The sequence below is a fragment of the Maylandia zebra genome, linkage group LG23, assembly GCF_041146795.1.
Source record: "Maylandia zebra isolate NMK-2024a linkage group LG23, Mzebra_GT3a, whole genome shotgun sequence".
Taxonomy (NCBI): Eukaryota; Metazoa; Chordata; class Actinopteri; order Cichliformes; family Cichlidae; genus Maylandia; species Maylandia zebra.
Window position 1 is genome coordinate 19,612,767 of NC_135188.1, and position 144,179 is coordinate 19,756,945.

The 144,179-nt window shown below is 39.9% G+C and overlaps 6 protein-coding genes and 1 long non-coding RNA gene across 7 annotated transcripts; all 7 read left to right on the top strand.

The window, feature by feature from the left end:
* Positions 1 to 11,030: 11,030 nt before the first annotated feature.
* On the top strand, positions 11,031 to 14,681 carry LOC143415209 (uncharacterized). Its single transcript, XM_076880775.1, has 4 exons — positions 11,031 to 11,929; positions 12,796 to 12,894; positions 13,163 to 13,261; positions 14,579 to 14,681. Exons 1-3 carry the CDS (start codon positions 11,566 to 11,568, stop codon positions 13,210 to 13,212), a joined length of 513 nt encoding a protein of 170 aa, XP_076736890.1. The 5' UTR covers positions 11,031 to 11,565; the 3' UTR covers positions 13,213 to 13,261; positions 14,579 to 14,681.
* Positions 14,682 to 15,188: 507 nt separating this feature from the next.
* LOC101479490 (uncharacterized) lies at positions 15,189 to 21,267 on the top strand. The gene is made up of 4 exons (XM_024798810.2): positions 15,189 to 15,586; positions 16,937 to 17,032; positions 18,704 to 18,810; positions 19,453 to 21,267. The coding sequence occupies exons 1-4, from the start codon at positions 15,223 to 15,225 to the stop codon at positions 19,489 to 19,491; spliced, it is 606 nt and encodes a 201-aa protein (XP_024654578.2). The 5' UTR covers positions 15,189 to 15,222; the 3' UTR covers positions 19,492 to 21,267.
* Positions 21,268 to 25,200: 3,933 nt separating this feature from the next.
* Positions 25,201 to 26,818, top strand: LOC143414979 (uncharacterized). Its single transcript, XM_076880137.1, has 2 exons — positions 25,201 to 25,598; positions 26,694 to 26,818. The coding sequence occupies exons 1-2, from the start codon at positions 25,235 to 25,237 to the stop codon at positions 26,816 to 26,818; spliced, it is 489 nt and encodes a 162-aa protein (XP_076736252.1). The 5' UTR covers positions 25,201 to 25,234.
* Positions 26,819 to 35,933: 9,115 nt separating this feature from the next.
* Positions 35,934 to 47,581, top strand: LOC143415114 (uncharacterized). The gene is made up of 3 exons (XR_013095730.1): positions 35,934 to 36,031; positions 46,784 to 46,891; positions 47,503 to 47,581. It is a non-coding gene; the product is annotated as an uncharacterized LOC143415114 (long non-coding RNA).
* A 3,344-nt stretch (positions 47,582 to 50,925) lies between these two features.
* Positions 50,926 to 67,231, top strand: LOC143414980 (uncharacterized). Its single transcript, XM_076880138.1, has 5 exons — positions 50,926 to 51,274; positions 62,889 to 63,191; positions 65,555 to 65,653; positions 65,850 to 65,956; positions 66,675 to 67,231. The coding sequence occupies exons 1-5, from the start codon at positions 50,926 to 50,928 to the stop codon at positions 66,711 to 66,713; spliced, it is 897 nt and encodes a 298-aa protein (XP_076736253.1). The 3' UTR covers positions 66,714 to 67,231.
* Positions 67,232 to 84,771: 17,540 nt separating this feature from the next.
* Positions 84,772 to 102,112, top strand: LOC101470359 (uncharacterized). The gene is made up of 4 exons (XM_004565642.4): positions 84,772 to 85,188; positions 97,933 to 98,031; positions 98,671 to 98,768; positions 98,864 to 102,112. The coding sequence occupies exons 1-4, from the start codon at positions 84,825 to 84,827 to the stop codon at positions 98,960 to 98,962; spliced, it is 660 nt and encodes a 219-aa protein (XP_004565699.3). The 5' UTR covers positions 84,772 to 84,824; the 3' UTR covers positions 98,963 to 102,112.
* Positions 102,113 to 109,742: 7,630 nt separating this feature from the next.
* On the top strand, positions 109,743 to 114,395 carry LOC143415179 (uncharacterized). Its single transcript, XM_076880693.1, has 4 exons — positions 109,743 to 110,140; positions 110,922 to 111,026; positions 112,722 to 112,819; positions 113,759 to 114,395. The coding sequence occupies exons 1-4, from the start codon at positions 109,777 to 109,779 to the stop codon at positions 113,855 to 113,857; spliced, it is 666 nt and encodes a 221-aa protein (XP_076736808.1). The 5' UTR covers positions 109,743 to 109,776; the 3' UTR covers positions 113,858 to 114,395.
* Positions 114,396 to 144,179: the final 29,784 nt, after the last annotated feature.

Consider the following 144,179-nt stretch of genomic DNA (forward strand, 5'->3'; position numbering starts at 1 on the left):
TTAGTTTGCTCAAATTTTAGACCTATTTCAAGACTTCCATTCCTTTCAAAGTTATTGGAAAAAATAGTTTTTACCCAACTGAATACGTTTTTAGATGCTAATGACATCATGGAACGTTTTCAGTCTGGTTTTAAACATTTACACTCCACTGAAACAGCACTTTTACGTGTTTTTAACGATATCTTTTTAGCTACTGATTGTGGAAGTTCCGTGATCCTTGTGCTTTTAGATCTTACTGCAGCGTTTGATACTGTTGACCAAAATATTCTCATCTCTCATTTGGAACACCTGGTTGGCAGCACTGGATTGGCTTCGCTCATATTTGAGTGGCAGAATGTTTAGTGTTAAAGTTGAAAGTTTTTAGTCCACCTCAGCCCCCCCTTTCTTGTTGGGTGCACCAGGGCTCAATCCTTGGCCCTCTTCTTTTTTCATTATACCTCCTCCCTATTTTTAGAAAACACGAAATATCCTTTCACTGCTAGGCAGACGACTGCCAAATTTATTTGCCTTTAGCACCAAATTGCCCAGGCTCCATCCAAATCCTTTTGAACTGCCTTGAAGATGTCAAAGCTTGGATGGCTCTGAACTTTTTGAGTTTCAATGAGAGTAAAACGGAGGTGATTGTATTTAGACCTAATAATTTTTAATGAACCCGCTGGCTAGTTCTTATATCAAGTAGCATGTGACAAACTTGGGAGTCATTATGGACTCAGACTTTAAATTGAACAAACATATTAGTTTGGTGTTGCAAAAAAGCTTTTTCCAGCTGAGGTAAATAGCAAAGCTGAAGCCAGTTTTGTCAAGACGTGACATGGAGAAGGTAATACATGCCTTTATTTCAACACGGCTTGACTACTGTAATGCACTTTATGTTGGAGTCGGCCAAGGATCTCTTGCTCGTCTTCAACTCGTTCAAATAATAATAATAATAATAATGGATACTTTATTGATTCCCATGGGGAAATTACTTGTTTTTCTCTGCATTTGACCCATTCACTCAGTGAAGCAGTGGGCAGCCCACTAAGCAGGCGCCCGGGGAGCAGTGTGTAGGGACGGTACCTTGCTCAGGGGTACCTCAGGGTAGCCGTTAAGTGGATTCGAACCGCCGACCTTCCGATCATGGGGCGACCACTTTACCTACTGAGCTATCCCTGCCCCAAAATGCTGCTGCCCGCTTCTTAACTGGTATCCACAGGCATGAACATATCTCACCTATCTTGTCCTCTTTTCATTGGCTTCCTGTTTATCACAGAATTAATTTCAAAGTCTTAACACTGGTCTATAAATGCCTTAATGGTCTTGCTCCCCCATACCTTTCCGAGTTACTTCAGCCTTATATTCCTTCACAGACCCTCAGATCAGCTGACCAGCTGCTGTTGGTTGTCCCAAAATCAAGGCTCAAACGTAGAGGAGAACGAGCCTTTTCAATTATGGCCCCAAAACTTTGGAATATGCTCCCTTTAAATATTAGACAGGCATCTTCGTTTCCTGATTTTAAAACACTTTTGAAAACACACCTTTTTTCGATAGTGTTCAGACTGGGGTGAGTTGATATGTTTTTTATGTGTTTTATTATGTTTTATGTGAGTGTCAGTGGTTTTATCTTGTGTTTTACCCTTTGTTTCTGTACAGCACTTTGAGCAAACCTTTTGTTTTTAAATGCGTTATATAAATAAATTGGATTTGGATTTGGATAATACAAAGATGGGATGTAATTGGGTCTGTAGGCTGTGAGTTCTCCCTCTGCAGATTAAAGGTGACACAACCCAGATTAAAGTGATTTACCCGCATATTAATCCAGACTATCCCTCTCCCTCTCTGTTCTATACACTTCTCTGTCTAGTTATCACTTTATCTTTTTCTCTATATTTCTTCCTTAGTTTTCTCTCACTTATTAATTAATCTTTGTGAACATATATTGTGTAATGAATAGAAACACATTTCTTCTCTTACAGTAAGATCTTTCTCTGTCTCTGATATGTACCTTTGTGAAACAAACACATTGCAATGTGGAGAGAACATCGCAGTGAAACACCAGGACCATTTCTGAATTGTGGACACCGCCTTTACAACACAGACAAAGAACATTTCACAAACTCTTACATGTTGGCCCCTCTCACGGGGGGGGGGGGCTATACCTCCTCCCTCACAGAGAGAATTATGACCTTGTTTTCTGCTTAGCCTTCACCTAAGGATTTACACATGCATGTAAACTAGTGACAGGAGTGCTCTTACTATGGTAAAGTGAGAAAGTGATATTACTGTAACTAATGTGATATAATTATATATATGTGATTAATATATGAGAAAAGAAATCTGCCACCACAATATCATTTAGAGAAAGAAAAGGAGAAGCTAGCTTGAATACAAGAATATACAAATATACGTAAAAACAGCACAGAAATGATAAGTGACAAAAAGGCTGACGTCCTAGAATAACATGTACTTCCTTGTGGTGCATGCTGGGTTTTTTTTCCTGCTGCCTAACAGTGTAAACCAGAGACAAACCAGAGAAACTGTTACAGCCCTGTTGAATCTGCTGTGTGAGGCTGTGTCCTGCTGCTCTTTCTAACTCACTCAGATAACAATTCTCCTGACTCCACTCAGCAATCAGCACTGAGGGCAAAGCTGGTGAGTTCTTTGAAATATCCTGCTGATTTATCTATTTATTTATTTTTATTTAATGAACGTTATCCCTGGGGCGCAGGGTGGCTGTGGCTACAATGTAGCTTGCCATCACCAGTGTGTGAATGTGTGTGTGAATGGGTGGATGACTAGATGTGTAAAGCGCTTTGGGGTCCTTAGGGACTAGTAAAGCGCTATACAAATACAGGCCATTTACCATTTGTTTTCTGATTCTTGTCTGTAGTTCAGTTTTTCATCAATGAAAAGCAAATAAAATGTATAGTTGTAGAAAGAAAACAATAGCGGCACTAACACACATGATAAAACATGAATCAAAAATGTCAAATAATTTGATTTATTTATATCCATTTTGAAAAAATAAAAAAGTCTTGGAATGTATATATTTTTTTCTCTCTATTTTAAATAACCCCAAACTCATTTTTATGTGATTCTTGTTTTCAGTGAGCTTAATAACAAAGCTGATATGTTTGAAGTTTTTAAAACACATTTTAAAGGTGTCAAAATTGTTGGTCATGAGCAGAAATGTTGCTGAAACAGTTCAGAGCTGTTTCTACATTGAAATATGTGAATTTATCCTTGAGGTGAACAGGTCAGGATATTTCCTAAAGCTGGAAAAAAAAAGAAACAGCCTGAAACACTAACTGGTAAGACAACAGGAAGTAGTTATTTAAAGGTAATGCACAGTGAATGTTTCATCTCAGATACTTCAATGGGTGATTCCATCATGCTACTTCACTATGCATGGCACTGCAAAGAAATCTGTGTTTCAAGTGGAACAGTTCCCTTATTTTGCTGATCTTCTTGCTTTCGTTTCTCATTAAAGTTTTACGTCTCTTTCCTGTCACGATCTGCAATAACAGATCACATAGGAGTTGTGGTGTGCGGACCCAAAAGCAGAAGAAAAAGGTGGAACTGAACTTTAAGGAAATGCGAGCGTTTATTGTGGCTAAAAACAAAAACATAAGCCAAATGAAGGAAATAACCAGGGGGGAAACTAACATAAAACTCGAACCAGGAAAACTAAGTACAAGAAAGCTGGAATGCCTGGAACAGAGAGCAGGGAATGGAACACGCAGACTAAGACATACTTGACTCTGTCATAATTGTCTTTTCTTCTGTAAATGCTGATTGTATGATGCATTACAGGAAGTCTGAGTGGGAAGCTATAGCTTTACAGCACAACCACGCCTTGTGGAAAAGTTGAGACTCTTAACTGAGGATGCATAAATCTGACATTTAGATCAGATATCGACCAAATCCTGACTAGAATATCTGAATTTAATATTGGTAACCAGGGGCGATTTTAGCCCATTTTTGAATGAATCAAATCACCCCCAAAGATTTCTTACTTTTTTGACTTTTTTTTGACAATATTTGCTGTTTGTGTGACTACGGAAGCGTAGAGCTGCCACCCAGGCAAAAGAAAAATACAAGTGTATCACGTTATAACGTGAAAGGTTTATTGTTCTAACAAGATACTTTTCCTGTTTGTACAATATACTATCATGTTTGTACAATATACTTTTCACGTTTGAACAACATAATATCACGTTATTACAATATACATAATTATCACGTTCGTACAATATAATATTTATATTGTACGAACGTGATCCTATATTGTACGAACGTGATAATTATGTATATTGTAATAACGTGATATTATGTTGTTCAAACGTGAAAAGTATATTGTACAAACATGATAGTATATTGTACAAACAGGAAAAGTATCTTGTTAGAACAATAAACCTTTCACGTTATAACGTGATACACTTGTATTTTTCTTTTGCCTGGGTGGCAGCTCTACGCTTCCGTAGTGTGACACACTACTAAAAATATAAAAAGCAAAAAAAAAAAAAAACTGTACTTGTTTGAGACATAACATTTTAACAACGGTTAAAACAATGGTTAGCTTCAGCTCGCCTCTCCCCTACTCTGGCTCTAGCACCGTTGCTGCCAGAGCGATGGTGGCTGAGATGCAGCAGAGCGGAGGTGTAAGTGCCTGGCTTAAAACAGGACATATTAGCTGCATTTAACCTTCAGTTACTCTTTATATAGTTGGTAGGAGTCAGACCATGTTTCTTTTTAGCTGAAAAACATTACACCCACCCAGGTAACCTGCTGTGTTAAAAACTTGTTTTCTGACAATGTTTGCTACCCTACAATCCGTCCTGTTCTGTAGTAAATTCAGCAACATTTCATTGTCCTGTTGCTCCCATTGAAATTTATACAGCCTATTTAAAATCTAAAACGTAGCCTACTGTTGTTACCACTGCCCTGTTAGAAATGGATACTAACTAGCTAACTGACTGAATGCCAATTAACCTTATAACTCCTGTTGTGTGTGTGTGTGTGTGTGTGTGTGTGTTTGTGTACAGCGAGACAGCCATGTTTATAAGGGATATAAGGAAGTTTTTTCAAAAAAAGGAGCCACATTCAGGTAAAAGTGTAAAATCAAATGATCCGTGAATCAAGAATAATGTTGGATCAGTGTTTCAATATTTATATCTTTTATTAGATGTTTATGCGGTTTGGTTATTTGCCTTTTGGTTGAAAGTACACTGAGAGAGGACTATCATTAGTGATCTTAGTAGTATTTTTTTTCATATTAATGTAATTTTTCATCTAATTGAATACAATCTATTTGTGTATGATTGTCAGTCCAAAGAGGGAGAGAGGAAAGAGGGAACGTGAGGAGAAAGTACAAGGTCAGGAAGAACCAGGTAAGAAAACAGACAGGGAACAGTGACAGGCAGAACAGAAACTGTTAAACTGAAAAAGAGAAAAAACTGATTTCACACAATCTGGAAGTTGTGTTCTCCCTATATTAAAGCTGCTATACAGAATCTGCAAAACAAACTGGGTTGAAGCATTTTTGACCCTCTTTAACAACATTCCAACATAACATTATCATTGATTGGGGAGATTAAAATTAATGATATATTTTTATGTGGTTCAGCCACAACTCTACTAAAACCTCAGCCAGTAATAGGTCGGCCAACTTTTGGACCGTCCAGTTGTCTGTATGACTGCCACAGTACATACATCACATTTGCACACTATCAGAAAGAGCCAAACAGCCCTGGTGGAGTGAGGAGCTGTAAAGAGAAGCAGATGCTCTGTTTATATTCTACAAATGTTTTAAGCTTGTTTCAAAGATTCTGTACTGCAGCTTTAAATGTTTTCCAAAAGCACACATACACTTATCAGTGTTTCTCAAACTTTTTACAGTGTGTACCACCTGAGAAAAATGTCAAGCTCTCCTAAGTACCACTATGAAAGCATGAAAGTCATAAATCTTACAACACAAAATTATTATTATTAAATTAGCAAAATTATTATCTGCAGTAAAGATTTTTTCATACATTTTATATATTCTACTACAGGCAAAGTTGCCTCCATTTTTATAGTTTTTTTAAATTAATATTTTGTAAACATTTAAGGATGCAGGGACTGACAGAGACAGGGAAGAAGTCTCATCGTGACATGTAAAGTTTATCTTGCTTGGCTGGGCAGCTCTCTGGGTGCTCAGCACCCCCAAAGCTCTAATCCTAGAATCACCCCTGCTGGTAACAAAACAAATTTAAGACCAGTCCATTCAGTTAAATCACTTTCAGGCATTTATTGGACAGATGGTAAGATAATGTGTTCTGGCTCTTAATTTTGTTTAATTTTTACTGTGTGCAGAGAGAGGTGCACTCAGTGACATCTGTCTGTCAAATTTGCTTTGTTTTGTTTGTGTGCACAGTACTGAGAAAATAGTCACAGTACTGTGTTCCTGTAATTAACACAGATGAGTAAACCCCTTCATGTGCCTGCAAAACTCTCTCCGTCAGTTCAATTTATTAAAGAAGCCAAATGAGAGGCTAATGTGTACTTATTTTAAAAATGAGAGATCTTATTTATGTAATCACACACTGAAACATAAACCTGCCTCACCACTGCTGCTTTCAATAGATCACATTCCTGAAGAAACAGGAATATTGGACAAATTAGCAGCTATCTTTAAAAAATAGATAGGACCCGTTTTAGTCAGTAACCAGGTTTTGTAAGATAAAATTAAGCCATATCTTGGTCAGTTATTAAAGCATGTACTAAGAGGCTTTGAAGAGTGAAACGTAACTGTTGAAGAATCCACATTTAACTGTTTCTTTTGTCTTTGATTCAGTTGAGGATACTTCAATAAAAATTCTTTCTTTGTAATTTTGTTTGCTGACATTTTTTTTTACTGGCCTCTGATTGATGTAGACAGGTGTCATTACTGGTGAATTATTTTCTTTTACTAAATCTATGTTTATCTTTAGCCAGCAGTTTCAGAATTTATTTAATGTCAGCTGCTCTGGTCCCTGGAAGACAATGGACAATAGCTGATGTATTGTCTTGCTTTCCATTTTCTCAAAATTGAGTCGCCAATAACCAGAGTTTGTTTCTTCCTCGTAGATGTTTCACCAACTGGGAAAAAGCTCTTTGAAACGTGAACAGACTGGTAGTGTGCCAGCACAGAGGCTTCTATTTAGGACTACACTGCACCCATATCCTCATCCAGCCAGCCTGAGTTCCTGGATGCTCAGGACATTCTACTCTGAACTAATGTTAACTAAGGTACCTTTGCTTACAGAGACTAATGGATATTGACCACATACAGGACTTTCGAGGGTGGGGAACTAGGTCTCTAATTCACTTAGTCTTTCCTCCACAGCTACAAACAGCCCACATTTATTACAAGTATCTTAATTGTTAAAGGAGGCCTTGGCGTAAAATGCTTGTAAATTCAGTAGAAATCTAGTAATAGAAGTCATAAAGTCCATGCTTGTGGTAGTATTAATAGCAGTAGTAGCAGGATCGTGAGTAGTTCTAGGTAGTCCGAAGACGTGCAATTAGTGGGGTTAGGTTAATTGGTGCCATAGCCGTGAATGTAAATGCAAACGACTGTCTGTCTCTCTGGCTACGTCCACACTAATGCATTTTTGTTTGAAAACGCATCGTTTTCTCCTTGGCCTCCCGTCCACACTGAGACGGCGTTTTCGCTCAAGGAAAATGCAGCGTTTTGGAAACGCTTTACAAAACGCAATGATTTGAAAACGGTGTTTTCGCGTCACAGTATGGACCGTGAAAACGAAGACTTTCTAAAACAATGACGCATGTTAGTTATATGATGCAGTCACATGATCAATTAAACTAAGATAGCGGAGGGCATTATACAGCAGTTGTTTTGTTTGCTCTCAATTTTGACAGCCCTATTAAAGATTAATATCAGTCTGTACATGCTCCAGATAGCTTTTCTTCGATTTCTTTAACTCTCTCTCTCTTTCAACTCTGCGAAAATGACTGTAAACGCTAGTGTGGACGCGGAGCGTTTCAGACAAAAACGCCGTTATAAATTTATCCGGGCTAGTGTGGACATAGCCTCTGTGTTAGCCCTGCTTGCCCCATCCCTAAGCCTATGGTAGGATTTACGGCAGCACTATGTGACCGAACTGGATATAAAAATAATGATGTTTTTGCTTGTTTCCATTGTTTATGCCATGACTTGTTTCCTGAAAAAAAAAAGTGTATTATGTAAAACTAAAGTCAGCAAAGGGAAGTGATTTAATGTGGTCATCATGTACAGCTTACAAGGAAAACACGACTACTCAGAAAGAGCTGTTTTTTTCATTATTTGTCATGATCAATATGGAGCAACTGTTGTTCTCAATAATTAGAATAGTAGAAGTCCCATTAATAGAACAAATAGAGGGGTAGACTAATTATAGATGTAGTAAACTTTCTAAAAGTGCTGATTCTTGTTTGTGTTTGTGGAAAGACTTTTACTTTCTTGCAAGAATTCTATGGAATAACTGTAAAAAATAACACAGTAAAAGGTCAGTAATTTCATGTGGTAATCGTACACAATGTTCCACACATACTCCAAATGATGTCACTAAAATTTTGTTGTCATCATTTCCTGATCAAAGTACCTGGATTTAACTTGTCTCCTCAGGTCCTCTTTTAAAGGCCAATTCATATATAAAATGATCCCTTCAAGGCCCATCACTCTGGATCTGCTGGTGTTTACAGTGCAGCTGAACACAAAGTCATTAATATTCCAGATACTGATGATCATTACACATGTGTACAAATAAGTCGATTATGTACTACAGAAGGGGCAACATGGTGGGTAGCACCGAGCGGTTAGGTCCTGGGTTTGAATCCACCATCTGGCCGTGGCCTTTCTGTGTGGAGTTTGCATGTCCTCTGCAGGTCCTCCGGCTTCCTCCCATAGTCAAAAGATGTGCTTTGTGTGGTTTGATTAATTGGTTATGAATTGAATGGTTGTCTACCTCTCTGTGTTAGCCTGCGACAGACTGGCGACCTTTCCAGGGTGTACCCTGACTAGCAGACCTAGAAGTACAAGATAGAGTTGGGTCTGTAGTGTCAGTACTACCAAATGGTGTAGTACGTGTTTTGGCAGTGTTATAGTACTAGAAAATGTGCCACCTCATTGAAGTTATTATCTACTTTGATTTGTTTTACTTAATATGTGTATGAATGTGTTTCTGCAGTAACAGCTTGGAGACAAGAGGTGAAGCCACTTGATCAGCTGGGACATGATGAGCTGACGATCAGTTTTGGCTCTCATGTTTTCGTTACTTATCAAATCATATGTACTACTAGTACTACTTTTTTAGCATTAGAGTCAGTATTAGAGACAGTTTGTCCTCTTCTGAAAGTTATTTATGATGCTATCACAGCTTTTGATAGCTTTTGATGTACAACAATGTTGCTGTTGAAGTGTTGTTTTACTATTTTGGTACCATCATCAAAAATCAGTCAGTAAGAGCTGAAAATCTGTTGTATTAACTGAAACTGCAGATGTTAGGGCAGAGGCGTGAAAAGCTGGTATGGCTTTTTGTGCAACATTACAACAGCCAAACTGATTGTGTGAAACAGGAAGTGTAGAGCAATAATTTGTCAATCACATCAGAGCTGAGCTGCTTTCAGACGACTCCGTCTTGTTGTGGATGCTGAAGCTGATCATGGTTCTCCTGTGGATGATCCTGTTGGTGCTTCTGCTCTGTGCAGAGGCCGAGAACGTGATTCTAACTCTAACCTGCTCTTATGGCAGTTCAGGTAAACACTGGTACAGTCAGTTCAGATGATGCATCAGGTGCAATGTGTCACTTACAGTTTCTATGTACTGCTTCTTGATTTTGAAGCCAACGTTTAATTCTGAGAAACACAGAGTGATTGGATTGAATGAAGGACATTTTTTATGCTGTGCACATGTTCTGCCTCATCTCATATAAGCACCCAGCTTCTTTTACAAAAAAAAAGAAAGCTTCTAAGTTGCAATGTGTAAAAATAAAGCAGCAAATAAAGTACTTTATTTTCAGGTGGTAACAATGATCAGTAGGACCTCACTTAAATAATTTTACTGAAGCTTAAATGATGACAGAGCTGTAGGAATGAACTCTAATCTATAAAAGCACCATTATGCACTAACACACATGTGGAAGAAGACGTTCTTATCAACTCAGAGCCTCCAAGTCCAGCAGCAAACATGCTGAGATTGAACTTTCTTTCCTTTCATTGTTTTAGTGTTTCAGTATGTTGGAGCTCCCTGCTGCAGGTCCACCTGAGTCAGAGTGTCATGGAGACATTCATGATCTGATCAGCCTATGAATGACTGGCTGTTTAAACCAATCAGGAGAGTGCTGCGTCTGAAGGCTGAGGCCTTAAAACAGTTAACTTTCTTGCATTTGTATTAAGCTGTGTGGGTGATAATTGATTTTTAAGCAAAAGAGTTAAGTCCCTATTTTAAAATATATTTCAATCAGTGCTCCCACTTAGCTGATGGTTTTCAGTTGGAAAACCATCATTGTTGGCTGCAGCTGAGTGTGAGGTGACTGGCATGGTGATCGTGTCATGATTCTCAAGTGGAAACGTGCAGAGTACCCACTTCTAACTGGGTAAAAGATGTTGTTTCAAGTGAAGTTTTAGGGAAATCGGAGCAGAAACTTATCAGACAGACTGGTGCAGCATGTGAAGTGGGGGGGACTCCGCGCCACTCTGTGGTGCTGAAGAGAGAGCTGTGCTTACCATTGCAAAGAAAATGGGCCCTAGACCTGGAAGTTGCAGCTGGACTGGACATCTCTCTTAAGGGGAGCTAGCTTAACTACCACTCAGTAAATGTGTTGTTTCTCTCGTTTTGTGGTTGTGTCCTGTTGACAAATGCTGGGACAAAGCTGAGGAAGACAGCATTTTTTTATCATGTAGGATGAGTTTGTTATTGGTTTACGGCTGTTGGTTTACCTGCTCAGGTTCAGGTTGCGTGTGCGTGTCCATAGTTCAGCTGACACAGTGTCCTTCACCCTGCCAGGCTAAGTAAACAGTCTTCCAGCCAACCCAGGTGGCCTTGCATGGAATGGGAAGGAACAGACTAAACACAGTCGTTATCAGAGTGTTTTGTTCAGCTCTGGCCTTGCAGCTGGCGCCAGAGGGGTATCCGCATAAGTGATGGTATTTTTTACTTTAGTGCGAACAGCTCATATGAATTTCGAAGCAGTTCTGCAGTCCAACACTGGTCTCTCAATCTCCCGTTGGAGAGCCGTGAGCTTGCGTTCTGTGATGTTGTCATTTCTTGTGCTCAAGCAGCCAATTTCTGAGAACTCACGGCAGTGTGCCTCCCCGAGATGTCATCCGATGAAGTATGAAGCTGTTAGAACCCACATTAACCCACATGCCACACTACTGCCTGGAAGTGGTAAAGTTTTAGTTCCTGTGCGACATTAAGGGGATTTGTTTTCGGTTTTGGTTTTGTTTGGTTTTTTCAGACGTCACACTGACTGAAGTCACCATGTAAAGTAGGAAGTGTAGAGCACTTCTGTGTCAGAGTCCATCAGAGCTGAGCTGCTTTCAGATGACTCCGTCTTGTTGTGGATGCTGAAGCTGATCATGGTTCTACTGTGGATGATCCTGTTGGTGCTTCTGCTCTGTGCAGAGGCCGAGAACGTGACCGAGGTCAGAGGAGAGCTGGGGACCAATGTCACTCTAACCTGCTCCAATCAGACATCAGACCCACACTGGTACATGGAGATCCACAGTCAGTTCAGAGCAGGTATCGGCCGCAGTTTTTCCTCAGCAGGCTCTACCTACTGCTCTCCTGGTTTTGAAACCAAGTTCTCAATCACAGGAAACAAACTGATAATTAAAAACTTGACAGCAGAGGACTGCAGGCTTTACTTCTGTGGCATCAAGAGAGATGGCAGTATTCATTTTGTGGAATCTTTCCACCTCGTCTCAAGTAAGTAGCCAAGTTTTTTTTTTTTTTTTGGGTTTTTTTTTTTTGCTTATTGCTGTAAAACATATGAACATATGACTAACAAATGATTAGTTAGTTCTCAGGCTTTATGACGTATTTGCAGAAAAGCAGGTTTTGAGCAGGCTAACAGGATTTCTCTTTTCTGTTTTGCATGTTTTAACTTGTTATCTATTACCACGTTCTTTACTTTTTGCATTCACTTTGTTCTCATGTCTGACCTTCATAGTCATTAGTATTAGTAAGTGTGAGAATGAATGCAAACGGAATGAGATCATGTGTTATTTTTTTCACATCCAAACTTCCCACCATTTGTTTTGACTCAAACTCTCCTCTGTGAAGGTCCAGCGTGGTGGGTTTTAACATGTCCTGAGATACTGTAAAAGAAAACTTTGGCAGTGAGAACCTAACAAGTAATAACTCAACTTGTGAGCTTGATATATTTTTCTTTTTCCTTTTTTGGAACTTACACTGGGTACAAAAAAGTTCCTTGCAGCTTCAAGGTTGGATTTCATAAGGCAAACTGCTGCACCTATTCTGATTTCCTTGATTTCTTGAGTGAAAGCGATCCTTTCTTTGGATAAAAAGAATAAAAAGAAATTAATAATTAACACAAAAACCCCAGCAGAGCAATAAGATGGTGTATTGATACAGGTAACTAGATGGGTTTTTTGTTGTTGTTGTTTAAAGAAATAAGAGTTTTTTCTATCATGGCTGTATACTACCTTATATATCTGATATATGAAAAGTATGTTTTTCAATGAAAATTTATAGATGGTGGGCGTGTTTCAAGTTGCTGATTTGTAACTATAACATGTTCTCAGTTGATCTTTTTGCCTCTTTGTTTCCAGATGTCATTGTTCCTCCCAACGACCCACAGAACGACTGCTATAAGAGTCACCTCATCATCATCTGTGTCTCAGTGGCTGCCTTTGTCATTCTAATAATCAGTGAGTGTGTCACAGTAGATAAATTTAGCACATTTTCTAACTTCAGATCACAGTATCTAATGTTTGAATAGATGTTTCTGGCAGCACATATTAGAAGTGTTGGTCAAACTTCAGTCCGTATTTCTTTTAATCATTTTGCACTGTGACCAATCAAGTGAGGAAGCAGCTTTATACTGTCAGCGACTGCACAGAAATCTGTGTATTATAAGAATATATCTAGATCTGTACATCTGGATAAACAAGAAGTGACTCACAGCTCTGTTGGCAGGTTTTGTCGTCATATTGCTGTGCTTGAAGAGGAGAAAATGCTACGACTGATGCTTCAGGTCACATCTGTAATGCTACAGAGCTACTGCGGGCTGTGCAGGTAAGTAAAAACTGTGACTGCTAACAAAACTGATGCTGTGTGTGCTGCATAAACCATGACTACTGACAGTACTGGTACTAGGATCACTCTCTATAATGTTTAAAAAATGTTTGGCTGCTATGATGAACGTTAACAGGCATTAAGTCGTAATGACAAAATGGAAATATGCATGTGATGTCTTCTGAAATTAATAGAATCTAAAACAGCTTTGTTCATTTAAGATTCCTGGTCATTTATGTTTGCTGCTTCAGATCATCCAGGTGTGCGTTATCACAGTCATACAGTTTTCCCAAGACAGGACGTTCCAACAAATTCACCCCAGTCCACCATGCAATAGTATCCTCCTCTGTCACACTGATCTTCTCTGAGGTCTTCTTCTTTTCCTCTTTTACTGCCTGGCAGCTCCATATTTAACATAATTTGTCCAATATATCTATTACCCATCCTCTATGTGCGCCCAAAACATCTCAGCCTTGTCTCTATAACTTTTGATTTACCCCATTATTAATGTTTTCATGTGCATTTGGATGAGCTGCATCAGGGACAAACATAATCAAAGTAATGCGACATCACAGCCTCTCTAGCTTTAGCTCCAAACCGCTCAGCCTGAACTGTCCCTCTGATATACTCATTTCTCAGCCATCATCTCCCAACTGTACATCAGCAGGTCTCACTGTGGTTGGGTTAAAGTCATACAGAAATGGTTACTTCAAATTATTGCTCCTAAAGTTGCTTCTGTGAGCTATTAAATCATGAATTATATTTAGTTTTTCACAAAACTCCTTCCAGCTTCCAGTGGGCTCAGCAAACACTTTTCTGGTGGGTTTATGGCCTCAGGAGCTCCTTTCAGGTCTTACTGAATAAAACATGATGTTCATTTAGGAAGTCATGGTAACATTAGTGCAGAAAGAATGAAAAGCAGGGCATAACTTAGGGCAGGGCTGGTGCCTTACTCAATTGTGAGGTATGGTTTCTTCAGGAACACCAGTGTTTTGGCACGAAAAACATGATGATCAAGTCAAATGAATGAGATGAACCAGGGTCAAAATATTATCTTCAAAGCCAAAGTGAAGCAGCAAAAACCTCATTTTTCCTAATATAGACTTGAGTCTGGCTCTAAAAAAGACAGTTGCCCACAGACCCACATGTTAAAATGCTAAAAAGTTTTGATCTCTATAGCTATTTTACTCCTTCAGTGTTGCTGCTAACGCTGCAAAGACTATCACTGTAGCTATTAAAAGTTACAGTGATAGTAGTAATACTATCTAATAGTACTACTTGTACTACCCTGTACTGATTACTCATTTTCTGTTTCAGGGTAGGCGACCCTCTTTCAGCAAGACATCACGGGATTTGATTCATTCATTTCATTTTTTCATGTGTAGTATCAGTACACAGTATATTTCATGATTTGTTGTAACAGTATTAAAAAGTAATTTGTCTGCTTCCACTTTGTTTCACTGTTTAATAAAAATTACATTTATTACAATGTAATATTTGTTCTTTTAATCCATATTTCTAATCTATTTCTTGACCGTGGGAACATTTAAGAAGATCAGAAGACACCGTACAATTTAAAATGAGCCTTTTATGTCATGTAGCAGCCAGTCCAAAAAACAAAACAAAAAAGCTGTTACTTTAAACATGTCACTGTCATCTCTGGTACAATGATTTTGCTGTTAAAGTTGCTGTTGTTCTCATTACTAGCGTCACTACTGCAGTATTGTCATTAAATCATTGAGCTGCAGAAAACAGTTGAATATCTCTAATACTAAACCAAGCTACTGCGTTTAAGCAAGGGTCAATGTAATTCTACTTCCTGAGCGCTTGTTCGTTTTTGTGGTTTTTAAAAAAATCTGATGTCATATCAAGTGACCATCTGAAAAAGGAAGTGTAGAGCACTTCCCTCTTAGAATCACATCAGAGCTGAGCTGCTTTCAGACGACTCCGTCTTGTTGTGGATGCTGAAGCTGATCATGGTTCTCCTGTGGATGATCCTGTTGGTGCTTCTGCTCTGTGCAGAGGCCGAGAACGTGACCGAGGTCAGAGGAGAGCTGGGGACCGATGTCACTCTAACCTGCTCCAATCAGACATCAGACAGATACTGGTACATGGAGATCCACAGTCAGTTCAGAGCATGTATTGGCCGCAGTTTTTCTTCAGCAGGCTCTACCTACTGCTCTCCTGGTTTTGAATCCAAATTCTCAATCCTGGGAAACAAACTTGTGATTAAAAACTATACAGCAGAGGACTGCAGGCTTTACTTCTGTGGCATCAAGAGAGGTGGCAGCATTCATTTTGTGGAGACTTTCCACCTTTTGTTAGGTAAGTACCCAACTTTCAATTTACTTTATTGCTGCAAAACAAATTAGTTGGTGTTCAGATCGCATGATGTATTTGTAGAAATGCACATTTTGAGCTGTCTAACAGGAGTTTTGACTGTTTCAACATGTTTAGGAAAGCTGTGACCACATTCTTGCAGTAATGTGGGATGTATGTGAATATTTGTTCTTAACCTCTAACAATACCATTGGGCTATGGTGACAGTCTTTTAAGCCCATGTGCATGTGAGCATGGATAGACTCGTGGTATATGGCAATAAACACACATGTAAAATGGAAAATATGGCAAATGTGTTTGTTAACAATAAAATAAAATTGAGGGGCAAAAAGAGTTTTGTCTTCTTCATCAATACAGCAGTTATGCAACAGGAAAAAAACTGATAATACTCAATAAGTAAAGCATTGTTTTACAATTATGGTGGCGATGAGGCTGAACAAGTGGTCTGTTTGTGGAAACGTCTACTTTTCATAAATCATCTTAATCTGGTCAACAGACATAAAACTTGTCTATAATCTACTGACTTGTGCTTTACTGATTACTTTGAGGTCACCATTGGATCTAGCTGGAGGTGAGGGTTTCAGTAGTATTGTAGTCATATGGTTCCTGATTCAGAATAATTTGACTTTGATGACCATTCTGTTGAAAATTATGAAATCAATACGTTGAGAAATGAGCTCAAGTGCTACATTGTCCCCGCCCCCACAACCAATAGACAGCAGAAACTAAAAATTGGCCCTTCTTTCAAATGCCTCCACTAAAAAAGCATCAGAAGAGCTATTCTGCCGAATACTGCTGTCGTCACAGATGGTGTGAAAGTGTGCTTGACCATTGGTGTCTTGGCTCCATGGTAATACTAAACACAAATAAAAAAAATAAAAAAAAACAGTCCTCTTTAGTCAAATTAGGATGAGTGGCGAGGAACTCGTGTCCCATTTGCTTTGTGTTTGTACTTCATGTGTGAGCATTAGATCAGGGCACCAACACCAGAAGACATCTCGTGCATATCTAAATAAGAACGAGTTGTATACTTACAGTTGGTAGGTAGCTGACGTTCTTGTTCGTGTGTCAATTAAATATTTTCCTTTTCTCTACATTTAAGTTGCCTCAGAAATCAAAGTTAATTTAACTTGTTAGTACCTTAGTTTGGATCACTGGTTGTGATTGGAGATGTGAATCTTCTGCACTGTTTTCAGAATAATTTGTCAACAAAATGCCCCGATTGGAAACTTTAATTATCATAACTGTAACGGTTCTAAAGAAATAAAACAATACTTTTTTTTTCTTTTTTTCCATTGATTATCTCTCCTTTGTTCCTCTTTCATCTTTCTCCAGATGCCTCCAACAGCAACCTGCTGAAGGACTGCATCATGACTCAGTTCATCCTCATGATATCCGTCTCAGTTGCCGCTGTCATCATCCTGATAATGGGTGAGTGTGAGTGGAGATAAGTTTAGGAGATTCTGGTCTGAACTGTAAATACCGACATCCACTACTGGACGAGCCACACTATTCACCGATGAACACGACCCAAATTTATCTATCACAGCGTTCACTGGAGCTTTAAAAGCTGGTAATTTAAAAAAATAATAAAATAAAATGAAAAATGACTCACTGACATCTGTACTAAAGGAACAGTTAGGACACGAATACATGAGCTCAGCTACATGCTCTGTCCTCATATTGTGACCTCTGGTTTGGTAATATTTGCACAGACTTTTTGAGAAGAGCATACTAATAGTGTTAGTCACATTTAACCTGAGGCTTGTCGCCCATGATTAATTAATTTCAGTGCTCTGATGTGTTTTATGTATTTTTAAACATGATTCTATCTTTTCAAACACACTAAAGTTTGATATTTTAAGTATTTTCTGATTAACTTTGATCAAAAAGTTCTTTTAATATCAGGAAAAAGAGCCTCTACAAGAACACCCACATCCTTCATTGACTGAATCACAATCATAACACAATTTCTGATCTTTCATTAATGTCTGTTGTTAATCGACTGATCTGTTGCCCAGCAACCATTAGTAAATAGTAGAAATAACTGCTAGATAGTTTTTGTACACTATTTTCCTTATTTAGTTCTTTAACATAATATAATATAATATTTTTTTTTTCTTTCGAATATATCTCTAATTTAGGTTTTCTTGCTGAACCCTAATCGTCTGTGAATTTCCCCAGAATCAGAATCAGAATGGGTTTATTGCCAGATGTTGAGGTTTACAACATTAGGAATTTGCTGCGGTGCTTCAGTGCAAACAATAAGAATTAAAGTGCTATGTAGAAAGAAAGATATCTGCATGAGATATACATGTGATATATACATGAGAATAAGAATTATGAGTGCTACGTAGAAAGATATATACATGAGTGCAGGTGGTGATCAGTGCCAGACATGAAATGATGCAATGACACAGCGTAGGGATTAGTAAGTGTGGGATTAGTAAGTTTATGTCTAGGAAAATGATGATGAGTCCATCATTTATAATTTGTGCCAATCCAAATCACTTAAAAAAGTATGTCAACAACATTCACCTTAGTGAACAATGCTGATCAAACGGAGTTCTTGTAGTTTGTATTTTTGACGTGGGTTTTATTTTTTATTTTGAGTTTTTGATTTCAAGTCAGTAAAGCTTCAGTTTGTTTGTTTTCTCTCATTTCAGATTAGCTTTTCTAAGTTTCAGTTTTACTTTTAGTTCCCTTAAATATTGTGATATAGAGGACATTTATCATGGGATTTTCAGAACTTCAGAATAAACATTACAACCCAACCTCTCTCTGAAAAGCCAGTTAGTCATGTAGACACCCTGAGTCTCAGTGAAAAGATGAGACAAACCTCTTCAGAGAGGAAGTGTGGACAAAGATGTTCAAATTGACAAATAACCTGTATATTTTTGTTTTATTTTAGTGTTTCAGTAATTTTCTTTTGCTTGAATATCTTATTTGATTTATTTTGTTGTTGTTTTTTTATTTTACTTGACTAAATCATTTTGAGAATAGCAGCAGTATTCAGACCGGATCATATTCTTACATTCATTATGAGACATTCTGTCCTGACTGTGAGTTTGAAGGTGGAGTGACTCAATGATCTGTTGGCAGGTGGGGTTTTGGTACTGCTGTGTTCGAGGAAGAACAAAAGCAGCAAACAGGTGGAAGAGCCTTCAGCTCACATCTACGAGAACGCAGAAACACTGTGGGCTATTCAGGTAAACAAACCTTCCACTGTTACTGACAGAACTGATACTGTGAGTTTTAATTTGGCATTACAAATATTTTTCTAGCAACTCCACAATCCTATATATCTGTATATATATAACACAGAAGAGGATATCACATTACAATGCTGTGTCACAATATAAAATAGCATCATACTATAACAATCATAGTGTATGTGAATAGGTTTGTACGCTGTCTGCTTCCCATGGACAGTGTGTGGGTTTGCTACTCTAGTCAATTTAAACTGTATGAAGTCTTCATGGCCTTGAGTTTGCTCCATGTCCACACAGTTAGATGTAGCTGGCACCATTTAACCACACTTCAGACCGATTATGATCAGTTCAAAACACAGATACTAGTGCTGAAAATGTTCATTTTAGGCCTTCAACAAGGAACTTAACTAACCAGCCGTAGAGGTCAACGCATTATCTTTTTGAGCTGTGTAGCACTTTTCTACTCTGAGCACCCATAATGCATAGAATCTGCTGAGCCACAGTCACCCTAACATCTCTAAAAACTGTTTTATGTTTGCATCTGGTGATGACGCTGCTATTGGTACCTATGATATCAATACCACTGCTTAAAGTGCTAACACAATATTGCTTCTTCCCTATACTTATGTTGTGTTTCAGGGCAAGGTGATCCAGCCCTACCGAGCAAGACATCACTGAACGAGTTCTTTCAGACGCTACAAGACTTCATTTGTTGTATTTCATTGAAAAACATACAAACGTTTGCGCACGTTTCTTCTCTGCAGCAAATACATTAATTTTTTGTTAGTGCTGTCAGCGTTAATCTTGTTAAAATTATGTTAACGCCATAACCGCGTTAACACGACAAATCTGCATTAGCGAGTTAATGCGGATCGCCCCATGCTTGGGGCTGCGCAGTGTCAACGCATAGATTTGCCACGTCAATGCGGTTATGGCGCTAACGTCATTTTAACGAGATTAACGCTGACAGCACTACATTTTGTGTATTATCAGGCTTGTTGGAAGACATCTGTCCACTTCAGATGTAAAACTTTCAAATCATATGGAAAGTTGTGTATCTTAAGCTGTCAAACGCTGTCAAGCTGGAATCTGAAAGCAGACAATGGTTCAAACTTTAAGGGTTCATTTTGCAGTATTAGTATAAGGTGGAGGCAATAACAGTATTTATGATAGTAACAGAAATTTTACATAGGTAGTAGTTTTTGTTAAAGTTCTTGAAAATGGAATAGTAACCTATTAATAGATGTAGTGAAGTCTACGTTTGTGGTAGAATAACAGTAAGGATTATGGGTAGTTTTTGCAGGACCTGTACATTTTATAGCTTTACTGTCAGACAGGATGGGGTTAGTGGGTAAAACATTTCCTGGCTTCTTCTTTTCTGCAAAGATTCTGGCAACGCCTGAAGAAAAAATAGAAAAGAGGAAATAATTGGATGTGCTAATTTTACAAACGTTTCCAGGAAATATGGCTACTCCGCATGATTTCACCATTAAAATCCTAGTGTCATCACTTCTTCTGCACACAACAACGTCTTTGTGTTACACCAGCTGATTGTATTGGCAGGTTCGTCAGACCCACTGAGATATCTGACGTACTACATCTTTTGGTGTGCAGCTGATCACTTATGTAACAGATGGTCACTACAGTCATGTGTAAAAAGTAGACTTTTGCCTTGAATAAGAGTTTATAACTCTGTCAGGCTGGAGATGGAGGGCAGACCTTTTTTCTTATTTGACTGTTTCAGACGTTTTACTAGCAGCAACAGTAACTACTGTACTGTTTGTACTTCTGCTTTTAGTTTTCTCTTATTGTTAGCAACATAGATGGTAGTAGGATTTTTAATGATTAACTTATTAATAGATATAGTAAAGGCTGCCCTAGAAGTAGTAGCCCCTTGGTTAACGGTAGTTGTACAGGACCTGTAAAACCATGCAGATAGTACAAGATGGAGTTTGTCTTTGACTCATTTGTCTGTTTCCACTTGTTTGTTTCACTGTGTAATTTTTTACTTTTTACTTTTTACTTAATTTTAATTTATATTTAACTGACTTTTTTAAATTTTCAAGTCACTTTCTTTTCAGTATCAGCTATGAGCTGTTGTTAAGGGAAGATTTACAATGTTCAGAAAATACATTACGATCCGAGCAGAACTTCATTTTTTTCATTTTATTTCAATTTGTATTTTAAGTTCAGTTTAATGTCATTCCTCTGTGATTTACCATCTCAACACTTACATTTCCTCTCACTAATAACATGTGTGATACATATATATGATGCAGAGTAGTTTGCAAAGAAATCCTTAATAATGGAGAGCTCCTGTAATGTCTAATTTATTAAAACAGGTTCAGACTGCACCAGCGTCTCTGAGAAATTAACTGACTGAATGAATGCACAAAGTTTAACCAGTTTTGCTGTAAATATTACCAGTTAGTCATGCAACCCTTTTAATTACATTTTTTAATTGTATACATCAAGATTAATGCTTGAACTACTGAGTTTTGTTTTGTTTTTGTTTTTTGAGATACATGATGACAGGAAATCCAAATTACAAGCACCTGATTTCACAGAGCGTGACGCACTGCCTGAAATTAAACAGCATAGAAAGTATTTAAAGTGAGCTCAGGCTTAAACATCTGCAGCAGTAATATTAATCATATTAATATTTTAATAATCCATGAAATCCATTTGATAATAATTCACAATATACAGCTACAGTTACATGTGTAGTGGGGCTTTCATAGGATTTTTTTTTGTTACTTTTTCTTAAAATAATCCTCTACCTTTTGACTGTCATGGATTTGCAGTGTAGCAGGCAGGATGTAGGACTGATAAAAAAAGGGTGAACTGAAAGAGGCAGCTTTATGTTGGCTGTAAATGACTCTTCACACATACAGGAAAGAAAACCAAAAGCAAGGAACTAGAAATATGAACTTAAATCAAAACACAATTAAACTTGGACACTAAGGAACTAAACTGGGAAACAGAGAGCTAGAAAACTACGAGGAGCACGGAGGAAAAAACACACAGCAAAGAGAATGCCCACAAAGGTTACAGACATGACAACAAGCAGGGGAAGACTGAGGACTAACATACACAGGCCGGCTAACGAGAGGATGGGGAACAGGAAGCACACATGTGGGACTAATTGATGTGATGAGACAGGGGAAAAGCAAAACTCAAAAACACTGAACACTGGAGTAGCAAAGTAACACAGGAAGCATGACAGATAGACGTGGACGTGATACTGAGACATAGAAACATGACAGACAGTGGGAACAGTGGGGACATGAAGCACAGAGACAAAAGTAACAATACCCAGGACACAGGAAAGACATAGAGACAAAACTAAGCCTGGGCATAAAACACTGAGAACAGAAACTTAGAAACCAGGAACTGTATAATACAAAACTTAAAAAGTATAACTAAACCCAAAAAACACAAACACTGGGTAGTCAGACCCAGTGCCCTGTCATTGACATTGTCTGCTAGTGGCAAATTTTAAGGTGATCACTAGAGAAGTGACAGATTTTACAGTTTGTCAGCCAAGGAAGGAGTACAGCAAGCTTTCATGTTTCTCTTGCTTTCTTTCATGTAAAAGTTTGTTCCTCATTTCTTCTTTTACTTCCTATAAAGGTTATTGCATGCCACTGGTAGTACCAAAGGGTGCACGCTTGTGTTTTATTTTGTAGCAGTATTATGGTACTCTTTACATTACTTGAAGTGTCAGATCACATAACAATTGGACTCAATATTACATTTTCAAATAAAAACTATAGTTAAATGTATAGAAATGTGATTTTTTTTCTCGGACCACACATTTTGGTCTAGATTCCCCCCAAAAAGAGAGACATTTTTCAAAAATCAGGCGGTCTGTCCTTCAAGCGCAAGTCCTGTACCAAAGACCTTACACCTTCCTCCATCTCTTCCCCCTGAGCTTCTCCAAAGCAACGAGGGACAGCGATGGCTTGCCACTAGTTGTTAACCTTCACTAAAGCTGTTTGTGTACTGTGATGAGCTCTGAAACCTGATTAGAACTCAGTAAGCAGTTTTATAACTACTCTTTCAAGACATTTTGAGATGAAAGTAAGGTTAAAGATTGGCCTGTAATTGGCCAAGATGGCTGTTTCAAAGTGATGGCATTTTAAGAAATTATTTAATTATTGCCAGCTTTAACTACCGTGGCACATAGCCCCTTAATAGATATAGTATTTATGATTGAAGCATTAATTAATGGTGGAACTTCATTGAGCAGTCTTGTCTTGAGTTCTCCTGCTGAGTACATCTGCACTGGATAGCGATGCACCGTAGCTCCTTTACAAAATTCTCTCCATTAACCCTTTATATCAGCTAAACCAAGTTTAAACCAACCAAAAAAATGCACATGCCAAATTTATTTACAGAGCAAATTCCATTACATGTAATGTGTGCACCAAGAGATAAAAACATAAGAAACTATATACAGTAGGTCCACAGTGTCTCACTGTAAATAAAAAACAAAGAAGTAAAAGCAATACAAATTAGCATACACACACACACACATGCGCGCACAAAAGCAGACAGCTATTATGTCTGTACCCTGGTAAGACACAACATGGCAGCTACAAGGACTCTTTCATTTATTAAGACCATCAGTGTGTATTGCTCCAAATCAAGCATATAATATTAAATGAATATTGCTGGATCAGCTACTTCTACTTAAAACATATTAGAACATGACTAAGCACAAAATCACCAAGAATAACATCTTATAAGTGCTGTGTAAGCGCGTGCGGCCTTCCAAGCTCAAAGCCTTTGCCCTCCATAGATCAGCCAGACTCGCGCTGGCTGTAGCTTTTAACCTTTAATTAACTTGAGCACAACTCTAGAATAAGCAACAAACTGCAATGTGTATGGAATGATCATGGTTACATCTGCAATGGAAAATCATGTTATTATTCTGGTACCTGTAAGGAAAAAATCAAACTAAAGTTATCACCATCACTGTAATGCAAAGGATAATATAGGGTCAAAAACTTCAATTTATGTTTAATGCAAAGCTGGTTATATACTTCTGATGAACTAATAATGCCATATTAAAATAATGAATGATGATGAGAAAAACATCCCCTCCTTATTCTACATAAGCCTATGATAACTAAAGGGTTTTGAGTCTGTTTCTAAGTGTATGAGTAGATGTGTGGACTCAGGTCAGCAGACAGCTGGAGTAATATGGTCAGATTTCCATGTTTGTGGAAGCTCTTTCTTAGTGCCTACACATACTGCTGCTGCTGCTGAATCCTGAAATAGAGCATCACAGTTTTCCCAATTTCTCAGAGCCCTTGTCAGATCAGACTTTTACATTATAGAAAACAGTTCTGGTAACTTTGTTGATGTTTTTTGTAAAAATCCAGATCTTTGACCAAAATAAGGCCAAGATTCCTGACTTGCTCACTGTGCTTCTGAGACAGGGATGATTAATATGAATCTCTCTGACTGTTTGGATCAGCAAATATGAATACAACTGTGTATCTTCTGCATTAGAGTGGCAGGCTTTATTTTGATTCTTCTTGACAGTATCAATTTAGAGCAATGAAAAAATTGACGAGTCAAGAATTGACCCCCAGTGAACTTCTGATTAAATGTTTATTCAAATCAGTATCAGGGCAAGAGGTGTACCAGACATACCAATCTACCATGTGCATTTCAAGGTTAGCCTCCACAAAACATCAAATACACACACATGCTGAAGTTACAGTAATCTGCTGGTACTGCTGGTACTGGTAACATCAGTACCAGCAGAGGGAGATATTGGATTTCAAGCAGGAAAATAGTCACAGGAAAGTGTTAATCGTTTCTGGTGATTAAGGACCCTTCAGTGTTCTTCACACTTTTCTTTCTCACTAGCAGTTTACAGTTTGGATAGAGGAGACAAACACCTATTAAAGATAGGCTTAAAACGTTCCTTTTTATATGGATCTATAGCATGTAAGGCTGGATCAGGTGACCCTGAACCCTCCCCTACTCTGCAATAGGCCCAGGCTACTGTGGGATTTCCACGATGCACTGAGCGTTTCTTCTTCACAGCAGTAATAAGAAGCTGAAATCTATTAGGATGGTTTTATGATTTGTTGGTTCATTTCTTGCACAGATATATTGAAAATAAAATAGCCTCGCTCTTGTTATTAAACCAGAACAGCAGAAGGAAGCTGTTAGAACCTGTTACAACCTGTTTAAATTTAAAGTCTCTTTTAACCCAAAGGGCAAAGTGCTAGACAGAGGCGATAAAGTTTAACATCCTGTGAGAGATGTAAGGTATTTGTGGGTTTTCTTTATCAGACATGCCACTGCCCAAAGTCACCATGTCAAGTAGGAAGTGTAGAGCACTTCTGTGTCAGAGTCCATCAGAGCTGAGCTGCTTTCAGACGACTCCGTCTTGTTGTGGATGCTGAAGCTGATCATGGTTCTCCTGTGGATGATCCTGTTGGTGCTTCTGCTCTGTGCAGAGGCCGAGAACGTGACCGAGGTCAGAGACGAGCTGGGGACCGATGTCACTCTAACCTGCTCCAATCAGACATCAGAGATCCACTGGTACATGGAGATCCACAGTCAGTTCAGAGCATGTATCAGCCGCAGTTTTTCCTCAGCAGACTCTACCTACTGCTCTCCTGATTTTGAAACTAAATTTTCAATCCTGCAAAACAAACTCGTGATTAAAAACTTGACAGCAGAGGACTGCAGGCTTTACTTCTGTGGCATCAAGAGAGGAGGCAGCACTCAGTTTGTGGACACTTTCCACCTCGTCTCAGGTAAGTACAAGAGTTTATTTCTGATTATTGCTGTTGGATTAGTGAGTGTTTAGGCCTCAATACACATTTTCAAATGGCTGACAGCATCTTAAATACACGAGTAAGTAGTTTATGTTACTGTCGGAAACCATCTACTTTTTTTATTATAACTTGAGAGTTGAGGAATTTTGGGACGACTTCTTATACTGTCTTGTGATAGTACAAGATTATTACATGCAAACGTTTGTTTTTAAGTCTGACCTTAATAGGCATTACTAAGTGCTATTATGAACACAAAGGAAATGAGTTCATGTGGTAAGTTTTCAAATTTGTGACCACCCACACAAACAGGTACACACACACACACACACACACACACACACACACACACACACACACACACACACACACACACACACACACACACACACACACACACACTAAATATTTAGCTACCAAAAACTACTTGTTTTGGTTTAGGAAAACTGGTGTGTTGTTAAGACTTGCTCCTGCAAACCAAGGAGCTTGGAAAGAAAAGCGACTGGACTTCTTTGCGTTTCTTAAAGACGTCTCATGTCTTATCTGAGAAGTTTAATCAGTTCTACGACTAATTGGGACAGAGTCCCAGATTTCTGAGACTATTGCGAATTGTCCCTTATGAGGGTCACAGACCCACTATTGATCATCTGCCTAATCACATGAGCCATACTCCTGTTTTTAAATGAGTATATGAGTTTCCTGTTTCGTGTTTCTCAATTCCTGTTTCGGTTTGGTAGCGATTTAGACCTTGCTTTGTTTCACCTCCTTCGCTGCCTGTGACCCATTACCCTCCCAATCCGACTACACTGTTTACCTTCATGTGTTTAGATACTTGTAAGCTTGACCTTGCCTTTCGTCGGTTGTAGCACTTCTTTCTCCTCCCTGTGTGTTTCGTTATCAATTTTCAATTTGCCTTCTCCCAGTTTGCTTTCTTTCTTTTATAAGATTTTGCACAAGCTTGAAATAAAAGGCTTGTTTTTTTGTTTACATTGGCCTGCATAAGAGTGCTTTAACCAGTGCCACCATGCTACTTATAAATGCTTCTTAACTTATCTTTGTCCTTTCTGTCCTTTCCAGATGTCGCTCGGCCTACCAACAACCCACAAAACAACTGCTTTTTCAGTCTGTTGATCACCATATCTATGTCAGTTGTCGCCTTCATTGTTCTAATAATCAGTGAGTCTGTTATTTTACAATTTTAGTAGATTTTGTGGTCCAACCCAATATCATGGCAAAGCGTGTAATAGACATACCGGTCCACTGTGTCCATTTCACACTTGGCCTCTCCAAAACCTGAAATGGACACACGCATGCAGAAGCTGCAGTAACAGCAGAGGGAGATATCTTATTTCAAACCACTTTGAAAATAATCATCCAAAAACCATTTAAAAGACATTATTAACACATTTACATGTATATACAGCAGATACCACCTAGCTTAATCATTTCCTGTGATCAAAGGCCCTGAAAACTACTATAGTTTTTTTGCACACTACTGACTTCATAAACGTAGAGAGGCTGCTTTATTGCAGTAGCAACTTGCACAAAAAACCTTACAAAACTAAACCAAAACCTAGAAACTACAGACGGCGACCTGAGGAAGCACAGGAGAAGAGACACACATAGCATGAGGGGAGGACATGAAACTGACAGAGAAAAACACAGGGTTAAAATGCATGGGACACAAGAGGAGAGCACAGCTGGAAGGGTTCACACTTAAGACATGAGACAAGGGACCATCAATGTAAATGGCATGAACACAAGGGGAACACAGAGAACACTTACAGAATGGAAAAAACAAAAACAAAAACCCAGAAAACTCTAAAAATTCACTAAACGCTAGACCATGACCTAGATAAGTTATCCTGGTCACCACAGCTAGCCTTAAAGGCTGTTATTTTTTAATGAATCTAATTAAATAAAAGCTCATTGAACATTTGGGCTGAATGAAAGATGAAGTAACTCAGTGCTCTGTTGGCAGCTTTTTCTTGTATATTGCTGTGCTTGAAGAGGAAAAGCTACAGCAACCAGAGGGATGATATCTCACTTCACATCTATGATGTACCAGAGCCGCTGCAGGATGTGAAGGTAATTAAACCACTGCTATTACTAACAAGACTCATAATTTGAAAGGTAAGGCTTCAAAAACTAGAAACTACAATGTAAACTGAATGAATGTTTTTAGTCCCATTCACAGTTATTAACCTGCACTGAGATATAATCACAAAATGAAAACACGATTATTTTGTCTTTAAAAAATTAGAATGATAAAATCAAACAAACTATAAAGACACATCTCCTGGATGCACTGGTACGCATCTTCAGTGATGTATCCTGGGGTCATCAGGTGTTTCGGGTCTCACAACATCATACACCCTCGCCCAGGCGACCCAGCCGGGGGTGATCAGGTCCCGACTTGCGTACCAGTAGCTACCCACGGACCAGCCCTCTTAATCCACAGCCACCTTGTGGCTTTCTCTGCCGCTTCACTCACAGCCTGGATGGCCCTCTTCTTGGTTGCCCCAGCCACGCCCAGCCGGCCTAGGACTTTGCAGAGTGATCGTCCTGCAAAGCCCCTACAACCCACTTCTATGGGCTCATAGAAAGTCTTCCAGCCCCTTCCCCTGCACTCTTGCACTAGTTCCTGGTACTTTCCTCGTTTCCTTTCATTGGCCTCCTCGATCCGCTCTTCCCAGGGCACTGTGAGTTCCAGCATAATCAGCTGTTTTGAGGCCTCAGAAATAATTATCAAGTCTGGCCGGAGTGATGTTTTTACAATGTTCTGAGGGAACTTTAGCTGTTTACCCAGGTCAGCCTGTAGCTACCAATCAGAGGCTGTGTTGAGAAGATTATTTCATTTAAGTTTTCTAACATTTTTTATTTGATACTTTTTATAATTCTACTTTTCACAACTATACTATTGTACTATTAGCTTTTGCTATTAGGTACTACTTTTGTGTGTGTTTCTTTGTGTGTAAAGGCTTGTGAAAAATATGACTAAACAAACTGGTATGTTCACCTAAACTGTCCAAGCGATGTGGTAAAGCAATAAAAAAGTGTCCGGGTTGAAAAAAAGGATACAGGGAGGCAGAATTGCCAGATTAAAAGGTTTCATTAATGTTTCTATTGTAATTAAACCACAAGAGATGGAAAAGCTGTTATAATATTTTAACGAAAGAAAACATCAAAATCCAGGGGTTGGTCACTAAACTAAAAGGTCCAAAAAGGTTTAGTCACCAAAACAGACCCCTCTCCACAGAGCAGAAGCAACCACCACACACAGCTCACTAGCTACAATACCACCAAGGCCCTGACACTAGAGCTCACCTTTCTCTGGCCTTAAGTATTCTTAATAGCTGATTAGCATCAGCTGTACAAAACGGGTGGCACCTAAGGCAGGAGAGATGCCAGGACACACCCACAAGAGGTCAATTTCCTGCTAGGGCCGTAACAAATATAAACAAACAAAAATGTTTCAACAAGGATGGCTTGTTTAGAAGGGTTGAACAACTCCTGTAAAAGGAGCATGGCAGCACAGCTTAGCTTCGGGAATTTCTGTCTGAACAAACCACAAAACCTTTGGGTTAATAATAAGAATAACTGGTTGAAGTTGAAGGCTAAGCCTGATTTCCTGCAGTGTATAAAAATTGGTGTATTTCAAAAATAAAAATATGAAGACACTCAAAATAAATTTCCTGTGGTGGGAAACTATTTTGTGCAACTTTTTTGTATTTACAGTTTTGAGGGATAAGCCTCTTAAATTTCTCTAACTAGAAATATATGTTAAAAAACAAAAACGATTTTCAATTTTTTTTGTAGTTTATTGCACTTTTTTGCAATTTATGTAATTACTATGCACTTAATGAATACATATTATTAAAATCTGGGCTATAATGGTTGTATTGATGTATAGCAACTTGAAATGCTCCCAAAAATGGCTCCACAGCAGGTAAAAATATAATATAAGCTCTGGCGGACTTGGTTCTATGGTAGGTCTTAAAGGGTTAATTATCCAATAACAGTACCTACTAATGCAACAAACAGTATCAGTCTAGTATTCTAATCTACTACTACTATCAAAAATACTTCCATAATACTGGTACTTCCCTGTACTAAATATTTGTTTCCTTTCAGGGTAGGGCAGTCCACTCCCAACCAACAAGACATCACTAAAAGATGACTTCATCCTTCATCAACCGTTGTATCGTAGTTATTTTCTGTGCAGTTGTTGTTGACTAGCCTTTATGTTTTCATGGTATCGTTAGAAAATACCATCTAGTCTGGTTAGGATGGAAAACCTCAAATTCATCATTTAACAGGGGCAGTAATGTTAATAGCTGCATTTATAACCATGATTCTATGTATTTGTAGTAGGAGATGTAGTTTTCATTCATTACAAATAGTGTAACATGGAGTTAGATTTGTTGCACTGTTACAGTATCAGACGCTTTACACTCTTTTGGGGTTTTTCTTGTTTGTTTTTTCTCCAATCCAATAAAGTTGTAGTTCTGGTCAAAGTTCTTTTTGTTTTATTTTATACATAATATAATTAACACAGCCTTTGGTCACATAGACATGCCAGTCACAAACCACACACCAAAGTATTCCTGATGTTTTTGAGTGGCAAAGGTATCACATTTATATATATTTCCTCTTTGGTTTGACTTTTGTTTTACTGTAAACACACTAGAAGTTTAGAAACAGCTTGAAGATCTGTCTAAAATGTTATTATTTAGACTCCTATTACCTCTACTACAGCTGCTTCATGTATTTTTTGTAACCGTTAGTCAGTATTTCCTCGACAGGTATGACATTCACTGTCAGAAAGATGTACAACCATTTTTCTAATGAAAGTGCTGCTGCTTGTGCTGTTCATTAGGATTCATCATCGTACACTTTCTTAATTTCTTGGTATTTGTGTGGTGGAGTTTTTTTTGTTTGCTTGTTGTAAACATATTTGAATTTTGAAAAAGGAAGTGTAGAGCGCTTCTCTACCATCAGAGCTGAGCTTGGACTTCCTTTAAGGTACTTGATACTTGTGGTATTTTATCAGGTGTCATATAGGCTGAAGTCAGCATTTCAGACAGGAAGTGTAGAGGACGTCAGAGTCCATCAGAGCTGAGCTGCTTTCAGACGACTCCGTCTTGTTGTGGATGCTGAAGCTGATCATGGTTCTCCTGTGGATGATCCTGTTGGTGCTTCTGCTCTGTGCACAGGCCGAGAAGGTGACCGAGGTCAGAGGAGAGCTGGGGACCAATGTCACTCTAACCAGCTCCAATCAGACATCAGACACACACTGGTACATGGAGATCCACAGTCAGTTCAGAGCAGGTATTGGTTGTTATTCTCAGCAAGCTCTACCTACTGCACTCCTGATTTTGAAACCAAATTTTCAATCCTGGGAAACAAATTCATGATTAAAAACTTGACAGCAGAGGACTGCAGGCTTTACTTCTGTGGCATAAAAATGGCAGTAATCTGTTTGTGGAAACTTTCCACATTGGTCTCAGGTAGGTTTCAAAGATTTTGCACGCATATAATAATAATAATAATACTACTACTACTACTACTACTACTACTACTAATAATAATAATAATAATAAAGTTCATTATTGTTGTTCTTCTTCTTCTTTTTGTTAAGGTTATGTTGTATTTTGAATCCTTTTTGTGCCTGCATTCATTCATCATGTTCTAGTTACAGCCTAGTACAGTGGTTTTTATAATGTTGGTCTTTACAAAATAAACAGTTATTTCTAGTTTGTTAATGTTTTTTTTTAAGTGTTTCCATATCATACTGGATTCATTTGGATGTAAATATTAAACTTTGTACGCCTAAACATTTATTTTAAAACTTTAGAAATATAGAAATACGATGCTCTAGCTAAAAGTAACAGAAAAAATATCTCATTTAAAAAACAGTCAACCTCCACCTTGATAATTATGCAACTTAACTTGGAATTGTGATTTCATTACAACTGGTGTTGGCCAGAGGGGCCGATGGCGCGATATGGCAGCCTGGCTTCTGTCAGTCTGCCCCAGGGCAGCTGTGGCTACAACCATAGCTTGCCTCCACCAGTGTGTGAATGTGAGAGTGAATGAATAGTGGCATTGTAAAGTGCTTTGGGTGCCTTGAAAAGCACTATATAAATCCAATCCATTATTATTATTATTATTATTATTATTATTATTATTATTATTATTATTATATTCATTATATATATATATATAAATCAAATCAAATCACTTTTTTTATTGTCACATCACATGTGCAGGTACATTGGTACAGCACATGCGAGTGAAATTCTTGTGTGCGAGCTTCACAAGCAACAGAGTTGTGCAAAATACAATAACATAAACAGGCAAAATATACGAATGGCTAAATCTGAAACTAATAAATATATGTACAATATATAATAGTATATGCAAAAAAAATTAAAAAATTTCTGGATGTGTATACTAAATGTTTTTCTACGTGTGTGTGTACACATATTTTACAAATTAAATAGAGTAAACAATAAATAAAATATATAAAAATATACAGAGTTGAGACATGTGCAAAACAGTGGCATTACTGTACAGTATGGAGTGCATAATGTTGAAGTTCCAGTAGTGAAGCTGAGGTGTCTATGACGTGTTCAGCAGTCTGATGGCCTGATGAAAAAAGCTGTCTCTCAGTCTGCTGGTACGGGACCGGATGCTGCAGAACCTCCTTCCTGATGGAAGCAGTCTGAACAGTTTATGGCTGGGGTGACTGGAGTCCTTGATGATCCTCCCCGCTTTCCTCAGGCACCGCTTCCTGTAGATATCTTGGAGGGAGGGAAGCTCACCTCCAATTATCCGTTCAGGGCACCGCACTACTCGCTGGAGAGCTTTGCGGTTGTAGGCGGTGCTGTTGCCATACCTGGTGGTGATGCATCCAGTGAGGATGCTCTCAATGGCACAGTGATAGAAGGTCCTGAGGATGCGGGGGCTCATGCCGAATCTTTTCAGTCTCCTGAGAAAGAAGAGGCGCTGCTGCGCCTTCTTCACTGTTTTGTTTGTGTGTACTGACCACGTAAGATCCTCAGCCAGATGTACACCAAGGAACCGGAAGCTGCTCACTCTCTCCACAGCAGCGCCGTTGATGGTGATGGGGGTGTGTACTTCTCTGCACCTCCGGAAGTCCACTATCAACTCCTTTGTCTTTGCGACGTTGAGGGTGAGATGGTTGTCTTGACACCAGTGGGTCAGGGCGCTGACCTCCTCCCTGTAAGCCGTCTCATCACCTTTGGTGATAAGACCCACCACTTGAATTTTCATCCGCAAACTTCACAATGATGTTGGAGTTGTTAGTGGCTGTGCAGTCGTAGGTGTAGAGTGAGTATAGGAGAGGGCTCAGTACACACCCCTGTGGAGCACCAGTGTTCAGTGTGATGGGGGATGAGGTGATGCTGCCCAGTCTGACCACTTGGCGTCTGTCAGACAGGAAGCTAAGGATCCAGCTGCAGAGGGAGCTGCTCAGTCCTAGATCCTGCAGTTTCCTGTCCAGCTTCGAGGGAACGATGGTATTGAATGCTGAGCTGTAATCTACAAACAGCATTCTCACATACGTGTCTCTCTTCTCCAGGTGTGACAGGGCAGTGTGTAGTGTCAGGGCTATGGCATCATCAGTGGACCTGTTGTGGCGGTATGCGAACTGTAGAGGGTCCAGTGAGTCGGGTAGTGCAGAGCAGATTAAGTCCCTGACCAGCTTCTCGAAGCATTTGCTTACGATGGGGGTCAGGGCTACAGGTCGCCAGTCGTTCAATGAGGAGATGGTGGAGGATTTGGGTACAGGGACGACGGTGGCCATTTTGAAGCAGGCTGGGACTACAGACAGAGAGAGGGAAAGGTTGAAGATGTGCGTGAACACTCCAGCCAGCTGATCCGCGCATGACTTGAGGACGCGGCCGGGTATCCCGTCCGGACCTGTAGCTTTGCGTGCGTTCACCTTCCTGAAGCACTTCCGCACATCCTCATCCTCCTATATATATATATATATATATATATTAGGGGTGCAACGATACTGATATCAAGGTTCAAGGATCAAGGTTCTTTATTTATCACATGCATAGTTATACAAGTATAACACACAGTGAAATGTAGCCTGACACGCTTCTCGACATGTGCAAAAATGGGGGGGGGGGGCTGTAGAGGAAGAACATTATATATATATATATATATATATATATATAGTATATACATTGGGTGAATGTAGCAGCAAGCAGGTGAATTCTGTACATTAATAAGAATAGACATCTGACTATTTTACAGGATAGACAATATAAACATATTTAAAATTAAATGAATTGAAATGTACATTGTGCCTTGGTTTAGTGTCTGGAAGAGTCCTGTCTCAGTCAATTATAGATGATGTGAGAGGGCGGGTGTGTGTGTTTAGGGCACGGATGGCTTGGGGATAGAAGCTTCTCTTGAGTCTCTCTGTCCTTGCCCAGATGATGCGGAACCTTCTACCAGATTGCAGAAGTTGGAACAGTTTGTTGCCAGGATGGGACGGGTCCTTCAGTATCTGCGCTGCTATCGATATCTGGTATGCTGGTATCGATATTGAACCGTTCGATACAGTGCTTTCGGTTCGGTACGCATATGTATCGAACATTACAAAAGTTTTATTTAATTTAATCAACTTTCCTTCTGACGATGCTGTCTGTGTTGAGCGCTCAGTGGATCTGCGCTCGACAGTGCAGCCTAGGCGGAGTAGTCGAACGCAGATTCACTGAGCGCAGGGCAAGCTAGCAAGACAGAAGTTAAGCTCTCCTTGCAACATGGCAAATTGAACCTCCCCCACCCTCATTCAGATCTGGCGTTTGGAACTATTTTGGTTTTCATGTGACGTATGACCCTGAAGGTAAGCGCGTCATGGACTAAAGTAAAACAGTATGTTGGATGTGCCATGCAATGCTCAATTACATGGGTGGGAACTAGTGTGTTAGCGCAGTTAGCTCGTTAACGTGTTGGCCATCCAGCCCCATGCACGGGGCGATCCGCGGTAGCTCGTTAACGAAGATTTGCCGTGTTGTGTATATTGAACCTGTATCGAACGGTTCAATATTGATACGAGTATCATTGCACCCCTAATATATATATATATATATATATATATATATATATATATATATATATATATATATATATGATGAAATATCGGAGCTACACCAACAGCTTTGACACAATTTTGACAAATGCCAGGATTAGTTCATCTCTCCTGTGAAACTAAGAACAAATGAAAAAGCCTCTTGAAACTTTGAGTACAATGTAACTCTTTTAAAGAAGTACAACAGTTTTCGAAAAAGAGAAGTTTCTTCATTGTGGCTGATTTGCAAAATTGTAAGGTTTCTTTTTCCTACCCGAACCCTTTTTTTTTTCTTTTTCTCATAAACAGATCTGGTGACCAACAACCCACAGAATGACAACACCATGAGTCAGTTCAGTATCACGATCATCTTATATATATATCCGTCTCTGTTGGCCTGATGGTTCTATTCCTGGATGAGTGCATAAATTGTGTTGTAGATAGCTTTAGCAGAATCTTTGGTCTGATTACTAAATACTGACAGCCACTCCAAGAGAAGTCCCAGTATTCACCAATGACAACACATATTTAATTCCAATAACAGGCATACTCATTCATAAATAATATATAATCCAGCTCCTTCTTCTAATAAATCTAGTTCAATGACAACCATTGAAATGTGTGGTTAATAACAAGTTAGGCTCAATCTTAAGCTCAGCTTTAACCTGCACTATTTGCCCTAATATCATAACTGCTGTGCATAATGCATGGATTTGGATATTACAGTAGGTACATGCGCTATGACTTATTTTTGCCCTTTGGCACAATGACCAATGTTTCTTGGACGTAGGAAGCTGCGGCTGAGGTTTGTATTGCACTTACTTGGTCCCTAAGGACCCCAAAACGCTTTACACTACATTCAGTCATTCACCCATTCACACACACATTCACACGCTGGTGATGGCAAGCTACATTGTAGCCACAGCTGCCCTGGGGTGCACTGACAGAGGCGGGCTGCCGGACACTGGCGCCTCTGACCACTGGTGGTCCTCTGCTGTCAAGGTTTTAAAAACTACACAGTAATGTGTAGTTTTTACAACCAGTTTTGGTGGACTGTAACAAGCTTGTCCTACTGAATATGATCTGCTGGCAGCAGCTTGGGTTTCAAAACAGATTGTTTTCATACATTTGTGATGAAATGTTTATCTGTGAGATTGTGAGTTTGAAAGTGGAGTGACTTTGTAATCTGTTGGCAGGCGGGGTGTTGATACCACTGTGTTTGAGGAGGAACAGCAGAAGCAAACAGCTGGAAGATCCTTCAGCTCCCATCTATAAGAATGTAGTGACACTGCACGCTGTCAAGGTAATTCAACCACTGCTGGTACTGACAAAACTGATACTGTGAAGGATAATTGTTCTTGTCACTATCAGACCTGAATTACCCACTGTCCCTTGAAATGACTCCAAAAGTTTTCAAGTACAAAGTCACAATGACGAAGTGAAAATGTGATGTCTTTTTTCATTATTAAAAACACTGAATGCTTAATAATGGGCCTAATGTCAGGTGTAACATTGGGTACAGTTATTGCTGCTTCTGTTGCTAGTGTGCGTGTTCATATAGCCCCTATGTCTGAAAATGAAGTCCTTAAACCTGCATTTTCTTTGATGTCAGGGGGCGATTACGCTGCTTGTAAAGTCTGGTGTACTGCATACATGTCTATGAAAAAAAGACTGTTTACTTGATTTATGAGCTCTGTAAACACTTTCATGATTAGTTCATGATCTTCATTTTTAGTTTCAATCATCGTTGGAATGAATAATGTCCTCAACGAGGTTCAGCACTGTTTCATTCAGTCTTAAATGGAAGTTACTGATGATGAAACTCCAGACTTGAGATCAACCTCTGTGGCTGACAAATGACGTGTAACAGTGCCAAAAACAGAAGTTCATCTAATGTCTATTTAAGGCAGGCTGCAAAAGTCACTCAGTTCTATAGACTCCCAAGTTAAATTGTCAAACCTTTACATGCAAAATAAAGATGTTTAGGAGCTACTACACAATCCACTTTTGATCTCCATAGCTTATTTCCCCCTGTGTTAGACACACAGTGAGAGGATACTCACAGGGAAACTTCCCTGCAAGTGGCAATCAGCTGATGTGATAAGATATTTTATGCAATACGATAATCTGTCTTTTCCAAAGAAAATTCAAACAGTTTACAACAAAACAGGTTGCTACATGTTAATCACACCACAAACATCCCATCAGAATGTCTGCAGGGAAATTAGGTCAATTTCTGTGAAAAGGGAAAAAAACACAAAAAATGGAGGTTCAGAGGAAGAGATGGAACATTTTTGGTGACCTTTTTTTCTCATCTTACTGGCTGAATTACTTCATATTAGAAGCAAAAAAAGTGAAGCCCAAACAGAAGTGAAAAAGATGTGGATATGCTGACGGATATCAGGATTTCCATATTAGTTGTGTTTGCGGTGTGATACAAATGTAGTAAGCTGTGTTATAAAGCTGTGTTGTGTTTAGGAAAAGATAAATTATTTAATCCATAAAATAGCTCTGATCACATTTTCCCAACTGCTTTGCTAGCTTAATGTGTAGCTTGTTTATGGGCTCAAATTGGGTTCATAAATATTTTGTACTTGTAAATCAGGATTTGTATGTGTAAAAAAGATATGTATGTCGACTTAGCCAAAAAATACGTGTGAAACTCTGCACTCAAGTTTCAAGTTACAAGTACGAATTTTGACCCTATTTCTCTTCCTTCTATCTGATTGGCCAATGTCATGTCAATCACAAATCTATCCAATCACAGAACAGATGGGTTTGGCTATTGGAGGGGTGCTTTATGGAGCTTCAGGTCCTTGAAGGGAATAAATGCTCTTTTACATCCCAGCCCAGCGTTTTCTTTCATCACCAGGAAGGAAAACAGTCTGTGGTGTAGTGATTCTTCAAATTCTTTTTACACATACAAATCCTGATTTACTAGTACAAAATATTTATGACCACAATTTGAGCCCATAGTTGTTGGCTTGAAGCATCAATCTGTTGAGGAAAATCTGGAGTTTTGGACTCCAAATTGTTGATCTGGAGATTCAAACAGACTCTAGTTCTCATTTATAAATTGCACATTATGGCTAACAGGTAAATTTTCCTGTTTTAGTGCTGCTAGCCAAACAACGCCAAACCACTTACTGCTTATGACACAGAGAGTGAAAGTTGGCAGTAAATCCTTGATTTTAACATAAACTGTTTTAACCAGGGTAGCACAAAACTGACCGCTTAAACCAATTTTTAATGTTAGTCTCCTTATATTCCACTGAGTTATAGTTTTTGTTACTTGTTAGCTAAAATAACCTAATGCAAGTGTTATGTAATCAGCCACCAACCAACCCGGTAATGTAATGTTCTGTCCTGACTAGGGATGGGTATCAAAAACCGGTTCTTGTTGAGAACCGGTTCCCACCGTTTCAATTCCTTGGAATTGTTTGCCATTTTTGCAAACGATTCCCTTATCAATTCCAGTCGCCCCAAATGACGTCATCACATTGCGGAGCGCCATTTACCTGGCAGGAAACACGGCGGCTCAAACGCTAAAAAGTTTGATTATACTTTACGAAAACGGATGGCAACAGGGCAACTGGCAATACTTGCAAAATGGATATTTCATTTAAAGGAGGAAACACTACGAAACACTACGCATTTGCTCACAAAACACGGGATAACCTTAAATGAATGTCGCGTTTCTAATTCCGCTCCGGACTCGTGAATCTCAACCCAGCAGCAGCGGTAACGTTTGCACGTCCTCTCCCGTTAATGCGACAGGTAAATAATCAACTAACAGTGCATATTATGTTAGCACGATCTGCCTTATTACAAAACCATTACTGTGCATTTAGGTGACCATGATGAGACAGACAGAGTCTGGCTCAGATGCTGGCAGTTCTCGCTGCAGTCTACCGGTAGCGTCTCCTTTCAGGCCCGGATAGACGAATGTCACCGAGCAGTGACTAAGTTTGTGGTCAAAGGCTTGCACCCATTTGCCAGCAGATGCCCCCGATTTTCGGTAAGTGAATGTGTTTAATTGTAGGCAGGGACATTACTGGATATTCTTGTGCAATTGCTACAGAATAATTTATGTTATACTTTGTTATTGCTACAGAAGAATATTTATTTTATTATTTTACATTTACAATTTTTTTTCCTGGGGACCCTGTGACACCCCACTGAAGAGCCGTAGGCTGGATCTCTTAAGATCTCACTGTTGGGTTTGTAAGGCCATGTTACTCCTAAATTTCTATCTTGTTCAAAGAGAAGATATAAAACAAAGTTCTAAGCTAATCGACTTTAGTGTTCTCCTTTTTTTTTAAAAAAAGAATCGATAAGAGAATCGATAAAGAATCGAATCGTTAAACAGAATCGAAAATGGAATCGTGAAAATCTTATCAATACCCATCCCTAGTCCTGACAGAGTGAAAGTTGGCTCTAAACATGCTTTAAAAACTCGTCGGGGCTCAATAGCCTTTATGCATTTAATGTTTCATGTCCACTTTAAAATACTACCACAGTGCTGTGTCTCTCTTGTACTCATTACTTCTATTCTATTTAAGTGGTAAGGCAATCAAGTCTCATCCAGCAAAACATCACTGAAAACTCAAAAGACTACTTTAACCTTCATCAGAAGTTGGAGAGAGAGAGATTTTCTCAACATTTGCTGTTGTTATGGTAACTTTTAATTGGCTAACATTTAACTAGAAGAATAAAAATATTAATGCATGTTTCTTTTCTGTAGCAAATACATTGCATCATGTTAATGTATATTCAGCACTGTTAGAAAATATATGATGCAAACCTTTAAATTTATATGAAAATGATATAGGCCAAAGCTATTCACACATTTTGAGTAGGAAACTTTGAAACCCTATAAAGCTGAGATTTGAAGGCAGGCTGTTTGCAGTTTTGGCAGTAATGTGAGGCAGTAGTAATATTTGTAATAGTAACAGGCATTTTACAGAATACTATATAAAGTAACAGCTAGTAGTAGAAGACTAATAGCAATGGCAGAAGTAAAAACATATTTACAGCTAAAAATTCAGATAGTAATAATTGTAGTAGTGACCTAGCAATAGATGTAGTAATGGTTATGTTTGTGCTAATAGTGGCAGTGCTAAATGGAGTAGCTGTAGAACAGCAGTACTTATAATTCTAGACAGAACTGGAAATTTTAAGTAAAAATGCTGATGCTTGTTTCTGCTCCAAACTGAAAAAATAAAGCAGGGAAAATGGGAACTATTTTCATGTGGTAATTATTCAAAACTTTCCATTCAAAACTCACGTCAACAACTAAGAGTGTCTGAAGTCCCCTCAGACCCTTCGAGATATAAATTGATCCCTTATGGTGCATTACTCTGTAAATGTATATGTATATGTTACAGATAGCTCCTGTAGTCATGTTTACAAATAAGTAGATTTTGTATCGAAGAAGACAGTATTACCCCATCTAATTGGACAGACTGACAATCTTTCTGATTTAATAGTTTCAGTATTTGTAGTTTTAATAGACATTTTACAGTCATAGCAGTAACTACTGGATAGTCCTTTGTTATGGACAACAACATGGATAGTAGGAGGATTTCTAAAAGCTACAGGAAATTAAGTATTAACCTAGTAATAGATGCAGTAAAGGTCACATTAGATAAAGTGATAGCGGCAGTAATAATAAGGCTCACTATGAACTGTAGCATATATAGAAGTATAAGGTTCATGCAGGTGTAGTGCTACACTACTTGAAGTGTCTTATCATTTCACATTTTAACTTAATGTTTATAGTTAAAGTTGTCAAAATGGTTGAGTTTCTCTGCATTAACAGCTTTCAGACACAAGATGTTGCCACTTGATCAGATGAGACACCTTGAACTTGGCTCTGAAACAGGGGCGATTTTAGCCCATTTTGGGGCAAAATGAATCAAAGCACCCCCAAAGATTTCTTAAAAAGCATGCAGTACTTAATTGAGACGTAACATTTTAACAACAAAGTATAGATAACTGTGATGGCTGCACTTACAGCCACACAGTGGTAATACCCACCATGTTAGTGTAGAGGCTTATAAGTAACATTGCATTCACATTTCTTTCTTTAAATATAGGAATTTATTTACAGGACAATAAATAACTGGTTTTGGTTTAGAATTCATTCACATATCCACATAACACTGCATTCTAAAATAAGTGCGCACATTTTAGTTTACACTGTTATGTATGATTAATTTTCTGTTTTCTGAGTTACCGTAGTAGCACCTGTTCCAGTCCCTTGATTAAGGAGCCAAGAGGTGGAAAAGGGGCGGAGTGAGCTTTAGAGGAAGACTACAAATTGGTTCATGCCATAACTCAGGACCATGGGGGGGGGATTGGAGTTCATTATGTTTGGTTTTGTTAGGTACTGTGTGTTTTACCCCTTCTCCTGTTTTTGTGGGCTGATCAGCCACTATTTAAGTTTCCCCTTTGTCTCATTAAGTGAGGTCAGTTTGGTTAAGTTATCAGTTGTGTTGTCAACTTTGAGTAGAGGTTTGTTATTTTGACCTCTTTTATGGGCCCAAGATTTTGATTCTTTTTGCACGAGTTAACCAATTATTTTTTTTGGGTTAAATAAAAAATAATTTTTTTGGACTTTAACCTGTGCCTAAGTTTCCTTCACTGCTCGGCCCATCACAATAACACCCCCCCCAACCCCAAAATAGTTTGTTCCAGCTCACCTCTCCCCTACTCTGGCTCTAGCGCTCTTGCTGCCAGAGCGATGGTGGCTGAGACGCAGCAGAGCGCAGGTGTAAGTGCCTGGCTTAAAGCAGGACATATTAGCTGCATTTAACCTTTAATTATTTTTTATAAAGTTAGGTAGGAGTCAGACCATGTTTCTTTTTAGCTGAAAAACCCAGGTAACCTGCAGTGTTGAAAACTTGTTTTCTGACAATGTTTGCTACCCTACAATCCGTCCTGCTCTGTAGTAAATTCAGCGACATTGCATTGTCCTGTTGCTCCCATTGAAATATATACAGCCTATTTAAAATCTAAAACTTAAAGCCTGCTGTTGTTACCACTGTCCTGTTTGAAATGGAATGAGAGAAGCTGCTTATTTTGTCATATGTGCAGATATTAAACCCAGGAGCCGCATTCAGGTAAAAGTGTAAGAACAAATGATCTGTCAATAAAGGATAATGTTGGATCAGTGTTTAGATGTTTATGCGGTTTGGTTATTTGCCTTTTAGTTGAAAGTACACTGAGACAGGACATTTTTATTAGTGCTCTTAATAGTTTTTTTTCATATTAATGTAATTTTCTAATTAAATACAATCTATTTGTGTATGATTGTCAGTCCAAAGAGGGAGGGAGTAACAGAGGTATCTGTGTTTGACACGTCACTAGTCAAAGAGAATTGCATTCTTGATAGGTGCTGCTGCTCTGGTTGCTGTTGTTGTCAAATTATGTGTTTTTTCATTAATGTTAATTTTTATAGAATGTTGGGTTGGTTTTTTTTTTCAAGACAGTCAGTTTAGTTTGAGCTAGTTTCCACAATTGGTTTCCTTGTTGTCCCTTTTTTAAAAAAATTTTTATAATAAAGTTGAGGGTGGTATTTGTGAAGGGTGGAAGTTCAACACAGACATTACAATCCAAACTCAACACTTTATGTCATTTAGATATAATACTTACAAGAGTCACCAGAGTTGATGTTCAGCCAAACATTCATCCATGGCCCAGAGCAGTTCAAACGTCAGTGGCATTCAGGAAATGTGTTTATTCACCCCTACCCTACTCCTAAACTTGAATTACTTATAAAACAAAAAGACAGTTTTATAAACATGGGTGCGTAGTAGTCAGTAATAAATTGGATATTGCCACAAATTTGTATAACATTAAATAGTGATCAACTGAAAATTTTAACGGACTTATAGACACTTTCAAGCCAGAGTGAAATATGGGACTATTTAAGGTGACCTTAAATAAACGGGCACTGCTTGTAGTTATGCCAGTATTTTTACCTTTTGTGATATATTTATAATTTCTCTATTTGTTGTATTCAGAAGATTTACACTTTACAATTTTCCTTCAAAGTGGAGTTAATATTGACTTGAAGTTTTGTAATTCGCACATTTTTGTAAACCCCCGGATTTGAAGTTTAAAGTCTGCACTTTAATTTAACCTTAATTGTTTAATTTAAAATCTACTGTGGTGTTGTACAAAAGGAAAACTGCAAAAATGTGCCTTTGTCCAAAACATTATCAGCATAAATGTACCAGATGCTTTTTGAGCTGACATTTTCTACCATTCAAAAAGACGACAATTGGGCATTTCCTCTTTATTAAATTTCATTTGATTTATACACATACACTCGACACTATATAGTATTGTTTCAGTATTGTTTCTTCTTTTTTTAAAGTATTTAATTTTTTGGACAAAACATTCTGTTAGAATTACTATTTTTTTGTTTGATTTTAGTTAATTATAATAATTATAATAACTACGGATCAAGAAGGAAATAATGAAGTGAGGACCTTTGTTTAGACTTTCCTTCTATGCTACTTCTTTTGTTACTATAAAACATACATTACCAGTACTGTCTTTACCTACAGTAGAGTCAGTACTTTCTCTGCTGGTCTGACGTCATGTCATGTACTGCTCATGTCCATCATTGCTGCCGCTTGTGTCGTAACTAGAGACTGAGTTAACTGAGCTGAGTGTAGGCTCAAGGTCAAGTTTGATTTCCTTTTTGGTAACTGTGGTTTGGCATTAGATGTTGCATGCAACATAATCACTATGTGAAGGAAATGGAAAGTGCAGAGCACTTCTCTGTCAGTCCCATCAGAGCTGTGCTGCTTTGAGGCAATTCCATTTTATTTTGGATGCTGAAGCCGATCATGGTTCTCCTGTGGATGATCCTTTTGGTGGTTCTGCTCTGTACAGAGGCCGTGAACATAAAGGCCAAAGGGGAGCTGGGAACAAATGTCACTCTAACCTGTACCAACAGGAGTTCAGACATACACTGGTATATGGAGATCCACAGTCAGCTCAGAGGATGTATTGGCCGCAGTTTTTCTCCGACAGACTCTACTTACTGCTCTCCTGATTTTGAAACCAAATTTTTAATCTTGGGAAACAGACTCATAATAAAAAACTTCACAACAGAGGACTGCAGGCTTTACTTCTGTGGCAGGAAGAGAAATGGCAGCATTCATTTCGTGGACACTTTTCACCTCGTGTCAAGTATGTATCTCAGTTTTGCTTGACCTTATCACGGTTTTAGGGATTTGTTTGGGAGTTTGAAGTTGTTTATCCTTTATTATTTGGTATTTTGTTTTGTTTGTTTGTTTGTTTTTTATTGCTGTGGATTATATTATTATTGTTGTTGCTGTTGTTTTGTTGCTGTGATAGGGTTACTGGGTACCTGGCTCTGGGTCCCACCCCGGAGCCAGGCCTGCCATGACCCACAGGACTGTTGGGCTGTTCTCCGGCTTGCAGCCTGTATGTATTTATATTTTTTTCTCTGGTTGACGACAAGGATGTATCCCTGAACCCTCAGGTTGACGAATGGGTCCTGAATGTTGTTTGTTTTCAGAAGGTGTGAAGGTGCTCATAAGTGCACACAGGACGAGGACATCCTAGGTTGCAGACTGATGATTGATTTTGCAATTTCATCATCAGATTTACAGCTGTGTGTTTTCTATACCTGCATAAAGAGAGGAGCTGAATTGTCATCCTCTTCTGTCATCAGGTGGTTGTGGTGGACAGGTCTGGCATGCTCTACTCACACAGAGTACACTGCAAGTGGGGCACTGCTAAGTTCAACTAAGGATATAGTTGGGTGGTGTAATGAATAATTTCAACACTTCTTCAATTACATTAACAGGTAGAGTCTGGAGATGAGGGGGACTACTTGCACAACAAGCTCACTGAGATAGTTCGAACCTCCTCGGTGGGAGGGCCCATAGGGTGGATGATAATTACCCTGAATTCCATCCTAGATGTTGTAGCCCTGTCTTGGTTGACTTTCCTTTACAATGTCACATGAAGACAGTTCTTCTGGACTGGGGTTATGGGAAAGGAGAATTTATTAATTAGTCCAAACTTGGATTAAGGTTTTCGTATTGGTCATGGAACGCTCGACCAACCTGTTATCCTGTCACAGGCTGGGTCTCTGACTCGGCATTGAGAATTTTATTTTGTATTGTTGAGACTTTCATGTTAGGTTTGTGATTATAGTTTGTGTGTTATTCTTATTTAGGTTTTAGTTGAGGTTAAGGTTAGCCATTATTTATCATCTGTCTCCTTGTTTTTCTGTTTGGTTTCATTTCTTGTCTGTCAGGTGTTTCAGGTCTGGTAAGCTGGTGTTGTCGTGTCTAAGTCTCCATGCTTGCTGTTTTACTTTGAAGAGGTCTTGTGTTCTGTGTTCATTATTTTAGTTCCACTTTCTCCTCTGGTGTCATCATGTTAATTTGTGTCAGCTGTTTGCACATGTGTTTCCCTCCCCCTCATAATCACATCATCATATCTGTAACATGCAACTTCTTTCGGTGCTTTGCTACTGGAAACTGAATTTCCCGGAGGAACCCACCCGAGGGATTAATAAAGTTTCATCTAATCTAATCTAATCTAATCTAATCTAATCTAATCTAATCTAATCTAATCTAATCTAATCTAATCACCTTGTGTGTATTTAATCTGTGTGTTTCCATTTGTTCCTCATGACGTCGTCTGTGTATCTTCTCCTCATCATAGAACTCAGCCAGTTCAGAGTCGTCACAGTGTCTTAGTTGAGTTTCAAGTAGTAGTTTCACAGTCTATTTTTTTTTCGCTTTGATTAATGTTCCACGTATACCAGCCGAAATAAAGGCTCGCCTTTTGTTGGAGTTAATTCCGTCTGCTCGCCTGTGTCCGCACCTGGGTCCTCCAAACACACTCCCAACATATCCTCTCACGGATATTCAGGGTTCATGGGAATATACATGTCTTTTGTGACCCGGAGAAAACATTTTCCTTCAAGGACAGGTGATCCAAACCACTGTTGTTCACGGCTCCAGATTAATTCGCTGAGTTCGTCTGTGTTGTATCTGGGGGTGGAAGGTGGAAGACAAGCTCACTTGAGCCCCTAGAGCTGAACATAAAGCTTTTCATACATGTGATGCATGCTGGACAGTTACAAACCAGTGGTTTGTCGTGCTGAGCAATTGAGGTTAGAAAAATAGAAGGTAAGGTGAAATAGAGATCCTTAGAAAACTGATCAGCAAAAGTAAGTATGAGTGTATTTCCAGTGGAATGACACAGAGATAGATCCAGAGTTGCTATATATGCGACCAAGGCTGGATAGGAATTGCTAGGGACTTTTGGGGCCTTAATAGCCAAGCTGGGAATAAGTGGGATGCCACATTATGGGCACAAATTGAACATAAAGAATATGTAGAAAATGAATATAAATATGAAATGAATAAGGGAGGGGGGCCACTAAAACACTTTTTGAGTCATGGAGGATCTTGTCTTTATTTTCCACAAAGAAAAAGACAGTGTTTATAGGGGAGGTAGATGGATGTGTGGATTATTCCTGCAGCTGGAGTTTGAGATATATTTCACTGTGAGAAATGAAGTGATCGCTGGTGATCGCTGCTGTGTCCATCACTTGTCTTCAGACAATTTGCCTTAAAGGTTTTATAAGTTTAACTTGACACTCATCCACATCATCATTGGTCACTTTACTCATTATCACGATGTTGCCATATTTTCATGGTCTTCCACTATCTCTGGTCTCTATATTACTACACCTGTGTGTGTGGCCCTTATCGTTTCAGTTTTTTGCAACAAAACTATTTTGTACATGGCAGTGTCTGTGCAAGTTTTAGAAACATTATTTGATCAGTTTGTCTACTGAAGCTGTTAAAAAAGCAAACCAAAAATAATATTTTCTATTTTAAAGAAATGACTATTTCTTTATCATCTACATTTTTGTCTAAGATTTGAGGATAAACGTTTGGGACTTCAAGTGTAAACTGTATGTGTTTACTTTATCACAGTTTCAGCTTTTCATCATCAACTTTTAAATTTCATCTTTGTCCTTTTTCAGATGCCACTCTGTCTGACAACAACAACCCACAGAACAACTGCATCCCGAGTCAGTTCTTCATTATCATCATCTCTGTCTTTGTTGCCACTGTCATCATTCTAATAATGGGTCAGTGTATAGATTTTGTTGTCAATAACTTTGAAAGACTTTATGATCTTAACAAGAAATATCCACAGCCAGATCCTTCAAATTCAAACCAAACATAGTGATTTACTTATCATATATATATTTGTACCAATTCAAATATTTACCTTTACATATAAAAGACACCACACTTAGGTTTATTTTATTTTTAGAATTTGTCTTTTAACTTTCAGTTTAGTTTCAGTTAGTTTCCAGAGAGTTTTTGGTCTGTATAATTTTTATTGTTTGAAAATGTTCTGTCTTGTTTTTATATTGTAAATATATAAATAAGCTTTTGTTTTCAGTTATACAATTTCAGTTATACAATTTCAGTTATACAATTCAGGGTTTTAGTTTGTCCATACTTCTGAAAAGATGTCCTTTAAGTTCTAGTTTTTATTTTAGTTCAAAATTTTCACTTTTATCTTTTTAGTTTAATATTCGTTGATGGTAATGAACTTTAATTTGCTGCTGATTGGATGCACAACACTGTTAGGAGTTTCACTTCTAGAGCAAAGCGTTTTCATTCATTAATCATAAGACTGCTTATGAAGCTGTGAGTTTGGAGGTAAAGTGACTTAGAGATCTGTTGACAGGTGGGGTTTTCACACTGCTGTGCTTGAGGAAGAAAAACAGCAGCACACAGCTGGATGATCCGTCGAATCACATCTATGAGAATTCTATAACACTGTAGCTGAGCAGGTAAGCAAACCAATGCTGATTCTTCAGTTTAATTTTTAACTCAGTTTTATTCATATTATGCCAAATCACAACAACGGCTGCCTCAAGGCACTCATAATATTGTAATATAAAGCAGCGGTCCCCAACCTTTTTTGCGCCACGGACCAGTTTATGCCCGACAATATTTTCACAGACCAGCCTTTAAGGTGTCGTGGATAAATACAACAAAATAAAACTAGTACTGAAAAAAAAAGAAGATTTATTCATAGCACACGTGAAAAGACCCAGGAAAACCAAGTTAACGATAAAAACGATAACAAAATAACGCTGAAAACCGATAAAAACCCTGAAAACCATACATTTCACACCCGAGCCTCAACTCTCGCGGCCGATACCAAACGACTCACAGACCGGTACCGGGGACCGCTGATATAAAGAACCTACATCATTACAAAAAACAGATAAAACTCAAAAAAATCATATGACCCCCTGTGAGGAAGCACTTATGCAACAGTAGGAAGGAAAAACTTCCTTTTAACAGGAAGAAACCTCAAACAGAACTAGGCTGTGGGAGGGGCAGCCATCTGCCATGGCCAGTTGGGGGTGAGGGGAGAAAGGAAGTAAACTGTGGGTGCTAATGCTGCAATATTGTTGCTGAAACTACTAGTTACTACCATGAGACCTGAATTAAGTATTGCACTTCATAAATGTTTTACAAAATACTAAAACTCTCTTAGAATCACGTGTAAACAACAACTTGTAAAAAGAAAGTAAAAACATTGGAAACTATGCTTCTTTTTTTCTTTTAATTTCAGAAACATAAATCTTCACTAACTGAACTGATATTATTTATATGGCATTATTGCTAAGTCTGCATTTATGTTCTGCTAATTCTACTTTCAGTCTGTGGTGTTGTGACTACTTATGGTCATATGGTCACAAATGGCAACAATTCTTAAAAGTGAGGCCGAGTCTTTCGTGGCTATATTCCTTCTATTGACCAGCAGGAGGCGACTCCTCTGGTTGTTAAAAGATGTCAGATCACATAGACATCTCTGATAAAGTGATTTACTGCTCACTTAATCTTTGATAACAATAATCACTTTAAGGTGACAAGTTTCACGTTTTATTCGCATTTACAGGATAAATAAACATGTTTACAGTCTGCTCTAAAAAAACTGTTTTGATGTCTATAACTCCCCCCATAGCTGTACAGGACTCACCTCAGGCTTAGAGCTTGTAGTATTATTAGTGTTTGAACAGAATACATAACAGGACCCAAAACACAAATGTTGAGACTTCAAAACACGATTTCCAAATAACTTCTTTTAATAATCAATCTGCTGCTAATACTACAGAACACTGTCACTACCCACACTGCTTAAAAGTACCGCTACAGTATTACTACTTCCCTATACTGAGCAACTGTCTTGTCTTTCAGGATAAGAGGATCCAAATTATGGCGTAGATTTCCAGCTGAACCAACAAGACATCACCGAAAGATTTCTTTGCCTTTCATCAAACGTTGGGGATGGGATATATTGTTTTTCTCATCATTTATTATTGTTGCTGTCAGACTCATTTTAATTGGTTAATAATTGGTTTACATTAAACTAAAAACTGAAATATGTATATATTTTTGTTCTCTACAACACAAAGCTGACTAAGTCAGGATAAACATCATTAGAAAATACCTGTACAGTTATTATGTAAAACTTTAAACTTATGTAGATATAGATTTTTTTTGTGCTTTGTTTTTTTTTATTTGTTTGTTTTATCCTTTAATAAAACTTTAAGCTGTGCCGTGTTCTTGTTTTTTATTTTCAGAAGGAAGTACAGGAGAACGTCTGTGGTTTAAAATATTGAATTTGCTTCAGCAGTTGAACTTACAGGTGAAAAGCACTGGACCTCTGTGTGAAATCAGCCATCTGTCTTCACACAAAAGGATGAGCCTGGATTGGGCCGTACAGTTTTATACAACGTGACAGTCCTGCTGTCTCCCTGCGAGTCTTCTCTCCATTCACATTCATGTCCAACCTCGCCTCATATCCGCACCTTTTCCTGGAATAAGACAGAGAAGAGAAAACACCTCCCTGACTAGCCCTCATCATTAATATTATCCTACTGATTCTCTTTATTATCTAAGTTTGGGACATTCTGTCAGGACTCCCTTGGCCAAGAAAATATCATCCTGGCTGTTGACTAGTTATAATATGTAAGCATGTTGCAAAACCGTCTGCGCTACTGCATCACATCACAATAATTCAATTCAGTTATAGCACTGATGAAGCTTTTGACCCTCAAAAACACAGAGTGCGAACTCTTTAATGAGCACACAGGAATTTGTATATAAAAATAATAAAAACAGCTTTATGTAATAATTTTATTCCTAACAGCAGCAGTCATTTGAACATGTGAAGGGCATTTTGTACTGACAAACAGACTTTGAACAGTATTTGAAATTTAAAGGGATCATTTTGTTGCACTGGCACCTAGTTAAATTCAGCAATATTACCAGTAATTGTAGTAAAAAATATTGTAAATGGAGTAGTACCCCTGTAGTAGATGTAATAAAAGACTATGACTACTAGAGGTGACTATGTTAAGTTATAACCAGGATTATATGTAGTAGGAGCTGTAGTTTTCATAGCAGTAATGATTGCATAACGCAGAGTTGGATTTGTAATATCAGTCTCCCAAAAGGTTGATTCTATTCATCTGCTCATGTAGTACTTGATAGTACTACTACCACTATATGGGGGTGTGGTTCATGTTATATTAATGTTTCAGTACTTGAAGGTGACACTTTAATCACTGAAACACTGATACACTTTATAACTCACTTTATAACACACAATACACAACTAAACACACAACTTAGTTAGAAACAGGAAACAGTCAGGGCCCCAGCCAGGCTTGACAGGGGGCAATATATAGCAAAAGCCATTCAGTTTCCAAGCAAAGATCAGCTTCCACCTGCAGCTTCCACAAGCAAAAACAGCAGAGAAAATGAACATTGCCGCCCACAGTAGTGGAGGAGAGAAAACAATACACAAAATTGTCTGCATTGACTTACTGATCACAAACCAGTTTAAGTTCTATGGTTTCTTTCATTTAAAGTAAAACAGTGTTGTAATTGGTTTTGATGTGCATCACATTCAGCTGTGGGTCTTGGTTTGTGACATCATACTAACCCAAACTGTGGGCTGGATGTCAACATGTCCTATAAATTACTTGGTGTTTGAGGTTTCCTATCGCTGATCAGAGTCACCATTTAACTCATCAGAGCTGAGCTGCTTTCAGACGACTCCGTCTTGTTGTGGATGCTGAAGCTGATCATGGTTCTCCTGTGGATGATCCCGTTGGTGCTTCTGCTCTGTGCAGAGGCCGAGAACATGCCCGAGGTCAGAGACGAGCTGGGGACCAATGTCACTCTAACCTGCTCCAATCAGACATCAGACCCACACTGGTACATGGAGATCCACAGTCAGTTCAGAGCATGTATCAACCGCAGATTTTCCTCAGCAGACTCTACCTACTGCTCTCCTGATTTTGAAACCAAATTTTTAATCCTGGGAAACAAACTCGTGATTAAAAACTTGACAGCAGAGGACTGCAGGCTTTACTTCTGTGCCATCAAGAGAGGAGGCAGCATTCAGTTTGTGGAGACTTTTCGCCTTGTCTCAGGTAAGAACCACAGTTTATTTAACTTTATTGTTGTAGGATTAGTTATTCTTCAGGCCTATGATCCATTAGCAGTAAAGCATATTTTGAAAAGACTGATTGCATCTCAAACTTGGTGCAGAGGTGACACATGGATAATAGATAAAATGTCTACATTTGGATCATTTTTGTTAGTTGTGCCTATGTGAGGTGGTGGTTTGTGGCAGCACTTATTTTTTGCAAAGGAAACCATAGGGTGCATGTAGAAACAGCTCCCTGCTCGGATTGGCCACGTCAAAAACAAAAATGCCCACTCCCCCTTTCGTACTATCAAAGTGACAGACTCATTGTCTCTTTGTACCATCAAAATATCTTGAACTTAAAACCAATGCATTGGGGAAAAATTGTGGTTAAAGTGAACATCCACCTGGTTTTATAGATGTCTCAGTCATCGATGCTGCCTGTGGGTCTTCTCAGTTTAGCTAACATCAGGCTGCAGATGTGTTATCACCAGAAGTTTCACTCTGTTCACTCCAATATATTGAAACCAGACAGTCTCTTCCAGAGGAGTGCACAGCTTGAGAGTAGCATCTCAGGTCCGGTTTATGTGGCCACATCTTTGTCTCTGCACTTACTCTAGAAAAAGGGAGCTGAACGGCAGGTGCAGCCGTGGGATTTTGGCCTCTTTGGTTATACCCATATTGAAAGGCTTTGGACAGAAAATATGTAAGACCACAATCTGTCTGAGTTTGTATCTGAAAGGTGACATCATCTAGTTTCTAAAAGAATAACCAAACTCTTAGTGCATTGCAAATGGAAGATATTTTCCTTTACCAGCCTATGACACATTCTCACAAGTTTTTGTTTCATCTGTTGTGGTTTCACAAAGGACATTGTCACCCACTGCTTCGTATCAGTTCTGTTTCCAGGAATAAATTATCTTAACTTTCTTTATGTTTCCATTTGGGGATGTAAATTGGGTACATGTGACTCTAAGACTAATTATACTGCTTTCTTTAAAGAGGTAACTGAGACCTAATGAATGTTAAGCAGTTAAAATAAAAGGTAAGTGAAAATTCGATTCAAACAGCTGCCTTACCTTTTCTGCTCTAAATTTCTGTAAGGTGGCCTGAGTATACACATTTATCTCTCAATTGGGTGGATTTAAAATGTACAATTTGCTAAAATGCATTTGCCTCATTTTAATGCATTTTTTTAAATTAAGTTACAGTCTAAAGTCTCCATTGCCATTGTTTTTTTTAAGCATTCAGTATATTGAAATTATCTGAAACAAATCTTAATGATATCAACAAAGGAATAGACCGGCTGAGATGTAATGATCACAGATCATTTCTTGAGATTATGATGAAATTCAGTGACAGATGAAGTTAACTTTACTGAAGTGAAGTGGGTGGATCTAGATGTGTGCATTTAGGGTTATGACTGAAGTGGGCGCCAATGGGTTGTGGAGAATACGGCTGTAAAATGAGAGAGTGGAAAATACATTAATGGAATATATGCTGCATCTTCACACATTCCAGGCTGCAGGTATTTACCACAACTGCAGATGTAGTAAATACACAGCAGCAAGAGTATTGCAGGAAATAGTCTGTTTTCCTATTGTGAGGTAAAGTGTGCAGACCGGTCTTGTAGGCAGTTATTCTTTCTTCTTTCCTTCTGAGGTTAGGAAGGCCATAGTAGCAGGTAAGTGTCAGGGTTACAAATGCAGGACCCAAATGCCAGACTCTTTCAATGAAAGCAGTGCGTTTATTTACAGTGCAAAAACAAAACACATGAGCTGTCTTCTGGGCGTGCTCCAAGTTAGTACGTGTCCCTGAATCCCGTGCAGTTTCTCCCCCAATGACGTTGGTCCGTTTCTCCGCTCTGTCTCTCTGTTTCCTTGTGCTTGCTCATCCTTCCGTTTTCCCACACAACGATCCAACGTCAAAGAGAGCTCAGCCACTCTCCTAAGTAGCTCCCTCCAGACGAGGCTGACCAGCTGAGGAGTGTGTCATTATCCTCCTCAGGTGTGGCAGTCTCCTGGCCTCTTGGCCAGCACTCACCAGGCCTCACAGTGCCTGTAAACCGGCCTACCGGAAACAAATACACCTACACACACACATACCCCTGCAAGCAGCGGGCAAGCACAAAACAAAACACATGAGCTGAGTAAGCCTAACCCAGACCCAGGATGACCTGCGAGGATCGCCAGCCCAAAAAAAACCCGTGATCTCTGGGTACACAGACCCAGGCCCATGACATTAAGTCTATGCAACTTTACACCTGAAGGATCCAGTCAGTCAAACACAGTATTAACCCAAATTGCACAGTACTGTCTGGAGATGGAAAAAGTTTCACTTCCTGTCAGGCTTGAGGTGTTTGTGGGTACAACACCCAAGTCATCATTTTCAGAAAGAAGTGTAGAGCTCTTGTCGGTCAACACCACAGTCTCTGTGCAAAGGTGCAGAATGGAACCAAGACACAGCATGTCTCTAACAGACGCTACTTACTGCTCTTCTGATTTTGAAATCATGTTTTCAATCACAGGAAACAAACTCAAACTTCACAGCAGAAAACTGCAGGCTTGACTTCTGTTGTAGAAAAAGAAAAAAGGTATTTTGTTGCGACTTTCTCCCTCGTCTGTGTCTCCAAAACATTAAAAGAAAAAGCTTATTTGACTGAACCTAATGTTCAGGCTTTTTGATTATTTCTAGCAAATTGTTTTTATCTTGTTTTTATGTCCGGCCTCTTATTGTCTGTTGCACTAGCAAGTGCTAAAGTGAACATATGAGGAAATTAACTCATGTAGTAAGTTTCACAGGTCAAAATTGCTTTCTTTTTTGTATGTTATAAAGACTGTCCATTTTAAAGTTACTGTGTACTGGCTCTAAACACACCTCGAGATAAAGTGGTGATATGCACTGGAGTCCACCATATGACAGAAAAAGTAAGTAACGAGTTTATCAGGTGATAGTTTATCATTTCTGTTCTGTTTGAGATCTTGGTGTGTTGTTTAGATGTCACTTTTTATTTTGTTTTTTCCTTTTCACGTTCACATTGCTAATGTTCTGCAGAACACGTGGATAGATTTGGGAATGATAGGTTAGATTAAATCATAACCCTTTACAAGATTTACTCTATGCAATGAAAACTGACACTTACCCAGTACATTTAAATGAGAATCAGAAATGTCTAATTTTTCCAATAAATCTAATGAATACAAAAGCAAACCTTGTGGTTGTCTCTGACACCAGGATCTTTGTTGATCGACTGTGTTTTTCACTGGCCTCTTTGGTAAGATTAGTTTCAGAGGTTTCCACTTCACCATGAGTTACTTTGCCCATTATTACTTTAAGCTGCCATATTTCATTGACCTTCTCAGTCTCTGGTCCCCATATCACTGATAAAAAAGTCTCTTCCAGTGTCTACGGCTGTTCACTAACTCACTGTTTTGTGTCTTTTTAATGGCATTTTTATATTGTTAAGCACTTTTTGCAGCATTGTCTGTCTGGAAATGTGCTGAATAAATACATTTGACCTTGACCTTAAACGTTCAGGTTGCTTCACAGAAACTTTCTACGTCTTGTTTTCAGTGTCTACAAATCTTGCCAGTTTCACATAGTATTTCAATCTGGAGAGATTATTAGAAAGAATCTGGCGATTGTGGCTCAAGAGTTGGGTGTTCGTCTTGTAATCGGAAGGTTGCCGTTTCGAGCGCCGGCTCCGACAGTCTTGGTCGTTGTGTCCTTGGGCAAGACACTTCACCCGTTGCCTACTGGTGGTGGTCAGAGGGCCCGGTGGCACCAGTGTCTGGCAGCCTCGCCTCTGTCAGTGCGCCCCAGGGCGGCTGTGGCTATCACCAGTGTGTGAATGTGTGTGTGAATGGGTGGTTGATTGTGTATAGTGTAAAGCGCTTTGGGGTCCTTAGGACCAAGTAAAGCGCTATACAAAATACAGACCATCTACAGACCAAAGAATAAAGAAGATTTACTGATGAACAGAATTTTGATAGTTATTTGGCGGTTAGACTCCGACGGCTCATCTCAGTGCAATAGAACCCCAGCTGTGAAAAGGATTAGACTGCGACCTAATCTTTGAAAAGTTTGTTGGAAATGTGAACAACTGGGTTTTACTACAGTACTTTGCAACAGTAAAAAAAAACCCTTGATGACTTGTAAACATAAATTTAAAATGTATTAATGTAATCTTTTTTCACATACTTTTTCCAGATGTCATTCTGCCTTCCAGCAACCTACAGAACCACTGCAGACTGAGTCAGCTCATCATACCTCTTTCAGTTAATGCTGCCATAATTCTAGTATTTGGTGAGTTAGTTACGGTAAATAAGTTTAACTGGGCCATACTTGGTCCACAAACAGCTTCTGTCACACAGCCAATATTCACCAGAGCCAAAACATATTGTAACTCCTGTGGAAGCCAAGATGGTAGCATGAGTAGATCTTAAAGGTTAGAGATATTTCAAAAACAACAGTATAGTGTTGGACACACTTAACTTGAGACAAGATTGATGTTTCCCTTTCTGAATTAACTCTTGTAAGATATTTTTTGCAGCTGTACACAGAAACTAGTTTATCATCAGCATAAAGTTGGATCTCTGCATCATGAACAGTTCACTTCAGCGTTGTTCAGAGTTTAAAGATCAGATTTGTTCATTCGTCACGAGACGTCTTGTACTAATGTGAGTCTGAAGGTAAAGTGACCCAGTGATCTGTTGGCAGGGATTGTTTTTGTAACGCTGTCTTTGAAGAGGAAAGGCTGCAGCAACCAGGGGGATAATGTTTCAGTTCAAATCTCTGATGAATCAGAGGTGGTTCAGGCTCCGGTAAGCAATTGCTGCTATTACTAAGAAATGAAATGGAACTGTGAGTGCTAATCTTACAAACTTGGAACATTTTGTTTTTGTTTTGTTTACTTTTGTTAACATTTTTTTTTCATTAGTATATTCCCTTATTCCTGATTTCCTGTGCTTGTCTGTGCTGGTTCCTGAGATTACTACCTTGTTGTACTAATTCCTTCTGTTCTTTTCCAGCCAAGGGTGATCTACTCCCAACCCGAATGATGCCACCGAAAAAAATAAAATAAATTAATAGTCTTTACTGTAATAGGCTTTTTTAAGACGACTTTGTCTTGTTCTGGATCCTGAAGCTGATCGCGGTTTTTCTGTGGATCATGTTGGCGGTTCTGCTCTGCGCAGATGCAGAGAACATGACTGATATTAAAGGAGAGCTGAGGAGAGATTTCACTTTAACCTGATCCAGTGGGGCTTCAGATAGTGTTGAACCTAAAACCAACACTTGTGGAAACTTACAGACTTTTCTCCTAGTGTTTTACTTTAGTGTTTACTTCAACAACAACGTCAACATGTTTCCGCCACAGTTTTTCTTCAGACTCTATCTACTGCTTTTCAAATTTTGCAACCAACTTGTCAACCTTGGAAAACAGACTTGTCACTTTAGATTTCAGAGTAGAGGACTACGGGCTTTACTTGTGTGGCAGGAAAATAAATTATATAATGCATTTTGTGGACATTTTCTGACCAATATCAAGTAAGTACCAAAGGTTTTTGTTTATTTATTTATTTTGACTGTGTGGTGTCTCTCAAAGTTGAAGAGATGTTGTTTACTGATCCATTGTTGTCAGATTCTCTTTGAAAATGACATTTGACTTAAAAACCACAAATATTAATGTATTCATATCATCTTTAGGGAGAAAATAAATGGCTTCCATGTGGTGTTTCAGCAGCATTGTTAGACTTTTTTAATCTAGTTATGATGTGACACTCTATATTCATGTGAATGTTTGGCATTGTGTTAAAAAAAGAGAAAACAGCAAGCTTTCTGCACTTCCATGGTCACTTAACTGCAAGCTGTAGTTATGTAACCATGGAAGTGCATTTTGTATTACTGAGAGAGAGAGAGAGAGAGAGAGGGAGACAGAAAACCCTGTCAAGTTGGCATCTGAAAGCAGAGAAGGCTTGAGATTTTAAGGGTTCAGTTTACAACATTTCCACTGAGCAAAAGATGTGGTCATATATTAACAGACGTTTTACAACACCACTAGCACATTCTTGGAAATGCAGACTTGCAGAAAGGGTAATACGGAGATCAAACTAAAAGTGTAAGGTGGAGTTGGATTTGTAGTATCAGTACCACCAGGTGATGTAGATCATGTTGTTGGAGTTTTACAGTATTGGATCTGTGGAAAGACACTGGAAAAGTTACAAAAATGTACAAAAACGTTTCAGATATATCTATGTATCACAAAAATAGCACTTTCCCTGTTGATTGTGTAATGTTCTTATGCTACTCAGTAATCATGGTGGATAGATTTGTTTCACCAGACTAGAAAACTATATAAGCTACAGTTGTGTGAAAAAGTGCTTGCCCACTTACTGATTTCCTATTTTGTAATATTTTTGTCACACTTAAATATTTCAGATCATCAGACAAATTTAAATATCAGAATAATTTTTCAAATAAACAAGACACATCTTCTACATGAAGGTGTTTGTTATCAAGGGGGAAAAATGTGTGGAAAAGCGATTTCCTGCTAAATGGTTGGGCCACCCTTAGCAGCAACAACTGCAATTAAGTGTTTGCGATAACTGGCAACTGTGTAGAAATGTTGGTACATTCATCTTTATATAATTGTTGTAATTCAGCCACACTAGAGTGTGTTTAAGCATGAGTGGAACTTTTTAAGGTCATAACACAGCATCTCAATCGGACACATTTAAGTGTGTAATCTGCCTCGTCTCTCACCCCTTTATGGATATGAACTGCCTCCCACTCTCATAGATCAGAACTTATGCTCTGGGGGTCACACCATAAGTTTCTCCCCTTTTATGCTGATAGCAGTGAATGATGCAGTGGTGTTTCTTGCAGCATGAGATGGTGCATTGTCTTGCATGAAGATGATTTCCTTGCAGAAAGCACGGTTCTTCTCTTTCTACCATGGAAGAAAGTGATCAGTCAGAAACTCCACATACTTTGCAGAGATCATTTTTACACCTTCAGGGATCCTAAAGGGGCCGGCCAGCTGTCCCCCCCGTGATTCTGACTCAAAACATGACTCCACCACCTCCTTGCTGACATCGCAGCCTTTTTGGAATATGGTTGCTGTCCACCAACTATCCACCAACCCTAACCCATCCATCTGGACCATCCAGGGTTGCACGGCACTCAATAGTGAACAAGACTGTTTGAAAATTAGTTTTCATGTAGTTCTGGGTCCACTGCAGCCGTTTCTGCTTGTGAGCACTGGTTAGGGGTGGCTGAATAGAAGGCTTACACATAACTGCCAGTTTCTGGAGGATCCTACATCTTGACATTCACGGGGTTCCAGGCTCACCAACAGCTTCAAATATTTGTTTGCTGCTTTCTTAATGGCCTATTAGCAGCTGCTGTCTTAATCCGATGTATGTCTGACAGAAACCTTTGTCCAGGAGCCTTTATCTGCACGAACCCCGTGTGCTGTGAATCAGCAACAAATCTCTTAAAGGTACAATGATCACGCTTAAGTTTTTGTGAAATATTTAAGGTTTTCATTTCTTATCCAAGGTATTCAACTGTTTCACGCTTTTCAGCAGCAGAGAGATCCGGTTTCTTTCCCTTATTGTTTGAAAATGCTGGTCTGCTTAATGATGTGGAACATCAATCTTAATTAGTTTTTCCTTAAATAGGCTCATCTGGCAAAATAATGATCATAGGTGCCCGAGATTGATTTCAGTGATCCAAAGAGCCCTGAGGCACAATGCCATCCATGAGTTTAATTGAAAACATATTAATCTTTGTGACACTTAAATATAATTTACATAATGATTTGGGAGGTGGTGTAAACCTTGTGGACATTTTTTTGTTAAATGGTCACACCACTTCACTGTGTTATTTTATTACAGCTTAAATTCATCAGCCAACAGCAGAAAGCAGCTGAAAGGCTATGTATTAGCACAGTAGTAATATCTTAGCTCCAATTAGAGCTGCACAAGTTTGACTTCCTGTGAGTCACTTTGTAATTTTGGAGGACTTTTTTATCAAGTGTGACATCAGATGAAATGACCACAGGAAACAGAAAACAGCGCTTCTCTGCCAGTTATATCAGAACTGAGCTGCTTTTAGACGACTCCATCTCATTCTGGATGTTCGAGGAGATCTACAGTCAATTCAAAGCTCATATCAACTGTGGTCTTTTGTGTGATCTTCTTACTCCTCTCCTGATTTTGAAACCAATTTTTTAATCTTGGGAAACTTGTCACTGAAAACCTTTCAGGAGAGAACTGCAGGCTTTGTCTCTATGGCATGACGACAAACAGCAAACTTCACTTTGTGGACACTTTTCACTCAGTCAGTAAGTACAAAGTTTTTACTTTAAAGGTCTAAAAGTCAGTGATGCCTACACCACTGACACCAGTTACTGTTAACCATTTTCAATGTATAAAGTCATTTTAGTGAGCAATAATCTCATTTTCTCAGAGTGGGAGAAACGTTTCTCCCCAAAATAATACTGATAATAGTCACAGTGTACTGAGTACTTGTGTGCTGTGTTTAAGGATGAGGAGCATCATTTTCTGTTCATCTTCCCTTGGACTAAAAACTGACTTCCAGTTTCCAGGTTACATTTGTGCATTTTTGGCCTTCTGTGGAACCGAATACTTCATAAATTTTGATTTAAATCTTTCTATAAATAGACTCAGACTAATGTCCGAGTGGTACAGCAAATTTAGTGCTGATTAAGAAAACTACCACACTACAGATTGTGTGTCAACTATCATTTTTATTTAAGGTTTCAGGAGTTTTTTCTGCAAAAGCAACTTAGAGACACAAGATGGAGCCACTTGATCAGATCATCTTTGTTGAACAGCTGAAGCCCACCAGCTCTGGTGTTTGATTATTTAGAGTTTACTTCACACTACTTTAGACCTGCTGTTAGTTCTGCTAAACAAGATTTACTTATTGTCATTATGTTGCTATAACATAACAAAATTGCAGTGGTGCCCTCTGTGATAAAGTAAAACAAAAAAAGATAAATGAAAAGATTAAAAAAAGATAAATGGAGAAGTCTGTAGAGTACAGTGATTGGATGTGAATGTGCGTGCAGGGAGTCCATGAGCCTATGTAAGTGTGTCTGCAGGGCAGCAGAGGGAAAGGCAGATGGCTTTCACAAAGTTGGTATTTGTGGTTTGCTGTTTTATCAAAAAAAGCCAAAACGAGCGTGTAAAGAAGGAAGTGTGGAACACTTCACCGTCAGTCACAGAGCTGAGCTACGACTCAGACTTGTTGTTGTTGCTGGAGCTGATCATTGTTCACCTGTGGATGGTTCTGCTCTGAGCAGAGGCAGAGGATGTGACCGAGGTCAAAGGGCAGCTGGAGACAGAAATTTCTTGCTTTTATTCATGATTTAAAATTTTCAGTTCATCTTAAACTTATCTCAGTTGTTCTGTCTCCAGGTATCACTTCATGCACTGACTCAGACCAGCAGCAGCAGAAGACCAGCCTTCCTGATTACCGCCCTCATTGTTTTCATAGTGGGTGGGTGTAATATCATTAGTAGAGTCAACAGCTACTCCATTACAGATATTTGCAGCATTCGCAGTTATGATACAAAGAAAATAAAACCTCTAGAATTCAAATATTTAACATATCGGCACAAAATAAAATTAAAGGTATTAAAATTAAGTAACTACAACCAAGATGAACAATAATACATCACTTATGACACTGTGGCATCATTGGTTTAACAAAAGCAAAACCAAAGCAAACCATGTAGAAGCAGTGACATTAGTATGGATGCTATTAGAGTATTTCTTCTTGTTTCCAGTTGTAAGAGCTGCTACTATTGCTAAAATCACAGCTGCTAACAAAACTAAAAATGAACCTATGAGATGTTAATGATGAAAGATGCACATAGCTGCTTTTGCGGTTGTTTGTGTTAAAGCTGTGAGTTCAGTACCTTTTTCTTTCTGTTTCAGAAAAAAAACACCTGGTGTAATTTTGTACATCAGTGCATATTTAGTTTTTTTGAGATTTAGTCAAACACACATTATCAGCTCCTATTTGAGATCATAATAATGCATAAGAATGACAGTAATATTGTGTAATTCATCTGAATACTTTCACTGAAATTCCCACAGTATCATCATGAAGCTGGACACTCTGGTGACAGTGGCAGAGAAAAGGACATTAAAGAAACTGATGGACATTATGGACAATGCCAGGCATCCTCTGCACACGGCCATTAACAACCAGAAGAGTCTGTTCAGTGACAGGTTGCTTCTCCCAAAGACAAGAACTAACAGACTTAAAAACTCCTTTGTCCCACACGCCATCAGACTGTTTAACTCCTCTCTGGAGGGGAGAGGGAGGGGAAACAGGAGGACAAAGGAGGGAACAACTAAGCTGTAGTGCCTCTTCACCTCACTGTGCAATACCTTTTGTGCAATACTTTTGTAAATAGTCAACGGTGCAATAGACTCAATACTTGAAATGTGCAATTCACTTGTATTTTTATTTTTATTCCTATTTATTCTACTTATCCCCTTCGTATATTTTATTTATATTGTCTCTGTATTTATATATATGTGTGTGTGTATAACTCTGTAACTTCTGTCGGTGCTGTGCTTTTTTGGAAATCGAATTTCCCAGAGGAACCCACCCGAGGGATTAATAAAGTTCTATCTTATCTTATCTTATCTTATCTTATCTTATCTTATCAGTGATTGTCATAAAGAACAGAAATACATGTCGGAGAGTTTTCAGGTGCAACTGAATGAATGCATCATAACTCAGCTGTGTAGGAACCTATGAGTGGAGAATCACACCACCAATCCTGTGAATGCTGAATAACTGCTATAACCACATCACGTTTAAGCAGGTCTGTCTCTCTGCCTGTAGACACTGGTGCAGTCAAAGCCCAAACACCACAAGTGGATGTTCAGTTATCATAAATGCATATCACACATATTTCTCTCTCAGATATGATGAGGTGTTAAATCCTTAAATGAGGCAGATGTGCTAGTTGTAATGGAGTATTTTCAAAGATACTAGTTTCACAAAGAAATGATCTTCTTCATCATCATTATAAGGTAATGGTCAGAATCTGAATCTGTTAAGAACACTAACATTTATAAACAGGAAGGGAGTGCAAGACAGAGACTTTGATCACAGGAAAAGCAGGCTACAGCAGACAACAGCTGACTCAGTCATTAAGATAGTTTTATGATTGGTTCATTTGCTTTGCTTGCTTTAATGTTTTCTTGCTCAAGTACAAGTAAATGAAGTAGTTTTACTGCTGTCAGTGGGAGCAGCAGAAGGAAGCAGCACAGAGGTGTTAGAGTCAGATTAACTTTAAAAGCAGTGTTAACCTGAACTGCACAGTGCTCACTGAAGGTTGAAAAGGTTTCATTTCCTCTGAGGTGTCAGTGGTTTTTATTTTCTTCTTTTTTTTTTAATTCAGATGTGACATCAGCCAAACTCACCATGTAAAGTAGGAAGTACAGAGCACTTCTTTGTCTGTCCCATCAGAGCTGAGCTGCTTTCAGACGACTCCATCTTGTTGTGGATGCTGAAGCTGATCATGGTTCTCCTGTGGATGATCCTGTTGGTGCTTCTGCTCTGTGCAGAGGCCGAGAACGTGACCGAGGTCGGAGGAGAGCTGGGGACCAATGTCACTCTAACCTGCTCCAATCAGACATCAGACCCATACTGGTACATGGAGATCTACAGTCAGTTCAGAGCAGGTATCGGTCGCAGTTTTTCCTCAGCAGACTCTACCTACTACTCTCCTGGTTTTGAAACCAAATTTTTAATCCTGGGAAACAAACTCGTGATTAAAAGCTTGACAGCAGAGGACTGCAGGCTTTACTTCTGTGGCATCAAGAGAGGAGGCAGCATTCAGTTTGTGGAGACTTTCCGCGTCATCTCAGGTAAGTGCCAGAGTTTATTTAACTTTATTATTTATTGTTCAGGCCCCATGATCCGTTAGTGGTAAAGCATACTTTGAAAAACCTGACAGTGTCAAGTAAGTGGCAAAGTTTTTGTTTTGTTTTACATTACGTCCTGTATGGAGTAACACAGTGTGAAGTAGCTTCATTCTCGCATCATGGGCTTTTTTTTTTATTTTTTTAAATTGACTGATTTTAATTTTATTTGAACAGCTTTCTTTGCGTCTCGCTGGTGTTTAGGTCTGGATTTCTTTGCAGTACATTACATTTTGTATCAGCACATCTCAGAGTTAACATTCTGTTTGCCACTTTCTGAAATATTTTCCTCTATTTCTGTTGAATGTGAGGTCTTGTTGTGTGTATGAAAATACTGCATTATGTGGTTAGGTTATTTTTAAACCGGGTCGGGGATGAGTTCCTGCCCCAAGTGGAGGAGTTCAAGTATCTCGGGGTCTTGTTCGCGAGTGATGGAAGAAGGGAGCCGGAGATTGACAGACGGATTGGGGCTGCAGCTGCTGTAATGCGGACGCTGCACCGGTCCATCGTGGTGAAGAGGGAGCTGAGTGTAAAAGCGAAGCTCTCAATTTACCGGTCGATCTACGTCCCTACCCTCACCTATGGCCACGAGCTGTGGGTAGTGGCCGAAAGAACGAGATCGCGGATACAAGCGGCGGAAATGAGCTTCCTCCGAAGGGTGGCTGGCCTCTCCCTTAGAGATAGGGTGAGAAGTTCGGCCATCCGGGAGGGGCTCAGAGTAGAGCCGCTGCTGCTCCACATCGAAAGGAGTCAGCTGAGGTGGTTCGGGCATCTGACAAGGATGCCCCCTGGGCGCCTCCTGGGTGAGGTGTTCCAGGCATGTCCCACCGGGAGGAGGCCCCGGGGAAGACCCAGGACACGCTGGAGAGATTATATCTCTCGGCTGGCCTGGGAACGCCTTGGTATTCCCCCGGATAAGCTGGAGGAGGTGGCTGGGGAGAGGGAGGTCTGGGCCTCTTTGCTTAGGCTGCTGCCCCCACGACCTGGCCTCGGATAAGCGGTTGAAGATGGATGGATGGATGGATGGATGGATGGTTATTTTTAAATATCAATATTTGTTCTCAACTCCAACCTGCAGAACACCGTTGAGCAGCACAAATGGGAATGGTTGTTGGTGATAAACAAGTGAGGGAACACGTTTTTACCAGCTTAGCATTTTATATCAGCTCTTCGAGGGAACAAGCCAGCAGGAAGCTGCGCTGAGTGAGCCGATTGAACAAATATTCTAAAAATTTTAATGTGCAGCTCTTTTGCATCTGTCTGTTACACTCAGCGGGTTAAATTTGGAACCAGTTCAGGGTCCAATTCATTTATTATGTAAGTGGAAAGGGTGCATCAATGGTAATACACACATGTGCATATGCATACGTAGCTGATGGTGTGTTACTGATGGAAAAGTCATTTCCATTTTACTGTGCTTACCTTCTATGTTGATGAGAGAAAGTACTCATTAACATAGCTTTGAAGTGTCAACATCCAACAGTGTAGATGCTGCAGTCAGTGAACATATTGTAAATAAACACACATAATTATTCTAAAAAAAAAAAAAAGTAAGTCCTAAAATTAAACAGAATTCACTCATCTGGAAATTTACTGAATCCACAGTTTATCACATCTACTACTTTTTTTGTCTTTTCTAACCTTTCCACTTTAAAGGTCAAAGTAGTTGATCTGAACATATCTAACACTTGATTTGGTGACACTCACTTTCACCACAAATTCAAGGAAGCGTCTAGCATGCGATGTGTACACATAGCTATTTTCTCTCTTTTAAAAAACAAAAAGTAAATTCTCTCAAGGTGTCCTTGGTGTTGTTGGTGGTGATTGAGTCCACTTTAGGACAGGAGATAATAAATAACGTAACAAGTTTACCAACCAAGAAGTTGTCTCGTGTTTGGATGCTGTGTCTTTGAATCTCACTGGTTAGTTTCATTTGCACTTTATCTGGTTACATCTGGTTACAAAAAAACTAAAAACCTGTTTAACTTTAAAAAAGATGGTAATTAAAAATAAAACACTTCACCATGCACACTTAAAAATGAAAACTTCCAGTGCACTGTGAGAATGACAATGAGACCTCTCAATCATCTGAACCTGATGAGCAAGAAAAACAAACATAACACGTACATATCCACTGCTTTACAAAACTGTTTGCTAGCTATTGACGCTTATAGTTGATCACTTCTAAATAATAATAAAGTTCAAAAACAGTTTTAAAGTGTGAGCTTTACTCTAGTGAAAACGCAAAGAAAGGTCATGACTTGTGAATCTAACAGTTTCTCAGCTCATCTTTCCTCTTTTTTTGTCAGATGTCACCCTAAACATCACCGACCCCCAAATCGACTGCAGACTCAGTCAGCTCATCATCATCTGTGTCTCTGTTACTGTTGTTGTCTTTGTAATACTGGGTAAGTGAGCCATCATAGATAAGACACTTGAACAGACTCTCTACCAAATCTATAAGTGTTTATCTGAAGCCTGGTCATTTTTCTAATGAACATAATCACACTAAAGTAAAGGGACTGAGAAACATTTATCAGACCAGTCCACACATCTTGTGTAATTGTGAGTTTGATGGTGACGTGACTCAGTGGTCTGTTGCAGGTGCTGTTTTTACAGTGTTGTGTTTGAAGAGAAAATCCAGAAGGATCCAGAAGAATAATGTTTCACTTCACATCTATGAGAACACAGACACACTGAGGGCTGCGCAGGTAAACAAACCACTGCTCTCATCGATAAAACTGATACTGTGACCACTAATGTTCAAAAACTAGTACTGTAGAAGACCTGATAGTAATAGTTAGTGTAGTAGTAATAGTTAAATCTAAAAGTAAATTGTGTAATAAAGATGCAAAAGAAATTTTATAACATTGATCCTTTTGCTTTTAACACCTCTGGTTAAAAATATGATTTTATAGAAATCTCTATGAGAAAATTAACCTGTTTTCGACCTATGAAATTATTCCTCACTTGATCTCTGAGCTCAGTTAACATTTTCCTGATGAGTTTACAGTGGTCACTTCTAGCTCCATTAAAAACAAACAAACAAAAACAGAGACAAGAGTGAAAATAATCACTTCAAGGTTTCAAAATGGGACAAATCAACATTTGAAGGACAAGCTAACAGTTGAGACCACTGGGTTTCTCCATTCAAACATATTCATACAGCATTTTTTTTTTGTCTCACTTAGTAATTGTTACATGTACACCCTGAGTGAAATGTGTACTCTCTGATATGTGGGCAGTTTAATGACGTATTGTATAAGCTGAGCCACATCCACCCTAATCTCTGATAACTGTTCTATGTTTGCTACTGCTAATACTACAGCAGCAACTACTGCTAATACTACAGCACCAACACTACCACTGTTTAAAGTTCCACCACTGTACTGCTTCTTCTCCGTACTCATTGCTTGTGTTTTATTTCAGAACAAGGTGATCCAGTCCCAACGGGCAAAAGCTCACTGAAAGACTTCTTTACCCGTAAGCTGAAAGATGTTGCTTTTGTGGACAATTTGAATTGTTTCACATTTAACCCCCAAAATACATTTTCATGCATTTTTGTCTACTGCAGGACATAAATTGACATTTTGTGTATTATCAGGATTGTAAGAAAACAGCTGCGTACTTATGATGTAAAACTTCATATAAAAATGTGATGTGCTTCAAGTGTCAGCTGGAACCCTTTGAACATGTGAAGTGCAGCTTAAGAGAGTCTGAAACCTATTAAGCTAAAAATTGAAAGCATGTCTGAAACTTTAAGGGCTGCATCCACAAGGCACTAAGTGGATGTGGTAGCACTATTTATAACAGTATCACATGACTAACTATAGTGACTGAAGTACAAACATATATAATGTCAACAGTAATGTCAACAGCATATTGTATTTGTAGTAGTACGTATAGAATTGCATGTAAACTGCTTAGCAATACATACATTAAAGACTATTTTTGCGGTTGTACTAAAAGCAGCTCTAATAAACAGGATTGTGGGTAATTGAAGTAGCATTTGTAGTTTTTAAAGCAGTATAATATTATGTATCTGTAAGTTAGCTAACAATTCTGTTAGCACAAATACTTCTTTTGTCCAACGTTTGTCTAAAAGTGTAAAAACAAAGCGTGAAAAAGGAAGTGATTTCCTGAGTTAATTATACACTTTCCTGAGAAACAACTACTCACACTGAGGCGGCTCTAAAGCCCAGTGGCCTCCTTTTCTGTTACTCCCTGGAAACTCAGTTAAATTAGCATTTCAGACTTTTTTTAAAAGAATTACTGGAATACATGAATCATTCAGCTTTGACTGTTCATCTGCTTTTACCCACATTGTCCAGCAGCCTACCACACAATCAGACATCCTGATTCAAGATGTCTGTGTAGCCGATCTCTCCTGCGTCCACACAGGAAGTGATGCATCAGCCAGTGGCAATAGGTGATGAATAACTTTCCACCAGTTCAAGTAAGAATGAGCAAAAATAACTGGTGTTTAATTTGAAAGTTAGCGAGTGAAATTATTACAGATGAGAGTGAAATAAAGAATAGATTGACATGTGACATATGAGGAAATGCTTTACAGTGGGATGCAACCTTGGTAATAGTCATTGTTTTCCTGTATATATTGTTGGTTGCTACAATAAAAAGTTTCAGTTAAATATATCATATTGAACTACTCTACTAACTACGATACTCTGAAGCTACACTTCAGAGAAAATTAAAAGAGGTGGGAAACTTACAATTGACCCCCTTAAATACTCTTTCTCATTATTGGATTCACCTGTGTATGTAGGTCAGGGGTCCCTGAGCTTACCAAGCCAATTTGAGTTCCAATAATTAGTTCTAAAGGTTTTGAAATCAATAAAATGACAACAGTGCCCAAATTTATGCACCTGCCTGATTTTGTTTAAACAATTATTGCACACTTTCTGTAAATCCAATAAACTTCATTTCACTTCTCAAAGATCACTGTGTGTGTCTCCTATATCAGCGGTCCCCAACCCCCGGGCCTCGGACCGGTCCCGGTCCATGAGTCGTTTGGTACCGGGCCGGGAGAGTTGAGGCTCAGGTGTGAAATGTATGGTTTTCAAAAAAGGTTGGGGACCGCTGTCCTATATGATATATTTAACTGACATTTTCTATTGTAACAACCAATGATTAATACAGGAAAACAATGACTATTAACAAGGTTGCCCAAACTTTTGCATCCCACTCTACATGGTTACTTAGGCAACTGGATTCAATTTAGATAAATATGATTAAATTAAAGAAAATCAATGAAATTGATTGAACCCTTTTTTGAGTGGATGGATTGTAAAATTACACAGCTTCTGTGACATGTAAAAACGCTTTTGTGTCATTTAAATATTCATCTATTATTTATTAACTGGGAGGTTTTGACTTTGGTGTTATTGGAAAGAGCTTCATGCTTCCAGAATTAAAATCACCCCATCAAACAGATGTAGAACCAAAAACAAGTCTTCTTTCAAACAAACTGTACAAATGACAACACCTGAACATACCTGAAATAAATGAGTAAATTAATTTACAATCACACTGTATATATTTGTTTCAACATACAGGAAGAACACGTTCTATAGCTACACTTGCCTGTAGGGGTCACTGCTGAGACATTTTAATAGGATTCCAATAAAAATAAGTCATTCTTTCCAAACAGATGTTTATTTCGTACATCACTCTGATATTTGACAAAGACTACTGAACTGACTTCATTAAAAATATTTTTCTCTCCAACTTGTTCCTCTTTCTGTGTCTCAGTGGACAAGCTGCCACCGTCCAGTTGTGTTCCATTAATGCTCAAAATTAATAACACCTACATTGACTTTGTTAGTGTTAAATTCAACACATTGTCCCGTACGGGCAGTGCCATAATTAAAATTCATCACAAAGCAACAGAAAGTCTCTCATATTAACCCATCCAGCAGCGTTCACAGTGAAGGTCCACAAGTTGGACTTCCTGTGAGGTACTTGTGGTATTTTATCAGGTGTCATATCGGCTGAAGTCAGCATTTGCGACAGGAAGTGTAGAGGACGTCAGAGTCCATCAGAGCTGAGCTGCTTTCAGACAACTCCGTCTTGTTGTGGTTGCTGAAGCTGATCATGGTTCTCCTGTGGATGATCCTGTTGGTGGTTCTGCTCTGTGCAGAGGCCGAGAAGGTGACCCAGGTCAGAGCAGGGCTGGGGTCAGAGGTCACTCTAACCTGCTCATATCAGACACCAGACATATACTGGTACATGGAGATCTACACCCAATTCAAAGTCTCAGGTAAAGACAAGGCTTTGTACTTTAATACTGAAAACTACAGAAGCAAAGAAAAAGAAGAAAAACACTGACATATGTTTATGGTAACTAACAACCACTGATGAAGACTGTATCAATAAAGCAATAAATAAAGGAAGTTATTTCATGTGGGAAGTATACACACGTATCTATATATGCACCATCTATCTTTCAGATCATTTTGTTGTTCTTTTTTCACAGATTGCTCTCATCCGCTGAGTCAGACCATCAGCAGCAGAGCAGCTCCACATCAGAGCATCAGCTCCTCATCATGTACTGCTCAGTCTTCGTCATTACTGCTGTCATATGTGGTTATTTATTCATTTAACATTAGTAGAGCCAACAGCTGCTGCTGCACAACTCAAACACATTAAGCACTGATCAATGTTTGTACAAATCAAATGAGTCATGCACACACAGGAGAAAACTCACTCCCAAAGTAAAGCAGGAAGTTACTAATCAAAGAGACAAACGCTAAGACACTCAAACGTCACACAGAAAAACAAACACACTGTCATGGTCCCCTTGTCTGCCCAGCCGGCCCCACAAGGCTACATGTGTTTTGTGTTGCTCTCTCTCCTTCGCCGCTCTGCCTGGGCGGAGCTCACTGCGGGCTCTCGCCCTTGGCCCACACACCTGTTCGCTGTTATGTGCCATTATGTGCCTACCATTTAAGGACGGGATGCACACCTTCTCGTCGCTGGATGGTTGTGCGAGACATGTTAGTGATCCTCTCAGCTCTTCTGCGAGACTTGTGATTTTGTGTAACCTGCCTTTCCTGTGTGATAGTTTTCCTCCTGTGACCTTCTCGCTGTGTGGACATGTGTGTGTTGGAGTTAGGAGAAGAGAACAAGTGCAAGAGAGTTTTTCCGTGGACCTTGTCTTGGACCCTTGGAACCCCCGATTTCCCCCCCACTGTATATATTCTGCACTTGGTGTTGTAAATAAACTCTGTGTTTGGAACTGACAACCTGCTCTGCATTTGAGTCCCTGCAACCAATCGTGACACACAACAGGGAAGGAAAACAATATAAGCAAGAACCCTTAATAAACCATGAACAAAACACTGATGGAAATTAACAGGCACTGAACTTAGGAGCTAAATAAACAAGGTAATAAGGAAGGACATGAGAAAACAAGTTACCAATAAAACTAAAACCCAAACATAATGCAAAATAACCTTTCAAAGTCCAAGAATTCAAACTTCAGGGTGTAAGTCCCACCAGTACATCAAAGCTGACTCACCTTTATAACGTCAAGTTTATTTAAACCTTTCTGTAAACATAAATGCTTACTGTTGTGTTGTACAGACTAAACTAACCTATACAACAAAGTGGAGTTGAACTCCACAGACTGTCCTATGAGTTAATATTTTGAGTATGTTATCTTTTTACAAAAAGTACATAAGTAAAAGTGCTTTTAACATGTGCTTCAAAGCTAGGTTTGACTGGGAAACTCAAAGCTCAAGTTTGGGATTCAGATCCTTTTTGTTCTTGTGTGACTGCTGTTACTTTTTCATTAACTTGTCTTCTTTGATTTGTTTCACTGTGAAACAGAAACTCGAGTTCAGCGCGGCTTCTTGTTTGAGTTTTCTCTGCAGTAATCCTTTGGAGACCAAAGATGAAGACAAGTCAACGTTTATTTCTATAGCACGCTTTTACACAACCTTCACTAACACAAAAAAGTCCTAAATTAACAATAAATATAAACATGATGATCATCTTTGACTCTGATGTTTATTAATTCAAATTATAATACAGCTGTGTAATATTGTTTACTAAATACATTAGAGCAGGTTTTAGATCTCACCCTGGGTCAACACACCTGAATCAAATGATTAGTTCATTACCAGGCCTCTGGAGAACTACAACACATGTTTATCATAATCAACCAGATTAAATGTTTACTGGCAAATGACAGTGATGGCGGACATCATCATCACTATTCCAACAGTCCTCTCCACACAGACAAGCATAAACACACTCGACTATCACTAAATCAAATTTAACACATATTTGTAATGACACAAATTCAGTTTACAATAGGGCTCATTCGCTCGGTCAGTAGGTGGCGATATCCTCGTACACTGGGGAGTAAACGGCCATTTAACCAAACAGAAGAAGAAGAAAACCTCTGCACATGCCCAGTATTGAACTGGGAGGTATCATGGATTCATGCTTCTGAAATTAATGCAAAAACAAAAAGAGATTGTCTTTCAAACACGCTGTGGAAATCACAACACTTGAAAAACTTGTAATTCCTGTACTAAATATAAATAAATATTATTATCTACTATCACAGTTTATATATTTGTTCCATCATATGGGAAAACTATATGCTCTATCCATACACTCATACACTGCCTTCTCCTGCCTGTAGGGGTCACTGCTGAGATATTTAATAAAATTCCAATAAAAGTAATTCTTTGCAAAAACAGATTTATTTTATACATTGCATACTTTGCTCTGTATTAATTAAAAACATAAATTAATCAGAAAGCAGCAGGAAGTCTCTCATATTAACCTATCCAGCAATGTTCAAAGTGAAGGTGCACAAGTTGGACTTCCTGTGAGGTACTTGATGTTTGTGGTATTTTATCAGGTGTCATATAGGCTGAAGTCAGCATTTGGGGCAGGAAGTGTAGAGGACGTCAGAGTCCATGAGAGCTGAGCTGCTTTCAGACGACTCCGTCTTGTTGTGGATGCTGAAGCTGATCATGGTTCTCCTGTGGATGATCCTGCTGGTGCTTCTGCTCTGTGCAGAGGCCGAGAAGGTGACCGAGGTCAGAGGAGAGCTGGGGACCAATGTCACTCTAACCTGCTCCAATCAGTCCCCAGACATATACTGGTACATGGAGATCTACACCCAATTCAAAGGATATATTGGACGCAGTCATTCTTCAACTGGCACTCCTTTATACTCTCCTGGTTTTGAAACCAAATTTTCAATCCTGGGAAACAAACTCGTGATTAAAAGCTTGACAGCAGAGGACTGCAGGCTTTACTTCTGTGGCATCAGAAAAAAGGACATTCATTTTATCAGCACGTTCCATGTTGTGTCATGTAAGCAGAAGTTTTTTCTTATTTAAAAAATTGTAAAGTTTGCTTTTCTAAGAAAGACTTGCAAAAATAATTTGATGAAATTCTGAAGTGATTCTTGTTGGATATTCACATTAGTATTTTAGAAAGTGACTGGAACAGCCTGCTAGTATCATCTCTTCCTGACTTCATCAAAGTTTCTGAATTTAACTTCTCCGTGTGTTTTTTGTATGTTTTAGATTCTCAGTTCATCTTCATCTTTTCCACATTTCCCTCCATCCTCTGTTTCAGGTCATCAGCAGCAGAACAGCTCCATATCAGAGTATCAGCTGGTCATCATTTACCGCTCAGCCTTATTCCTTACCGCCCTCATCCTTCTCATACTAGGTGAGGCTTTTATTTGACAGCTGTTACTTTAGCACTGATCAATATTTGTATCACCAATGTAGGCGAGCTAAATGTAATAAAACATATTGCAGCAAAAACAACAACAAAAAAACCCCTCTAAGTACAGTGAGCCTGAGGTCGAAAGGACAAGAAAACAGATGGAAAAACAGTTACAATACCCTTTTGCTGGTAAAGTATTATACCTACATTCTATATCCATACTCTCTACTGGTCAGGTTGTTGCACTCTATTTATCGTATTATTTTATTACATGTTTTTTTTTAATTCTTTATTTCTAAACTATTACTTCACGAAAGTGATTACAGGCATTAAACAACACAATTTACAAGGGAAAAATGAAACAAAACGAAAAAATTAAAATAAAATAAAAAAAATAAAAAGGGACATTGAATAGTTGGGAGTGACCAGTTAGCTAGGTTGGTAATTTCAAGCTTTGAAAAGAAGATTCGGCTTATGAGTATTGGCATATAGGACCCACTTATCCCAACACGAACAGAACCAACACACCCTGTCAGTGACATAAGCTGTTACCTCCTCCATCCTATAAATCTCTAGCGTAATTTCCCACCATAATGACAAGGTCGGTATATCTTGCAAGGACCATTTCTTAGTTATACTTTTCTTACTTGCAACAAGTAAAGCTCTTAACAGACGTGTCATTTTTAGACCAGTTCTGCGGTATACAACCAAAAAAGATTGTCTTCATGTCCAAAGAGAATGTACAGTCAAAAATGCCTTGTAGTGTACCATGAATGTCTTTCCAGTAGGTCCGTAGCACAGGACAGTCCCACATAATATGGGTGTGATGTGCTCGTTGGTGTCCACAGTTTCTCCAACACACAGGAGGATTCACATCATAATGAGCCTTTTGACACGGAGTAATAAAGAACCTTATCAAAGACTTCCATCCAAATTCCCTCCATCTGTTGGAGGAAGTACTCCTCCATTGCCGTTCCCACATCTGAAACCATTCATCCCTTGAAATACACATCCCTCCCTCCTTTTCCCATAACATCTTCACATAGTCAGCTGAGTGGGGAAGCTTATTTATGAGAAAATTATACAAAAAGGAAATGAGTCTTGTATTGACATCCCCACTATACGCCTGTCTAAACAAAGTTACCAATTCCACATTAGTGTTTCACATCACACCGATTGTTGTCTTTATATAATGTCTTATTTGCAAGTCTTGATAAAAATCCTGTTTTTCTAGATTGTATTTCTGTTTCAGTGTGTCAAAACTAATTAAGTCCCCATCCTTAATCAAACAATTGAATGTAGATAACCCTTTAGCAGACCAACTTTTAAAGCGTGAGTCAAATTTATTCGGGACAAAGTCAGAGTCATATGCATACCATTTAAATAAAGCCAAATCCCGTTCCAATTTAAATTCTTTCACGACTTTTCTCCATACAGTAAGTGTACATGACACCCAGGGGTTGCAAACCTTGTCAATACATTCTCGAATGTTCGAATCCATCAAGACATATAAACCGTGATATTATTTTATCCCATTCATTGAATTGGCTTGAATCAATAGGTATTGGTAGTGTTTGGAATAAATATAATAATCTTGGCAGAATATTCATTTTGATGGATTCAATTCGTGAGTGTAGAGAGAGAAAGGGGATCATGTTCCATCGTCTAATATCACCCACTGTTCTCCTTTGTAGGGAACCAAAGTTCTCCTCAAATAGTTTAGTTAAATCCTTAGGAATAACAACTCCTAAATATTTCAATGACTTTTCTTGCCATCTCATTGGATATCGATCAACCAAGTGAGCCGGAGGGCTATAGTTATAACTGAAAATTTGAGTTTTAGACATTAATTTTATAGCCAGAGAGTTTCCAAAATCTGGCATAGATTCATCAACGGAGGCAAGGAGTTAGTGGGCTGATCTAGGTATATCAATATGTCATCCGCGTAGCAAGTAGTGATGGGATTTCCGGCTCTTTTTAGAGAACCGGCTCTTTCGGTTCGGCTCACTAAAAAGAGCCGCTCTTTTGGCTTCGAACCGGCTCTTCAGGTTGTTTTGTTGCTTTAATTAATTTATTATTAACAACAATATAAAATTATGCACAAAAGGAATTACTAATGTAAAAAAAAGTGGTTTTATTTATATATGTTTATATATAAATATATGCGGTGGCCCCTAGAGACAAAACACATACAAACTCCAAAACACATTTCTAGCATGAACTGAACTTCCAAAACAGAGCTACCTAGATCACTTAAATTACACAATTTAAAGCATGAAAGCATATGTGTATTCTTTGTGTATTTATACACAAGCATTCATATATAGTCAAATAATAATAATTTTTAAAAAAAGTTCATTTGCCTGTTACTAGAGATGGACCGATCCGATATTACGTATCGGTATCGGTCCGATACTGACCTAAATTACTGGATCGGATATCGGAGAAAAATAAAAAATGTAATCCGATCCATTAAATATCACGAAAGCACCTCACAAAACTTGCAACACGCCGTAACTCACCTCAGAACGTTAGCACGTCGGAGCAGTATGCATCACCTGATAGAGCGGCTGTGGCATGCGGGACCTGTCGGTGGTCTGGATAGCATTTGGAGCTTCGCTAGCAACTCCGACAAAGTTATCCCCGAGAGAAGTAAAGCAAGTGTGTAAGTCCATCTCTGAATGTTTGTAAAGCATTCCTGCGTTAATCTTACCAAACGATATATGGAGCGACTGCCTCTTCTGGCTGCTACTTCAATCATGAAACTGCTTAACGATCAGCTGATCGGCTTTTCTGTCGTGAGTCCATGTCTCTTGTTTGCTTTTGGCCCACTTTGCACCAGAAAGAGGAAACCAGCGGCTGAACAACAGCAGCACGTTTAAGCTTGATAAGCTGTTGTTAGAATTTATTTAATATCACTTTCTACTCGAGGATCTTTTTCTACGTAGCTGACGGCTGGTAACTGTGCAGGGGCGGATCTAGCAAAGTTTAGCCAGGGGGGCCGATAGGGCATTAACAGGGAAAAGGGGGCACAAAGACATACTTTTCTTTCTTATTCTCATTTAAAATGTCTAGCTTTTAATAAATAATTATCCGAATCTTACACCCAAAGTTTTAATTTGATGTAAAATGAATAGAAGTCAATTACTGTATATAGTGACTATTAAGTCTAATATATATACCCTAGTAAGCTATAGTACTTTTTCCTTTGGGAAGGTACCATCTGTGCAGTCTGCAATTTTGTTGAAGAAAGATGTTGAATCTATTTAATATTTCTTGAAAAATAATTGATTTCTGTGCATTTTTTTTCACACTGCATCAAATTAAGGTTGATTACGTCGATTAAGCATCATGAGGTGGAGCGTGAGGGGTGGTTCCCTATTTTGTATTTATTTATTTATTTTTGTTGTTGCTGGGAGTTGGAACCCTATTAGTTAGGTTGCTTAATATTTACGCTACGTACTCTTTAAAATACCAGAATAGGGAGGATGGTGTAGGTTTAAGTTTATTAGATTGATCAGTATTGCTGAACTATGAATTTTTTTTTTTTTTGCATACAGGTATAACAGAATAGCTTTAGTGTAGTTGTTGTTTTAAACTTGAGTATGAACTTATACAAAATGCAGCAAGATATTTAAAAAAAAACAGTTTTGTTGATTAAAAAACACTATTTGGATTCATATCGGTATCGGCAGATATCCAAATTTATGATATCGGTATCGGACATAAAAAAGTGGTATCGTGCCATCTCTACCTGTTACTACCACACACCAAATCCGGTCGTTGCTACTTGATGGCTTGTGTAGATACTAGGTAACAAAAGTTCAACACTGCCCCTAGCATCCTGGAGCACTTCTGTTGTCTTTTGTACGTGTTTTGAGTTTTTATGTGCTTCTGAGTTTGTACGTGTTTTGGAGGTTTTACGTGTTTTGGAGTTTGTACGTGTTTTTACGTGTTTTGGAGTTTGTACATGCTTCAGGGTTTGTACGTGATTTGAAGTTTGTATGTGCTTTGTCTGTAGGGGCCACCGTAAATATACTTTTATTTATTCACTCCACATAAAATGTAATAAATAAATCAACTATTCACATTTCAACTTTTAACTATTTCAATTTTCAGCTCTTTCCTTTTACAAATTTAAAGTGAAAACAACACAAAACACTGCAAACCACAACACAATTAAATATAAATTAAAATATGAAAACAAAAAGAAGATGCACATTCTCTGTCATATGGGCCTGCATGAATAAACTTTCTGAATCCTTTATCATCTGCAACTGAAAATAGTTGTGGATGATTACTATACCTTTATGTGACGTTGTTGTCCCTGGCTCTTTCTCTGTCTCTCCCTCCCGCTCTGTTCCTGTGCTACTGAGTGTAACTACCGCCCCCCCCTCTTCCCAGCGTAAAGCACAAGGCTCACGTGCTGAGTGAAGCGGAAAAAAAGTGCGAGAGAGAGGGTGAGAGAAAGAAGAAAAAAAATCCAGCTCGCGATAAGGAGCCGGCTCGCGTCGTTCACGTCAAAGATTCGGCTCTAAGAGCCATTTCGTTCGCGACCGACCCATCACTAGTAGCAAGCAAGCTTATGTTCCTGTCCTGCAATGGTAATCCCCTTAATATCTTTATTTTGTCTAATTGATTGTGCCAAAGGTTCTAAATACAAAGCAAACAGAAGCGGGGACCAAGCACAGCCTTGTTTATTTCCTCTCTGCAGAACAAAGCTATTTGAGAGAGAACCATTAACTTTAATTCTTGCGGTGGGATTAGTATATAATGCCCTCACCGTATCAACAATTCCCTTATGTAAGCCGAATTTATCCAAGACTTTGTATAGAAAGTCCCAATTTACGGAGTCGAAGGCCTTTTCTGCATCAATACTCATAAGCATGGCTGTACTCTTAGATGTCTGTATCTGATGTATTACATGAAGAGTTCTGCGTATATTATCCTGGGTCTGTCGTCGTCTTATGAACCCTGTTTGGTCATTACTAATCAGGTCGGGTAAAATTTCTTCCATTCTCCTGGCCATTATCGAAATAAACAGTCTATAATCTATGTTAAGGACAGAAATGGGTCTATATGAGCCACACTCCATTTTGTCTTTCCCTTCTTTCAGGATAGCCGAGATGATAGCCTCCTTCCAACTCGGCGGCATTTGCGCTGTTTTTAACACACAGTTAAAAGTAGTGAGTAATGTAGGGATCAAGTCCTGTTTGAATTCCCGATACCACTCCGCGGTGTAACCATCGGAGCCTGGTGACTTATTGTATTTCAACCTATTGATGGCATTCATAAGTTCAGCTTCCGTCACCTCCGCTATCATCATTTTATTTTGTTCCTCATTAAGGCTTGGTAGGCATAAAGAATTCAGGAAATCGTCCATTTCATACTCAGCCCCCCGTGGGACTCCCGCATATAATGTTTTATAAAATAATTCAAAGGCATCCTGTATCTTACTAGGATGAGTCATTATATTTCCTGTCTCTGGGTGTTTAATTTTAGTTACAGTATTCTCCGCTATCTTCTTCTTAAGTTTCCACGCTAAGATTTTCATTGATTGCGATCCCCCTTGATAATACTTCTGTTTCAAATATAACAATTTTCTCTTTATCGCTTGTGTACTCAACGTATTTATTTCAGTTCTGATCGTTGTTAATTTCTGCAGAGTACCCGCTGAAGGCGTATGTTTGTGCTCCCTTTCTAATTGTTTTTGAATCTCTTGTAATTCTTCCATTTTTTCCTCTCTTACTTTTTTATGGAAGGAGGCAAACACTATGATCTTCCCCCTCATGACAGCTTTTAATGCATCCCATAGTATCGGGGGTGACACCTCCCCATTATCATTAATTTTGAGATAGTCTTTGAGCTCTTTCCTTGTTACTTTCCTAAATTCCACAGCTTTAAGCAGAGATGAATTCAATCTCCAAATTGAAATTTTGGGGTATACGTTCATATCAATCGTCAGATACAGCGGTGCGTGGTCACTTATATCTATCGAGCCCATCTCGCATGTTAAGATTTTATCCCTATCTCTTCCAAACGTCAAAAAAAAATTATCCTCGTGTAAAGGGAGTGTGGGGCTGAGAAATGAGAGTAAGAAGAGTAGGGAAACAATTTCTCCATACTTCAATTAAACCCACCTCGTCAAACAATGCTGAAATTCTTTTATATAAGGTACTCGATTCCAGCTTCATTCTGTTAGAGCTATCTAGATCCGGCTGCAGGCGTATGTTCAGATTGCCGCAGCAAATTAAAGAGCCCTGAGTTTCTGTCACCATTATATTAACAATGTTCTTAAAAAAACTCACTTAAAAAAACTCACTTCCTGGTGGGGCGTACACATTCATTAAAGTAACTTGATTACCATCAACTGTTCCCCGAACCAGTATAAACCTCCCCTCCTTAGTTGAAGCTGCTCACGAATGGGTCTTTCTCTGTGCCCCTCCGAGTCACGCCGCTGCGACATTCCCGTCTTCTCCCACGTCAGATTTGACAGCTGCTTCAAGATGACTTTAGCGATCTGGAATCCCCTAGTCGGCATATCCGCCATCGCCTCCTCCGCAGTCGAGTAGAGCACAGTTATTTTATTACATGTTATTCTGTTTTGTTTTGTTTTTTTGTTTTTTTTTTAACTATTTATTTATTACCTTTTCTTCGTTTCTTCGTTATTCTGTTTCTTTTCATTTCGGGACCGTGTGTACATAATTTCATTCCACCTCATCTAAACATGTGATGCGAATGACAATAAAGCTCCTTGAAGCCTAAAAAACTCAGCAAAAATACCCCCCCAAAAAATCTGAAGAAATAAATCACGAAAGAAAACAAGTGTTTCTGGGGGGGGGGGAAATATAGAACAGCAGAAGAAGAGGCAAGCTAACTGTTATCAGCTAAAGGCAAACATGTATGCAGTATTATATTAATTATGTGATTCAAACACACATTGCCCTGCATCTTTTCTCACTCACAACACTGATGAACCCTGGGCTTCTTTTGAAAGTGTCCCCGGCTACATCCACACTAGCCTGGATAGATTTGAAAACGGCATTTTTGTCTGAAAACGCTCCACGTCCACAATAGCATTTTCAGTCGTTTTCACAGAGTTGTGCGTCCACATTGAAACGGCCAAAAACACTTACGTTCCAGTACTGCGCATGCGTGAAACGCAAGAAGATTCGACCTGCCTCATTTCTGACTTTCCGGCTCTTTGAAACGTTGCAGCAAAATGTTGAGGAAAAGCACCGAGTTTTTTAAATGGACTAACAATGAGGTGGAGTTGTTGCTGCGAGTAACACAAAAGTACAAAGTTGCAAAAGCGAGTGAGAGTTAAAGAATTTGAAGAAAAGCCATCTGGAGCATGTACAGACTGATATTAATCTTTAATAGGGCTGTCAAGATTGAGAGCAAACAAAACAACTGCTGTATAATGCCCTCCGCTATCTTAGTCACATGACTGCATCATATGACTAACATGCGTCATCGTTTTAGAAAGTCTCCGTTTTCGCTATGACGGGTTAGGGTTAGTCATGAGAAACATGTTTATTGTCTTTCCTGATTTGTTTTTTCTATTTCAGCTGTGTTTTATTCAACTTTTGTTGTCTTTTTTTGTTTCCATTGTGTTTCGTATGCTTTTGCTGTGTTTTTCTTTGCTGGTGTTACCTTAAACTGAATCTCGTTTGACCTCTCAGGGCCACTGTGACAAACTCTGGTGTTTATCAGGATTACGTTCTACTTCAAATTCAAAAATAAAACACTAAACCTATTTTTTAATATAACTTATTAATATTCATGTTCATGTCATTATTACTATTATTTACTTTTGACAAAAAGTGATGTTCACATGTTTATGAGTCTCTCTGCAGCTTTAATAATAACTCTCTCTGGTTATTGCTCTGCTGGCAGTTGTGCTTTTTACATCTCTGTGGGTGAAGACAAAATCTCTCCAGGTGCGCAGCCCTCAGCCTGTGACCAGCTAGAATACAGAGACAGAGCACCCAGGTAAACAAACCACTGCTGGAGCTGCTAACACTGACATTAGTGTGAGTGCTCATCTGATCCACAACTACTGTTATACAGTACACATGTACATATTTACATGTAAGCTGTATTTTTTAAAATGACATTAATGATAATATCAGTTGTAATTATTGCTACTTTTCATTTCATTTACAGAGCGCCAAATCACCACAACATTCACCTCAAAGCTCTTAAACCATGACTCACAACTGCTTTAACCCACTCTGTGTGTGGATTTAGTGTTGCTAATGCCATTTTTCTGCTGCTGTTAACTTTAATACCAATATCAATGGTACAATCACAGAGTGCTGATTATTTGTGCTCTCTGTTTCAGGATGAGATCCACTCCAACCCTCCATGTACTGAAGTGTGTTAGGGTACCTGTGTTGTTGACCCAGTGTTTTCAGTTTTGTACCTTTGTGTTCTCATCTCGGTTTATTACTGTGAAGGTTTTGCTTTCTGTTTTGTATTTCTATTTCCCTCAGTTCTTCTTGGTGTGAGATTTTGTAGTTCTTCAGTTTTGGTTTCCATACTCCCTCTGTTCTGTGTCCAGTCCGTGTTTGTGTCTGCCCTGGTCTCACGTCCCTGTTCCCTCTGTTGCAGCGTCTGCTTGTGAGTCTGTAAGTTCAGTTGTTGTTTCCTGTTTTACTTTGAAGGTCTGTGTCTCCTGTTCCCATTCCCTGATTGCTCCCTCTGTAGCTGTGTCCCAAAACGTAAGCTGCATCCTCTGTAGGCCGTATTTGAAGGCTTACGCCACAGCCAGGTGACGAAGGCTGTCCCAATTCCTCGACTCCTTCAAATGTGTCCAACTAATCCGTCCTTTATTTTGCCCAAAATTGAAGGATGGGTCAGGTGTGTCCTTTGTGGCCCCACTATATCCCAGAATTCATAGCGCGGCACAGCCAATTCCAGTTTCCAACAATGGCGAGCACTACTAAGTTTTAATATTACTCTTATTACTCTTTCTGGGTCACAAAATAAACTTTTAACATATTTTCAGGCGAGAAAGTTGCTGTGTAAACTTTGAATAACTGCTTGGTTTATCAAGACATCGCATATTTGCAAAAGTGCGCCAACGTTTTCTGAGACGTCTGTTACCCACCCGCTCGATAGCAAGCCGGGGGGTTCAATGGTCACTTAACCCGGCGAGAGCAGTGGACTCCCGGCTTCATTGTTTTCAGACCCCCGCTGTCTTTCGCTACACAGGTTAAACACGATATATAAGTCACTCAGATAACTTTAAAATGTAATTGTTTGGCTTTTTTCTGTGTTTTATTTGTTCCGTAGTAAATCGGTTTGGCTGAGATTAGAGTTATTCACTTAGATTACATTAAATAAATTTTTATTAATCCATCTGGTGGGTTCCTCTGGGATTTTCACACAGCTGAATAAACGTGAAACAGAAAACTGATGAAACAGAAGTGTGAGATGGTCGATATTATATTTTAGATAGCAAGGAGCAGACGGCTTAGTTTATTAAACTCCACCGAGACAGCGGTGATGCTAATCAAAAGGCTAGACTGTCCCATTTCACAGCCTCGTTCTTCCGGCCTACTCGGTCTTCGAAGGACCCGGCCCACGTAGACCGCGAAGGCCGGGTCCTCCGAAGGATGCAGCCGACATTTTAGGGCACAGCTTGTGTATTTAAGCCCTGTGTTTTCCTTTGTCTGTGTTGTGATCTCTATCATCCCTTGCTGTGTGTTCTGCCTGCCTGCCAATTTAGCTCTCTTTATTCTCAGTTTATTTAGTTTACTGTTCTGTTCTGCCATCCAGCAATAAAAGCTGAGTTTGAGTTCACGGTTGCCTCCATGAGTCTGCACTTTGGGTCCTATCCTGCCTGTACACAGCCTACACTTGACAAAGTGATGCTGAAGACGCATTTTTCTACTCATGTATGATTAATGTCATGTTTTAGAAATGTTACAGTATTAGAAAATGTACCACCTGTGTTAGCTTGTCTGCTTTGACCTTTTCACTGTTTTCAGATTGTGTTCATGTTTGAGTTTCTTTGCAGCAACAGTTTGGAGACAGAAGATGAAAACAGCTGATCTGCTCGCATGTGTTGATGATCTTCGCTCTGACCTTTATAAATTCAAACCATATTATGGCTGTTGTTACTTCTATTAAACATGTACTGCTGGTGCTGTCCCTGTGTGTTACTTTAAAGGTATCACTCATCTCAGGTGTTATTAATAATTTTACTCATCATCTCATCAACCCCTATTTAATTCACAATAGCACGTTTAAACTAAGGAAAAGTACAATTTGGAAAAAAAATATTTATGTAGTTTAAATTTGATGGAAGAAGAATGTCTCAAAACAATTGTCTTCAAAATGTTTTACGGTGTAACAACTTTTTCAGAATTGCGTATGTGCTCCAACATAAGGTTCACAACAGGCTCACAGCTCCCAAATGAATGAAAAGTTCAATTCTGGTCAAATATTTTTAAGTAGTTTTGGCCTCATATATATTGATTAACTTTAAACTGCATCAGTGTTGATGCACCATCTATACATGCATGCAAGTTCAAATATCTTTTAAGTGTTTGCTGTTGTGTTTTGGATATCCTTTAAAGACATCAGTCATGTATATAGTAAAGTACATTTTATGTCAGCTAACAGTTTCTTAATTGGAACCATCTTCAGGCTGAATTCAAGGAAGTCTGACCCAGTTCAGGGATCAGCTTTAACTGCACAGGTAGTAACAGGCTGATATCTGTCATTAACAGAAGTTGTAACTGATCATTTCGCAGTAACACGGTAACAGTAAACAGTCACAGACGGATAAACAGAACATAGATGATAGTAGTGCTGCAAATGGAGGAGCAACTTTGTCATAGTTTTAGGTTGTAATAGCAGGCACTAAAACCAGGGCTGTGGGCAGAAGGTTATTTGATGAGCATTAGTAAAATGTACTGTCAGAGTGTGTAGTGGTTATTGTTGCAGTTATGCAGATGTAGCTAAATGCCACTCACATCATGCTTCACTGCTGCTATGATAAAGGCAGCAGTTTCATATTTGAATTAGATTAATCAGATTGAGTAATATTTGTAGTACAGAGTGTAGTAGTGAAAGTAGTCATTCTAATACACTTTGAATGGGGTACACTGTAATTACAGTAGTTAAAGTTTCAGTGAGAATATTGAGTGTAAAGAGTTTAATACCTGCTTTTGCAGTAGAGGTTATAGAAGTATTTATAGTAGGAATTCAGTGGGTTGTGGATTGCAGTAATATTTGGATACAACTGGAGGCGCTGTGGTGTAACAGACGCGAAGCCATGTTTGAAGGGGTTAAATATACTGTCCTTTAATTTACTGTCTGATTTGACTTGAGATGTGTTTCACTGGAGTAACAGTTGAAGTTCTAGATGAAGATTTTTTTTATTTACAGAGAAACAGGACTGAGTCAGTTCAGACATGTTCAAATCTGGATAGTTTTGGATTCATTCATTGTATCTGCACGTCTGTTTATTTTCTACTAAAACATATACTACTACTGCTAGTTTTTCTACCTGTGCTTTGTACTTTAAATGAAACACTGTCCTCTCATGCTGATTTTAAACTCCCCTTTGCTTGTGTTGTTGTTATTACTCCTACAGTACCATTCGTAATGTGAAAATTCAGTTCCAGAAGAACTGAGTCTGAAAGCTCCGTGTCAGATTCCTGCTACAGAAGTCAGGCTGGAGGTAAAAAGAAGGTTTCACTTCCTGTGAGAGTTACTTGGTATTTGTGGTTTATCAGCAGACGTCGCACACGACATAATCACCGCCTGAAGTAGGAAGTGTAGAGCACTTCTGTGTCAGAGTCCATCAGAGCTGAGCTGCTTTCAGACGACTCCGTCTTGTTGTGGATGCTGAAGCTGATCATGGTTCTCCTGTGGATGATCCTGTTGGTGCTTCTGCTCTGTGCAGAGGCCGAGAAGGTGACCGAGGTCAGAGGAGAGCTGGGGACCAATGTCACTCTAACCTGCTCCAATCAGACATCAGACAGATACTGGTACATGGAGATCTACAGTCAGTTCAGAGCAGGTATCGGCCGCAGTTTTTCCTCAGCAGGCTCTACCTACTACTCTCCTGGTTTTGAAACAAAATTTTCAATCCTGGGAAACAAACTTGTGATTAAAAACTTGACAGCAGAGGACTGCAGGCTTTACTTCTGTGGCATCAAGAGAAATGGTAGCACTCAGTTTGTGGAGAGTTTCAGCCTCGTCTCAGGTAAGTACAAAGTTTATTAAATTTAATGCTAATAATAACAGAAGTACTTATTACTATTGATTTACTTGAGAGACCTGCCATGATGCCAAGTCTCTCTTGGAAAATAAATGTTTAACCTCAATGAGATTTTTACCTGGATATAAAGGATTAATAAAGATAACTTAAATGTGTAACTTCAGTCAGCTCTCAGTATCTTGCATGTTGTGTTTTCTAAGGGCCAAAGTGCACAATGAAAAAAAAGAAAAGAAAAAAATATATTTAAAAAAAAGAGTTGTATTTGATAACTAAAACTACATTTATTAATACAGCAGAACCCCGACTTACAAAATGAATCTGTTCCCGAGGGTCTTTCGTAAGTCGAAAATTTTCGTAAGTCGAAGCACCCATTGCGCGTTTTGAGTGAGGCGATGCTGAACGATAGGCTATAGGCTAATTGCTAACTAGAACAACAATATGTCGTTCAAGTGGAACAGCAAAGCGCAAGTACAGAAGCCAAGGGGATGTCACATGATTCGGAAGGCATTGTGGGCATTGTAGGCTCAGCCAATCAGAGAAAGCGGATTTCGTTACTCGGGCATTTTGCCGTAACACGGGCAGAAATATTGCCGTTCAGTGCCTTCGTAAATTGAATTTTTCGTGAAACAGGGTATTCGTAAGTCGGGGTTCCACTGTAATTGTTTGTACACAGTTTCACTGGTACGCTTTAGTGAAGCTATTTCTTAGTCAAAAACTCAACGCTTTCCTGCAGATCTGTATCATGCTGTTTGAAATTGCATTGTTCTTTAGCTCACAGGCTTTGGTGGCTGTGGTGACAGTTTCCCTGCAGTGCACCAGAGGTATTTATGTGGTGCAGTGCATTCATGGTTGCTTTTTTGTATAATGTTGGAAACCACAGACTGTAATAGGTGAAGCTCCCTGTTGTGACTAATGCAGTGATAGGCTTGTCTCTAGAGATAAAACAAAATGTTCCTGAATTTATCACTGATAAAAGATTTATTACCTCCTACCACAGTGATTACTTCATAGCTGATGTAATTTTGATGAGATTTCCTCCATCACAACTTTGGTGTTGTTCTTGATCAGCATTTGAATCTTGATATTTAACTTTTACATCACAAAGCTCACCCAGTCTTGTTTCTTTCATCTAGAAACATTGCAAAAATCAAACCATCACTGGCTCACTTGAGCGGAGGAACCATTAGCACAAACTTTAACTTCTTCCCATCTCGATTGTTCTGATTCAGTATTCCCATGCATTGCTCAAACCTTCAGCTAATCTCTAATTATTCCAGCAGCTTGGCTGCTAGAAATTTAGAATTCATTTATAAACTTTATTTGGAGCTAGACTTGTAGTCAAGACCGCCTAATCCGAGACCAAGACAAGACCAAGACCAGAGGGTATCGAGACCAAGACAAGACCGAGACCAGAGGGTATTGAGACCAAGACCGAGACCGAGACCAGAGGGTATCGAGACCAAGACCGAGACCAAGACCAAGTCGAGACGAGACCAAGACCGAGACCAAGACCGGGACAAAAAAAGACTAACTTTTGTGTGCTTTTAAGGGCTGACATGATGGTACTGACTGGCCCCAAAGTCATCTGACAAAACAGCGATCACCTCCAACAACTGTAAAATATGAAATATGTAACTGGTTTCAGTTATACTTTATATATAGATAAAATTGTAACATCAAACTGAAGATTATAAACTTGAAATTGCATCATGTCCTATTGTAGTAGTACTAGCCAAATTACACTATGATATCAACTTCCCTAAAATGGATAAGGCCTGTCAACACAAAGTGATATGCAGATGTTATTTAAAAGTCAATGGTCACATTTATTTAGTCAAACAACACCATTTTAAGTAAAATTCTGTAATCAAACAATATAAAGACATGTGCACACCTCACATGAATCAGATGCAAACTACAAATATTACATACCAATACAAATTGTGCATTAATAAGAATAAGAACAAGTGCTTAAAAGATTCTGGCATCTTGATGTCTTCAGTGGCATGAGATTACAACACACTGCCAATGAAATCAAGCCTGTTGTTCAGTAGGGCAGGAACAATAGAACACAGACATTATGAACAAATAACAAATATCTTATGAACAAATATATAATGAACAAACAGCATATTTTCAGAGAGGAGGGAGAGAAAACAGTTCACATTTTAAAACAGTGATTGATTGCACTTCAAGAAAACTAAAGACTGCAACATCTTATAGCCTAGCCGTGCGCGGTGGGGTCTCATTAGAATGCCTCCTCTACTAAAAACCCTCTCAACTGGGGCAGAAGAGGCAGGGACAGAGAGGACCTTCAAGGCAACACTGTGTAGACTGGGGAAACGCTCTTTGTTTTTTGACCAAAAGGTGAGTGCATCACAGTCAGAGTCATTTATGCTGTCTAGGTACTTGCTTATTTGTGCATCAGTGCTCGAGTCCTGGCTTGTGCTGCGTTGCAACCTAAATGCCTTGTAGCGTGAAAGAAGACGTTGTTTTGGGGGTGGCGCTGAGTCACTATCTGATAATTCTGTGTCTTCTTCTGTTGGTGCTGCAGGTCCGTCTCTGTCTACCTCTGTGATCAAAAGGTCTGGCAAAGGGTGCACACACACACACAAAGACAGGATTAGACAGGATGCTTCTAATGATGCTATAAAACCAAAGACAGTGATAATAAGTGGAACAACAAAAACAACAATAACAATAAATTATTATTATTATACAGTCACCTATTAATGACTTTTTAAGGTCATCTCTGAACCTCTTCAGTGCTGGTCCGGTTTCACCATTTTGGACATCTAAATCTACCCAGGTCAGTCCAAACTGGGGGTCGAGCATGGTGGCAAGGAAGTAGATCCGATGGCTAAACAGCTCTTCTGGATCCTTTTCGTCCATGCAAATCTGCCTGAAAATTCCAGAGAACCATTTCTCTAAGGATCTTTTCAGTGCCCTGACTATAGTTACGGCCTGGGGCATTTGTACTTCCATCTTTATAAGATGATTCTTCAAGTCCAGAACAGTGGGGACCACCATGCTAATAGTCACCTGATGATCACCTTCTGTAAGATCTGTTGCATCAGAAAAAGGCTCAAGCAAAGCACAAAGGTCTTTCAGCTGAGCCCACTCTCGGGTTGAAAACACTAAATTCTCTGTATTGCTGCACATTTCAGTGATGGCCCCGTGGTCAAGCGTGATCAGAGCCTTTAACTGTCTGTAGGTGCTATTCCAGCGGGTGTTGTTTCCTGCTGGGATGGACTTATTGGAGCCAAAGTGTGCCTCAAACAAGTCTTTGTGGTTACTACTGCTGTGAAGCAGGTTTGTAAACTTGCTGGCTTTGGCAATGGCTCTAGCTATTGCCTTTACCTCTTTCATCCCATCACTGATTACAAGTTGCAGCGAGTGGGCAAAGCAAGAAAGACGTTCACCCGTTGACCATGGATCAGAACCTTCTGCATCCTCCCACATTGTTTCATCATCGAGGTCATCACTGCTATCACCTTCAGGGTGCTCTACTTTTGGCATCCTGACTTTAAAGGCCCGCTTCATATTGGATGCATTATCCGTCAGAATGTAGCTTATTTTATGGCCAATGCCATACTCCTCAACTATTCTGTCAAAAGCTGAGGCGATTCGTTCGCCGCAGTGCTTCCCTGTGAAACGCCTACAGTCAAGCAAAAATGATTGTAAACTGTAAGAGTCCTTGTTCTTGCAGGCAGCATGAGCAGTAACTCCCAGGAAAGTACGAAGCCTCCGGTCAGACCAGAGGTCTGTTGTTATTGCTACATTTGGCTGGACTTCCAGGGCTTTGATTATGTCACCCTTCAATTTAGTGACAAGGTGAGGTATCAGCTTCTCTGTCAAGGTGGTTCTAGACACAGGAGTGTATTTGCTATCCAAGACATTCAGGAAGTGTCTAAAATGTGGATTCTCAACGATAGACAGGGGGAGAGAGCATCCAACTATAAGGTCCTGGAGGATGGACTGGGTGATGGCCTGTTGCCTGGGTGAATTTGGGGAAAATAAGTGGATGCTTGGAGCAAACAATGATAATTGAGGCTGTGTGGGATTGACCGCTATCACTGATGTTGCAGAACCTGCTTTGTCCAGTGTGTAGGGGCTATTTTAGCATTATTAGACACAGTTATTTTGTATTGGTGTAAGTTCAGACTTAGGGCAACATAGTAGAAAACACCTAAGAAAGTCATAATCAAAGGTCCTTAAGTTCGATTTAAGAACCTTAGGACTCAGTTTTGCGATCCGTGCTATCTGGACCAGAGCCATAGACCGCTCTGATCTGGGCTTCACTGTCAAGAACGCCGGTGTTAGCCGAGCAATGTTATAGGGACACTCTTGAAACGCCCGTCCTTACTTACGAGTCAGCAACCACATAAATATGCCCATTAAAGTCGACAACAAACCACACCATACCAGCCCTTAAAGTGCTCACTGAAATGGTTTCGATATATTTCTGCTCAATGAATTCACCTAAATACCTAAAGTTAGTGAAAATTGTTTAAGCAGCTGATAGCCACTGCTAGCGCTAGCTACCTGTACATAGCATGTAACGTAACGTTAAGTTAAAGTTAAGTCTGCAGGGACGGTTGCAAAAAAACTGTCCCTACATAATTTATAATGTTTGAAGAACACATTATAAACTAGAAAAATTTGCATTTCCTGCGAAAATGCTGTGTGGATGCCTTAACGTTGAAGATGTCGGCTGAAAAAAGCAAAAAGCATTGCCTTTAGCAGGATTCGAACCTGGCCCTTCTGGTCTAAGAGCAGCGACTCACCTCACTGTACCAAACTCATTCGCACAAAGAAGAGGTGGAGAGACTGACAATTCTGGTGAAATTAGCAGAAGCTGCTCAGAATTGTGCTGATAAGAGGTGAAAAAGCTAAACATTTGGCAGAAAAGAGGTGAATCAGAAGAATTTCTGCTGAAAAGAGGTAAAGAAGCAAAAAGATGAGCTGAAAAGAGGTGTAGAAGCAGAAGTGCTTGCTGAAGATGGCTGTATGTGTAATGACACACAGGAGAGTGTCAAGAAAAGCAGAAAGCATGCAAGCAGGGAACATGTGTAACGACTGTCACAGGTAGGATTCGAACCTCTGCCACCGGGTCTCATGGCAGCTGCCCTACCCTCTGAGCCAAATGAGTTCTGGTCACAAGCAAAGATATGATGAGAGGGACAATGTGCACTGTGGAGCAGAAGCTCAAATTAGCAGAAAAGAGGTGAAGAGGAAGAACTTTGTTGTGAAATGAGGTAAAGAAACTGAAATTTGTGCTTAAAACAAGTGAAAAAGCTGAACTCTGAAATCCTGCTAAAACAGCAGAAGAGGCTGATATTTTTCAGCTACTCATTGAGCCAAACTGGTTCTCACGTAACTGAAAAAAGGTGGAAAAGCTTACAATTCTAATGAAAACAGCAGAAGAGGCTGAGATTTGTGATGATAAGAGGTGAAAATGCTGAACCAATCAGAGGTACTGCTTCTGTCTGCTTCATCAGGCTGTGTACTTGTATGTATTTCTACCATAGACTGTTAACAAGAATCTGAGGTCCATATTAGAAAAGCTGCTAAAATCATAAAAGTTTGCAGAATTATAATAAATTATCAATATGAATTACCGGTCTGTGATAGGGTATAAATTTGTAGTTAAAAAAAACATGTGGGCCAAGGTGGAATCGAACCCACGACCTTCGGTCTGAAGAGCCGTGTCATTACCAATCGCGCCACCTGGAAAGGGGGCGGGGCGCCTTAAAAAAAGAGGGTGATCAGCAGTCAGAATTTGATCGCGGTAAGACGTGAAAAACGCCGTTTTTTGGAGTTACAAAACGTCGTGTAACTCAAAAATTATCAATATGAATTACCGGTCTGTGATAGTGTATAAATTTGTACTCAAAAACTAGGTGGCATAGAAGCATAATTCTTGCACTGGGTGAATCAGCGGACTTTGGTGTACTTTGACTGCGATTTACATAGCTCTTTGTATCTCCGTCGCGGAGATATGACGAGAGAAGAAACGGCTTCATTTTCGGAATTTGAAAAATGAGAGGAGGACAGATTTCCACCCCTCAAACAACTCTAACTCATCTCAGAACGGTAATAGGTGAGAAAATAATTCTTGAATTGTGAGCGTCAGGAGTGTCTGAAGATATACGGGGACAAGCCTAATGTCTTAACTTTGCTTCGTTAAGGAGATATGACGATTTGAAAATGCCTTCAGTTTCAGTATTTCAGCTCTGAGTTTCACAACCTCCCCATAGACTTTGAATGGGGAGTTTTTAGACCTTGTGTCACTTCGAGGCAAATTGTGAAAAAACCGTAACTCGCACAATAATTATAGTGACACTGTCTTAAAGCCAGCAAAAATACCTACGTTTTGATGTATAATTTGTGGAAGTTGAGTGGAAATTGAGCGAGTAGCAAGGAGTTGTTCAGACATGAAGAGAAAATTCAGAACGGACGAGTGTGCACTGGGAGTTAATTGCATAGCAAGAACAGGGTATGCATTACAACATGCATACAGATTAAAGATTAAGAAAACTGGAAACAAATTCCTCCACTACAAATCAGTCTGATACCACTTCTTACAGGGTTCACGTTTACTAAGGCACTACCCAAAAGGCGCCACAAGAGGGCACTCCAACACAAGAGATGACCTATTTACACTGTAAACACCCCCTACTTAGCCACTACATACTACAGTGATATTACAGTATACAAATTCACACAAATACTATGATTTGGCAGAAATACTATGACTTAGTAGTAATACTATAACATAACAGTTCAATGTTCTTGCACAAATACCACAATATGGCAGAAATACTATGTTTTAGCATAAATACTGTGATTTGGTATAAATACTACGATTTGGCACACATACTATATTCCGCAGATACACTATAACATAACAGATATTCTACGACTTAGTAATACTATAACATAACAGAATTATTAATTGGGCACAAATACCACGATTTGGCAAAAATACTATGATTGGGTACAAATACTATGATTTGGCAATAATACTGCATTTTAACACAACTACTGAGATTTGATTGAAATACTATGATTTAGAAGAAATACTATTACTCCATACAAATACGATGCTTTGGGAGAAATACTATGTTTTGGTTCCAATACTATGATGTGCAACAAATACTATGATTTGGCACAAGTACTATGATTTAGTACAAATACTATGATTTGGCAGAAATACTATGCCTTAGTAGTAATACTATAACATAAGAGATATACTATGGTTTTGCAGACATACTATGTTTTTGCACAAATACCATGATTTGGAACAAATGCTATGATTTAGCAGAAATACTAAGATTGGGTACAAATACTATGATTTGGCAATAATACTGCGTTTTAACAACAACTACTGAGATTTGATTGAAATACTATGACTCCATACAAATACGATGCTTTGGCACAAATACTATGATTTGGCAGAAATACTATGACTTAGTAGTAATACTATAACATAACAGATTTCCTAAAAAAACTATGAAATTGCAGTAATTCTATGACTTGGCAGAGATACTACGTTTTAGCACAAATACTATAACAACGCAGAAATACTATGACTTAGTAGTAATACTATAACATAACAGTTCAATGTTCTTGCACAAATACCACAATATGGCAGAAATACTATGTTTTAGCACAGATACTGTAATTTGGTATAAATACTATGATTTGGCACACAAACTATATTTCGCAGATACACTATAACATAACAGATATTCTACGACTTAGTAGTAATACTATAACATAACAGAATTATTAATTGGGCACAAATACCACGATTTGGCAAAAATACTATGATTGGGTACAAATACTATGATTTGGCAATAATACTGCATTTTAACAAAACTACTGAGATTTAATTGAAATACTATGATTTAGAAGGAATACTATGACTCCATACAAATACAATGCTTTGGAACAAATACTATGATTTGGCACAAGTACTATCATTCAGTACAAATACTATGATTGGGCAGAAGTACTATGTTTCAGTACAAATACTATGATTTGGCAGGAATACTCTGATTTAGCAGAAATACTATGTTTTAACATAAATACTGTCTTTTGGCAGAAATTCCTGCTAAAAAGGACTATTTCTGCTTTTTAGCAGAAATACTGTAATTTGGCATAAATACTATAATTTGGGATAAATACTATGATTTGGTATAAATACTATGATTTGGCACATATAATATATTCAGCACATATATTATAAAATAACAGAAATATTATGATTTGGCCTCAAAACCATGATTTTGCACAAATACCATGATTCTGCAAAAATACTATGATTTAGCAAAAATACTATGATTTAGCAGAAGTACTGAGATGTAGCAGAAGTACTTTGTTTTTGCAGAAATACTATGATTGAGGAGTAATACTTAAACATAGGAGAAATATTGATACACAGACACACATACACAGACAGTAAAGGGAACAGGAGCTGTGGAGAGTCTGGGCTTGGTATATGTAGGTCAGTTAAATTAGCTGCACCTGCTGTAGTCAGCCCTTACACACACAGACACAGAGAGAGGTGTGAGTTTTCTTCAGTGTATTTCTGACATTCAGGATTCCACTCGAACAAATGGCCATAATTTCCTAACCGTAGAGGCTAGAACGGTCATTCAGGCATCGTTTTATTCAGAAGAGATGGGGGAATCTTCAGGTCTTCATAATTCAGAGATAAAACATAAATTATTAAAGATATATGACTTGTAATACACTGTAACTGAGTAGAGGCGAAGCAAAAACTGCCTTGACTTGCGCTCAAACAACCTTTGGTAACTCTAAATCTATATGGAGCATCAAAATCATTCTTTCACCGTAAGAAACAGCAGGCTTTGGTGAACAGTTATGGAAATTTTCAGGGCTCTGTGGAAATCCATCAAAAAGATATGACGAGAGAAAAAAGTGCCTCATTTCCAGTGTTTGAAATCTGATGAAATCTGAGCGAGGGACAAATTTCCTACCCTCAAACAAGTCCAACTCATTTCAGAACGGTAATAGGTGAGAAAGAAATTCTTGAATTGTGAGTGTTAGGAGTGTCTGAACATATACGGGGACAAGCCTCATGTCTTAACTTTGCTTCGTTAAGGAGATATGACAATTTGAAAATGCCTCTCATTAGAGAAATCCAGCGGTGATTTTGAACAAACTCTCCATTGAGTTTATATGGAGAGTTTTCTGACTTTGTGTTACTCTGAGGAGATTTGCAAAATATCTATGAGTCCCACAACAATGATAGGGACATTTTCTGAAAGCCAGCAAAAATACCTGCGTTTTGATGTATAATTTGTGGGGCTTGAGTGGAAATTGAGCGAGTAGCAAGAAGTTGTTTGGACATGAAGAGAAAATTCAAACAGTTTCACTGTCCCCTCTGAGTTAATTGCATAGCAACCATAGCAACGCATGTATTTTCTGAAAAATCACAATTTTGCAACTGAAAACTCAAAGAGGGATAAGATTAAAACGGTAGAAGATCTGAAAAAGCTGAATCATACAGGAATAGCCAAATCATTTGAGAACATTTTAAAGTTTGAATGGAGTTTCTAGGTGAAAGTATGAGGCAGTAGTTAAGTTTCAAAGACAAGAAAGTAATAAACACCAAAAGTCATAGCCGGCATTAGCAGAAAGAGCAGAACAGTATAGAGTTTGAACGGTGAAAATAGCACAAAAATTGTGGAAGTAGATCCACGGCGAAAAGTGTACGGAAACACCCGGAATAATAAAGAATAAAGAGAAACAGGAACTCAATAGTGTGGATGCCCATTGAGGGCATCCACACAATAACAATATTACATAAACATGACCAGGTCATCTGAGGTTGGAAAGGTAGTTAGAAGAGTTTGAAGATGGATAGATGGCTGCTGGCTAGCTTACCTTTGAGGGTGTTTGCGCTCCAGGTGCCTGGTGAAGGTTGAGGTAGTCCCGGCTGTCTCGGTCAAGGAGACTTTGCAAAACCTGCATTTTGCCGAATGCTTCTTTTTTGCATTTACCAAAAACTGTTTGTGTTCTATGAACGCAAACTTTATGACAGACGAAGTCGCTGACATTTCTGTAACTTACTGACCGGGCATACTGCTCAATCTAATGGGTTGCATTTAATTGTGTTTGAAGGGCGCGAAAGGCGAAATAATAAAATGCCACAATGTGGAGGGATTTGAGCATGGCTGAGCCACTGTGTGTCGCTGTGTGACAGCTGAGCAGCGAAAGGAAATTAATTGAGGAGCCGGCTCTCGCTCAATGGGAGTCGACTATTCTGGTTCACTACAAAGCACTCTCTAAGCGCGGCTCTCAGAGCTAAAGCTTTTGCGCATGATACATTATCGAACGTTACGCTGTGTGTCATGGATACTGTTGACTCCAAATCTCCCGACCACTATGTTGAACTGAGACAACAAGACCCAGACAGCGAGACCAAGACAAGACCGAGACCAAAGTACGTCGAGACCAAGACAAGACCAAGACAAAAGTACGTCGAGACCAAGACGAGACCAAGACCACGTAAAAGTGGTCTCGAGACCGGTCTCGAGACCAAGACCGGTCTCGAGACATCCAACTCTATTTGGAGCATATATATTTCCCTACATGATCAGGTATGTGGCAATATAGCAGATCTGCCAAGACTTCATTCCAGTAGTTGGTCCCTCTGATCATTTTGCGAGTGTCTTGGAACTGGAAGTGGAACTTTTTCATATCCAGAGATGACCATGGCATGAAAGTAGTTTTCTTATTTGGTCAGTTTAATGATTGCTTTGAATTATCTGAAAACTTTTGTAGGTTAGCTTTTCCTTAATCTTTAGCCAGTTATTTTGACTATAGTTCATTTAGTCAACATGATGACTGAATGTAAGACTGCATGTTTGTCTGTGTGGAAATGTAAACTTATATTTTGCTTGTTTTTATCAAATCAGTAAAGAAATTTGTGACTGTGTGTTTTAAATGTTCTCTGCAAATAGTCATTATTGTAACAGTGTCCTATTTAGAGGTAAAGTAAATCTTCAGTAATATCCAGTGTTGGTCAAGTTACTTGAAAAAAGTAATCAGTAACTAATTACTGATCATTTCCCCCCCCCAAGAGTAATCCTGCTAATTTACTGATTACTTATTTGCAAAAGTAATCAGTTACTTAGTTACTTTTTAAAAACATGATTTACAACCTGAATAGGTGATAAAGTGATAGATCTTTAAGCCCATACAAACTGTAATCAAATGAAAAAGTCTCCTTTTAAAACTTGTTTTTATTAGTTTTAATCTTTTAACTTTATGCATCAAGCAAAAATTAAATTATATGCAACATTCTCTGACTGGAGGAAATTTGTTTAACATTTAAACTTATTTTCTGCACATTCCAGCTCATAAAATAAAATATATATTTTTTGTTTACACTCAGTCTTTCAAATAGATGCACATAAAACACAGCAGAAAATAAATAAAATCAAAGACTCAACGGTCCTGTTGCTCTGTTTTCCCCTGTAAAGCAGGAGTGGGGCAGGCGGAGGTTTGCCCTGGTGCAGGTGTGCCGCAGTGTGTCGAAGGTTTTGTGAATTTCACATTCCCGTGGCAGCTTGCTCTGAAGTTAAGGGTTTTTTCACTGTAAAAAGAAGTTTTCTTCCCACGCAGTGAACAGAGGACACTAATGTTTTGTCACTTTTGACAGAATCAAATTCAAAGTCAGGTCAGTACTTCCACGCTTTAAACGCTGCAGGATCATACTCTCTCCACACTCGATATATGATCCACTGTTGCCACGAAGGTCGCACTCGCTTACGTCACTGCCATGAGAATCACGGTTTAGTAATGCAGCATGCTTATGGGAAAGTAACAGTAATCTAATTACCTTTTTTGTAATAGTAATCCCTTACTTTACTCGTTACTTAAAAAAAAGTTATCGGATTACAGTAACGTGTTACTGCCCATCTCTGGTAACCTTATTTCTTTGAAGTGTGACCTCTTTACTGTACAATAGAAGAACAGTCTAAACAAAATTTGAGGCTTTACCTGAAAGATGACATCATTCATTTCTAAAGACAGCTGCTCAAATACGACATGATCCTCAACAGGTTGCCAATTTGAAATATAAAAGGCTCCAAGGAGCTTTGAAAGAAAGCGACTGGACTACTTTAAGTTTCTCTAATCTAAAAAGTTTCTTTCAAGTCCAGTTGCTTTCTTTCAAAGCTACTTAGACTTCCCTGACTTGGGTGCCTGAGAACATAAAAAGACATCATCCTAACAGCTGCTAAATCAACCTGTCAACTCACCTAATCTTGGAAACATTTGTTTTCCACCATTGTGTTGGTCTCTAAAGTTACAACAGACTAATCGCTCACTAATCAATTACCACTCACCCTCAAAACTGCAACTCATAGATGGTCAAAGGTTAAAATAATAAACAATAATATTTCTAATATTATAATAAATAAACACCAGTGCAAAATGTCTTTGGCACAACACGGGAATCGCGTTGCCCAAAGCCTGAGCAAAAACAGATACGGTTTTTTTTTTATTACTGCAATTTTTTTCAGCTTTTGAAAGTTCCTGTAATATAAAACAGTAACTTGGGTCGACTAGATGAACTATTTGTTAAAGTGTAGTCAGCTGGGCCTCAGACATGAAAACATTGTTAATGTCTGATAGTTTTACGAAACACTATAATTTCTTATTCGATATGTGTAACTTTTCTTCTTCCAGATATCTGTCCAACCCCTGACCCTGAGTGTGGAGTGTTGCAGAGGCAGACTTTCCTCGTCAGCTCAGTGATCCTGAACTTTGTGCTCTTTTTAGTACTCTGTGAGTCATTTTGTCTAAATCTCTGTGGTCTGTCTGCTCTTCTATTAATACCAGCACCCCTCCACAGCAACATGTTGCATATGTAGATATGCAGAAATGCTACCACTAACTCATGCAGCAGTACTTAATGCAACCAGCTCAGCCACAGTAATTTTTAGTCAAGCTTGCTTTGAACCAACCTCCCATTTTTATAATAGATGTCAACTCATCTTGTAACCCTCTCCTTCCAGCAGCGCTTCTTACTATGTGGATTCAGGCATCTGTAGTTTATATTCATCCAGCTTATAAAACATTTAGTGCAGGTTCATACTGTAACTTTTACACATAAGCTGCAAGTATGTGAGGTAGTTTTATAGTTGTACATTTGTGGAAATAAGTATTTTTAAAGTTGGCCCACAACATTCTTTATGTTACTCACATATTACCAAAGTACGTAGATGTAATCCATGGGGGCTGAAAGCCGACGCTGTACAGACAGTACAGCACAAACGTACTGCTCACTGCGCCAGCAGGCTTCAGCTGTGCTTCTGCTGTCCAGATGTTGAAAGGTTTCTCTGCACAGTGGAGAAATGTGTTGTATGTGATGAGTGCTGATGTGAGTGTGAAGGTGATGTCACTCCCCTGATGGTCTGTTGGCAGGTCTGAGTTGTGTATGGCTGTGTCTGAAGAGGAGAATCAGCAAGTATCAGGCAAACCTCCCTCCAGCTGGGACCAGTGAGAGGCTGGAGGCTCCACAGGTAACTCAAAGTGTACAGGTGACCCTGCAGCTCATGCTCATTGTTCTCCTTCAGTGCTACTTTGTCCTGTACTCAGTGCTGCTGTTGTGTTTCAGTACGAGGAGATCCAGCTCCCCACTCCCTCTGCTGCTCCGCTTCAAGAGTGTGTTTATTACAAAATTCAGCTTCCTCGCTCCACACTACCTCAAAGCTGATGGACACACCTGTACAGGTGGATGATACCTGCTGGACAGAGGTCAGTCTGATAACTGAAGACTTGCTGCTCCGCCGCTCGTAGGAGGATTTATTTTTTCCTCTCTGGTTTGAGTTGTTGGACCAAAAGTTCTGAATCAAAATTTTCCACAAACTTGATGAAAGTGCTGCAAGATTAATTTTAGTCAGAGACAATCTGCTCTGCTTCTGAGCTGAGATGGACCCAAGAATGTGACAACCTTTAGCCAAACCTGCTTTAAGGTGCTTCAGGATTTAACACCATAACTCAATGCTGCTGTGAAAACCTGTAAATATGAAACTCCAACATTTAATATTTATTTGTTCTCTTATAGTTTGTATCTGTTTATCAGTTTTTGTTGTTTTGTTTCAGCTGTTTTGTTGTTTATGCTATTTTGAAAGCACAGATTTTAAACACAGTCTCATTCCCTAAAAGGTCAGCATGATGATGAAGTATGACAACAGAAAGCTGCATTTTACAATTAAATGTCAAACAGAAGTGAAACCAGGACAAAGACAAAATATCACATGTTGACTGTGAGAAATGTGATTTTTGAAAGACATATTTTTTTTAATTTGTTGCAGCATCAAATTTAAAAATAATGTTGTGAGAAGCTGTCAAAATTACTGAGCCGTCCATTTTCCTCTGCTTATCCATTTTAAGTATGCAGGAGTCTATACCAGCTGTCATAGGGCTAAAGGAGGGGTACACGCTGGACAGATCACCAGTCTGTCACAATAACATGTAACAAAATTAAATGTGTTTTTTTAAAGCATCCCTGGTAAACACTGAAGTTCTCCAGAAAGACTTTGTTCACAAATAACTAATCCATCCACATTAATAATCTCAGTTTGAACATTTGGGCTGTTGATTTAAAATCTAAGATTATATGGTCTTTGCAAATTATTGCATAACAGGTTTGTTTTAGTATAAGAATATGTAAAAGAACTTTCTACATACCTGTGGCATTATTCTTTTGTTCTGTGAAAATACACTGCGATCATTTTCAGTTTGATTACAGCATTTATTTTTGGTTTAGGCATTCGTGTAGTTATTTAACACAAATTGAACTTGAGTTCACACCAGTGATTTGTTTGTTTGAAAGAGAAAATGTGGTTTGAAGTATTTCTTTGTAATGTTTAATATGAACCTATTAAACATTTGAGAACAACAAGGGACAGAAACAAATCTGGATGATATTATTTAAAAAAAGAGTTTCACAATGTTCCTCTTTCCTCAAGGCCATGTGAGTGTTTGTTGGTCAGATTTCGCAGGAAACTATTCAGCGCTTTCCTCACACGTTCTGAAAACAACAGCAAGTGACAACCTGTAAAAACAATTTCAGTTGTTGCTTCTCAGTAAAATGCCAGCTTCCTGTTTCCATGTATTCTGACCATGTTGGGCCCCATCCTGCTCCAACCAGTACAAACAGGTCACGTGTCATGTCTGGTAGGCAGGATTTGGACCCAAATGTAGGACCCAGGAGACAGGAAATACATTTAAAAGGCAGCTTTAATGCTAAATTCCAATGAAAATGTTCCCCAGGAATGAGGAATTCAAAAACTATACAGAAATGAGACACACACAAATGTAATGAGGAAAAACACAACAAAAACTGAATAAAGCTGAAGGAATAAATAAACAAGATGATGAGGGCAAACAGGAGATACCTGGGAGGGTAGTTTTACTAACTGAGAAAATAAGAGAAGGGGTGTGAAACTAAATACAAAGACAAGAGACAAAACACCAAACAAAATAAAGCAGGAAGTAACTGAACTTGTAAACAGAAACACAGGCAGGCAGGAAGCCGACAAAATCAGGAAAAACATGATTGCAAATTATAGAGCCAGGAATGAGAATAAGAGAAATAACTCTGAAGTACAAATGAGCTAAAATACCAAACTCAAAATGGCAAAACAAAGAAGAAACTACACAGAAACATAAAATGGGGGGGAAATAAAAGAAAGTGAAGGTACTACAATAACTCAATCTGAATGACCAAAAGTCCCAAAGAGGTTAGCAAAACGAGCAGGGATGAGAGAAGATGGGGCAAAAACAGGTCCAGATGGCAGATCAAGAATGATGATATTTGTTAATCTGAATTTGGAAATCATTGGATTTGTGTGACTTACACCAGTGATAAAAAGTCTTTATCATGTCCTAAAATGAATCCATTACAACCTGAGATGAACAAGAACACACAAACAAAGCCCAAATTCAGAAACAGCGTGTAGAAAAACTGAGTTTAATGATCTCTCACATTCAATTCTGGGTCACTCTTCTTTACTAAGTTCCTTTGATTGGGACTTGGAGGCATTCGTTTATACGCGGCTCTCTGAAGGGCCCACCACAGTATTTCAATCAGGTTGAGGTCTGACCTTTGATTGGCCCATTGCTGAACTTGATTCTTTTCTTTTTTAGCTGTTCTGTTGGAGATTTGCTGCACGCCTGAGCTGCGGCTGAGCTTTAGCTGTCAGATAGATAGCATCAGTATTTGGCTCTAGAATACTTGCATGGGCATGCAGAGGAGTTCATGGTCAACTCAATGACTGTAAGGTCCCCAGGTCTCATGACTGCAAAGCAATCCCAAATCATCACCCTTCCATCGTGCTAACAGTTGACATGAGGTTCTTGTGCTGACATGTGTGTTTGGTTTTCCCCAGGTGTAATGCTGTGCACTATCACTGAACATAGACACTTTTGTCTTATATGTCCAAAGGGCATTAATTTAGATGTTTTGTAGCTTGTTTTAATGCATCTTCACTTTAACCCTTGTTGGCATGTTCATTTTAGAGTGGCTTCTTCATTACTTTCATAAATAAGGCCTCATGTCTAGTGGAGTGTTTAAAGTTACCTGTGCCACATCAGTTTGTGGGGTTGAATTTTTGCAGCTTTCAGAGCTCTAGTTCCTGTTTCTGCAGCAAGCTTCAGCCACAAGTTTATCATCACTGTATATGTACTTTAAACCACGCAGAATAACGACAATGATCATGCATTTATATCAGTTGGTTTAGAAAGAAAACAAAAAGCAAACGCAAAACACACATTTATTTATCTACATTACCAAAAGATACTAAATATTTTCTCCTAGCATAATCCTACAGGATCACATTCACATGTTGTTCATAGAGTTTACTTTGAGCCTTATTCACGTTTGTCTTTGAAGAATAAAGTGCATTAAGCACAGCCTGCATTTGTGCTGAGTCTTTTTTTTTAGTTATGATGGTAGTTCATAAATTTCCCCTTAAGAACTTATTGAGTTCAGAATAGAAACCTTTTGAACAATTAGCCAATCTCAAAATGTTTAGGAACTGAGAGGCAAGTCAGTCAAAAAAGGAACATCAGTAGATACACAAAAGGACCCGCAAGTAACATAAAGAACATAAAGACGAAGAGAAAGTGGTGTAAAAACACCACATGATTCTTATCATTTCTTTGTGTGGGAGAATAATGAGGAAGAGCTCAAGGAACCAGTGATGTCACACACACACAACACAATGGCAGAGCAGCAATAGAAAGCTCAAAAGCTTTTACAAAGAAAGAGAAAAAGCCGGCAACAAATTTCACCTAGAGAATATTTAGTTTGAAACTATGCTAATTATCAGCTCTTAAATCTGCTTTACTTGGGACAGAAACATGCTTCAGTGCAAAACAACAATGTAATGACAGCCATTCAAGACATATCAAAGTAAAATAAGGATTCAATTGTACATTTACTGTAAATTCAGAGCTGTGGGTTACCAGCAGGTGAATGTGATGCTAGGTGAGGACAAGAAAAGAAAATCAACTCATACCTGCAGCTCAGCTTCACACACACACACACACACACACACACACACACACACACACACACACACACACACACACACACACACACACACACACACACACACACAGACCTGTTATCTGCTCTGATTAAACAATTTAATACAATAAATGCACACTAACAGGCTTCCATATACAGCAGGCAGGCAAAAACAAAAAGACAAAGCAAAATATATAAAAACACCTGTTTACTACCAAGTGAAATGATTAAATGTACGGCACAAAATAAAAACATACCAGCAATCGATTGATGGCTTCAGAGGAAATAATGCGCAGGTGATCTCTACAAAAGCACAAGTAGCACCAATCAACAAAAATGTGGCCAATTCAAACTGAGGCAGCAGCAACATGCACGCGACTCCTACCTGTAACAGCTATAGAAGTAAGATAACCAAAGGCACAGATATATACAGCAACAAGCGAGCCAGTGAGGGATGCTCGGATTGCAGCTACTACACAGCAAAATCTCCACTGTTAAATTAACACTAGAGAGTGTCTATATGGGTCCACACCTCTGAGTGTTAAATACAACACTGTTGAGTGTTAAATTAACACTTTTGACAGTGTTATATGTTTAAAAGTAACCTAGTCAGTTTTGAAGATTAACAATGGCTAACACCGAGCAGTGCTGATTTTCTAACACTGGAATATTTCTAACATTTTGAGTTATTTTCCAGTGTTAGAAAATCAGCACACACTGTAGACACTTCTGCATTTCATAAGAGGGAAGCTTGTTTGCTAAACTGTTCTAAGGGTCAGCAATTATATTTCTATGCATTTACATATTTACTGTGAATTTTATCCCAACTCAAGCACTGTATGACTGACCATTACCAGCTAAGCAGAGTCATTGGAATTGTCATTAATTTTAGACTCAGATATCTGACGCCATCCTAAAAAAACAGCATTGCTTAAGACTTCTAAAGAAACTTTCAACAAGACAGCTAAAGTGGAACAGTCTTTTTGGAAAGACATGTATCTGTTACACTATTGTTTTTGTGTAGGGTTGGGGATTTTTTTATGAAACATACTTCAGAATAGACAATATATGGAAGCAAACAAACAGCATTTTCAACTTTTTTTTAAAAAAATTAGAGACGGTTACAATGGTGACATTTGGCATATGTGCCCTGATTCACCCACTCAAAACTCGTCATTAGTTAATAATAACTTTTTAGATTTGTTACCAAGTTATTGTTGTAGTGTTGTGTACAAATTTGAAAGAAACATTACTGTAAATACACAAAAATGTTGATTTGGGAACCTTTCACTTTGCTGGGTCACTGATTTCCCTTTTTACTGACCCTTATTTGAGTTCCTTAAAGTTTCCTAACCCGTCCTTATTTCTGGTGTAAAGTTGTCACAAAAATTATTTTAAACCCAACTTATGAAGAATATCAACACCCAGTTAAAGAGCAGAGTCATCTGTGTATAAACCTGTGTTTACCACATTATACAACAAAATTTATGAGGACAAATAAACCCTCTTAGATATGTAATATAATTAGATATAATTAGTGATGATAATAATAGTGTTAGTGGTAACAGTACTAATGAAAAAGAGAAGAAGTTGTATAACAGCTGTATTATAGCTAGAGTAGGTGTTAGAAGTAGCTGTAAGTGTGTAGTAGTGTGTGTGTGTGTGTGTGTGTGTGTGTGTGTGTGTGTGTGTGTGTGTGTGTGTGTGTGTGTGTGTCTGCACTGTGCAGTAATAGAAGATTATATTTGGCAATAACGAATTTGACACACTAGAAGCAGCATTTGCAGATATTTAGTTAGTGCTAGAAGTCAGTGGGGATCTGCATGAGTGAAGGTCATTTTATTCTTTCTAAGGCATGAACAGGCTTCAGCAGCTTTGCAGAAGTCTTTGTCACCGCAGGGACGTTCACATAAAAAAATGTCTGACAGAGAACCGAGTGTGACTTGACAAGAAAAAAACTCTGAAACCACATCCTCTTTCCCTCTCAGCCCTGAAGGAGGCTACAGGAGAGATGATATGCGAAGACGTCTGTTTTAAACTCGTCAAAGTTGGCACTAACCTCTATTGTTAAGGTGTATTCAGTCATTCTTGACTTAATGCAAGTTTGTCTTGAGTGTAAATCATTCAAAGTGGCCTAAAATTCAATGCTAAAGAGCAATATTCTGTTTGTGTTTGGATGCGTGAGTCGGCGGGTTTTTGATGTTGTCATAGTCATGAGGCAAGAGAACTCATGTTTCCTTTTAAACCCAAAAGTCAGAGACGTCAACTTGAAACTGATTCCTGGCGAATCGTCATCAGGAGTGTTTATTTTGTTGCAACAGCTGTGGCACAGTCACATGGACAGACTGTCACTTGACTCACTTGTTGTCTAACTAAATGCAGACCTACTGTATGTTTGTTCCCCAGTGAATCCTTTTCATACCCTCTAACCTTTAACACCCTCCTTAACTGAGACTAAAATGAAACATCTGATTCTTGTGTTGTGACTTTGTGTCTATAAAAACTTTATTTTAACTAAAACCAAGACTTGAACTGGTCATTGATCAGGTGGGTACATGTGACACATTACCATACAATGTAACCGTACAATTAATCACAATTTGTGCAGAGAACAAACTTTAGCTTTTGTTTTATGCCATATTCGTCTCCGGCTTTGACTCAGTCTAAACATGTATAATGATATAAATCAGATAATACGTAGAGCCAAACTATAAAAATGGACAATTATTCATAAAACTTGCACTTTTCTATTAATTCTCTTCCATGTTTACAATTTTTTTCTCACAAACTTAGAAAACATCACAACTGAAAATATCACAAAGGTTTGAATCACTTCCTCATAAACAGCTGCTGGTTTTCCTGGTGGGGTTGTGGGTCTCTAATAAAAGCCTGACCAAAAACCAAGACGTTAACTCATCTTGTTAAAGCATATATAAATTTAGATCAAAATACCTCATGTGATTGTGAGACACATTACCACACAGTGGGCGATCAAAATATATTTAACACCTAATTTAAAGTGCTCTTTGCTCTTCTTCAAAGATGAGGTGCAAAACATCCAGAGGAGGAGCGGTGTGTCTTCTGAATACTTGTATTTATGCATCTATGTTTTCACCACAGTTGTCAAACCTGTGCAGAGAACAAAAATCAACTTCTGTATCACATGGAGCATCATTATGATAATGACTATGACTCAGAGACCAGTCAGCAACTGTCAAAGTCTGCAGTTTCCAAACCTCAAGGTAGCGACCAGGATCAAGAAACCTTTATTTCAATCCCCAGGATCAGATCACCAACCCCACTTTTTACTATCAGGTACTTTGGCTTTGAGAAATCTTGAGCACCACCAGCCCAGCTCACCTAGTTCTACGTAAAGCAAGGAGATCCAGCAAACAGGTCCAAGCGGTCAGAAGACAACTTCTAAACATAGCAGCAGAGCTGGGAGCAGTGGACAGAAAACATTCAGAGATGTGAGCTTCCAAGAAGAAGGAAAAAACTGGTCTGTAATAACCACATGGCAGAGGCGATCACATTTCTATACATTTCAGCATTCTTTTATTACTCTCAGTTGCTGTCAATTACACACAACCAGCTGCAGTTTTCCAGCTCGCACCTGCACAACAACAACAACAATTACGGCAGGACATAGTTCAGCCCTTTAAAGCAGGTGCAGCATGATTGTTGATGCTGCTCAGGTGAGACCACCTCGCCACAGCCGCGCCACCGTCTTTGCCCCGCAACAAAGTCATTATCTTATTTTTAATTTCATCACTTTTTTCTTGTTACAAGAAACTCAGCAGATTCTTCATCATGATGCTAGCAGCATCATTTTTAAAAGTGTGAATACAAACAGGTCACAATTTGCACAGGTTGCTTTTTTGTGTTTTTTTTACTATATTTTTTCCACATATCTCTCCTTCCACTGAGTCAAAGCATCATCAGCAGAACAGCTCCACACCAGATCATCAGCTCGACATCATATACTGCTCAGCCTTCCTCATTACTGGTCTCATCCTTCTTATTAGTGATGTGTTGGTTGCGAACGAAACGGCTCTTAGAGCCAACTCTTTGAAGTGAACGATGCGATCCAGCTCCTTATTGGGAGGCCATGTTTTTTTTTTCTTTCTCTCACCCTCTCTCTCGCACTTTTTCTTCCGCTTCACTCCGCACGCGAGCCTTGTGCTTTGCGCTGGGAAGAGGGGGGGGGCTCTGTGCCTAGCTCCAGGATGCTAGGCGCAGTGTTGAGCTTTTGTTACCCAATGGCTACACAAGCCAGGAAGTACCAACGACCAGATTTGGTGTGTGGCAGTAACAGGTAAATTAACTTTTTTTTTTTTTAAATTATTTGAATATATATGTGTGCTTGTGTATAAACACACAAACAATACACATATGCTTTCAATTGTGTAATTTAAGTGATCTAGGTAGCTCTGTTCAGTTAACGCTACAAATGTGTTTTGGAGTTTGTACGTGTTTTGTCTCTAGGGACCACCACATATATTTATATATAAACATATATAAATAAAACCACTTTTTTTTACATTAGTAATTCCTTTTGTGCATAATTTTATATTATTGTTAATAATTAATTAATTAAAGCAACAAAACAACCTGAAGAGCCGGTTCGGAGCCGAAAGAGCGGCTCTCTAAAAATCCCATCACTAATGATCAGATATCAGGTGATCAGTAGACTTATTTTCTCACAAACTCCGGTCCATTCAGATATCGTTTTATAGCTACAAGTCTCCCCCTGCTGGATATTGGAAAGAATGCAGGTTTAAGGTTTCATTAAAGTTTTTCTGAATCACTAAAACATTAAACTCCCTTCCCTAAACCAAATTCTCAGTGGCCTAAACTTGTGTTTAAGATTTTGAGAAAAAGAGTGGATGAGTTTTGTAAATTGTACAGTGGGCCTGAGAGGCCAAACGGACTGCAACTTAAGAAAACACCAGCAATTAGAAATTTGCTCAGCCCTGGAGCAGGGTGCCGCCGGTGCATCGAGCCACCTGGGGGGCTCTTCAACTGGTGGGGAAGATTGTCACATCTTGCAGGAGCTTTCCTCTCCTCAGGGGCTCTCTCTGCAGGAGGGGGAGATACAGGAGAGGTGGAGGAAGATCTCAGCCTGGGTGTTTATTGTCTTATGTAGTCTGGAAGAAAAGTGGATGGTGGGGTGGGTGCAGTTTTCTCTGTGGTGGGGTTGGGTGGACTGTCCTGGGCTCTGTGGGGCCGGGAGGCGCTGCTGCGCTGGGCCCCGGTCTGGATGGGCCTGGGCCCCCTTTCCCTTGCTCATTGAGCACTTGAAACACAGTCCAGAGTTTGGCTCTTAACTGGTGTAAATATTTTCTTAAATTCAGACATTCTCAGTTAACACTGGAAGACACTGCAGATGTCATCACTGTTGATGCAGTGATGACATTTGGGGTCCCACAGAGGTCGATGTCGGAGCCGGTAGTTTTGTTGTTGTTGTTTTCTTTCTTCCATCTAAGTCAAATTATTATAAACATGGTTTTTAATTATTATGCAGATAATGAAGAGCTGAATTTAGCTTTGATTCTTGGAAATCACTGTTCCTTAAAAAGACTGAGTGAGTCCACCATGTGTGTGTCCCACAGTTTTTCCAGCTACAAGAGTCCAAAACAAAGGTCACACTTTTCACCTTCCATTCTTAGGTTGAAATATAATTTTAAAAAAAAAGAAAGAAAAAAACTCCTTCTGCTAAAGCACAGCAATCCTGTGGTGAAGAGTATCTTGCAGCTCAGAATATCTCCAAACTGTAAATTTTTTTTAAACATCCAGTCTGGAAGAGACGACACCATCCATCCATTCTCTTCCACTTATCCTTTTCAGGGTCACAGGGGGCTGGAGCCTATCCCAGCTGTTGATAGGCAGGGTACACCAGTCTGTCGCAGAGCTGATACATAGAGACAGACAGTCATCTGCACTCACATTCACACCTACAGGCAATTTAGATTTAATTGATTTAACCCCACTAACTGCACGTCTTTTGACTGGAGGAGGAAGCCGGAGTACCCGGGAACAACACACGCAGATGCAGGGAAAAAATGCTGCCCTGAAAAGACTGCACATGTAGACTGGAGTTAGTCAAATGGTGCAGCCAGATTACTGAGTGGTAAAAAAAAAAAAAAGATATTGCATTACGCCAGTGGTGACCGCTTTGGAGTGGCTCTCTGTGCATTAGAGAATCCAGTATAGCCTTAAATGATCTTGCACCTACATAAAATATATGTGCGTGGAATATTTGTGTCCATATAATCAAGCTCAAGATCATTAAGTTCCAGTTCCCAGAAATCTATCAACTGAGCCTTGTTATAAATCTAAGCTAAAGATGTCAGTTTTTCAAACTTTTGGAGACTTTTGAACTGTAGTAGAAGTTTGTTGTATCTGCACTAATATAGAATAGAGTTGGATTTTTAATATGAGTACTATGAGAGTTCTAGATATTTAAATATTTGTGTTTTTCTGCTATAACAGCTTGAAGACACAAGATGGAGCCACCTGATCAGCTCATCAACATGCTCGACCAATGATGACCATTAGCTCTGCTGTTCAGTGTTTCAGAATTTACATTGATGTAGCTTCTGCTGTTACTTCTGCTAAAACATGTATTACTAGTACTACCTTTAGAGGTTAGGGCAGCAGGATTAATCAGACTCTTTATCTCTTCATAAAACACAGCTACCTCTCTAAGCTGCACCCCACCACACTCCAAATATATATGCGCATTGTAACTGTATAATTAGGCCAGATCACGTTAATACCTGAAATGGTGATTGCACAAAGTAAAGTCAATGCTGCAGACGTTAGGCTGGATGTGAAGGAGGTTCACTTCCTGTGGAGTTTCTTGGTATTTGTGGTTTGTCTGAAGGTGTTGCACACAACATAATCAGTGCCTGAAGTAGGAAGTGTAGAACACTTCTGTGTCAGAGTCCATCAGAGCTGAGCTGCTTTCAGACGACTCCGTCTTGTTGTGGATGCTGAAGCTGATCATGGTTCTCCTGTGGATGATCCTGTTGGTGCTTCTGCTCTGTGCAGAGGCCGAGAACGTGACCGAGGTCAGAGGAGAGCTGGGGACCAATGTCACTCTAACCTGCTCCAATCAGACATCAGACACACACTGGTACATGGAGATCCACAGTCAGTTCAGAGCAGGTATCGGCCGCAGTTTTTCTTCAGCAGACTCTACCTACTACTCTCCTGGTTTTGAAACCAAATTTTCAATCCTGGGAAACAAACTCGTGATTAAAAACTTGACAGCAGAGGACTGCAGGCTTTACTTCTGTGGCATCAAGAGAGGAGGCAGCACTCAGTTTGTGGAAACTTTCCATCTTATTTCAGGTAACTGACTAGTTAACATTTTTGCATTGACTTTTTTAGAGGATGTGGTGTCAGAATGCCCCACTGTCAGTTAAATATGCCAAAAGTATATAGGTCTGGCAGTAAAATTGTGGTTTTCTTCTTTTTACACCTCTGATGTGAGTCTGACAGAGAAATGCAGCACATTTCCTATTTAAGGTGTAAAAAAAGACTAGACTAGTCTGAAGAGCAACATAACAAAATAAAGGTCCAAACAGTCTCAGACTACATGGGTATCAATGAAATCAGCTGAGCTTGAAGTAACTCTATCAGTAACACAGGAGTGGGCTAATGGAACAATGAACATCCACCTTGTTTAAAATTGTATAAAACACAACCTTTATGTAACCCTCAATTTGATTGCTGTGAATTTCTATGAAATAGCTGTCTAATGCCTCAAAATGATACAGTAGGAAACCAACAGTGATGTGGAAACCAGAGGCCAATGAATGTCAGCAAAATACACCCTCTTGTAGCAGCAACAGATACGCTAACCTTTAGTGAAGACAAGTGGGCGGGTTGTGAGCTTTGTCTGATGTCAGTTTTGAGACAAGTGATTTAAGCGACCACCAAAGCATTTTTCTTACAGAGGAGTGGCAAATTCAAAAGTTAAAGTGTGAATCATAAAGGTTAAAAAAAAAGGTTAAAAAGTATTCACAGCTGGGCCAGTTCAAACTTCTTAAACTATCAGCTGAAAAGTCCTCAGACATGTAAAACATGTTTCACACACTTGTTCATAAATCTGTCTCCCTTTTCTTTTCAGATGTAACTCAAAAACCTGTCGCACTCACTGACAGCAACCAGCAGAGTGAGCTTTTCATCCTGAGCTCTCTGAGCCTGAACGCTGCACTCGTTCTTGTGGTGATCTGTGAGTCTGTTACTTTGTCTGAAGCTTTGGTGTCTCTGCTCTTCTGCTAGTACCACCATGTCTCCACAGTGTGCAACCATTAGATCATGTTACAGAACAGCAATCAAACCACCTGCTCATTAATGAAGCTGTTTTTATGTCTGTGTTTGTTATTTTATCATTTGAGTAAAACATGTTTGGATGCAAACATCTTAACTAAAGTTAATAAAATTTTACAGAATAACATCTGTGTTGTACAAATGCAGCTCTCAAGATTACTTCAAGGATTTTAATTTGCTCTTTCGTTAGTTTTTGTTGAGATAAGTCCATTAAAAGGGTCTTAAATTCTGCTTTTGCTGCATGAAGACCAGATGTTCACGTGAAAAGTTTAATGAATGACGTAAACCTTTGTAAAATGATCAGTGTGAACTGAAAGTGCAGCATGTCCAAACACAGACAGCACGGGTGTTGTCCCTCAGCAGGTGCAATTTTTAAGGTCCTCTTAAAGGGGGTGGAGCTAAACTGTCATGGTTTGGCTGTGTGTCACAGAATGAAAACTTAAAGAGGCAGCTTTATTGTTCTATAGCGGGGAAAAAATCAAATGCAAACTACAACATGGAAACTGGAAATTAATAACTAAAAACTGGAAAGCTAGAAAACTAGAGACAAAGATACCAAGAAGCACAGCAGCAGCAGCAGCAGCAGCAGCAGCAGCAGCAGCAGCAGCAGCGGCGGCAGCAGCAGCGGCAGCGGCAGCGGCGGCAGCGGCAGCGGCGGCGGCGGAGGAAGACCAGCACAGTGAGGGCACAATGCAACGCTGGCAAAAAGGAACACAGGGCTTAAATACACAGAGTGATAACGAGGGAATGAGAAACAGGAGGAGAGCACAGCCAGGAGTAATCAAACATGATGAGACCAAAGGAAGAAAATTTAAAAACGTTTACATAAGATGAGGACTACCAAAGTAAAACAGGAAGCATGAGACAATTCACAAAGATGCAGAGTAGACACTAAGACGTGGAAACATGACAGATCTGGAAACAGAAGTAACATGAAGCACAGAGGCAACAAGTAACCAGACGTGGGACACAGAGAATGTGAAGAAACTGAAAATAGAAACCAGAACAACAAAATATAACCTCAAAAGAACTAAAACCATGAATAACAATAATCACCAAATATAAATTAAACACAAAACACTGGGTCACACTCAGGATCAGGACAAAAACTGAACTAAGAAGCTGAACTCAGAAAAATGATTTTTCACCTTCACTAAACATGAAGCAATAAGTTTAAGTAACATATGTCAAATCAAAGGTTTATTTATTCAAATAGTTGAAAAAAGTGCTTTGTAAAAACTTGTATATCAGTTTTACCAGTTTCCATCACATGAAATGTTTTACATTGCACTTGTGTAACACAATTATAAAGAAAATTTACATGTAATTTATTTAGTTAAAGTCAGCAGTTTGTTAGGAAAAACAAAAACATTTTCAGAGTGCGTTATTGTCCAGGATGAGATAAAGAAGGATTAGTTTGAACTGTGAATGATACAAAGCTCTGCTGGAAGGAGTGAGAGGAAGGAACCTTTATGCACTCATTAGGTGTCACATTGTTGGGAGGAGCAGCTGACTGTGCTTCCTGAAATGTGTTGTATGTGATGAGTGCTGATGTGAGTGTGAAGGTGAAGTGACTCCTCTGATGGTCTGTTGGCAGGTCTGAGTTGTGTATCGTTGTCTCTGAAGAGGAGAATCAGCAAGTATCAGGCAAACCTCCCTCCAGCTGGGACCAGTGAGAGGCTGGAGGCTCCACAGGTAACTCAGACTTTTCAACCAGTATCTACACAACTCGACCCAGTTTGGGTCAGTTTGGTACAATTGAGTAGCGAATCCTGTGACATTACTTGTATGCGATAGTAACACAAAAATGCTGTTTAGTTTTTGAAGAATTCGCTCTCATTACTCAGAGGAAAGCACTCCAAGGGATCATTAACACCGCCCAAAAGATCACTGGCTGCCCTCTCCCCACACTGGAAGTTCTACACAACGCCCACTGTTTTTAAAAAGGCCCAAAACATCATAAAAGACACCTCACATCCTGGCCACTCCCTGTTCGAACTGTTGCCCTCAGGCAGACGGTACAGGGCAATCAGAGCAAGGACTAATAGACTCAAACACAGCTGTTATCCAACTGCAATAACACATCTGAATACTACAAAAAAAATGTCCATCACGCCACTCTTGTGTTAATCTATGCACGGTCTGAAGCATGTGTGTGGGAATGTATGTGAATGTTTTACTGTTATATCTTATTAGTATTTTAAGTATTCTATCTATTTTATTTATTGAATTTTATTGTTTTATTTATATTTTGATATTGCTAGGGATGATGCAATGATCGGGGACCATTCTTAATTTCGTTGTTCTCATGACAATGACAATAAAGTTTCTGATGATCTGATCTGATGATGATAAATGATGCCACTAACTAGCCAATCGGCGGCATGGAGTCTATCCCTTGAAACTCAGCAGATTCTAAAACAAGGAACTGGAACCAGCTACTTTTTTTAGTACCTGGTATCAGGTACTACCACCTAATGGAAAATTATGTACCTAAAGACCAAGTTGAGTCAAACAAAGCCGAGTGTTAGTAGTGGGAAAGGCCCTAACGTGTACAGGTGACCCTGCAGCTCATGCCCATTGTTCTCCTTCTGTGCTACTTTGTTTGTACTCAGTGCTGCTGTTGTGTTTCAGAAGAAGGAGATCCAGCCCCCGCCTCGATCTGCTGCTCCTCCATCAGAGGGCATTTACTACAAACTTCACCTGCCTTGCTTCACATTGCCTCAAAGCTGATAGACACACCTGGACAGGTGGATGATACCTGCTGGATTCAGATTTCACAACTTTTTGCCAAACCTTTTTTAAAGTGCTTCAGAACTTCAGATGGATAAACCAGACCCAGAGGCTGCTGTAAAAACCTGTAAATATGTGTACAGTTCACTTTCATTCATCACATTATAGTGAACACAGTGTGAACGTTACAATGTTGGACAAAAAAAGGCCGTGTCTGAAAATCTTGAGATTTAAAAAAAATAAAAACAATATAAATTGTAAAGCTACCAGAGACTGAAAATTAAATTTCAAAAAGTCATAAATAGATCAAGCAGAGTGTGAGAGGTAGTTTTTCTTTTTTTTTCTTTTTTTCAATTCAAGACCATCTGACGTTGGAGTGAATTTAGAAGATCATTGCGTTGTGTTAACAAACACCTGAACGCTCCAGACCTGCAACCTGCCAACAATGCTGCTTTTATAGAGCTGCTCACGCTCACTGATGATCAGTTACTGATGTGCACCTGGGTGCTGCAAATCCTGTTCATTCCTACGGAAACAGTAAGGCTGGGATTAACAGTTGGTTTAGCTTTTGTTAAATAAATAATGAGACAGCGTAATGTGTCATGTTGTGCTTTTGTTACTGTGTGACAATGTGTGTGTGCAAAAACAGAATCCGCTGATTTACATTCAGAGCTTAAACAGAACTGAAACTACAAAAAAGCAACATGTTCATGTGAGAAATTACAAGAAAATAGGTGACATCATCTCTCTCGAAGAGATAGAGGGATTTAATGCTCTGTGAAAGTCTGCAAGGGTAAATTGTAGTGAAGCCTTGAAACTTTTCTTCCAAGGGGTTAAAAAAAAGTTCCTTTCTCAAGGTTTCATGTGCTCATTTCAACTATTTGTTATGGCCTTGTGGCTGTGTTCCAACAGTGTCAGCATGGAGATAATCAAAGAATAGAAATAAAAACATAAAAACACCTTAATATGACTTTGTGTAGTTAATTAATTTCATCAGTTTTTATAAGGATAATAAAAGTCCATCAATGTGGAAAAATCCTGATCAATATGATTTCAGTCAGTGTTTAAATAAACAGGACATGAGACATTAAGTGTTGCACTGCTTTCCAGTGATGGGACAATGATTGTGCTTACAAATATTCAGCTGATGGTGACTTCATTCACATTCTCTAAAAATATTTTGGACTTGGTCAGTTAGATTTTTAGTAATGAGCTCTCTAGCTTTGGAGAAAAAACTTTCACGTGATGTCTCCAACACACACGTAAATTATGTGGGCATACATTGAGTTTTCTATATGCACATAAATCACACCAACACTTGAACCACTTTCTGAACCAGCGAGGCTTCAGTTTCATCAATGACGTCACTTCATAAAAGACTTTCTGGATTTCTTGTTATGAGGCAGCACGGCATTAAAAACAAACCTAATTCTGTGGATAATCACTGCACACACACACAAAGCTCAAACTCTACCATGAAAAAAACAAACAGAGAGACAGAAACACTGACAAAGCACCCGGAGTTTGTTAAGATGAGTACAAGTGGAAACCTGTCGAATAATAATAATGATGTATACTTCACTGATCCCCGTGGGGAAATTACTCTCTCTGCATTTGACCCATTCACTCAGTGAAGCAGTGGGCAGCCACTAAACAGGCGCACCAGGGAGCAGTGTGTAGGGATGGTACCTTGCTCAGGGGTACCTCAGGGGAGCCGTTCAGTGGATTCAAACCCCCAACCTTCCGATCATGGGGCAACCACACTACCTACTGAGCTATCCCTGAATGCTCTGGCCAATCACAGTGTGAGATTCTTTGGAAGTCATGGATGTTGTGTCTTCTTGGATATCTGGCTTCACAGCAAACCGTGTGGTTTCCCCACAGTGGACAGACCCACAGCACCAGCATGAAATGTGGGGCAAAGAGGAGAACACACACACTTGTATGCTGAGTTACTATCAGCAGACAGTTCAAAGCCAGAGTGTTGAGTAATGTGGGACATGCTGGTGCACACGGCAGAGGAATCCTGAACATCTACAGGTTTAGAAACACGTTGTCCTCCAGAAAATGTCAGTTTCAGGGAAGTCTTATTTTTTCTGCAGGTGAAGCAAAACCATACTCGTGTACTACCCTTTAAAGTACATGCAATCCATGTTTGTGCACATTTTCAGTTTGATTCATTCGTTTTTGGTTTAGAAAATTCAGAGGTTGTTACATATTTCTACTGTCACCTGTGTTAGCAATGCTGTAACTGTCAGGTTTACGTTCCTTTGTGTATGTAAATATGACCATATCTACTAAAAAGGACAAAATAGCAGTGTCCTAATAAGACTGCAAGTGTGGTTAGTTTTGTGGGCTGCGACGCATAAAATGCCTGATGGTGTTAACAGTAGCACTTTGCTGTGTTTGTTTAAAAAATAAAACATTGTTAAAGTGCAGGCAGCTGAATTAGTGCAGGTCCAACACTAAGAATGTGTTTGAGACAGATCATCAGATCATGGTGAAAACTCCATGCACTTTCCATGGTCCTGAAATTGTAACCTCAATTCCAACTTTATTCATATATATTTTATTTTTCTGTTAAATATCACAATATTTATATATGAGAGATATTTTGTAATATTTCGGATCCAGTTTTAAAGTTGATTTTGGTTTTGTGACTCGTTCTTTTGGATTTAGGAGATTTCCATATTCTAGTTCTGTATTAGCTGGTCTTTAGTTTTGTATACTGACTTTTTATCATTTGCATTTTTAGCTCTATATATGTTGTTCATGTAGCTGCATGTCCACTCTGTCCTCGTCTCCTCATCTCTGTGTTTTCTCTTATTCTTTCAGTCTCTCGGTCATACCGTGTCTGTCTCTGTCCCTGTTCACATGTTCATCTCTGTGTTTTGCTCCTCGTCTCCCTAGTCTGTCTTGTGTCCATGTCTGGTCCCTCATCCCACTGTCTCTCTAGTTTGTCTCGTTTCCCCTGTCCTTGTGTCAAGCTCATGTGTCTTGGGGTGAGTCTCAGTGTGTGTGTGTAGCTTCCTGTTTTATTTTGGAAATCTCTTGTCCTGTTTGCTTTGACTTCACTTTTGCTTCCTCTGTCCCTTTTGTGACTAATTACGTTCAGCTGTGTCCCCACCTATTGTCCAGCCTCTGGTTAATCTTTTGTCCTCATCTCCCCTGCTTGTTGTCGTGTTGTCCCCATAGGCTGTGTTTCCATGTTTTCATAGCGTCATAGTTTGCTTGTTCATTTGTTTTCCTTTCCTAGCTTCTAGTTTTTGTTTGTTTCTTTATGATTTTTCTGTTTTTGTTTGGAGTGTCGTGTAAGAGCAATAAAAGCTGCTTCCTTTTTTACCCTTTTGTTCCACATACATGTATTACAGGTATAACATTATACATGAAAAAATTATTCAGGTGTTTCACACAGGCAGTTGGAAGGCGACTGAAGAACAGAAAGCAAAGTTACTGAGCATAAAACATGAGAACTATCAAGATATTTTAAATAATAATGACCGCAGTGATCAGACTGAGAGTAGCAGCACAAACCAGCAATTAAACACCATCAGATCAGGTGACAGAGAGATTCACTAACAGTGTTAGAACTGAAACCATCTCCAGGCTGAAGTCAAGGACAGACAGTTTGACCCAGTTTCAGGGTTAAGTTTGCAGTATCAGTACTGACAGTAGGGGCAGTAATGAGGTAGTAATTCTGCTCATAACAAAAGTTATTACCCATCGTTTTACAGTAGAACAATAGAAAACTAGAAAGTACAGTAGAAAATGAAGTAAAAGGAAACAGAGAAGTATAAACTAAATATAGATGACAGCTGTAGTGCAAATGAAGGAGAAACAGTTGTAATAAAAGCAGTACTGCCAGAGGGCGTAGTGCATGTTGCAGTCATGTAGTAGTACACAGGCTACTGCTACATACTGTAGTTGAAGCTTCACCGCTGTTAGAGAGAGAATAAGAAGTATCTGTAGTACAGACTGCAGTATAAAAGTACGCAGTAACTGGTTAGAGACACAAGACGGAGCCACTTTTTCAGCTCAGACATGTTAAAGTAAGGATGCTATTTGGTTATGCTTTTGATTTGTTTCAACAATTTGAATCCTGTTTTTTTATTTCTACTGCAACATTTACTACTAGTACTACATGATCATGAGTCAGTACATTCTCTGCTCCTCTGTACTTTAAAGACATCACTGTCGTCTAAGTTTAACGGTCAACCTTCCTTTAGAGTTACTGTATAAAATTTCTGATGCAGATTTCTGGCTGAAGGTGAACAAGTTTCACTTCCTGTAGAGTTACTTGGTATTAGTGGTTTGTGAGCAACAGCACCTGAAGTAGGAAGTGTAGAGCACTTCTGTGTCAGAGTCCATCAGAGCTGCTTTCAGACGACTCCGTCTTGTTGTGGATGCTGAAGCTGATCATGGTTCTCCTGTGGATGATCCTGTTGGTGCTTCTGCTCTGTGCAGAGGCCGAGAACGTGACCGAGGTCAGAGGAGAGCTGGGGACCAATGTCACTCTAACCTGCTCCAATCAGACAGCAGACCCATACTGGTACATGAAGATCTACAGTCAGTTCAGAGCAGGTATCGGCCGCAGTTTTTCTTCAGCAGACTCTACCTACTGCTCTCCTGATTTTGAAACCAAATTCTCAATCCTGGGAAGCAAACTTGTGATTAAAAACGTGACAGCAGAGGACTGCAGGCTTTACTTCTGTGCCATCAAGAGAGGAGGCAGCATTCAGTTTGTGGAGAGTTTCCACGTCATCTCAGGTAAGTAGAAGGTTTTTTACTTTAATGCTGAAAACTACAGAAACATGGCCCCTCACAGCCATCATACCACCTTAAATAAATGAATGTTAAAAATGTTCTTAGTTATTTTATCTGTGAATCCTGAGTGAGGCCTCAGGGTGCTGCATGTTGTTTTTCCACTCAGTCTTGTTTGTTTGGAGGTCCCAAGTGCACTCTGGGAAAAAAGTTTGCACTAACGTATATGTATGAATGAGTCCAAAGCTAAATCTCACAAGTTCAGCTTAATCAAAGTTCTGTTTTCAGTCAAAGGAAGAAGTCGTTAAATGTTGGTGCAGATCAGGATCATTGTATTAATAACAGCTCACTGTCTGCGGCATAGGATGTGGTCTCAGAGTCCTGCTGTTAGAGGTGTTCACGTCAGGCAGTGACCTCGTGGTTAAAGGCAGCTTCTAGTTTTAGCACACTGGTGGAAACCAAAGACTACACCAAATACCTCCCTGTTCTGAGTGGACACAGTATATGTCCACTGGTTCCACCTCATTGTCGTGTTTCTGGATATGAACACTTATCTGCAACATCTTTTCTTCCACCAGTGACCCGTTGGCAGGGTGTCCCTGTCATGCTCATGCTGTATTTAGTAAAAATAATAGCTTATGAAGTCTTGAGACTCAAACTGAAAACATCATGTAGTTTCTTTAAAAAGTGTCCTCTTTGTGTGTTCCTAGTTAGATTCTGTGCGTCACTTCGTTTTTTTTTATTCGTTCCTTGCCTTTGTTATATTTTTTTAAACAATGATTTATTTATTTTTGAACAATACAAATAGCAACAAATCAGCACAGCCAAATACAAACAAGAAGAAGAGAAAGAAAAAAAACAAATACAGGTATATGAGTTACAAATGTACATCTCTGAGTCAAAATATGTCGAGTGCTCCACATTTAAAGTCAACGGAAAGAAAGAAAAGGAGAAAAAAGGGAATACAGACATTAATTATTATGTTTAAAAACAAAATGTGATCTCCCTTTATGTATTAGCACAGTAAGGTCATGAGGTTGGAGATCAAGCAAAGGCCGCCATATCCTACAGAATGCATCATAATTGCCCTTTATAATGGCACTAAGGCGCTCTATTGGCAACACTCTGAATGTTTCTCTGTACCATTGTGTAACAGTGGGAGGCTGTCTCTGAATCCACTGAAACAGTACACATCGCCTCGCTAAATGTAAAGGTTTACATAACAAAAGCATTTGTACAAAGACAGAGAGGCCAACTATAGATAGACCCAGAACAAACAGCACAGGGTTCAGTGGGATCATCTGGTGAAAGATTGACCGAAGCTCTATAGCAATATCATTAAAGGATGTTGCCAATGGTAATAAGTCCCCAGCCCTTGTTATGTTTACTTTGTAACCCCCCAGCTGTTTTGAGTTTTAAGTGTTGCTTTCTAGTCCTACTCTGCTGTTTCACAGGCAACTTAAATCCTTTATCATGTGAGCATGATTTTTTTTTCTCATTTATTTAAATCAGCTGTAACTAAAACTATTTTCACACTCACGAGGGTCCAAAGCTTTGAAAATAAACAGACTTCAAAAGTCTAAGATGCTTAAACTGAAGGCAGCTTTTTACAGTAACTTTGTACCTTTGTGAAACTGACAGCCGTCCACACTTTGAGGCTTCAAAGAAACCAGTTTGTTAAAAAGTGTTGACGGCTGGGCCAGTTCACAACTTCATTCTCAAACTTTTCTTGAAATGTAGATCACAAACTGCTTCAACTAATCAGCCCCAAAGTCCTTAAACATGTAAGACATGTTTCTTCAAACACTCTTTAACCTATTTCTCAACCTGTGTCCATTTTCTTCTTTCAGATCCAAGAGCTGAACATAAGAGCAAAAACCAGCAGAGTGATCATGCCGTCTCTATCTCTCTGAGCTTGAATGCTGCACTTGTTTTTGTGGTAATCTGTGAGTCTGTCCTTTTTTCACATTGTGGTTTGCTGTTTTATTAATATCAGCACACCTCCGCAGTGTGCAGCATCGTGGTGCATTTAGAGGTGCATAGATGTAACCATCAGATCACGTTTCTGCACTGAGAAAGCACGATATTGCTTTCCACTTTTATGCTGATGACAGATCTATGTCACTCTAAAGAAAAAAGGCACATACCGCACACAGCCATTACTTCAGTGTCTCGATGACATTAAGGCTTGGATGTCTGTTAACTTTTTAAAATTCAATAATAAAATAAAAGACCGAGGTGATGGTTTTTGGTCGCCCCACTGAGACCCCCAGAGTGTATTTAGATTCTTTGGCTCAGTATGTTAAGCCAACTGCTACAAACCTGGGGGTCAAAGTGCACTGTGAGCTGAAGTTTGATAATCAAATTAAGGCAGTGGTAAAATCTGGCTTCTTTCAGCTCAGGCAGCTGGCAAAAATAAAGCCAATTCTTTCACGGCAGCACTTTGAGACAGTGATCCACGCCTTTGTTAGCACTCAGCTGGATTACTGTAATGCACTTTATATTGGGGTCAGCGCATCATATATTAGTCATCTACAGATGGTGCAAAATGCTGCAGCTCGTCTTTTAACTGGCACTCGAAAGTTTTAGCACATTTCCCCTATTTTAGCTTATTTCCCCTATTTTAGCTTCACTTCACTGGCTGCCCATTTCTCTTAGGATTCATTTTAAAATTCTTTTATTTGCTTTTAAAGCTCTCCATGGCCTAGCCCCATCTTATCTCTCTGATGGTGCAGCCTTATACACCCACCCGCTCTCTCAGGTCAGCGGATCAGCTGCTCCTGAATGTACCCAGGACTGGGCGTAAAAGATCGTGCTTTTGCTGTAGCAGCTCCAAAACTGTGGAACGATCTTCCTTTAGAGATGAGACAGGCCACTTCCCCATCTGTTTTTAAGTCACTCCTGAAAACCCACCTCTTTACCCTGGCCTTTGACACCACGTGAGATGTTGGTTTTTATTTTAAGTTTTTAGTTGTTTTTAGTTGATTCTATGCTGTTTTATCTTGTTTTCTTTTTGAATATAGGGCTGTTTAAATTTTTATGTATTATGTGTATTTATTTATTTTTTTTGCTCTTTTCTGTTGTTCTATTGTTTTTTAACTTATTTTCTGTACAGCACTTCGGTCCTGTGCTGGGTATTTAAAAGTGCTCTCTAAAAAAATTGGTTTGGTTTCAGAGTAGTTACAAAACTATTTTGGAGGTAAAGTCAAAAATCTGCAAAACTTTAAGCTAGATTATTTTTCTCATCACTCACAGTCAGTGGTGTCTGCATGCAGGTGTCTACAATATGTTTCATATTAGAACTAAATTAGTAAGAAAAAATGAAATAAATATTTCACAAATGCAGGTCTGAAAATTAGTACACTGAAAAAAGAGAATAATTGATCCAACTGATTAGTTAATGTTCAGTTGGTAACAAGTAATTAAATTAGGTTTATACCTAATTTAATTAAGTTTGACTTAAATTTTTTAAGTCAAACAATCTTACTCAAATCGTTCAGCTTCTTTCAAATAAAGAATTCAAATCTCTCTGACTCAGTTTTAAAAGTCAAACTTTTAAGTTGTTCCAAATCAAAAAACTGAATTATCCAAATGTACATTATCGCCCAGGTTATACTAAAAAATAAAAACTTTACGAAATTACTAACTATACTAAAATAACCCATTTGAATCTAAATCATCTCAAATGTGTGTGCTAAATCACTTTAGTAATAGTAATATCACTTTCTCACCTAGTTGTATGCATGTGCACTAGAAATGGGCCTTATGCTCTATCACACATATATGCGCACGCAGTGAGGCTATTGTTAGTTCATGGAATACGTTAAATAGATAGTGAGACTCCTTTTGCTTATCAGGGATGTATCTTCTTGTATATGTGTCCTTGGGTGACGGCCAAGCAGAAAACAAGGTCATAATTCTCTCTGTGAGGGAAAAGGTTTAAAGGATGGGGCTGAAGGTGTATTGTTAAAATTTCCACAACAGTACTCATAAATACTTAGTTTCTGTCAGAAACCTGCTACAGTGTAGAATCAGGAAGTATTCCTGATATGACAAAAAAAGAAAACATTTTTTTTCATGCTTATGGCATAATGACATACAACTTTTTCTTAAACACAAAGAATGCAAAACCTATTGCATCCCAGGTTGTTATGCAGACTGGATGTTTGGGGTCTATCTTGTTTTACACTGTGAAAAATGTATTTTTGTCACAGCTGCCTTCTGAGTAGCCATTACATTAGCTTGTCTCCCTGTCAGAGATCTAACGTCGAATTAGAGTCAGATTTTGAGTTAAAAGAGCTTTCAAAGAAAGGCGTCTGGAATTCTTAAAGTTGCTTGAAGACGTTTCACCTGAAAACGGGTGTGGGTCCCAATCAGCCAGAGTTTCGGGTGAGCTCATTGTGAAACCTGACTGAAAACGGGATTATAGATGGCAGACACTGTCAAAATAAACCTTCAGTCTTAATCATGGACAGAATGAATGTTAAAACATGTTGAGACTTGAACAACACCCAAACGGCGCAGCTAGCAAGACTAGCAAATGTGTAAGAGCAAATAAGTGATGTTACTACTAGCTAAAACACAGACAGTGAATAAATGTTACAAATATGAAGAAATGTATGACTTATTTGAAGAAAAAGTATTGTTTAATTTCTTAATATTGTTTATTAAATGTTAGCTTATCATGGCTAGCATAATTCACTTGCTTAAACTCATTCTGAATATTCAAGCAGGACATTAAATAAAATAAAACTATGGGGTTTAATCATTCTTACCAAAATAAACAATCGGAACATCAGATGTTCATATTCAAAGTGAAAATTTTAACTGTACAAGTTTCACTTTTGCATGTAGTTCTTGTCTTTTATTTTGAGTGTGAGATATAAGTTCATGTCCTTTTAGAGTTTCACCTTCAAAGCTGTGTTGCAGCTGGTGTTGCTTGTGTGGAAAGAGATCAGTGTTGCTCATACTTGTTTCTGATCAGAGTTTAGTTCAGACCTTCCAGTCACAGTTTAAAAACAACTTCCTCTCTTTGTGTTCTGCCAGCTGTCAAGCTTGCTTTGAACCAACCTCTTATTTTTATAATAGATGTCAACTCATCTTGTAACCCTCTCCTTCCAGCAGCGCTTCTTACTATGTGGATTCAGGCTTCTGTAGTTTATATTCATCCAGCTTATAAAACATTTACAAGTGCAGGTTCATACTGTAACTTTTACACATAAGCTGCAAGTATGTGAGGTAGTTTTATAGTTGTACATTTGTGGAAATAAGTATTTTTAAAGTTGGCCCACAACATTCTTTATGTTACTCACATATTACCAAAGTACGTAGATGTAATCCATGGGGGCTGAAAGCCGACGCTGTACAGACAGTACAGCACAAACGTACTGCTCACTGCCCCAGCAGGCTTCAGCAGTGCTTCTGTTGTCCAGGTGTTGTCCCAGATGTTGGAAGATTTCTCTGCACAGTGGAGAAATGTGTTGTATGTGATGAGTGCTGATGTGAGTGTGAAGGTGAAGTGACTCCTCTGACGGTCTGTTGGCAGGTCTGAGTTGTGTATCACTGTCTCTGAAGAGGAGAATCAGCAAGTATCAGGCAAACCTCCCTCCAGCTGGGACCAGTGAGAGGCTGGAGACTCCACAGGTAACTCAAAGTGTACAGGTGACCCTGCAGCTCATGCTCATTGTTCTCCTTCAGTGCTACTTTGTCCTGTACTCAGTGCTGCTGTTGTGTTTCAGTACGAGGAGATCCAGCTCCCCCGTCGATCTGCTGCTCCTGCTACAGAGTGCATTTACTACAATGTTCAATTTCCTCGCTCCACACTGCGTCGACGCTGACGGACACACCTGGACAGGTGGATGATACTTGCTGCGTTCAGAACTGGTGGACAGTCAGTGTCATCAATGAAGACTTCCTGCTTCTCTATTTGACAACCATTTAAAGAAATACCTGCAAGACTAATTGACCTCAGATATGATATGATGATATGATATGAACCCGAGAATGTGACCTTTGGCCAAACCTGCTTCAAAGTGCTTTCAGATTTAAGGTGGATAAGCCAGAACTCAAAAGCACTGTAAAACCAGTCATCTGTGACGGACCCATGAATACCAAACCACATCTACAGGTTTAATAAGAACATAGACTATGTTTCCATTCAGACAATGTTTGTTTGAGGGAAGGTCAGGTGAAGCAAAACCTCACATTCCCACATTTATATACCAGCAGCAGGACTTCACTAACCTTTAAAGAACATGTAATCCATTGTTTGTGCACATTTTTAGGTTTATTCTTTCATTCATTATTGGTTTAGGAATTCAGACGTTGTCATATATTTCTACTCTCACCAGTGTTTTTATAGCAACACTGCAACTGTTTCTTTACTTTGTTCTTTTAATGTTGTGTTTGCTTTAATCAGAAAATGTGGTTTGATGTACTTCTCTGTAACATTTAGTATAAACACATTAAACATGTGAGAACACCAATGCAGAGAAAACAAACCTGTCTGATGTTCTTTAAAGAAGAGTTTCACAATGTTCTGCTCCTCTGTAGAATGCCAGTTTCTTGTCTTCATATATTGTATGTTTTGCCCCACCCACAGGTGCAGTCACCATGCATGACTGCGTCTGGACTTCTTTTTCTTTGCAAGCTCCTTTGACTACAATGACCTGGATGACTGAGAACCTTCACAGACGTATTTTCCCAGTTTAGTTGTCGCTCCTGTTCCGTCTTTGCTGGAGTTTTGTTCATGTTTACCAGCCTCAATAAAACCGCGATCTTTTGGTTGTAGTCTCCACTCCGTCTCCTCCAGTGTCTCAACACTTAATATGAATGTCAAAAACTTAATATGAATGCAATTTTTGGAAAACCAAATGTTACTTCAAATAATGACTGCATTGTTACATATTTTATTCACAGTTTGCAGAGGTCATCTTGGATGATGTGCCAGTAAAGTTCAGTAACTCAGCTTCATTATTCATTCATTCATTTATTTATGTGTGTGTTGCTTTGTGTGTTTCAATAGATATTCCCAATGTTCGAGTTCAGCTTTGATTGCAACTGGTTTGATGGATTATTCAATTATTTTGTGTTTCTTAATATGTTAGCATTATGCTTAATGTTGGCAAAGAATTTATATATATATATAAGTGTGTGTGTGTGTGTGCGTGTGCGTGTGTGTTGTTGCATGGTTTGCTGGTGTTTAGCCTCTGCTATACCCCTGTGTCTTTTCTGTTTTTCAGTTTAATTCAATAGCGGGTTTCTTATTTACTTTGATATAATTGTTATTGCTCTTTGTTAGGATTTCAATTAAAATGTGCTGTATTGGAATGACATTTTATTCCCCTTGTGTTTTGTCCTTCCCACAAGTTTCACTTCCTGTAGAGTTACTTGGTATTTGTGGTTTGTCTGAAGGTGTTGCACACGACATAATCATCGCCTGAAGTAGGAAGTGTAGAGCACATCTGTGTCAGAGTCCATCAGAGCTGAGCTGCTTTCAGACGACTCCGTCTTGTTGTGGATGCTGAAGCTGATCATGGTTCTCCTGTGGATGATCCTGTTGGTGCTTCTGCTCTGTGCAGAGGCCGAGAACGTGACCGAGGTCAGAGGAGAGCTGGGGACCAATGTCACTCTAACCTGCTCCAATCAGACATCAGAGATCCACTGGTACATGGAGATCTACAGTCAGTTCAGAGCAGGTATCGGCCGCAGTTTTTCTTCAGCAGGCTCTACCTACTACTCTCCTGGTTTTGAAACCAAATTTTCAATCCTGGGAAACAAACTCGTGATTAAAAACTTCAGAACAGAGGACTGCAGGCTTTACTTCTGTGGCATCAAGAGAGGAGGCAGCATTCAGTTTGTGGAGACTTTCAGCCTCGTCTCAGGTTAGTAAAAGTTTTGGGGGTTTTTACTGTAATGCTGAAAACTACAGAAGCAGAAATATGTCCAAATTTCACACCTGAAGTTTCACATAGTTTGGCTACATACATCTGTCAGCTAAAGGAAGACGTCATTAAATAGAACCAGTGTGTCTGGATAACAACAAATTGTCCATTTTTGACCCGTTAAGGCCAGGATCTTATTTCCTGTGATCATGCTCTGTCTTGTAAACCTGAAAAAAAATCTTACACAAGAACAACTGTGAGACTAACAAGCATGTCTGAGACTGAAAGACAACATCATGTAGTTCCTAAAAACAAGTGTCTTCCTCGTGTTTTCCTAGTTACATTCTGTGTTTCAGTTTCAGGGATCGAACCAACCTTATAATCAGCAGGTGACCTGCTGAGCTACAGCCACCCCGACTGTTTTAAGTGTCAGATCGGTCTAGACCTTTGAAAATAAACAGGCTTCAAATGTTATGCAGAACTCTGTGTTCTTACAACCAGGTCAATTTTGTTCCTTTAGTCAGTGTCTGAGAGGTCGTCACTGAAACTCAAGGCAGCTTCTTACAGTAACTTTGTACCTTTGTGTAACACACAGCCCGACAATCGTCCACACTTTGAGGCTTCAAAGGAACCAATTTGTTAAAAGGTGTTGATGGCTGGGCCAGTTCACAACTTAATCTCAAACTTTTAAAATGCAGATCACAAACATCTTAAACTAATCATCTGAAAAAGCCTCAGATGTCAGCTCAGTTTGCTTCTTTAAGAGTTTCTTCATACACTCATTAATTTCTTTGGCAATCTGTCTCTCTCTCCAGCTGTGTCTGCAACATCTGTCACAGTCACCGACAGTAACCGCCCAGACCAGCAATCTAACAAGAATGCATTGCAGAGTGATCGTGTCGTTTTCATCTCTCTGAGCCTGAATGCTGCACTCGTTCTTGTGGTAATCTGTGAGTCTGTTTCTTTCTCTAAATCTTTGTGGTCTCTCTGCTCTTCTATTAATATCAGCACACCTCCACAGCGTGCAACATCGTGGTGCATTTAGAGGTGCAGACGTGTGACCATCAGATCGCGTTTCAGAGAAGTAATGAAGCTATTTTTTGAAACATGTTTGAGCTCAAGTTAAAGATCTGCAAAAGATTTAGCTAGACTATTATTGTCATCACTCATAATCAGTAGTGTCCTTGATGTATGGATGCCGATGTGTTATGTAAAAAAATGAATTAGTGAAAAAATTACAGTAGTATCAGTATTTCACAGCTGCAGCTCTGATGATTAGTACAAACTAATATAAACCACAATCATCTAAAATTGTTCTTTAGTGGTAGTTTTGTGGGGCCTAAATTAAAGACCTGTTGTAATGGAGTGTATCAGAATTTCAGGAGCGGGACCACGCCTCCAAACACGCTTCTTCCGGTTCTCATAGGTTCCCCCAGTTCTGCAAGCTGTCATTCTCGTTTACGTCTCCCACCCTCCTTCTTCTTTTCAATTCTTTAACTTCTTCACTTTTATTTATTACATTGGGAACCTGCCAGGCCCGGGAGCCGTCGCCCGTCCCCTTCGAGGTGTTCCCCGAACCGCAGCTCAATTCATGTCCAAGCATTCACCTGCTTTACCTAGTAAAACGCTGTCAAACCTAAAATGCGGTCGTGGGCCCAGCTAGTGAAATACTTATTATGCTTTTCTTATTGTTCTTAAATGCATGACCACATGTTCATATTAAAGGTGGAGCTGCAGAGATCTCATAAAAATCAAAAAATAAGGTTTAAATATTTTAATAACAATGAATGAAAGAAGTAATAATGTGTGTGGGGACACTGAGGCCCTGCAGAGCCTGCTGGCTGAGAGAGAGTCAGAGGAAGGAGCTTTTACAGACAGGTGTCACATATTGGGGGAGGAGGAGCTAACTGGACTTCCTGAAGGCTGAAAGTTTAACTTTTGAATGTTTTTCTTGTCTTTTATTTAGAGTGTGAGATATAAGCTCATGTTCTTTTAGAGTTTCACCTTCCAAGCAGAGCAGCAGTTTGCTGTTTGTGTGGAAAGAGATCAGTGTTACTGTGAATTAGAGCTCATACTTGTTTCTGATCAGAGTGTAGTTCAGACCTGCAGCAGCTTCCAGTCACAGTTTAAAAACTCAACTTCCTCTCTTTGTGTTCTCCCAGATGTTTCAGCTGTGCTTCTGCTGTGCCAGATGTTGAAAGGTTTCTCTGCACAGTGGAGAAATGTGTTGTATGTGATGAGTGCTGATGTGAATGTGATGGTGAAGTGACTCCTCTGATGGTCTGTTGGCAGGTCTGAGTTGTGTATCGTTGTCTCTGAAGAGGAAAATCAGCAAGTATCAGGCAAACCTCCCTCCAGCTGGGACCAGTGAGAGGCTGGAGGCTCCACAGGTAACTCAAAGTGTACAGGTGACCCTGCAGCTCATGCTCATTGTTCTCCTTCAGTGCTACTTTGTCCTGTACTCAGTGCTGCTGTTGTGTTTCAGTACGAGGAGATCCAGCTCCCCCCTCTGTCTGCTGCTCCTGCTACAGAGAGCATTTACTACAAACTGCAGGTTCCTCAGCTGTCACTGCCTCAAAGCTGATGGACACACCTGGACAGGTGGCTGATACCTGGTGGATTCAGATTTTGTGGACAGAGGTCAGTCTGATGTCTCAGGACTTTCTGCTCCTCTGCTTGTGGGAGGATTTCTTTCTTCCTGTCGCAAAAATCCACAAACTTGACAAACATCAGAAATGCAGTGAGATTAATTTCAGTCAGAAACAATCTGCTCTGCTTCTGAGCTCAGATGGACCCAAAGATGTGACAACCTTTAGCCAAACCTGCTTTAAGGTGGTTTAGGATTTAAGGTGGATATGCCAGAATTCAAAGCTGTTGTTAAAACCTTTAAATATTTATTTGTTCTGTCTCTGTTTGCATCTGTTTAACAGGTTTTTTTTTTTTAGCTGTCTGGTTGTTTATGCTATTCTGAACACATTCAAAGCTTAAGTAAGTCAAGTTTATTTAAAGATTGGCTTTAACAGGCATCATGAAACAGCAAGCTGGAAAAAAGTAAAAATTATGAAAATATCTATAAAATATAATTTAAAAAACTGAGCTAATTGCACCAAACAAACAAAACTGCATGTTCAGAATAGAAAAAAACTGAACTCAAAAACAATCATAACAAAAGAGTCCCAGCTCCAAAGCCTCTGTCCCCCCATTTAGTCTGTGAGGGGCGATTAATACATTTTGAGCCTGGTATTGAAGACTGCAAGCAGCTGAGTGTTTAACAAGAAGTTGAGATGAACGGCCTGGAGATCATTCATTTAGGGCTCTTTATGTAAGTGTGGGAATTGTAAAACCAATTTAAAAAAATGTTAAGTTTTACATTTCTACCCTCACAAGCTCCAGGTGGTAACCAAGAGATTGACAAGACCCAAATAGTCTTCCTTCAGAGGGTGTCAGGGTTTCCCTTCAAGATACAGTCAGTGAATGACTTGGAGTAGAGATGCTGCTCCTCCACATTGCACTGAGCTGTCTGAGGTAGTTTGAGCATCTAACAAGGATTGCTCCTGGACACCTTCGAGGTGTGCTGAGGCTCCTGAACCCAGAAGAGCTAGGTGGCCAGGAGAGGTGGGAGGTCTGAGCATCTCTGCTTGTGTTATTTTTAGTGTATTGTTAGCAATAAATTGACTTTGAGGTCTTTGCAAATCATTGCATCCTGTTGTTATTTACATTTTTCACTTTCATGGCTGAGCAGCCGGTGTGTTTAGGTCCACACTGCAAACACACCAGCTGCTCAGCCGTGACAGACCCAGCTTCCAAACCTTTTTCAGAATGGTGCTTTGTTTGCTTCAGAACATTTAAAATACATTTCTACATATATGTGGCATTATTCATTTGATCTGTGAAACTACACTGTTGAGGAATGAACATGTATTCCAGTAACTGTGAAGATTTTTTGTTTGATTGAAGCGTTCGTCTTCAGTTTAGGCATTCAGAAGTTGTAGCCTCAAATGGAAGTTCCCTCCAGTGTTAGAAGTGTTTTAAAACAACACTGTGACTGTCAGGTTGCTTTTCCTTTGTTTTTCTTACATTCAGTGTTTTCTTGTTTTTGTTAGGATGCCTGGGTCGTTGACCCAGGGGTTTTAAGTTTATTATATTATTTATACTTTCTAGTCTTTGGTTTCTTTGAGTTCTGTCTTATAGTTTATGTCTCTGTCTTCTCTAGCTGCTCTGTCTCCCCTGTCAGCTGTATCCCCTTGTCTAGTTCGCGTCTCTGTGTGTCCTTAGTGGCTATATCCCCGTGTCCAGTCAGTGTTTGTGTCTGCCCTGGTCCCACGTCTCTGTTCCCTCTGTTGCAGTGCGTGCGAGTCTGTGTCTTTGTTCAGTCTGTGTTATGTGTTTCCTGTTTTACTTTGAAAGTCCATGTCTGATGTTAATGTGTCTGGTTTTGCTTCCCCTTGTCTCGTTAGGCCTGATTTGCCCCAGCTGTGTTTCCCTCCTGTTACCCATTCCCTGATTGCTCCTCTGTGTATTTAAGCCCTGTGTTTCTCTGTGTCCGTGTCGTGATCTACCGTTTATTTTGCTGTGTGTTTTGTCAATCCACTGGTGTTCGTTTATTTTTGACCTTTTTCCCCCCAGTTATGTTATGTTTGAGTTCAGCATTAAAGCTGTTTTGGTTTAAGTTCTGTCTCCGGAGTCTGCACCTTGGGTCCTATTCCTGTCTGCACACAGCCACACCTAACAGAAGATCGCGACCAGTACATGGACCCAGCAGCACCGGCTGTGGTGAGCAAAAAGGACACTTTTTCTTTTTCTTCGGGCCATGGGATTATTTATTCTGGGGCTATATTTTTTGCATCAGCTGCTCAGCCGTCTGTTCCCGCTGGAGGGTCCGAGGGGCTCGTTCAGCCGTCTGTCTCCGCTGGAGGGTCCGAGGAACCGCTTCAGCCGTCTCTTCCTGCTGGAGGATCCGAAGGGCCCGTTCAGCCACCTGTCTCCGCTGGAGGGTCCGAGGAGCCCGTTCAGCCACCTGTCTCCGCTGGAGGGCCCGAGGGGCCCGTTCAGCCTCCTGTCTCCGCTGGAGGGTCCGAGGGGCCCGTTCAGCCTCCTGTCTCCGCTGGAGCGTCCGAGGGACCGCTTCAGCCGCCTCTTCCTGCTGGAGGGTCCGAGGGGCCGCTTCAGCCGCCTCTTCCTGCTGGAGGGTCCGAGGGGCCCGTTCAGCCACCAGTCGCCGCCGGAGGGTCCGAGGGGCCCGTTCAGCCACCAGTCGCCGCTGGAGGGTCCGAGGGGCCCGTTCAGCCACCAGTCGCCGCTGGAGGGTCCGAGGGGCCCGTTCAGCCACCAGTCGCCGCTGGAGGGTCCGAGGGGCCCGTTCAGCCACCAGTCGCCGCTGGAGGGTCCGAGGGGCCCGTTCAGCCTCTTGCCTTGTCAGCTGGGGGTCCGGGAGGACCCAGCCAGCACGTCCCAGTGTCTGCTGATGGTTCTGGCGAGGCCGTTCAGCCACCACCGGCTCCTTCGCCTGGTCCGGCCCCAGCCTCTGCAGCTCCGCCTGGTGTTATGGTTCGTTCGATTTAGGGAAGAGAAGAAAGCAAGCCCAGGCCGAAGTAGGTGTCAAAAAATAGTGATCTTTATTACACACTTTGCGCAGTCAGTGTGGGAAAGACAATTTGCAATACAATCCTTCTTCGACTGGACAGTCCCGTCTCCTTATATTGCCATTATGACATCACAGTTGGATCTTTACTGGAAATGATCACAAATGATAACAATTCCCCGCCTCTCAAAGAGTTTTTCCCTTATATAGACATCAACTGCTACTCTTAAGAGAAAAAACAAGTGTGTATTACATTGTGCATTTTGTGAAAGTGTATCTATCAGAGAAACTGTCCTCAGACGACCCTCCTATTATTACTAAGTGTGTAGGTGAACGTGCGTGTGTTACATAAGTGCGTGCATGTGGTTACAGGCCGGCGTACGTGCAGAACTGAACGCAGACGGGCCTGGGCCCAACAGGACTGGTGGGTCTGAGCGGTGTGACTGCACTAAAGTGCAACAACTTAAGCAGATAACAAGAATGATACATAACCTCAATAGACAGTCAGTGTGCATTAATATTTGCTCAGAGTAACACAGATGTAATTAAAAGATTATTCTGTCAACAGATTCAACAATGGTAAATGATTAATCAATGATAACTGATTATAAGAATACAAAATAAAATATCTCCTGGTCACACTGGTCCGGCCTCCGAGTGTTCAGCTTCGTCTGCTCCTGAGGTCTCCATGCTGTCTGTTCCTGCACATCTTGTCCGGCCTGCTCGTCCTGCACGGCCTTCTCCTGAGGTCTCCATGCTGTCTGTTCCTGCACGTCCTGCACGTCCTGTCCGGCCGATGACTGGACGTCGTTGCCGTCATGGACAGCCCTCTGAACTACGCCGCCATCATGGACGACCCCCTGAACTACGCCGCCACCAGTGCCTCCCGCCCGGTCGGCCTCCTGACCTGCTCCGCCGCCGGTGCCTCCCGCCCGGTCGGCCTCCTGACCTACTCCGTCGTCGCCGGTGTCTCCTGCCTGCCCGGCCCCCTGAACTGTTTTCTGGGCTCTTGGGCCGTCAGCCTCCGGGTCGGCCCCCTGAACTTTTTGTGAACTGTTTTTCCTGGCCGTCTGCGCCTGTCGTGAGCCTGTTTTTTGTTCTGTTGCTTTCCGGGCTCCATTGTTTGTTTGTTTTTTTTTTTTTGTTTTTTTTTGTTTCTGGCTCCTTGTTTGGTTTTGTTTCGAGCCCTCCATCCTGTTTCCCCCGCCGCCCGCCCTGGTTGGGTTGTTTTTGTTTTGTTTGTTTTTTTTGTTTTGATGTTTTGGTTTGGGCTGTCTGGAAGCCAGCCCTTAAGGGGGGGTACTGTTAGGATGCCTGGGTCGTTGACCCAGGGGTTTTGAGTTTATTATATTATTTATACTTTCTAGTCTTTGGTTTCTTTGAGTTCTGTCTTATAGTTTATGTCTCTGTCTTCTCTAGCTGCTCTGTCTCCCCTGTCAGCTGTATCCCCTTGTCTAGTTCGCGTCTCTGTGTGTCCTTAGTGGCTATATCCCCGTGTCCAGTCAGTGTTTGTGTCTGCCCTGGTCCCACGTCTCTGTTCCCTCTGTTGCAGTGCGTGCGAGTCTGTGTCTTTGTTCAGTCTGTGTTATGTGTTTCCTGTTTTACTTTAACATCAGACATGGACTTTCAATGTGTCTGGTTTTGCTTCCCCTTGTCTCGTTAGGCCTGATTTGCCCCAGCTGTGTTTCCCTCCTGTTACCCATTCCCTGATTGCTCCTCTGTGTATTTAAGCCCTGTGTTTCTCTGTGTCCGTGTCGCGATCTACCATTTATTTTGCTGTGTGTTTTGTCAATCCACTGGTGTTAGTTTATTTTTGACCTTTTTTCCCCAGTTATGTTATGTTTGAGTTCAGCATTAAAGCTGTTTTGGTTTAAGTTCTGTCTCCGGAGTCTGCACCTTGGGTCCTATTCCTGTCTGCACACAGCCACACCTAACAGTTTTGGAGTAGAAAGTGTGCTTTAACGTACGATAATTACATGTACTGTCAAGTTCAGTGTTAACACATTAAACGTGAAGAGAAACCAAATCCGTTTGGGTTTTTTTTTTTTTTTTTTTTCAAATAGTTTCATAAAGTTCTGCTTCTTGGGGGCTGTGTGGGTGTTTGTTGGTCAGACTTGACTTAAAAACGAATCAGAACTTTAATCACACTTTCTGAAAATGACCACAAGTGATAAACTGCAAAAAAAGGTTTTCATTGTTGCTCCTCTGTAGAAAACCAATTTCCTGTTTTCAGATATTATGACTACGTTAATCCCTTCCCACCTCCCACCAGTGAAAAACTCACAAGAAACCCCTAGTATCTGCTGAGTGGAACAACCAGAGGTGTCCTTGTTCACCTATATGAGAAGAGATGAGGCGAAAACATGCAGGTGGCAGAAAAAGAACAGAGCGTTCTCACTCCCGAGGCGTAACATTTCGACGTTTTGTCACGTCCCGCGGCGTTCCTGAGGAACGCGAAAGGAGACCTTCGGCGTTCTTATGGTACGCGGCGGGTTATGGCTGGAATCCAGTGAATGACGCTCCCGCAGTTATAGACATTCCAGCCCTAAACCTAACCTTATCTCTAGCCCTAACCATAACCTTATTCCTGACCTTAACCAGGACTTTAATGATGTTAAATAACGTGTTTCTAAGCGATGTGAAGAAAAAGAGCGAACATGTGTAGATTCAGTCCAGACGGTTCTCATATGTCCTCTTTTTTCCGAGGTCGTCATTTAGGAACGTGGTGGTTTGCCTGGGCTGGTGGCACTAATTATGCATGAGTCTTATGCACCATTCACTAGAGCTACCTGCTCATACCTTTTAGGACAAATCAGCTATTACCCTGCATGGTAAAATGGCAGCACTCAAGGCAGCTCATGCTGGTTATTCAGCAGTCAGTGGGAATAAATCAATATTAATTTTCTGTTTTCTTAAGGGTGGCAGTTTGCAGGTCTGGGCCCAGTTCCGCCATGGGTATTTGATTTACATCTTGGTGCACTTCAGCATCCCCCCTTTGAGGGATCGAAGGGGGGATGCACACACACACATTCACACCAGTGTGTGAATGTGTGTGTGAATGGGTGGATGACAGGTTGTGTAAAGCGCTTTGGGGTCCTTAGGGACTAGAAAAGCGCTATACAAATACAGGCCATTTACCATTACAGTGATATGAAATGGTTTTCTCTCAAAACTGGGAAACTTCAGTTTTGAGAGATTGATTAGCCACTTCATTGGCTTTACAGAGGAGTGCTTCCCTCTCAGTCATTTGTGGTTTATGTCCGACAATATTTTCACAGACTGGCCTTTATCTGGTGTTGCAGATAAATACGGTGCCGCTGCTTAAATGGTGCTGGAACTGGTGCTTAAAGAATGGAGAACACAATCTTTGTCCAAACACATCTCATGTTTAGCTGTTGTTAAAAGATAACAATGTTAGCCTTTTCTGCAGCTATGGGGCATATATGGTATCACTCTTGGCTGGAAGCAGTGCTTAAACAATGGAAAAAAACAAACAAACTTTGTCTACAAACCTCTCATGTTTAACTGTTTTCCACTTTTTCTTTGGTCATTTTATCCTTTTTTGGCCAGGGTGAAGGGAGTATCTGCCATCAAACAAGAAGACGGCCGCATGTAACTACGGCGGTGTTTGCTAGTTCACCTTACATGCATTAATGTAATAACGTGGTTAGCCTACTCAACGTAAATTACACACGAACAACATTAAGCTACTCACGCAGAGTAGAACGGCTGCTGCTGCATCATCATCCTCATCATTTCTGCTACACTGGCAGGGCTAGGGGCCAGGACTCTCCTCTTCGGGTTCTTGGGGGATGTTGCTAACTCCGGGCCCGATAACAGGCACCACACCCGCAGTAGATGTGCACGGTGTGAGGTCTCGCAAAAGCCTGTGCATTTCTCGGCTTTAACAAAATGCTATACGTCGCCAGGTGTTTCATCAGATTCGAGGTGTTACCTCCTTTTCACAGTATCACCTTAAAGCACTTGTTGCAGGCTGCTGAGTTTGCATCTTTTGCCGTGAAGTACAGCCAGACATTTGACCGCTTCGCCTTGGGCATTTTTAATCTGTAGCTCTGCTCTAAAAGAACGTACGTACCTGGGCCCGCCTACTACGCTTGCAAAGGTAAAATGATTGGCTAGAATCCAAAGTGTATGATATCTCAGGAAAAAGTCCGTGAGCAGTAGGGATTATTATTATTATTATTATTATTATTATTATTATTATTTGGGGATGTGTGTTTTTCTGCACTATGCTTCTGTGTTCCACTTATATGTATAGGCAGGGTGTGGGCGTGTACATGTGTGGTTGGAGGACAGCCACATGCAGGCCTGATGGATGTGGCCCTGCAGGAGGACTGGCCACAACTGAAGTTACTGCCACACACCTGTTGGTGATCAGGGCTCGTCGGGGGAGCTACTTAGGAGAGTATTGGAGCTCCCACCGGTGCAGGATCATTAAGCTAAGACTCCAAGTCAGTGTGTGTAGTATTAGGAAGTGCGGATCGTGTGTGCGCGCGGGTTCAGTGTTTAACGGCTGCTTCTGTTATTGTCCTACAGGTGGAACGAGGGACCAGAAGGGCAGCACGCACAGGGTGTGCAGAAACACAACTGCCGGGAGCACGAGCATGGACGTCGGAGGGGAACACACACATGGGAGTCTAGGGAGCAAAGGGGATTTATTGTGCATCTGTTACCTCACTGTAAATAAACGCACTGTCTACACATAGAGCGCCTGGGTCCTCCTTTTCCCCATACCCCCACGGTCTGCCAACACAGACCGTGACAGAGCATGTGCCTAAATACTATCATATTCTCTCATATAAACTATTGTATCTCCTGCTGGTCCCAGGTGAGTACGACAACATTAAAATCTAACAAACTTCTTTACAATCAAACTTTAGAAGTCCTAGATAGGAAACCACTCTAATATTTCCATCCTTAGTAAATTTAATATTTGATATGTGCTTCGAGAATTTAATTTGCTTTTCTGTTTGACTTTGTTGTTGTACTCTTGCCGTACACGCCCATTTCTCCTTGTTCTTAATTGACTATATTGATTGATGCTAGTCGTGCTTTGTATGGATCACCTGCAGATTATTTTCTTAGAAGCCTTCCCTCCATCGATTACTTGTACATTCTTATTTTGCTCCCCATGTGAACGGGTACAGAGGCTGTAGCTGCAGAATGCTCCTACTGGCCGATAACTCTGAGAATTGAGCACTTGGTATGTAACTGTGGCTTGTCATTATCTTTGTATCCTCCCTTTTTTACTGTTAATGCTGTTAATTTTAATTTGCATTACCAGAAGTCTCGGAAGCCGCCCAATGGCGGCCTAACCTTTTCACCCAGGCTCCATTTCTTCAAGCTATGTCTTCTTCTGTATCTGCTAACCTTCGCCAACAAATCATCCCCAGTAAATATGTAGATTTAGCTGAGCTCATTCTTCCTCCTCTCACGCAACCTGCTCTTCCTAGGGTAATTGATGGCTACGGCGGTTCCATTGTTATACGTGGTGTGGCCCCTTCTCGGTCGAACGAGCTCACTCTGGTCGAGTTTGCACTAGCTTTCTCATTATACAGAGACGTCCTCTGCACCGCTTTTTTCCTCCTGAAGACAAGAGTTTGACTCCTATCTGACCATTATTCTCGACCTTGCGTTACGATTTGGCGGCACCGGATTCTATCAGTACCACATCCAGAAGAAAAAGGCAGCCATTCCCGCCCCGCATGCCCCCACAACCCCACCAAGCCATGACTAGCTCCATCAGCCTCTACACCCATCCACATTCCAGCACTAAAAGATGCCTTAAAAAATCACTCTAACCCAGACTTTGTCAACTTCTCAGTAAAAGGTTTCTCAGAAGGCTTCCACCCAGGGATCGTTGCCCATGCAATCGGTTTCTTGCACTTAAAAAAACCTGCAGTCAGCACTCAAAGACCCAGAAACCGTCGACAACCTGCTTGCCAAGGAAGTCAGGGAGGGTTTCATGATCGGACCTTTCCCCGAACCTCCCTTTTCCCTCTTTTGCATCAACCCTCTGGGCATCGCCACCAGGAAATGTTCAGGCCAAAAGTGCATCATCATCATCGATCTTTCTGCTCCCCACTGCAGTCAGATTTCAAGCATAAATATCCTCATTCCCAGCGACAATTACTCTCTCAAATACTCAACAGTGAACCATGCCATTTCTCTCATTAAACTCGCCGGCAGAGACGCAATGGCTTTCTAAAGCCGGCATCACAAGTGCCTTTAAGGTCTTGCCGATTCACCCCAACTTCTGCCACCTGGAGGGGTGCTTATTATTTCACCATCAGACTGACCTTCGGTTGCAAAAGCAGCCCCAAGCTCTTCGATTCACTCTCAGAAGAGGCACAACATCTCCGGGGTTCCTCGGGATAACCCTCGACACTGAACGTTTCCAGGCCTCCCTGCCCATCGAAAAGCTCAGTCACATCACCCTTCTCCTCCAAAACTTTCTCCTTGCTCCCACTTGCTCCAAATGGCAGTTATTCTCCCTGTTGGGACACTTAAACTTTGCTCTATGCATAATCCCTCAAGACTGCTCCTTTATCTCTCACTTGCTTTCACTCTCTGCATCTAAACCATCACTCCTCGACTCAGTCTCTGCTTCTTGCTAACTCGTTAACTGGAACGGCATCACCTTCTTCTATGACGATCAGCTGTCCCACCCCGATGGCGTTCAGCTCTTCACAGATGCCGCCCTTTCTGCCAGCTTTGGGGGATATTACGGCCGAAGACATTCAGAGCCTTGGCGCCCCAAGAAGAAGCAGCTCCGACCCCAGTTCCTCCATTGTCAGCCACGATGTTCAAGATCTAAACCCCAGCATCGCAGAACTCATCAGCATCTCCCAAGAAGTGACTATAAATAGCCGTGCAGCAAGCACATTGTCCTCCTATTGGACCGCTCGAAACACGGTCCGTTCATTCCATCATAACTTCAACCTGCCCTTCCCATCATTCGACATCGCAACAGTTTCAAGCTTCATATCTTCCGGTTCCTGAGCATCAAAATTCCCACCATAAAGACATACCTCAGAGGTATCAATTTCTTTGCCAAACTGCTCACAGGTTCACCATGCCCAACCATTACGTCATCCCAAATATCACTACTCATCAAAGGTCTCCAGCATCAGTCAACTGCCATGACCCTACACCGCTTACCCCTAACATCTGAATTTCAGGAGCGGGACCACTCCTCCTGGCCTCAGGCTATAAAAAAACCCCTTCCCCAATACCTGCTGTTCTCATTTTCATGCCCCCCCCCCCCCTTTTCTTTCCTGTCTTCTCCTCTTCTCCGTTCCTCTCTTCCTTTCCTCCATTTATTTCTCGTTAGTACATGGGGTTCTGCCCGGCCCGAGAGCCATCGCCAGTCCCCTTCAAGGACTTCCCCAAAACCGCTGTGAAAACAAAGTGCTCCGCAGCTTTATTCTATGGTGTTGAAGTCATTGTATATTTTCATTAGTGTGACCACAGTGCTGATTCACAGCTCTCTGAAATGAGAAAAAAAGTGCAACAAAAGCATTACTGCAGTCAAAGGCTGAAAAATCTGACCTGGTAACTATTAAACCATCTATCACTTGACCACACTGCAGCTTTTGTAACTCACCCTCATACAGTGCAGCTCAAAGGTGGCACAACAATGTCTGCTCTTTCACTAGCAGGGACCACATCCTTGGTAAAGATGGGCGATGAGGGTTTAGGAAATGTGAATAGTGCTGCGTTTGTTTGACTAAAGCTAACAAAAATCTTCTTAAAATGATCTCAGTTTTTTAAACTTATCACATTTAAATGTAACTATTTAAATGTTTAAATCCAGCTCTAAAAATTAGTATATAGCATAAACACAGTGCACCAGCGCGCCCAGCATAGAGGGCCCTGTAACACTAACATTCATGTCTGAGACTGAAAGACAACATCATGTAGTTTCTAAAAACATGTACCTTCCTTGTGTGTTCCTAGTTACATTCTGTTTCAGTTTGAGGGATCGAACCAACCTTACGATTAGCAGGTGACCTGCTCTACCATAGTGTCAAATAGGTTAGGGTTAGATTGGTCTAGACTTTGAAAATAAACAGACTTCAAGTATTATACAGAACTCTGTGTACTCTCTGTGTCACTGACACTGAAGGCAGCTTCTTACAGTAACTTTGTACCTTTGTGAAACACACAGCCCAACAATCATCCACACTTTGAGGCTTCAAATGAACCAATTTGTTAAAGTGTTCACGGCTGGGCCAGTTAAAACTTTATTTTCAAATTTTTCTTAAAGTGCAGATCACAAATTTTTACACTAATCAGCTGAAAAATCCTCAGACATGTGAGACATGTTTCTTTAAACACAGTTTCATGTATTTGTCAGCCTGTGTCCATTTTCGTCTTCCAGATCTAACTCTAACATCTGTCACAGTTACTGACGGTAACCACAGAGTGATGCAGAGTGATCCTGTCTTTGTCATCTCTCTGAGCCTGAATGCTGCACTGGTTCTTGTGGTAATCTGTGAGTCTGTTAGTTTGCATAGTGGTGCATTTAGAGGTGCACAGATGTAACAAGTTTCAGCGCAATTTAAAAAATATTTTTTGAAACATGTTTAAGGTAAAGTCAATGTTGAATGCACTTCACCCAAGTACACACACACCCACACACACACAGTTCGTGATTGCCAGCTGTCACTTTTATTTTGAGTTTGTCTGCCGTCTAGACAGCTCCCGTCCCAGCTGATCCCCGCTTCGCCTCCGCTCCACTACCGTCTCACTAAAAAGGGGAAGGAAACCATCATCAGCCCAAACTCCATCAGCTGTGTCACCTGCCTCTCCAGCACTGCCCCGTTGAGCTCACTGCACCACTCCTCCCCCGCAGCCACGTCTGGGACCACACCTCCGCCACACACCCACACCGCCCGACTGAGGCCGAACCTACCCCCCCACCCAACCTGCGAGCGAGAGAGGAAATCGGCCACAGCCATCTGCGCCCCCGGCCTATGGACCACCTTGAACCTTGAACTTAAAGGGCTGTAAAGCCAGATACCACCAGGTGATCCGGGCGTTGGCATCCTTCATGCGGTGGAGCCACTGCAGCAGGGCATGGTCTGAGCAGAGGGTGAATGAGCGCCCCAGGAGGTAATAGCGAAGGGAGTCGACCGCCCACTGGATAGCCAGGCACTCCTTCTCCACAGTGCTGTACCGTCTTTCACGCTCTGTCAGCTTCCGGCTGATGTAAAGAACGGGACGGTCGGCCCCCCGTACCTGCTGGGACAAAACAGCCCCCAGCCCTCTGTTCGAGGCGTCAGTCTGCAGAACAAAAGGGAGGGAAAAGTCAGAAGTGTGAAGCAGCGGCTTCCCACAGAGAGTTTTTTTTTACCTGCACAAACACCACCTGGCACGGCCCCGTCCACTGGACCAGATCTGGAGCACCCTTCCGGGTGAGATTGGTGAAAGGCCCGGTCAACTCCGCAAACCCTGGCACGAAACGGTGGTAGTAACCTGCCAGCCCCAGAAACCGTGTCACCTCCTTTTTAGTCTTGGGTCGTGGGCAGGATGCGATAGCTGCCGTCTTCTCCACCTGTGGGCGCACCTGCCCGCCCCCCAAGTGGTACCCCAGATACTGTACCTTGCAGCCACCCGCTGCACATGCTCCACGCAGGTGTCGCTGTGGATGATCACGTCATCCAAGTAAGCAGCAGCATATGCAGCATGTGGACGCAGCACTCGGTCCATGAGGTGCTGAAAGGTGGCAGGGGCTCCGAACAAGCTGAACGCAAGCACAACGAATTGGTACAAACCGTACGGAGTGGAGAAGGTCGTTTTTTCCTTGGACTCGGCAGACAAGGGAATCTGCCAGCAGCCCTTGATGAAATCCAGTGTCGTGAAAAAAAACGGGCCGTGCCCAACCGATCCAGGGGCTCATCGACCCGGGACATGGGATAAGCATCAAAGCGTGACACTTCATTTACCTTGCGATAGTTGACACAGAACCGTATAGACCCGTCCTTCTTCACCACAAGAATGATGGGGCTACACCAGATGCTGTGCGACTCTTCTATCACTCCCATTTTCAGCATTTCAGCCAATTCTCTCTGAACAATTTGCCTTTTATGTTCAGGGAGCCTATAGGGCCGTGAACGCACCATCACACCAGGCTGCATTTCAAAATGATGCTCAATGACAGACGTTCAGCCGGGCAGGGGGGAGAACACATCTGCAAACGGCTGTTGTAACAACGTCCGCTCTCTGGGCCCGTGTGAGATGGTCAAGGGAGGGAGGGAGGCGGGGATGATGGAATTTGGGACCTCCGGCTCCAAGTCATCTCTCTCCTTAACCAGGCTCACCAGAGAAGCAGTTGCAGCCTCTCCACGCTTTAAGGAGATTGAGGTGATAAATATGCGGCGCTCCGACCCTGTCTGACCGAGCGACCTCATAGTCAATGTCCCCAACTCATCGTATGACCACATAGGGTCCTTGCCACCTGGTGAGCAACTTTGAGCTGGAAGAAGGGAGTAATACAAGCACTTTGTCTTCCGGTGAAAATTGCCTGAGTCTAGCCCCTCTGTCATACAGGCGTTGCTGACGCTGCTGAGCCTGGAGCAAATTTTCCCGTGACAACCTCCCCAAAGTGTGGAGTTTCGCTCCTGTAGAAATAAACTGTAGAAATCTCAATAATTAAAAAAACAAGTTTTAAATATTTTAATAACAATGAATGAAAGAAGTAATAATGTGTGTGGGGAAAATTAGGCGCTGCAGAGCCTGCTGACGAGAGAGAGTCAGAGGAAGGAGCTTTTATAGACTTATCAGGTGTCACATTTTGGGGGAGGAGGAGCTAACTGGACTTCCTGAAGGCTGAAAGTTTCAGCTTTGAATGTTTTTCTTGTCTTTTATTTAGAGTGTGAGATATAAGCTCATGTTCTTTTAGAGTTTCACCTTCCAAAGCAGAGCAGCAGTTTGTTGTTTGTGTGGAAAGAGATCAGTGTTACTGTAAATTAGAGCTCATACTTGTTTCTGATCAGAGTGTAGTTCAGACCTGCAGCAGCTTCCAGTCACAATTTAAAAACTCTGCTTCCTTTCTTTATTTTCAGCCAGATGTTTCAGCTGTGGTTCTGCTGTCCAGGTGTTGTGCCAGATCTTGAAAGACTTCTCTGCACAGTGGAGAAATGTGTTGTGTGTGGTGAGTGCTCATCTGCTGCTATAGTGAGCGTTTACCTTTAAGCTCAGCTTCCTCCCTCTACACTGCCTCAAAGCTGATGGACACACCTGGACAGGTAGATGATACCTGCTGGATTCAGATGTGACAACAGTGAGACCACAAACAGTAGAATTTAATTGGTTAAATGTTCCAGTTAACTGACCACATTTACCAACGTGCTGTGCAAATGTTGCTCCCCTGGCCCGGCAGGCATCAGGGAGTTCAATCCTGCAACTGTGCATTAAAATAAAGATGCACAGATCATGAGCGTGTTTTAAAGCTTCAACTGCAGGATTTGCTCTGTTTCTTCAACAAGGAAACACAAAGTCATCGATCACTTCGCCTTATAACCAGCAACTCATTGTAAGATATGAGATACGTTCATACATTGCCAGGAAGTGCTTGAATAATCTCAGTGAGTGAATCACATGACCATTGTAACAATATCTGAACATTGGTTCACCCGGCCATGGTAAACAGTATTTGTGTAGGTTACACACACATATCTACGGTGGCCCTGAGAGGCCAAACGGACTGCAACTTCAGAAAACACTTGCAAAAAGAAAAATGCTGCAAAAAGGAAAACGCTGCAAAAAGAAAGACGCTGCACTGCAACTTCAAGAAAAACGATGCACTGCAAAAAGAAAAACGCTACAAAAAGAAAAACGCTGCACTGCAACTTCAAGAAAAACGCTGCACTGCAAAAAGAAAAATGCTGCAAAATGAAAAGCGCTGCAAAAGCACGCAAAGCACAACGGAAATAGGAAAAAAGACAACGGAAATGTTCCTGGGGAGACAATAACCCGACGGACCAGTTGCACGAACCAAAACATGCTAACCACTGCGCTAGGACTGGGACACACTTCAAAGAAGTGGAGGAGAGGTAAATATGTTGTAATC

Coding starts and splice junctions, on each gene's coding strand:
- LOC143414979 (XM_076880137.1), top strand. CDS start 25,235: ATGCTGAAGCTGATCATGGTTCTCCTGTGGATGATCCTGTTGGTGCTT. Junction 25,599..26,693: donor CACTTTCCACCTCGTCTCAG/GTAAGTACAAGA, acceptor TGTCCTTTCCAG/ATGTCGCTCGGCCTACCAAC.
- LOC143415209 (XM_076880775.1), top strand. CDS start 11,566: ATGCTGAAGCTGATCATGGTTCTACTGTGGATGATCCTGTTGGTGCTT. Junction 11,930..12,795: donor ATCTTTCCACCTCGTCTCAA/GTAAGTAGCCAA, acceptor CTTTGTTTCCAG/ATGTCATTGTTCCTCCCAAC. Junction 12,895..13,162: donor CTTTGTCATTCTAATAATCA/GTGAGTGTGTCA, acceptor CTCTGTTGGCAG/GTTTTGTCGTCATATTGCTG.
- LOC143414980 (XM_076880138.1), top strand. CDS start 50,926: ATGGTTCTCCTGTGGATGATCCCGTTGGTGCTTCTGCTCTGTGCAGAG. Junction 51,275..62,888: donor GACTTTTCGCCTTGTCTCAG/GTAAGAACCACA, acceptor TGCTCTGTGCAG/AGGCCGAGAACGTGACCGAG. Junction 63,192..65,554: donor GACTTTCCGCGTCATCTCAG/GTAAGTGCCAGA, acceptor TTTTTTTGTCAG/ATGTCACCCTAAACATCACC.
- LOC101470359 (XM_004565642.4), top strand. CDS start 84,825: ATGCTGAAGCTGATCATGGTTCTCCTGTGGATGATCCTGTTGGTGCTT. Junction 85,189..97,932: donor GAGTTTCAGCCTCGTCTCAG/GTAAGTACAAAG, acceptor TTCTTCTTCCAG/ATATCTGTCCAACCCCTGAC. Junction 98,032..98,670: donor TGTGCTCTTTTTAGTACTCT/GTGAGTCATTTT, acceptor GTCTGTTGGCAG/GTCTGAGTTGTGTATGGCTG.
- LOC101479490 (XM_024798810.2), top strand. CDS start 15,223: ATGCTGAAGCTGATCATGGTTCTCCTGTGGATGATCCTGTTGGTGCTT. Junction 17,033..18,703: donor TGTCATCATCCTGATAATGG/GTGAGTGTGAGT, acceptor ATCTGTTGGCAG/GTGGGGTTTTGGTACTGCTG. Junction 18,811..19,452: donor AAACACTGTGGGCTATTCAG/GTAAACAAACCT, acceptor GTTGTGTTTCAG/GGCAAGGTGATCCAGCCCTA.
- LOC143415179 (XM_076880693.1), top strand. CDS start 109,777: ATGCTGAAGCTGATCATGGTTCTCCTGTGGATGATCCTGTTGGTGCTT. Junction 110,141..110,921: donor AACTTTCCATCTTATTTCAG/GTAACTGACTAG, acceptor TTTTCTTTTCAG/ATGTAACTCAAAAACCTGTC. Junction 112,820..113,758: donor AGAGGCTGGAGGCTCCACAG/GTAACTCAGACT, acceptor GTTGTGTTTCAG/AAGAAGGAGATCCAGCCCCC.